General features: G+C 48.5%; 1 protein-coding gene across 1 annotated transcript; it reads right to left on the reverse strand.

Moving 5' to 3' along the window:
• Positions 1–1294: 1294 nt before the first annotated feature.
• Positions 1295–74145, reverse strand: LOC144732901 (guanine nucleotide-binding protein G(i) subunit alpha-1). The gene is made up of 9 exons (XM_078614564.1): positions 72580–74145; positions 30814–30856; positions 29166–29307; positions 24534–24691; positions 14701–14829; positions 14263–14392; positions 13669–13822; positions 11648–11864; positions 1295–9031 (listed from the first exon to the last, which is right to left on the reverse strand). The coding sequence occupies exons 1-8, from the start codon at positions 72695–72697 to the stop codon at positions 11674–11676; spliced, it is 1065 nt and encodes a 354-aa protein (XP_078470690.1). The 5' UTR covers positions 72698–74145; the 3' UTR covers positions 1295–9031; positions 11648–11673.
• Positions 74146–144179: the final 70034 nt, after the last annotated feature.

Consider the following 144179-nt stretch of genomic DNA (forward strand, 5'->3'; position numbering starts at 1 on the left):
AGATGAATGCGTTTAATAAATAGTTGTTCCTGGGATGCAACTGGGAAAAACAGGATAATATTGACCTCTATGGATGCTAATAGAAATTATGTCATTAAGAGGCGGATGCGAGTGGTTTTCATGCCCGAATTTTCAAGTAAAATGTTTTTGTTTAGACATACTAAAGTCCACGATGTTCATCGCAAATTGAATTGCGACCCAGAACCAAAGTTATTAATTGAATCGCGAGGGGAGCAATTTGGTTATTTGGTCCCACCCGTGATATTGTGACCATTATAATATGGTATATTTTAAATTATATCCATCTGCCTTTTTTCACTACTGGATAAAGGTCATCCCCACACTTGCCAGTCATGAGGGGCTTGTTTTACCGTGATTCACCCTGTCAGCTAGTGCTGCCCGGAGGCCCAGTTCCAGTTCAGATATTGCTCACCACTGACGTTAACCGTCACCAAGGAATTTACATTTGTTGGCCAGGTTCACGCGTTAAAGGTTAAAGCAAGCCAGATTGTTTTTTTATGCGCATGATGCAAGCAAGCACCACCGTCCACTCGACTGTTTCCTTGATGTAGAGGCGTGCATCGATCGGGGGGAATATCACCGTTCCATCTGGAGAAATGAGACACCCGAAAAGAACGCCGGTCCTGTGAGCCGCTCAATTATCCCCAGAAATTTGTGGCAGATAAAAGAAAAAAAGGGGCAGCTTTGGCTCAGGAACAATCAGATAGAAGATTGATTGGAAGGTGAGTATTTCTCCAGCTACCGCATGCTCAAGAACCAATTGCTTGGCAATCTCTTTGACCCTGAAAAAAGAAATGACTTCCTTTTTCACATAATGTACCTTATGGTAAAATGTCACGTGAATTGTTTTGAATTTTTGCGAGTGAATTGGTCACGTGTTTCTTGCACCGAAAAATCTTACGGGGAAATGTATTTGAGCAGAAAGGTTTAAGCTTAACAGTTTTACTTTTTAAAAAAAGTGCTGTTTTTTTTAAAATACCAGTAATAACATTATTTGAACCGCTTTGTCAATGTGCGTCTTGTTGGTAGCATGCTGGATGTTTGACCATACTTCAACGTGCTGTTCAGTGCGGGTTGGCGAAATAGGGGGCCCAGGATCGGTTTCCCACACAACTGTGCCGCTGATTCTTCACCGTGGTCAGGGATTGAACCCAAGTGGCTGGGGTCACAGTGCGGTGCTAACCCACTGCGCCACCACGCCGCTAATTATTCTTGTGGAAGTAAAATATGAACCAGGTGAGATCATCGCACGTGTAAGAAACATGCGTAGACGTTTCATGTTTAAAGACTTTACTGAATTAACGGCTACAGTAGCAACACAGCAAAAATAAAACAAGTTTGTTCAATGCCTTACAGACTCAGTAATAACTAAAGAAAGCAAAGATAATTCTGTAAACAAGCATTCAAACTAAAAAAAGATAGAATTGTATTCTGAAATGTTGAGTACATTGCTAACGTCACGCATTAGAGTTACGATACCCATTTACAGCAAACTGCACTTCCTTTCGAATGAAATTACTTTCGGCTTTAAAATATTTCACAAATACACAAGTCTTGTGTTCCATGATTAATCAGATCCATAAATGACAAGAAACCCCCATCGTAACGTTTATTAGCGTAGAGATCCCGATAAAATTAAGGCACAAAAGATACATTTTCTACATAACGCTAAAAAAACACATTTAGTGGCAAATAATGTCTAGACAATGTGAGATGAGGAGAGACTCAAATACTCTGCTGCATATCAACTTGCAGCGTCTTTTTAAGCCGTGGAAAATGTCACTTTCAGAACTGAAATATTTTTTATGAGTACAATTAAAATACTAACGAAACATTTTTTATATTATTTAGGGGTAAAACATGTTTAAATAATCACTAGCCAACGCTTTGTGAAATACTTGAGTAATTACCAATGTCATCACTAAATTAGGGAAAATACAATTTAAAAATATATATTTATGTACATGCTTCCCAATACAATCTTAAACACATTCTATTCTGGAATACATTGACATCGGTATTTTCAGAATGCATTATTAATACAACTCGGGGTTCATGTCGGTCAGTAGACCTCAATGCTGACCACCAGGCATCTGTTGGCAGCGTTCTGTGTTGATGTCGACGCTGGTGATCTAAACGAGGGCGACGGGAGCGACATTGGGAATGTCTTGAGACGCTGCCAACGAATACATCACAATCTGAATATTTATGTATACCTGGAGAAATCCGATGAGCTATAAAGCGCTGTTGTTCACAGATGTCCAGTTTAACGTCTCACTTGTAGGTACCGTCTAAGGTGGCACCTCTGCGGCAGTTCCAATTTCGTCGTGGCCAATAACAGCTAATAATGCGATTTAACCGTGAGACCGTGAATGGGTTATGACATAATGAACTCGTATTAAGTCACATGAACAAACGCAGCTAAGGAGCGGTCGAGTCCCAACTCTACCGCTCCTTAGCTGCGTCAGCGTCTTCATCGTCGCCGGTCACGACTCAATGGGGCATTGCCGAACAGATGTGCTCCACAGGTTGGCGATTCGATAGCCACCGCAGGTTCCAATGCCACTTTTGGCTTTTCGTCTGCCAAAATGCAACCGAGCCGGCACCGTCGAAAAATCCCCGGATCAAAAATTCACGTCTCGGTTGTCAGCGATTTTGTAAAAAAAAAAAGGTATTCTCAAGTGCAGCGAGTTGATGGTCGAAACACCGGTCGTCAGTGACTGCACAACAACAACAAAATAAACACCCAACCGAATAACGTTTAGTTTCTACACTTTATTTCTTCCGAATTCCAGCTCTTGAGAATAAAAGAATGGTGGTTTGACTGTCGTGTGACAGTCCTAGAACGTTTCATCTAACCTACTTGCACAAGTGATACGAAAGAAAATAATTTGGGAAAAGTCTCGTATCAAAATCTTGTCGGCAGCTGTTGTCCGACACGCACGGAGCGCACTGCTTTGTGAGATTCAAGTTCTATTCTTCATCCTCGTGGCATTTTTACCGACAGCATGGTTATTTTTAATTGAAAAAATAAACGACTAAATGGAAACAAGACCATCAACCGCCTTGAGGCAGAAGCATGTTTGTAATTAATTAACTTGAGGTGTATTTAATTAGCAGCGAGGAACATTTAGGGGTGAGTCCAGTGAGTCGGTTGCAGTCCTGTCAATAAGGAATTTGAGTGCTATTCTCTTATAAATGTAATTTTTTTAAATCACTCCCAATTTTCTCCCCATGCAAAAAAAAATGTTAAACTCGTGGCCAGACAACCCAAGCAGGGCCCTCTTGATCGAGTTTCGAGACTCAAGTGAGGTTCTTCCAGAACCCATCAGATGTGTTTTATGTTGTTCGGCATTATGTCTGACGTTTCGTGGCACGTGCTGTGAGCTTCAGATACCGAAGAAGAACAATGCTCACTTCCCGAAGAAGCTCGCAGCCCAGCACGTCAGGCATCATGCCAAACAAACACGTGGTACGACCTGAAAACACGTAACTCAAGCTGTACAGCACAACCGTAACAATGAAACGGTATTATTTGTGGGTTATCACGTTTCAATAAACGTATATGCTTTGTCCTCCTTGACAAGGCGTTGGACAGATCTCTGCCCGCCACCAATTAAATGAAGAAGAATCCATTACATCTCTAAAACAATCGATTGTGCCCCCTTGCATTTGTGAACACGCCAGCTACAACGCAAACACGTAACGTATGCAGCACCGCAGGACGTGCAACATGTTACGCGATGTGGAGAGAGCACAGCATTGCAGAGGTGTGGACTCGAGTCATGTGACTTGGACTCGAGTCAGACTCGAGTCATGAATTTGATGACTTGCGACTCGACTTGGACTTGCATAACAATGACTTTGTCCCACCTATGAGATGTGGACTCGAGTCATGTGACTTGGACTCGAGTCAGACTCGAGTCATGAATTTGATGACTTGCGACTCGACTTGGACTTGCATAACAATGACTTTGTCCCACCTATGAGATGTGGACTCGAGTCATGTGACTTGGACTCGAGTCAGACTCGAGTCATGAATTTGATGACTTGCGACTCGACTTGGACTTGCATAACAATGACTTTGTCCCACCTCTGCAGCATTGCACCAGGACGTTTCGTGTCAACCTGCTCTGGTGCAATGCTTCCACGATCGTTTCAAAGCGACGCGTTACGTAGTGTCATTTGATCTTGATTTGAAGCTTTCGTGACTGCAGGAATTCATACTCTACGTGACTTTACCGAAAGAAGTATAGTGTAATTGTTTTTTCATTCCAATTCTCGTCGTAAAATATTCCACAAGTCTTAAAAGTAATTCGACACCTTTCGTGTATATATATTAAGCACGGATCATAACCAAAAAGAAAGGTGAGCGTTTTAGCCGAAACTATATTTTTGTACATCACAACATACTTCATTATACGCAGCATCAACCATCACCATATTAATACAGTACAGTTTAAGAAAACACGCGTGACAAATATACAAGATTATTCATAGAACTGGAGTATTAATGACAATTTAAACTATAACAAACCAATCGTCACCATAATCATTATCGTCCTCACCTAATGCCATTTAGAACCAAGGCATATTTGTCATTACATACTGGACAGAATTACTTGGTCTTGACTTGAAGCTTTCGTGACTGCAGGAATCAATACTCTCTGGTTCTTTCGGTAAAGTCACGTGGGTAGAAAAAATAACAGAAGAGAACACGACGTTTCGGTCGCAACACAAGCGTCCGTCTTCAGGTGAGAACATTATCTGCTGTTGTGGCTTCATATAGGCACGGGGGGGAGAGGGAGGAGTTTTGTCGAGTCGTGGCTGCAGAAATTCACTCCTGCAGATAATTTTCTCACGGACGCTTGTGTTGCGACCGAAAGGTCGTTTTTTTCTTTTGTTATTTTTTTTCTATCTACGTGACTTTACCGAAAGAAGCAGAGAGTATATAATTACTTGGTATAAATGCCCACGTATGGGTGAGAAAAAAACTCACTTCATGTGACCGTGCTAATTACTCCAATGTATTCAGCAGCTACAGATGCAGCGGTAATGCAGTGATGTAGTGATGTATGATGAACTTATTTCGCACTGTGCGTAGTTAACCCTGCTAATCGGAGGTGATGAGTATGCCGGTTTCCCTTTGAACCCAGTGAAATGAGCTTGACTCCCGGCCATGGTTAACATCAACGGCGAGTTATAGCTGAACCAATCCGGCACTCCCACGCCATTCCTTCACCCCCCTTCTCCAACCCGCACAGAGGACCAGCTCGATGAAGTATTGTCAACCCACCCACATGGCCAACAGCACATGCGATGGTATGCAGCAGTGGATGGACTGGGAGTGTGTATTACTATTGGCATTATTATGCAGCGAGTATCAGCATTATGCTGCTCAAATAACAGAGGCCTGGTTGCCCAATTGTGGGGCAAAAATGAACGGTGTTTAAGTATGCTTAAGAGCATAGAATTGGCTACGAGCTCGTTTAACCATTTGTCAATTTCCAAAATCAGGTATCCCTCAATTTACGAAAGGGATGCGTTCATCAAAAAAACACGGGTAAAACGAAACATTCGAAATCGGAATGGCTTCACCCATTAATTTAATACTAAGAATTATGGGTGTGTTTCGGACAGTCATCCCACCTCTAATCCTAACCTAAATGTATAATACACCTACATCACTTTTCACAATATTTTTTTTTTTACAATAATGAACACATAAATAATTCAAATTAATGAATAATTTAAAATAATTAACCTCTAAAGGGACCTTTCGCCAAAAGATCTGCACGTTGGAATGACGGGCAAGGCGAGATGTGGTGGCGTCACCGTTGCACTGCTGCAGGGACACCGTGACGCTGTCGCGGCTCGATGACGTGAAGCCTCCGGGGTGACTCTCCTTTGATGATCTTGTGGCGAGTGGCCGGAGTGAAATTTCGTGAACGCAGAAATTCGATTTCGATCATCGAAAAGTGTCCACAGTTTGGCAATTGCGTCCACGCGAAATGTCGGAAAACCGAACGTTCATAAAACGGAAATCCAAACACCCATGTGATACAGTCAAAACACACTGACAAGAATGTGCTACATAAGATTTATGCAGCCTAGACCTATACGGGGTATGTAATGGGCAGCTTAATAATACCGTCAAATTGCATTGTACCGCATGTTAAGAAGGTAGTACATTCTACCCCAATTATTAGTGTTGGAAAATATCCACTCATAGCTGGGACGATTAGTCGCTTGATCGACTTCAGATTGTAATTGACTTACTTTTTTGTGGTCGCTAACTTCGGGTCTTTTAAAAATGGCGGCCTTCCGAAGGCAGGAAAACCCCCCAACACAAGCCACGCCCATTGCGACGCTGATGATGCCGAGCGCCCCGCACACATCGTGAAAATGCAAAGTCGTTTGCTCGCAATAATCTTACAAAAGACAACGTGACAAAATGCACATGCTCAGAGGAATGTCTCAATTTACATGTCTACACTGCACACACTTGAAGTTATACTCTTTTTTTGGGGGGGGGGGATAGCAGGACATCGTGTCACTGTTTTAAAAGGGTGTTGCCAATTTCACTCCGAGCTCTCCGATATGGTATCAGGAATTGCCGCTTCTTGATAAACGTTCTGCTCCCAGCACGTCGGACACCGTGCTGGACACGGCACGATACAAACCCAATACACATCGGAGAGCTCTACAGCACAAGCGCGAAAACCTACACAGTAGAATTTCACCATATTTACACTGTCATTAAGCTAGGTACGCTAATACTAAAAACATATATGCATTTATCCAGTCAATTCCATCAAGCCACACGATAACGTCATAATAATGTTTCCTGTGGCTAAAAAGAGATTTTTTTTTACATTCCAGAAACAGAGGTGACTGATGGTGCCAACTGCTTCACTGTAGATACATCATATCACAAGTAGCAGTAGTATAACAACCACATTGTACCAAGAATACGGAAACAACCATTTGTTGAAGATGGCAATACTGTAATTTTTTTTTGCTCCTCGTAAAACAAAGCGATAGCTAAAAGCCATGGCAACACTCTTCGGGGTTTCTACCACGGAGGAAAAAAAAACCCACCTGGTTCACAAAGAAAACTAAAATGTAACGACGCGATTTGGTTTTTTTTGCATAACACTGTCACAACCGCTCCGGCAGAGACCCGGCGCTTTGAGAGGGCGACGCGAACGGACACACGCGGAAGGAGCGCGCTACGGATTCGACGACGTCCCGCAGGGTTGTGTGTGACAGAAACAGCGCCACGTCGGCGCAGCGCCCGTTGTGCTTCTCTTTATGTGCGACGCGAAGGACGAACGCACGGCCCCTTCAGCAGAGTGCACTCCGGGGACGTGCGGTCAGGGGAGGCAGGGGAGGCAGAGCCTCACCTGTCATACTCCAATGAGAATGGCTGTTACGAAAAAAAAAGAATAATCAAATAAAATAAATATTAAGATTTTTCTGCTGATCTGTGTTATAAATGTCATTTATGTACGATTCCAATCATTTTTATAGTCAAAATCGCCCAAATTTGCGGAGCTCCGCTGCAAATACAGGAAGAGACGAGAGGTGAGGCAGCGACGGGCTCAGCCTCCCCTCTGATTGCGCAACCCCTCAGGAACTGGATGGAGCGCGGGAAATAAGCGCGTGCCTGTTACAACCTCAGTATGTCACCAACAGTGGCGGCTCCTGCAAAATCTCTCAGGGGGGGCAAATGTCTGGATGATTGATAAGGATAAGGTCCACCCATGCAATGGATAAATTAACAGCTTAAGCATGTAAAGGCAACTTCACTTCTTTAATATTAATGAAAAATAAAGTGACTCTTACAATACATCTTGTTTGTTTCTATACTCACTATTAATACAATCCACTCAAGTTTCTTTTATTAAAGATTCCACTAGGTGGCGACAAATTATATTGTTGGATGAAACGTGCTTACGTATGATGACGTAAGCACGTTAGTGCGGGCCCTCCCGGAAGCCATAGAGAATGCATTGCAGCGCCCCCCGTTCGAAAAAAAAACATCTTTGAATGTAAGTCTATGGGGCCACTCGGGGCGATTCTCAGCCGGAGTGAAATCGCCCAAAAAGAGGCGGTACTCCACAGAACGTGACGTGACGCTGATTGGACTATATCCAGAGGCACAGTGACGGCTAGCGTGACTCTGTGGTTGAATGACATTGGTGGTGCGTCGCCCAATCGCCCTAATGAAGAAACCGCCCCTGGTCACCAATGTAATGTTTGTAGACACCTTCGTTTCATGTCCTCGCCTTCCATACTCCAGGTAACTTATTTCACGTATATGTATAAAGATACTTAGGCTCGCTGGTCTCGTCATGAAACTGCAATGAAAAAGCACCAGGGGAGGCAGCTATCACATCTGCCTCACTGAGAAAAACGTGTTTAACACGCCCCCCTCAGTGAGGACACGCCCCTCCGTGAGGCCACGCCCCCCTTAGTGTGTGAATCTGGCTCTGACACGAGCCAGTGCATCCCCAGCCATTGACCTCACCGCACGTCACTGCTGTGTACACCCCCCCTGCCCCCCCTAACGCGGCGACGTTACGCCATGGGCAAAAGCTTTGTCGCCTGCGCCCACGTTTCGTTTTGTCTTTTCTTCTTTCCTACTGCGAGTACTTGTGCTGGGCCCGTTTTGAACACGAACCGACTACAATCGTGAGTTGCCATTGTGTGTGTCTGGGGGGGGGGGAGTGCTGGGGGAGAGGGGATGGGGGAAGACAGACTCCATCCGAACGCCGTTCATGAAACATTGCATTACACAAGCGAGCAATGAGAACGATCGCGACTGATCGGGCGCGGGGCAGAAACTTCTTGGAGCAACGCGCACTTCACAAAAACAGCGACGAAGGCTGGGGAACGACGCGAAGAGTAGGAAAGAGTGTTTGGTAGCGTTCTTCACAATCCTTTCTTCCTCCAGAGCAATACACCAGTCTTTTTTTATTTGGGGGGTGGGGGTGGGGATTCAAATCTGTAAATAAAAGGAAACGGGGATTTTTTTAATGCCTAGGCTAGCGAGGGTCTTTTGGCAAACATTACACGACAGCGTTCGATCAGTAACGAATCAATCCTTTGACGACATTATTTGAATTTTATTTTATTTTTTACAGCCCTTTGTCATTCCACTGCTGGATGAAGGCGTCACCAAGCTGTGTTGGTCAGTGCAGGCTGGAAAGGGGGTCCCCAGAATCGGTTCAAACATCGCTCACCATTGACGTTAGCCTTGCCCGGGAATCGAACTTCGCTTGTTGTTTGGACCGGCTGCTAGCAATACGAATCTCACGGCAAATGGGACTGTGCTCAAACAAAGCGTCTATTCATAGATTACGATCGCGTCTTAAGTTCGTCTGTTGGATCACACGTGTAAGTGACCTCATTCCACTACGCTCGCCACATTGTGAAACATTAATCAAATGTTCGGTCAAATCAGCAGCCTCATTTGCAAGCTTTTGTGATGTCATCTCGCCACGTCGTGCGTCCGTGCGCCATGCGACGTCACGTCGTTTTGTGACTCGAAGCCGACGTTGTTATCGCCGATTAATACCGCACTTCTGAGAACAAGCACATTTCAAGGCGTTAGAGGATCGGTGCTTGTGCATTCTTGTTCTCTCCTCGCTTTTATCCAGATGAGGTGCCTTCAGATTTGCTGTAAATGCACATGGATGACGTCTATTGTGAAACGAGCACATTGAAAGGCCCTGAATTACTGTACTACGATACCTATTGTCTCTCGTCACCATCCTGGACTATTATTTTAAGAACATGTTGCTCATTACTGTCCGATGTTATATCTGATAAGTTAAAATCGATGGCTGCCGTGACATTTTTGCATTCATTCTTTATCGCCTCATCTGAAATCAACCGTCTTTCAATAATTAAAATAGCCAATGAAGAAAACCTCCTTGGGCCAATCGTTAAAATAAATGTAAAAAATAAATGACTATATAACTATGCAAATATTTTGATTAGCTCACAAATGTGTACATCGGAAATAAATATGTAATTTTCAGAATTAACTGCTAATGATCTTTTTCCATTGAAAATGAATAACAAGACCTTTGCCACGCCACTTAAATTGCCTCCATTAATATTTATGCTAAGGAAAGGATGACATGAGATTAAAGAAAATACACAGGTTAAATACGTAATTTCAAACCGTATAAAAAGTAAGCGGGCTTGGGTAGGACTTGTCGCTGGAGAGGATGACAGCCGTAGGTCAAGAATAGTCGAATTAGAAGTTCGTTTCCCGAGTGAAGCCCATGGAGCTAACAAGCTCTTTCGCAATGGAAACTCATCTTGCCTTCAGGAATGAATTGATGAATGAACACAAGGTCTGCTCCTGATCCTATTCCCCATCCTCCCCCCAACTCCACTTACCCCTCCCTCCTTCTCCCCCCTCCTTATCCCTTCCCTTCACAGAGTTACAGCCAAGGAATACAACAATGTCTGAGAGGAAAATCAACTGAGGAGTTGGTTGCCGGGTGGATTATTACCTTGCCGGAGCGTGGCAGCAGCTTGGGAGAGGATCGTCCAGCAGTGGATTGGCCATGGCCGAAGATGATGATTATGATGATGGCATACAGTTAAACAAATATTCGTTAAGTGTGAGTAACTTAAGAAATGTGGAAATGGAATAATTATCTACACCACTCATGTCACAAATCAACCATGAAATCACAGAATCTCCGTTCAACCTTTTCAGGGCACAGCAGCAAGTGCTGTTAGTAAACACCTATAATGGAGTTTTTTTTTGGGTTAGATCGTGTAAATATATAAATGTGTCGTTAAAACCCGCCACCATCCGACACAGCCAACTAGTAAGGGTTGTCACGTAAACAGAACGTGGCCAATTCGTCACTAGTACAGCACAACGGTGTGTTGGGGAGCCAAGCCACAACATTTACAATCTTGAGTACGACATTTCGCCAGTAATTATCAGTCTGTCGCCTGATGAAGCTAGTTGTAATTACTTACTAGTTGGCTGTGTCGGTGGTGGCGGGTTTAACGTCACATTTACATATTTACGCAATCTAACCCAAAACACCTATATTATCGATGATATTGGTCGCGAAAGCCTACGTGTTAAACTAGTAAGCACCTATCAAAGGTAGTATGGCGCACGAGGGGGCAGGTGGCAAGCACCATGCCTGGTCACCTTTGTATCCCCAGTACTGATTTTTATACACCACAGCAAATACTAATTTAATGCTGAGTCGACCTAGGGGAGGCTCAAGACCGGTTCAGATATATATGTTTTTCTGCGAGTGGGAATCGAACTCGGGGGTCGCCATGTTCATAGCGCGGTGTTCTAACGGGCATTGTCGTGGTTCACGCACTGCTCTACGAACCCGACGACCCGAGTTCCATTCCTTGCTCGGGGTCAACACGAGTTCCGATTAATTTTCTGAACCGGTCCTGGGCCTCAAATGAGTACCTGGTGCGGTGTGTAAACGTTGCCACTGGGAAGACAAAGGCGGCCGGGCGTAGTATTGGCCATCCACCCCGTCGTGTGCCGAGCCGGCCTTCATAGGCGCGACTCGCTAACAGCGGGGAGGATCTTTGTCTTGTCTTTCTGCAAAGACCCCACCTGGCAGAACAAACGATCTGGCCGCATCAGAAGAGGCCGCAGTCCTTGAGGTTGTTCTTGATGATGACGTCGGTGACGGCGTCGAAGACGAACTGCACGTTCTTGGTGTCGGTGGCGCAGGTGAAGTGTGAGTAGATCTCCTTGGTGTCCTTCCTCTTGTTCAGATCCTCAAACTGACACTGGATGTACGCCGCCGCCTCCTCGTACGTGTTGGAGCCTGGGGGGGGGGGGTGGGGGGTAGCCACAGCGAAGGAAAGATAGACGGGGAGTGGGGGGGGGGACCCAGCGATCACTGGCGTTAGGCTCGCCCACGCCACCCCGAGCCCCTCCGTGTGGGCGGCCCTAGTCAGGGGAGGGGGATTCAAGTTTTTATTTCGTTTAGCCAGGTCACAGCTCGAGTGACCAAGATGAGTCTCATTTGCGAGAGTGACCCGGCTCGCCAAAATGACAAAAAGGGAAACAATTTACCAAAGCAAGTACGGCGATGAAGCTAATTAAGAAATCGGAGAAAAAAAATAACCGTCGAATATTCCACGAACTTAAATCGATGTTAAATAATGGTCACAGTAGGGTTATGTTCGCTCGCATAGGTGTGACACCGCAAGGGACAGATGTTCCATTTCTGCAGACACTAAGAACTTTCACCGGGATATCATCATCATCATCGTCATCACCGTCAGCCACGATCAATCCACTGCTGGATGAAGGCCACCCCAAGCCGCCGCCAGCTCTCGCAGTCCTGCGATTCGACAATCCACCTGACACCCACCCACCGGCTGATTTCGGTGCTCTGTCTCCTCGGTAGGCGTCCTCCTCTCGGACCCGTCCCATCCATTGGCTGCCATGCTGTCTTTATTCTTGACCATTGGTCAAGAATGTACGTATGTTGAACTTATTTCGCATCATACATAGCCAAAAGTGTCCAGCCCAAGCCATCATTCACTAGATTCAGCCAGTGTTTGTCAATGTCAAAGGCCAAATCAAATAAATGTGTTAATTACCAGCAGCTGAAGTGTAAAAAAACACAATCATTCCCAGATTTACATAAAATAGAAACGGTAGTGAATCCAAAAGAGCTCTCGCTGGGTTGAATGAAGGACAGTGAATTAAATAGCAGGCAATATGGCATGAAGGAAATGCTACAAAAAATTGTGCACATTTTTGAAGTTAATTAATTTGATGGAATGCTTAATGCTTCTGAGCGGAACATACATGTGTAGTGACATAGAATTAGCTATGTAGCAGCATAGCGCTGGCTGCTGGCGGGGAAGGGGATCTGCAGCTTACAGCAGCCCTGACAGCAGCAGGCCACGTGATAGACCAGAGGGGGATCGAGGGAAACGGTCACGGAAGGGACACACCAGGAACCCGCAGGTAGGTTCTAGAAAGGAGGCGTGGCTGGGGACGGAGCCAGGCCACGCTGATGGTATAAGAGGGGCCCCGAGAGGGGACCTCGGGGCTGTCGTTTGGAGTGGGATCCCCATCATGCTGATGGAGTCTTTACAGTCGTCTCCATCTTCACCATCTCGGCATCGCCAGTCAAGCAGTCTACCCACTGTCCTGACTGGGAACCGTAGTCGACTATAGACGTATTATTTGGAAGTGTAAACCCGTTGGTGCGTGTTAATAAACAGAGTGCCTCCAACTCTTAGTGTCTCCGTTTCAGTGACTACACATGCAAAGAGGTATGGTACCATCTATTTGTTACATTTTGTAAACAAATTACACTGCTAATAGGCGGAGGGGGGGGGAGCGGTGATATCTTGGTGAGCGCATTGGGCTATGATCCCAGTTATCTGAGCAATATTCCCGGTCAATGGTGAGTGGCATCCTGCACTCCTCCAGCAACCCACACTGACCAGTGTGCCGAAGAACGGTCAAGCAACCCACATGACTGGTACGGCACTAGGAGAGGCCTTCATCCAGCAGCGCATTGGGAAAGTTCCATGAATAATGACATACGATCAACTAATACCCTGATAACAATGGAGCCGCTGGTCGTCTCGGCCTGCCAGATTTACCGGTGTACTCGGCGAAGCAGATGGACAGGGGACTCTTGTTGATCTTCTCCTCGAAGAGGTCCTTCTTGTTGAGGAACAGGATGATGGACGTCTCCGTGAACCACTTGTTGTTGCAGATGCTGTCGAAGAGCTTCATGCTCTCGTGCATGCGGTTCTGCAAGGGCGAACAACAATGGGCACATGAGCTCGCTGCGGTGCGCCAAGCATCGATTCGTCAGCCTAATGAGGTGCCTTGTCAGCACCAGCAGCAGCTGGTTCGATGTGCGGCCGGCTCGTTTACATCTTGTCAGGTTAATTAAAGTTAAGTGCACGCCAAATTGGGTTTTGGGTAAAGAAGTAGTATTCCCTAATGCGAGTGTTGGAGGTAATTTTATGGGGTTTTGCCGGCAGATGATCACTTAACATATCATATCTTGCAAGGTGCCTTAGGCACCACGTTTAATTATACGCCGTCTCTTGGTAAATTCATCAACCACAACCCGAACCTACAACACCCGGTTTTCCTGCGCGGTCCGTCATCCGAGTAGTAGGAAGGATGAACCCTGCATAGCTTCCGAGGCCCAACGTCGGTAGTGACGCGAGCTCTCAACTCACCGTCTCCTCGTCCTCCGCCAGCACCAGGTCGTACGCGCTGAGCGCCACGCAGAAGATGATGGCAGTGACGCCCTCGAAGCAGTGGATCCACTTCTTCCGCTCAGACCTCTGCCCTCCCACGTCGAACATCCTGGGCAGAGCCATCCGTTCAGCTCACATCGCCACCCAGACCCTTCCGCCAGCAATGGGCATGAGCGAGCAATTGCGGGGCTGCACCTTTTACCTTTTACGGGGCTACTCTAGCAATAGGCACACAGGTATGATCGTGTGGTGTTCAGTGCTAAATATGCTCGAGAGGGCCTCCCTAGAGCTTCAACGAGTGGAGACCCTTCCGCCAGCAATGGGCGCGAGCGAGCAATTGCAGGGCTGCACCTTTTACCATTTGCGGGGCCTACCATGGCGATGGGCCTGCGGCTACGACCTGGAGGCGCCGCTCACTTGAAGTGGAGGTCCTTGAAGGTGAAGTGAGTCTCCACGATGCCCGTGGTCTTGACGCGCGTGCGCAGAACGTCCTGCTGCGTGGGGATGTAGCTGAGGTTCGATATTCTCTCCAGGTCGTTCAGGTAGCTGCAAAAGCCGCACGAGCCAAACACACGCGCGAGCGGGGGGATTACAGCGGTAGCGTCGGTTATCGTGCGACGCGACGACGACCCGGTGGGCACGAGGAACTGGAGGGCGACGACGGGAGTCCACTTTAACATCGTTCGAGTATGGAACACAAGAATAGGTGTTTTACCCTTCCTGGCAATGAAACAACGAGGTGTTGAGATGTTCAAACACCAAGTAGATGACCCTTTATGCAAGGGATTAAGTCCGCATTAACCACACGTACTTGTGGCAAAAGATGCAAACAAACACTCTCTGATAATAATATACGCATTGTCTTTGCAACCGATTGGCCTACACCAGAGACAGCCTTCTTTATGTCATTGTTTCACCAGTGTCAGACCAAAGAACCCCAAAGACAATGCAAATGTAGGGAGTCATTCAGAGACACTATTTAGGAGGCAACAACGTTTATTCTACACTTTACGCAACACCGTAAAGTGACACTATTTAGGAGGCATGGAACCACAATACACCTATTTCTCTTGCATACGGGATAACTATAATCGGGTCAGAGCAGCCAACGGGCTGCCTGACCCACGATGTCGGAGACGTAGACATTGCACTTGGGTTCCACTTCACCTGCAGACAGCCCGGATCTGTGATCGGGGCTCCCTTTTATCTCTCTTGGCGTGGCCTGACTCCACCCTCAGCCGCGCCCTACGTCCAGAATATTCCCGACGGTTCCAGGCTACACTGCACCTGTTCCCTCTCTGGCTCCGCCCTTAACCACGCCCCCTTCGGGAACTCTCCAGACATTCTCAGCTACTCCCCCCCGTGCCCCCTCGTTCACGTTTGGCCCACATTACTCACCCCGCCCATCACGTGATTCGTCCTCACATGGCCCGTACCACCAGTCGCCACTCTCCCAGCGTTCCGCTCTGTGGTGATTCCCTGTGGCGCTGGTGGAGGCTGCAATCCCCTACTCTGTCGGTAGGACTCATCAGACCTCCTCCTGCTAGCACCCAGTACCATGCCCATAGTGGCCCACTGAGCGGTACTGCACGTTGTGTTAGCCTCTGCGCTTATTTCAACGCCACTTGGTGCGATGCGCCGTCGTGATCCATTTAACATCACTACACGAGTATCAGAGCAATTATATATATGGGACCTTTTTTGGCAGCATTAAACTAAGACAAATAACACTGGCCAACAAAAAAAATACATTTTTTTCTGGCCTGGACTTTTTGCAGCTGTTTTAGACTAATTTCAGGGTGCTGATTCCAAATCTGATCTCAGATTTGCTCTTTCACATCTCATTTGATGCTATCGGCATACCAAATTTTCATTGATTTTACCCGAAATTAACTCTGTCACTTATGATTGCAAGTTGTTGCGAGTCAGTGACTGCTTTAGTGTTAAAATATGGGGCTGTATTTTTAGGATAGTGTGTTTATATCATTTTATGTAGATATCCACATTTATTTAATATTGTTCTTCTGCAGTTTTTATTGAAAATTCAATATTTGATATCTCAAAAACCTGATGTGATAGACAAAACTGATGCCACATTTGGAATCAGCACCCCAAAATTGCCTTAAAACCATTGGAATACCTTATGCCAGAAAAAGTGTGTTGACCAGTGTAATCATACTGTGGGTTTCGATGTAAAGCTTTCGTGACTGCAGGGATTCATCTTCTTGGTTCTTTCGGTAAAGTCACGTAGAAGGGAAATAATACAATAATAAAAATAAAACATAATAAAATAATTCTCACGACGTTTCAGCCACAACGCAAGCAGCCGTCCTCAGGTGAAGAACAGGACTGTCGGAAAGACAGCGTCTGAATGAAACACCACCAGGCTTGGAGCGTATATTTAAGCTGGGTTGGAGGGGGAAGAGCGCCTTGACGAAAGAATTTGCATATCAAGAGGAAATTTAGCATATTTATGGAAACCCAGCTTAAATATACGCTCCAAGCCTGGTGGTGTTTCATTCAGACGCTGTCTTTCCGACAGACCTGTTCTTCACCTGAGGACGGCTGCTTGCGTTGTGGCTGAAACGTGAGAATTATTTTATTATGTTTATTTGTATTATTTTATTATTTCCCTTCTACATGACTTTACCGAAAGAACCAAGAAGATGAATAGTGTGGGTGTAAAGACCATACACGCTACGCGCCGTTGACTTCGCAAGTTCCAAGTTAAACAATATCGTGCTGGCGTCATGTTCCAAACTTGCCACATAAAAAAAGAATAACCCGCAAATTACTCATTTGGGAAACATATAGCAATCATCGGCACCTATTGGGAAGTTACTGCAGACTGTTGTCTGCAAAGCATAGCCGGGTGGCGCTATAAGAATGGTGCAAATGCCAACTGTACGACTCACTTGATCCTATAAGACGTTAAGTTGGGGCACGACTACAAATTGGCAAGGCGCCCTGCAACCAAACCAGTGCCTGTTTGTAGACAACAGAGCGCAGAGCCAGGGTACAAACTCTGAAGGCTCCGGGTGAATTTCCTCCTCCGCCATCCCCCTGATACAGTTCAGATCGATAAATGTCTCATGTTTCTTTGAGGAATGAATAGTAAACTTTACGGTGCTCGGGCTGTTAAGTCAAATAAAAACGCGCGGCGCCCCATATGGTGCAATTTGTAAATGGTTTACGTGACTAGAATTTAAACTTTGCCACCCCCGTGTTGCGAAAGCCGCGCGAACGGCAAGGGCTCCGCATTGCATGAAGATTTCGGAGAACTTTCAAATGTCACACGCTATCATTGCTGCCCGGAGTCGATGTAAGAGCTCTCCTCCGATGCATCCTTGGGTTGCACCATGTGCTGTCATTTCGCGTGATGTGGCTAGATGTTAACTACCTCGCCTGCTACGCAGGTGGTCGTGTGTTCGATCCCAACCTTGATGCCTATTTAGATTTGGAGTTTGCGTGTTGCATGGATTTTTCTCCAGGTTCTCCGGTTTTTCCCTCCAAATGTAGAAACTTGCGTTTCGAGCATTTGGCTGCTATACATTTCCACGCGATAAGCCACTTCGTTGAGCTATCATTTCTGGCCAGGTTGCTTTTGAAACAGAGCTATCTAGGCTTCGTGGGCGACAACCCACGCGGTGGTGGATCGAGCCAAAGCAATGGGCATCACTGTGACCCTCCCCACTGAGTGTAAATTCTCGAATGACTTTCTCTGCGTGTTGTCTGTTGCATCTTTGAAACCCACAAGCGAGCCTGGCTGGTCACGAGCGGAATGGTAACGCACAGCATTGTATGTGAGGGAGGACGGCAGGGATTTATTTTCCGGAGCTCAGCCCAGGACAGCCCCGGCTATAATCAAGCGCGAGCTTCAGCGCACTAACTTAAATGAATTCCGAGGGCGGTTTGAACCACCGCTGATGTAATACAAAGCACCAAATGTGCGGTTTTACCTCATTTGCAATCGTTGGTGCTAATCGCCTTCGGGGTGAAATGGAAGTTCGTTTTCTGCAAATTATTTTTTGGAAGAGAAGAAATTCCAGTTTTGAACTGCATACAAAATTATTTTGTTTGATGCAGTATATTGCTGAGTCAATTTGGTTGTTCAAATAAAGAACAAACATGAATGGAATCCACTTAAATTAAGAACATCGGTAAGCCGCGCCATAAAATCTGCATGAAACTATTTTAATTTGTATTTACAGCTCTGTTTTTTTAATCAACTGCTGGATGGTCTCCCCATGCCGAGTTAGTCATGGAGCTTAATTGAACCATACTTCACCGCACTAGCCATTGCGGCTGGAAGGGCGGAGGTTGAGGACTAGTTTACATCTCACTCGCCGCGGCTGAGCATCGAACTCGGGGGTGGGGGGGGGCTTTTTAGGGGCAGTGCGCTGCTCCACCCTCAAAACACGTACGACAGCATCGCATTCCTCCCCCAGAGCCCCAAAAACAAAAAAACCGTGAATAATCATTTGCCATGCAGTGATGTAATGAAGCCACAAGATGGCGGTGGTATTGCAATCCAGTATCACTCTCACCCACAGTCTTGGCTGGCACAGTCGAAGAAGGGAGAGAACAACCCACGAGGCACAGACAAGCGGGAAGCCGGCAGTCGGCCAGTGAGCCAGCACCAACGATTGCCCAAGCTCTGCGGTCCTCTGTGTATCAAGGTGTTCTTGGCCAATTAATGAATGCTTACGTGTGGGAGGAGACCAGAGAAATCCCACGCGTGTGAGGGGGCAACACTCTATCCCGTACAGATGGAACAGGTGGAGTGCACAATTTTCTGTCTCGACGCCTACGGGAAGGGAGTTTCGCAACATCTGTGCGGTGATCCACCAATGCTCGCTGCCTGCAGAGTGTTGGATAACAGGCCACGTGCATAGCTACCATCCCACACAATTAACAAAAGCCAGTAGTGTTGCTGGCTCATTGGAGGCCCTGAGCAATAATCATTCGGGGGGGGGGGGGGGGGGCGCTTTTTTTTCTTATATATAAAAGTCTTCGCACGCTCGCGCTTGCGGGGGATTTGGCTCTCGGACGGTGGGCTCAACGTAGAAAAAAATTTCACAGGCGGCATGCCCTGAGCCCCGCGGTGGGAATAGGCTATTCCGTTTTCCCATCCGTAAACTTTAAAGTAGTTTAATTAACGCATTTGTGCCGTTTCTATTATTAATTATTTACTTATTGCGTGCCGTCGACCGTACCAAGTGACGCCAATTGCGTGGGGGGGGGCGGACCCTGCCGAGTCATGTGCGTTCGCTTGAGCTCACGGGGACATTTTATTTTACGCGTTTAAATGGAATGGATATACACATCACGCTGTCGATTTCTCTTCACAGTGTGATGTCATCTTCTCCCCCCCCCACCCCAATGCGTGCAGTTACTGATATAAAGTCCTTATATATTAATTTAATATTATTAAAGCGATTACAATATTATTCTGGCGAGGGCGGGGGGATGGTAGGGAGGGTAGCGGCCCAGCCTGCAGCCTGTGAACGTCTCACCTCCTCCGGCCTGCCAATTTAGGCGAGGCCGCGGGCTCTGCACGGGACGAGGCGTTACCATGTCAATGTAAAGTACAATTTTATTCAATATTTCGCTAAGAACTCAGGTTTATTGTTTACTATTATTAAACAAATACGTTTACAAATATTACAATGCTAATGTTTGTGTGCACATAACAACTCTGCTTCATTCTTTACTATTATGAAACTAATAAGTTGCCTAATACTCTATTACTATTATAATGTTCGTGTGCAGAAACTACATGCGTGTGCCTAAAGTCGATGTCTGTGTGTGTGAGTCCATATGTGTTTGTGTGCATGTAAGTCGATGGGTTTCTATGTGTGTGGGTCCATGTCTGTGTGTAAGACCATTTGTGTGTCTGTCTTTTTCAAACGGACAACGCCCCGTGTGTGTGTACGTACAAGTGTTTGGGTGTGTGTGTCAGTCCATTTGTGTGCGTATCTGTCGCTGTGTGTGCCTTAGTCCACATGTGTGTGTTAGTCCATACGTGTGTGTTTCACTCGATGTGTGTAAGTCAATGCGTGTGTGTGAGTCGATGTGTGTGCATGGCTCCATCTGAGTGTGTAAGTCAATGTGCGTTTGTGTGTCTATGTGTGTCAGTCGATGTGTGTGTGTTAATCCATGTGTGTGTATCTAAAGTAGATGTCTGTGTGTCACAGTCCATATGTCTATGTGTGTAGGGCAATGTGTGTGTCGGTCTATGTATGTGTGTGTAAGTCCATGTGTTTGTGTGTGTCAGTCGATATGTCTGTGTGTGTCAGTCCATGGCTGTCTGTGTTAGTCGCTTTGTGTGCATGGCTCCATGTCAGTCAGTGTAAGTCCATTTCTTTGCATGTCTGTAGGTCCATGTGTGTATATCAGTGAATGTATGTGCTTTATTGACCTGCTCAAGGCCTATAATACCATCAGTAGGCCTGGCCTCTGGGTTGTTCTTCGTGCTTTCCGAGTCCCTCGCCCTTTGCTCACGATCCTTAAGGACCTTCATGATGGTAAGCGACCCCGCGTCAAACTACGTGGCTGTCAGTCAGAGCCATTCCCTCTACACCTTGGGGTGTGACAGGGATATCCTCTGCCTCACACATTATTTAACATATCTTTTGACCACGTAGTTCGTGAAGCCTTCAATGGCTGTACTGGAGGAATTACCATATGGTACAGATACAATGGGAGGCTGATCGATGCCCGGGTGCGGTCAAGGGATGGCTCCCTATTGCTCAACCATGTTATGTATGCCGATGCTTTGGTGATTGCTGCTCACTGCTACTGAACCTGGAGCTTGCCACTAAGAGGTGGGGCCTTACCATCAGCCCCACCAAAACTAAGCACCTGCCTGGGTATTTTGTACCATCGAACAATCCACCCCCACAACTCACAATTGGTGATGCGGCAGTTGTGGAGAGATTGCCGAGATTCCCATACCTGCCCAGTGTGCTAATCACCGGCTCCGGTTTAACAGCAGAGGTCTCACTCCAAATCAGTCGAGCGCCATTATCTTTTCATCGGCTGCGTTACGCTGTGTGGAAGATACCTGGTCTCTTGCTCCGCATAAAGCACCAGGTCTTCTCGGCCACGGTAATTCCCTCCCTTCTCTACGCTTGCGAAACGTGCACCCCCCTAATGGAACATCTTCGCCGGTTAGAAACATTTAGGCTGGCCTGCTAACGATCCATCCTGGGTTTAACCATATATGTATGTGTGTGCGTCTAAGTTGATGTGTTTCTATGTGTGTGGGTCAGTCTGTGTGTAAGTCCATGTGTGTATCTTCCTTTTTTGCCCGAGCAACGCCGGGTACTTACCGCTAGTACCTTATAAAATCCTCGTGAGGTGACAAAAGAGATGTGGACAAGAGCTAGAGATGTCGTGAGATGAATGAAAGAGCAAACATATATACATGGAGTTAGATGTGGGAATAAGAATGAGAAGGTATCTTCCATTTACGTCAATTTCGGTGGTCATGTTTATTTGAATTTGAGCTGATAATTGACGCACTATTTTCCTCCCGATTCCAGGGCCCCCTTGAGGCCCCTGGGGCCCTGCACTTTTGCTTGCTTTGCTTATGCCTGGCGCCGCCGCTGCCAAAAGCGTAATCTAATTCACTATGAGTATGAATCTAATTCACGCCAGAGCCTTTGAAAACCTCATTATTTTGCGACAGTGCACCTCGAATGAACCCGTAATGAAAATCTCTTTTTTTTGGCTTGAATAAGAAGTTACGAGCAATTAATTTGGCGGTTGCGCAACATCGAGACGGGGTTTGCAGTCTGACGAATATAAAATGGCATTTCATCGCAGGGGTTGCCGGCCGCGTTGTGTCATTGTGTGGAAAACCCGAGGTCAAACCTGCCAAAGTAGCTTGCGTCAGAACGAGCCGACGTTATTATGGCGGTCCTATCTGGCGGGGGTGGGTGGGGGGCGGGGTGAATAAACAACGAGGATGCTGCCCACGATGGTGTAACGGTTATAGCACCGCTGGACTTGCAATCCTGAGATGGCCGGGTTGGACCCCATCTCCGTGGCGCGGCAGTGGTAACGACGCCACCCCCCCCTCAACGCCGCCACTGTCCACAGTCGCTCACGTGTGGCGGGGGTTGCGTATGGGGCCGTCCATAAATGACGTCACGGGATTTTTTTACGATTTTTGACCCCCCCCCCCCCTTCGTCACACGACGTCACAAAAAGTCAGACCCCCCCCCTAAAATATGACGTCACAAAGCTCTGCCCACCCCCCCACAAAAAAATAAAACATGCTTCGAATCGCTTTAAACTATTGTCATTGGAGTGCGTATTTAATGTGGCGCTGCACTCTGATGTTGTAGGAGAAAACATTTATTACAAAGTGTTTTTAATTAAGTTGAACGTCACAAATGTCTGACCCCCCCCCCCACCCCCTAGGTGCGTGACGTCATTTATGGACGGCCCCTATGGCTGTTCCCGCCTCCTGCAAGACGTCTGGCCAGCGTGGAGGAGTAGGCCAATGTGTACCCTCTCTGTAGAAGGGCTGCTCTCGAGCTCACTCTAGCGGAGGCTCGTTCTGCCAGCAGTGGCGTGAACGAGCAATTGCAGGGCTGCACCTTTAACCTTTCGCGTGATGAATCCGTTATCACTTTATTATTTATTGGGGTGAACGAGACCTTGCGGTTCGTTCAAAATGCCGTGTTGTTCCCGCCCGCGATTGTGTCCATGCTGAGGAATCGTTTGTGCTATCGAGCGAAAACACCCGCTGTTACAAATAATAATCGTAATTGTTGCCTCGTCCGTCTCCGGCAGAGCCTCGTGATGTTTCCATTGTGAATGTTTAGACAATTCCGTACTGGACGGATAGCAGCAACTTCAACGTCCAAAACAAACGGTCATTCATCATCCATCCGCTGCATCTTCACGGTCTCACGATGCCGCGCTCAATCCTCCCTCGTTGTACGCGAGCTGATTTAATCGCTCCATCTCCCGCAATGTCGTCACCGTTCCAGTCTCGTCCTTCGACCGTCAACCCTTCTCGCTGTCACGCGCAAACTTCGGTCGCCCTCGCAGCAGCGGCTTTTGGCTAAGCCATCGAACATCGCGCGCTTTCAGATGCGCTTCTGCGACCGTCTGGAATGCCCTTCCTTTATTAGGAAGCAGCTGGGAGCTATGCATTTTTTAATAATCTACATTCAAAAAACTAATTTCTTTAGAACTGCTTCTTGTGTTTAGTTTGTTGTCGTTCCCCCACAGTTGGCTACGGACGGTGCGAAGTAGTTCAACACACACGCATACATCGCTGACGTGTGTTTTGTTGCTTGATCCGAGTGTTCCTCCTCCTGCCTCTCAGAATGTGCCACCTCTCCATGACACTTCGCACACTCTTTACGCTGATCAGATTTTGTTCCTTTTGTCTTGCTCGGTGTGCCGATGTTTCTCCCCCCCGCCCCCCACCACCACCCCCGTACATCATTTAGCTGGCTGTATGCACAGATTGAAAACTCCCTCGTCTTGAGGCACGTCTGAATACTCTTCTTTTTCATCGTCAAATTCACGGGCAGAATAGAACCAAAAAAAAAACCAGTCCAATACGAAGTGGAACGAACGAAGGTCCTCTGGACACTGCTGGTTATGAGCGTCGTTTGACCGTACTTCCCGGCGCTGGTCAGTGCGGGTTGGTGTGAGGATGGAAAGGGGGCAAGGCCAGTTCACGCATCACTCGTCGCTGAGAATAACAATCGGCGGTAGCGTCCACTACATCCAAATAGCTGTTGTACCTCCTGAGCATCGTTCATTCAGTGCGAGATGAACGTATTTCACTGGCGTGAGAATCGGTCCTGTTTCAAATAGCGAACATTGCATTGGTGTCAAGCCTGCTGCTGCTACTAAGCAACGCAAACACAACACCCCTCCCCCACACCCCCCCCATGCCCCACCACACTCCGGTCTCGCACCACCGCCGCTGGTCAGTCTCGCACCGCCCGCTGACCACTCGCACGCAACACTGCCCCATCTCCAACCCAGAGGAAAGGGCTGCTACACCCACGCGCAGAGCCTCATTCGGACGTCTCGCGAGGCCAGCGGATTGCGGGTTTGTTTCTGGCTCGCCGGGAGAGCACCAGTGGGGGGAGAAAAAGAAAGGACAAATAAACAACCCGTACCGTGAGGTGCCCCTGCGCTGGCACATGCAGCCGACGTGCCAGCAGGAAAAGGGGCAATTGTATGTGTGCCGCTGCGGTCCGATGGTCACTCACTAGGCGGCCGAGTCGTTGAGCTGGTACTCGCGAGAGCGGCGGAAGCAGGCCTGCACGCCGCTGTCGGACCACAGCCGCTTGATGACCTCCGAGAGGTCGGGGGTCATGACGCCCTCCTCGGCCACTCCGGCCAGCACGAACAGTTGCCGCGCGTCCTCCTGCACACCAGCGTTCATTCCATTCCGTGAGATCTCAGTCACGAGGCATTTTGTTCTGGTATTTTTATTTTATTTTACTCAATTATTATGAGCAGATGAGAATCTGTAGGTGTGACGATCACTTCAGACTGCCCACCAAACACTGAGGGCACGGCTGCAGTATGAACGGACAAAATTAATGAGTCTGAATAATGACGCAGATGCTGATAAATTACCTTTGAATAGAGACTACTGCAGTGAACTGACGAATTCCAAGAATGGGGATTTGCTATGTATGTTTATTAATTATTCATCATGTTCACTGACTAGCTAACCTGATAATTACGGACCATACTAAGGGAATCAGTATGTAAAAACCACAGACTCAGACGAGACAAAATTCCACAGGTTGTTGACAACAACTGGACAAGGACTATGACTATAAGACACAATGCTGACTAAATGAACACTGCCGTGAGCATACACACGCAGAAGGCTCAGAGGTGCCAAGTCGGCCGTGGAAATTCCACATTCCCACGAAGTTTTAATGCATTTTAGCCACCCAGAGAAGTGATAGGCGGAGATGAACATCCACCTGAATTTGAACTTGGGACACTCATACCAAGTGACCGCTGCTGATATCCCTGACAGCAGCGAGTCAAGGGACTTTTTTTCTCACAGCGCCGGCCAGCCAGATGTTTGGCCAAAAAGTGTGTGACGGAAACGAAATTAACCGGCTGCAGCTCCAGCAAATTCACGTTCCAATGAATTAGTCGTCCTTCAATTTTGCAGCGTCGTGACAGCGTCAAGCTTTTTACACCGCTGCACGGTGGAAGCCCGGCTTTGCTTCGCAATCACGGGCACAATATGTCCCGCATTACCGATTTAGCCGACAGGTCAACGACACTGCCTCTACCAACTGACATCATTACGCGAGTGGCATTGCGCCGAGATAGCGCATGTCCACTCTTTGCCCTGGCCAGCCTAAATCCACGCAGCTACCCAGCTGTGCCGGGGGACCCGATGGCTCCCCGCCGGGGCACACGCAAGGGTGCCGAACGGGAGACAAAGGGTCGAGGCCGCAGTCCTGCAAGCTGCTCGCTCGCGTCACTGCCGGCGGATTGGGCCTGCGCTTGGAAGGAGTTGCCCCTCTTCGGGGTGTTTGCCCTTGCAGACTGCGCAGAAGTCTTTGGAAGAGGCCGAGTATCCACATTGTGCTCCCACGGCACTCGGCCCGACCGGCCCGATTGACTAACTGCGGTGTATTTATACTGCTGGTGGACAGAAGCGAGGGGATTGTCAAGCAACTTGCTCCGCTGCTTCCACTGCCGTCGTGCCAGGAGAGTGAATGGAGCTGGCGACCTCTGGATCGCAAGTCCAGTTTCTATCCCTTACACCACGGCAGCATGGGCAGAGTTGGCCCTTCATAGGGCCAATTATATTTATTTGATGATACCGAATTGGCGGTGGTGCACAAGCACAAATAACAAGAAACTCAAAAGCTTTGGCAATAATACTCACTGCCATTAACAAAAAAATATTGATTTGTGTTTTTTTCCTTTATCAAGCAGCTTCTTTGCACGTATGTTGAATTTCTTTCGCAACGCACGTAGGCAACCTTGTTAATCGGAGGTGTGGGGGGGGAGTAACAGCAAACTAAACACAAAGATCAGTTCCAAAGGAATGAGTTTTCAATATAGATTTAAAGTGCATAGCTCCGGTGGCGTCCTTTTCGTCCACATCCTCGACTGGCCTTGGCTGCACTGCTCAACCAAGGTGGTCACACTTTGCGAGGATGCTTGAGAATAGGATGCACGTGGAGAAAAAAAACACATGAAGCGAGAATTTGTGAAAAAAATAATGGAAATCCGGAGAATGGGTGGGAATGCTCCGCACGGCGCAAGGGGAGGATGAAGACGATGATCCGTCTGGACGGCCAATATCGAATATCGGACAGGATGGAAGCCGTCTCGGTTGAAAGAGGCAACAACGAATATAGAGAAGTGTTGTGGACCACTGCAAGGGGATATCGGTGAAAAGGAACAACCGTGTCATGCCCCAGTGGCTCAAAAGCCTAAGGGACAGGGAGAAGAATAATGCTGGCTTTATCCAGATGGAGGAAGGTGGCAACGTATTCCAGACAAGTTGTGCGAGGCTCGCGGTGAGCTCAATTGTTGCGCCCGCTCACGCTTGGAGAAAACATCGAAAGGCAGCAGCAGGGCAAGCGGCAGACAAGGGCAGACGCTGTGACCGTGCGCGACCTCGAGGCGTGGACCCAGCCCAGCACCAGGGAACGACGATCGCGGGGGCCTGTAGCCGACCTCTGAACCCGGAGGTCACGCCGATGGATTGAAGAACTTCTTTGGCACCATGGGCAGCAATTTATAGTTCTGTGCCGAGCCTGGTAACATTTTACCGAGGCTATAGCTAGTGTCTTTGGCAGGCAAGGGTTGGTGGATCACGCAGAGTTTACTCCCAAGCCCCGCTTCTTTGTGAGTTGGCAGATGCCAGCAAATCGTTTCATGAGCCCATACGTGTTGACCGTTGAGTGTAATCCATTTATATTTGTGGGTTCGTGCTCTTGTAATGACATCTATTGGTTTGATTTGTCACGTGAGAATTGCCTCTCTATATATGCTGCCTATGATCGAATTTATTTCACGCACCAACTGTTTCGTCCGAACTACGAAGACAAGCAGGGCCAGATCGCACACCGTCTAGGAATACCACGTGTCAGGGCCTTTGGTTGGGAGGTGACTAAGGAGATGGCAGTACTGGACATTTGTGACAAAGAGCTTAACAGCTCATTGGATTCCTCCAGTACAAATACATATTCGGATTCTGTTCCGATTCTCATTCAGTACGGCAATGGTTTAAATATATGTATGTTCAACTTCTTTGGCACCATACATAGTCAACCGTGCTGATCGGCGGTGCGGGAGAAGGACAAAAAACGAAACACAAAAAGGCAGCTTTAAAGAAATCTGACTTTTGCAGAGATTTGAGTGCGATCTGTTCCCGTGAGTTCTCCCTCCAGGTTCTCTGGTTAATAATTATAATCGGGCATCAGGGCACGGCGGTTTCTCATCCCTGCTTCGGGAATGCAAGCGTGAAGAGAGAAATGAAGGCAGGCATGACGTCGGGAAATAATGAAATAAATAAATGAACAACATCCATCATTACCTATCCTCGCCCGCTGTTATGCACGTTCAGACGCGACTATTCGCCGCAGCGAAAGTGATGCCGCTGTTGAGCGTTAAAGTTGTCACACCTAATTGCTCTGAGCGTGCAATTTAAGTCACATAAAGTCATTTATTGCCATTGGAAACGCACGGAAAAATGTGTTTAAAAAAAACATTACTATAAAATCGCACAATCTGTGCGATTTGCATCCAATTACTTAACCGTCACAAACAGTCATAACACAACCATCGAATCAGACTATTCGGCAGTTCGCTATGCCGCGTATAATTTTTTAAGGATAAACGTTTCGTTTTAATGGGCAGCGCATTACGCTGAGCGCGGGGAGGAATTTGCAGTGACAAGGTGAGTTCGGCGCTTTGCGCGGCGGAAATGTCACTGCTTGTTGAAGCTAAGCGCACGGTATTGTCGCCGAGGTAGCTGCAGCTTACACTGAGCAACGTGAGCCCATTTCCCAGGACGAAGACGGCTGCTGTCAAAACGACGCTTTGAAAATCGGACCTAGATGTGAAATCTTGGATGATATGAAACATTAAACTTTTTTTTGTGATGGTCCGAAAACGTGGCTTCACAACAATCAGAATCTGAATATGTATTTATACTGCAGGAGGAATCGGATGAGCTATACTGTAGATCCTCTTTTTCACATATGTCCAGTAGTTCACGGATGCCCAGTCGTTATTCGCTGAGCCACTCTCTACAGAAAGCATTGCTCTCGGGCCGGAATTCTTCCCCATGGATATTTTACGGGTTGCAAATTACCAGAAGGTGGCACATGGTTAGAGGTAACCACTGGATGTGGTCTGCGGGGTGTGATGCCCTGGTTACATTACTCTGCGAGAGGTCCGAGAATGGATGCTTTCTGCATCTCATAAGGTGATGCCGACAGAACAATCTTGATAATTTAACAAGGGTAGAGGTGCAGCCCAGCTCTAGAGAGCACCGCCTGAAAGGAATTCTTGGCCTACTCTTCCACGCTGACCAGACCCCAATTCACCCCACCCCACGTGAACTGCCAATCAACTGCCGTGTACTCCCTCGTACCACTGGGCGAACAGAGGCGGAGGATTTAATCAACTTGCACCATTGTTTAAACTGCCACGCCAGCGGTTTAGAATCGCACCGGCAATTTCTTTATCACAAGTCCGGTGTGCTAACCATTGCATCACTATGCATCCCAACTGGGATAAAATCGTCGACACAATGACAACTTTCCCGTATTCATACACGTCATATATTTATGTTTGTTAAATGGCGGGAGACCACGGGACGTCAAGCACAGGCGGTTACTTGCCGCTCTGGAAACGTCTCCAAAGTCGATTTTGAGCTTCCCCATCGCTCGGATGATGGCGATGATGGACTGAATGGCGTTGCTGAACACGACCGCCGTGTACTGCTTGCACTCGTCCTCCGAGTAGCCGTCCTCGTGGATGATCCTGCGAGGAGGCAACAAGTTAGGAAATCGTCTCTCGCCAGGGGCGTCCGGGCCAAGCAGCGCAGCGGCAAATTGCGCTGGGGAATTGAGTCAGCCGCTCCTCGTGACAGCGGAAGGGGCGCAGAGCCCACGTGAAAAAACGGGCACAGAGCCCAGGTGGCAAATGGGCCACAGTGCCCACGTGGCAACGAGCGTGGGGCGCGTCGCTGCCACTGCGGTGGTGGCGGTGGCGGTGGCTCTTTGTGCCAATGCAGACGCGGTCAGCCGGCCCCGTGTGGCAGGCTGTGTGCCTACTCTACGATAGTTTGCACAGAGCAGGCCCAGGTGAATGGCTACAAGGGTTTATTCATAAAAAAAACTTTTGTAACTCTCGTAACCTTAAAACCTGCACTACTCTGCAAAGAATGTCTACGGAGCACACGCGCGCGTGGTGACCCCTACGCCTACGCCAAATCGCAAGCGCCCTAATCCCCGCGTTTGTTGTGCACTTTAACAACGCACACAAACACAGAAGCCACGCGTGAGACGTGGCCTGTAAGCCGCCAGTGTTGTGCCACGGTGGCGAGGTGTTAACAAGCTCGCCTGGTATACAGGAGGTCGTGGGTTCAATCCCGACCCTGGCCCCTGAATATTTGGAGTTTGCATGTTCTCTCTCCCCATGGTCACGATGGCTTTTCTCCAGGTCCTCCGGTGTTTCCCTCCACATTTAGAATCATGCGTGTAGAGTATTTGGCGGCTGTAAATGTCCACGTCATAAGCTACTTCGTTGAGCTATCATTTGTGGCCAGGTCGCTTCTGAAATAGTCGCATAGCGCAGTGGGGGCCTTGCCTGGTAAAATAAAAAAAATAGTTGAAATCGTTGTCTAGGTTTGTTTCACGTAGGAAAACCGCATCGTAATCTTCTGCTGCCCAGCAACCTATTTTAACGTCAAAAACACAGATAAACCACGGTCGTCTGCGCCCCTTCAATGAAGGAGGAATAGCAAAAACTACACCAACTTGTTCTCCTTGAAGCCCTCCACACCTCAATATTGGCATTGAGCTCCTGGGCACATTGACCATCACGCGCAAGACTGGAATGTCAAGAGGATGACGTGTAATAAAAACACAATTACACTTATAACTGGGGAATGGTGGCACAACGGTTAGCGTGCTGTGCTTAAGTACACAAGAGAACCGAGTTTGATTCCCGATCATGGCTAATATCGGTGATATCCCAACTAGTCTTGGGCCACCCCATTCACCAACCCGCACTGACTGGCGTGGTGGAGTATGGTCAAGAAAACCCCCCTTATGACTGACATGGAGTCAGAAGTCTTCCATCCAGCAAGCTTTGTTACGTGGAACATGATACAATCATTGCACATGGAACAATAATTAAATATGTATTCTCTTCTTTACCAATTCTTCATAAAGAATTCTAATGATATATGTGTCGTCGTTAACTTTTCTTATGCAGCATAATGTGGAGAGGATTACGATTAAAGTTGCGTATGCTGGCACTTACTTCATCTGCTTGACTATGGTGCTCTTCCCCGACTCGCCAGCCCCTGCAAAGACAAACAAAAGCACTTATTGAATGGCTTTGCAAAGATGACACCCGCAACCCTGGGGATTTACGCACAGAATGCACAAGAATGACGAGGGAGGTTTCAAGTCATTCCACCGCACTCATGCTCGCATGAAATAATTCTCACGAAGATTTGCATACAGCTGATACAAAGACAGCATTTAAATGTTTAGCAATGTTTCGCCTTAAGCGTAATGTGATTTGTTTACACTGGAAAGCCTCGCTGGATCTTAAGACTTTCTTTTCAGGAGAGTCATGCCACATTGGGGATGTCTGGCCATGAGTTCCATTTCATGAGAGTCTGGCTTCTTGTTGGAGAAAACAGAACAACCCTGCCCCCCCCCCCTAGAAAATTGAGCATTTGGAGGCAAGGGTTGGTAGGATCGCACGAATTTGCAAAACTCCCAAATCCACTGGGGTTGCGATGGAATACAGAAAGCAGATTGCATCCATCTGTGCGGATTTTTTTGTCACGGGTCATCCCCCCTCCCTCGATACACGCGTCAGCATGAAGGAAGGGGCAACACCGCCATGCCTCGGCTCTGTGACGTCGCTCGGTCAGGGCTCCGTGCCGAGTGGCATTCCACCAGCGGTGCACAACAGCTCCTCATGGGCCCTGCTGGTCCACATTCAGCACGACAAAACAACATCGCCCTTTCTTTCTTTTTTAGAATGTTTTCATCGCGTTGCTAACCGAGGCAACGTTTCAAATATCACCCTTTACAGGGTTCACAACTCTGTTGCCTTCTCGGGATTGTTGGCTAAACGATCAATTATTCACCATCCAACCGACGAACTGCAAAGTAACATTTTATAGCGCATGGCGTTGTGCAATATCGGCTTGTGCCGCAGTTCGGCGTTCATTCCACTTCCCGGACATTCATTTTGGCATAAGCTAGGAATAAAATGTGACTCGCCCAGAGGATAAATGCGTTCATTACCTTGCATTTGCTTGCAAGCACACTCTGTCCTTAGACACTGCAGGTGAGCGTTTACATTGGTATCAAGCTGTTGCATCCATTAAGTTGTTTTTCATTTTCGTCTCCAATTTGTTAAGCATTTGGAAAATTTTCCATCCACCGCATTGTATTACACGGAACGTCAACTGTTGAGTCGGAAACCTCCCAATAGAAAGTTTCTGTTTTGTAAAAACAAATAATTTATCCGAAGAGCCATCGGTCTATGCCAAGTATGCATAGCTTTCACCACTGGCATCATGCGGACATTAAGGGAGAGTACATTACAGTCCTGCTTTGGTGTAATGGCTCACGCGCTGGACGTGCAATCCACGCTGTGGAAGAAACGTGGGGCAAGTTTTTTTTACTTCCCCCCCCTGATTATTTCCCCGCCTCTGTCCACCAAGAAGTATCAATGGGTCCGCGAGGCGGTTATTAGGCAGGTCACGTGTGGTGGGATAAAGTGTGGGTACTTCCATCTCTTGCCAGATGTGTTTATCCAGCATGGTAAAATAGGTCCAATACCTCAAATAGAACCTAAAATACCTATTTCCACCTCCATGTGGCGATGGCTCTTTCCAGCTCTCTCCGAGCTTACATTTGCAAGCAAAATTTTTACATTGACATGCTAATCTCTCACAATACAATGGCCACCCCCAAAGCTTCGTTTCTGAGTTACATTCACTAACACAGCAACCGTTAGCTGTGTTAGTTAATGGCGGCTTGCTCTTTGATTGGTGTAGACCAGGGGTCGGCAACCTACGGCTCCGGAGCCGCATGCGGCTCTTTACGGACTGCTTCTTGACGATATGTACGTATGTACAGTATGTACTCAGATGCATTGCGGCTCTTGAAATACTGAATTTTGTACCGAATTGGAAAGAAATGGCTCTTCTTGTTATTTTGGTTGCCGACCCCTGGTGTAGACCTACTGCCGGGTATGGAGACCTCTCCCACATTAACATTAGCTGCCCCGCCCATCTCTAAACCTTTATAAACAGCTCTTTGATTGGCGTAGACCTACTGCAGGTTACGAATACCTCTCCTACATTAACATTAGCTGCCCCACCCATCTCTAAACCTTTATAAACAGCTCTTTGATTGGCGTAGACCTACTGCAGGTTACAGAGACCTCTCCTACATTAACGTCAGCTGCCCCGCCAATCTATAAACAGCCTGCGTCAGCAGCTTTCCCCCTCTTTTGTCACCTGATGACGATTGCTTGTGTTGCGATCGAAACGTCATGTTGTGATTATTTTCAAAAAAAAATTCTATCTACGTGGCTTTACCGAAAGACCCAAAGAATATGAGTTCCTGCAGACACGAAATCTTTGAGTCAAGATTTAGGTGCAACTCCCCTCCGGAGAAGCTCTCTGGAGCTCCCTCGAGCGGAGGCCCTTCCCACACGAGTGGCGTGAGCGGGCAAACAGCAGGGCTGCGCTTTTGCCTTTTACGTTTCAATGTACCCTTGTTGGCACTTTAATGCGAGAAACCTGACGATGTGTTTTAAGTAACGTGAAATGAAACAGCAATTTATATGCAAGGATCCACGGTGTACTTTCACCGCCATCGTCAAGGGGCACGGGCGGTGGGAGCCGGAATTAATGTATTCGTGTGAAGTTGCGTAACCACATCGGCGCCGGCCACCTTAGAAGGGGATTGTGTTCACAGCTCCAGGAATGCTAATCACGTGCGTGAGAGCCCCTCGCACATTTTCCAGCAAATGTCGAGAGTAAAACGCCCGTCCGTCACTTTAAAAGGCAACATTTTTAATCTCGCCCTAATCCTTACCAAGCTCCGCTGCGAACAATCGCTCGTTCTTAAGCGCTTGAACGGATAATTGTATTTATTGGAACGTTGTCAAGCACAAGTAACCAAATGTATCGTCCACCGTCTACTCTGCTGCACGCTGACGATAGCAACAACTTGGTGGAAGACAACAGTGCTTGTCCAAGGAATACTTGCCCCCTGTCATAGGAATGTGGAATTGCCACCACTGTCTCAGGCCTTTACATGGGAGATGAGGGAGGGCTTTTCCATGCTCATTAAGTCTGGCGAAGGTGGTTCACGAGAGCGCTGTGTCACCCATTCCTGCATCACGTCCACTGTGTGTATGTACGTTGAACTTCTTTCGCACCGTACGTAGCCAACCGTGATCGTCGGAGGTGCGGGGCAGACGGCTGTGATATATACACGATACTATGCAAGGAATTTCACACGGCTTTTTATACTCCTAAAATCACAACCAACCAAAACAATAAATATAATCCCTTTATAAGTCACGCACGCGGGGGTTAAACACGTGACAGTGGTAGAGCCCTTGGTTCACGGAGCAAAGCTTTCAATGTTTGGCCAATTCGTTTGCGGTAGAGTAATTAAATCAATAGATGTTCATAATCAGGTAAGTGCTATTTCAAAACAATAACTGCATACAAATGACGTACATTGTTGTTTCTTCTCGTTCTTCAAAAAGCATACCCACTAAACGCACATTCATCTTCATCTGCAATACTAATTACGGTGCCCTTAACCCAGGAAGGCCTCGCTGAGTCTCAGGACTATTTTTCAGGAGGGTCGTGCATTGGGAATATTTGTCCCCATTCCATGAAGGAGTGCTTGACTTGTGGGCATGAACCGAAATACCGGGTGAAATCTCCCGGATAAGAGGGAGTGACGCTTGAAGCTCCAACACAGACAGGTAAAAGCTAAACGTGCAGTGCCATCCCCTCGTCACCTGGCAGGCAAAGCCCACAACACCTGGGATTACCAGGCAGACACCCATCCAAGTCCTAACCAGGCCTAAATCCGTTTAGCTTCCGAGATCAAGGAGAATTTAAGGGTGGATTATTCGTCGGAAAAAAATCATGGAGACTGAACAGGGCCACTGTGATTGTTACTGTTGTGTTCACACTTAGACGCAGAAAGGAACACTTAAGCCCATTGGTAAAGACTGTACTCACACAGAGACGCTTTATTTTTAGGCTTTGAATGTCACTAATGATGCACTTCCACTCGCCCCAACGTGGACAATGAGCCCTATGTGATAAAACGGCCAACGCATCCTGTGGCGTGCGGATAAATAGTTCCAGCTCACAGGAAGTTTCTCAGCGTGAGGCGACAGCAAATCTACTCCAGGCGTCTATCCCACTCCTCCCACCGCCTCCACCACGACTGTCATCGTAAAACGCGTCCACACGGCTCGACGAAATAGCCATCTGCTCAGGTTCCACTTTGAAGTGAATTTCATTGGAAGCTTAAGCCGATGTCGTGCTTCGGAGTCGTTCGCACCTAATCCGTGGTCGTTAGGGAGGCTGGCTTTGCCTCGTGACACTGTGGGTCCACACATCTTTGACATGTGTGTATGAGTGTAAATATATTCATGCAAATGACACATGTCCTTGTCTGTTTACATACGAGGGCAACGATCACCCTGAATCACATTTCACTGTTTCTGGAACTCAAGCTTACGATGCAGTGTTTCTTTTTTCCTTAAAGTAATTCGTCCGAGTCAACTCTATTGACAGGAAATGTATTTTATTTAATATTCGATGTATGTTAATGAAGTATTTCCGAATTCTTCTGCGAAATGTGGTTGTTTTTGCCCTGATTTTTATTCGTGTTTTAGTTGTTCTCATTTCTATTTCGAACATTTTCTACTTCATGAGATTGCTTTTATTGATTTTGGTGATCCAGGTCACCCCTTTCAAAATTAGACTTTCGTACTGGTCTCTTGAGTACTCACCTGGTCAAACTAAATAAACCCGAGCGTGAAGACGCCACATTCAGTGGCAGTTATTATCCCTTTAGATAGAGGCAGCAATTGCCTTAAGAAGAAACGCGACTTGTCAAGGACACTGGCAACATTGAATCACTGCAACAAATCGAGCCTCTAATGCAAAGTTCTTGAGTAACGTCACGGACAGAGCTAAATGGAAGCCAACGACCACCGCCGTCTTTGATAAATGACACGGGCATTGAACACCTCAAGCGTGCGCCGTTGCCTCAATCGTTACCCCGTTCAAAAAAAAGAACGCGAAAAGCATTTGAAGAATTACAGACCCATTCGCTTCTAGCCACGTACCGTATATAAACAGTTGACGGAGATAGTGGAGCCGATTACTGGACACTTTGGAGGCCAATCGACCATGAAAGCTGGATTTTTATACGGAAATGTTTTTTTTCGAACATTGGCCACAAACGCAGGGTAGGATTTGCCACGCACTACAAATGGTACAGGCACAGGCCCAGGAATTGCTCGGTCGCGCCACTGCGAGCCGAAGGGCCTCGCACGACACGAGAGGGAGCTCCAGAGAGCCCCACGAGAGAGAGTATTTTTGGCCTACTCTTCCGCACTGACCAGACGTCTTGGAAGAGGTGGGAGTACTCACACTTTACACCAACCGCACGCGACACTGCCGATTGACCGACTGTGGTGCGCACAATTGTGCCGCCCGGGTGATTTTGTAGCTGGAGATTGCGCTTCACACTCTGGGGCGCCCTGCAGAAAAGTGGGGCATTTTAAATAACGCTTCGGAAAGCGTGGTTTTTGACACGAGCAGTTTCACGTTTGCGGACACGAATGTAAAACGTGGCTATCGAAACAGAGAGAGTGTCCGATACAAGAGCGTCGAAACGCTCTCAAAGATCACGACTTCATCGCGGCAAAGCCCACCGATGCCGCCGCGCCTCGCCAAGGCTCGCCGTCCCTTCCTCTGGCAGAACCGGCGCAGCTCCTGCACAGCAGACTTCTAAAAGCTCCTCAGTGGGCATCTAGCAAATCCATAGGGGTGGTGTGCACCCGAGTGGCACAGCGTGGGAGGACACGGTGATGCTGGTTTTGTCCGTCGATCTCTCTGACCCTCTTCTCTCTGCTCCGAAGAAGGGCCGTCTGGAACGCTCCTCCAACTGATTTCTTTAAAATTTCTTTATGTGTTTAGTATGTTGTCCCCCCCGCCCCGCACCTCTGATTAGCACGGTTGCCTACGTACGGTGCGAAATAAGTTTAACATACGTGCATATTGCCCAAAAACTGCAATCATTCTTCAGCTGTAATATCCAGGGGGCCACATAATACATTTACCCTGTGCCGACGGGACACGTGCTGTCACACATCGCACGAACAGACGCCGCTAATCTGCACCACTTGTCCAGGTTTTCTCATCTCTCTCGTGGGTTATCTCACTTTCATCTCGCTAAATCGGTGTAATCTCTTGTCTACGACTCTCTTTTTATCATCTATCGATCCTTCATCTTGCTGCAATAATCTGTTTCTCTTTATGTCATCGGCGAGCCCCCGTGTATATCCCAAGGGGGCCATATCTCGGGCGGGTCACTCCAACAGCCTTGGCAGGCCTCATCTGGCCCCAGGCCACATGGTGAAGAAGAACCCTGGCCTGTGACGTACATAAATGCAGTCTTGCTGTGTACGGACGGCGGTGTTGATAACGAAATGTTGAGAGGGTGTTTTTTTTTTTTGGTCTGTGCTTTTCGCACCACCGCCAATGCAGTCCCACACCTCTTTCGTTGAAGTATTCACATGTCTAACTGTCTTTAATAAAAAAAAAACTAAACTTTTCAGGTCGCAAAAGGCCGACTAAAAATGTGACGTAAACGCCCCAAGTTAAACACTTCAGCCGCACATTATTCAGCATTGCCTTGTGCGCTAGCAAAGTCTCATCATGTTGACGGAGTCCTCTTTACCAAATAACATTCTATACCTGCGGTGTCCGTTGAGCACATCTCTCTCTTGGTGAGACCCAGAAAATCTAAACTTTTTTCAGCGTTCGTTTATCGAAACAAATTCTTCTGGTTGATGTAGTAAGTCACAACGGCGAATAGGCGGTCAAACCACCCCCCCCCCAAAAAAAAAAATGAAACGCATGTTTATGCAGAGAAACAGAGCGGAAGATGATTTATTTATTTAGTTACCTTATTATTGCTGCGTCAACATTTCCTTGAGCTCACATTGTGTACTAAAATTAGTCTGGCAACTGCAGCGCTTTCCTGCGCTACAACTAAACCATGCAAAAATAAAATAAATGTGATGCTTGTAGTTTGTATACACACATACACACTCTACAATATACACAATCTTCCCAAGGATGCCACCACACATTAGTCGAGCTGAAACGTCAAAAGTGAATGACGCCACTACCTCTCAAACGTCGCTAACAAGAAACGCGTCGGCCAATTCAAGACACCGAAAGCCAAACCCTTAAAACACAGACGTTAAATAATTTCAGCCGGAGTGCATATTTTGTATTACAATGTTGCCTTGCGTAGCCGATGTGAGCTCGCCTGTGATGAATCACGCGTTTAATTGTCCACTCTGCTGGTTGCTACGGAGTGCCGGGTGCAATTTTTATGATTACAATGATGGTAAGAGAAGGAATTGGACCCCAGGCCCCCACGTGCATGGTTAGAGTACGAAGCACGCCTCCGATTTAGATTTGGGGCTGACTCGCGACTGAAAAATTCAGCCGCGATGTTGAGACGTGGAGGGTTGTTTCTGATCGCTATTGCAGCAGATACCGAAAACTGCCCTTCTGAAGGGCTCTTTTTGAAATTATGTTTTGCCGTTTCACACCCCGCCCCTCCCCCCCGGTGCTCAGCTGTTGTGGAGTTCCGCCCACTTCTCCGGAGGACAGAACACAACGCAGAGTCCCCTACTCATCGTCTCCGAACTTTGTTATTGTATCGTTGCTGGCCATTGCAGCCGAACAGGCGCCCACCGCCCCACTGCCTCGCATGGGAGGAGAGGGGACAGGGCAGACCGGCTACACTTACAAACAAATGAGTACAATTTTTTTTTACTTTTTTTTAAAACGCGCCTTAATGAAATGTACCCTACTAGTAATGGCAGAACTCCACGGCTCCAGGAAGAGGCCCCGAAGCTTGCCATAACGTAAGCGGCCGTGGTGATTTACAGCCAACGTCAGTTGAGCGTGGACAATTAGACCCAAGCCGAAACATAACATGTAAAAAATTATGTTTAAAAATATATGTTTTATGATAGAATATAGTATTGTCATCAGTATTACATAAGTATACCAAGTTTGCAGTCGATACCATGTTGGGAAGTGGGTTAAAATTGTGTTACAAGATTTGAGGATACAACAACAGACAGAGTGAGTTAATAAAAAGCTTGTAATAATAAAACGAGAGAGCACTTCCACCGCATTCTTCACAACACACGCACGTGGCACTATTCTAGGGCTCGCCCCTTTACTCCAAAGGTATCCGTGGCTGTCGTGTCCCACATTGTCGTCCGGAGTGTTCATATTCACGGTCGCGTCGCTTGCGGTGCTCAAAACACCGAGTCCACGCGGTTCCACGCACTCCAACCCACGTGGGTCAGTGCTCTCCACTGCCCACCGCCAAGAGCCAGTGGCGGAAATGTCACATTCTTATGATAGGGTCAACATCAGAAAATTATAAGTCGACCCACTGTTGACCCCACCGTGAAGTTATCACTTCACGGTGGGGTCAACAGGATGATGGGCTGAGTCAACCCCTCCCCAGAATGGATTTGAACTCTCAAAATTCAAAGTTGTGAACTTGCTCACGACTGCTGAGCCACCAGGCCTGATTAATCGTAACGAGGGCAATGATTGAAGGTGTTTTGAAGTCACAGCCAATGCTCTTTCATGGCCACTGGCTTTTATAATGCTGCCAACCTCGTGGTGCCGAAAAAAAATCACTCGCCACCGATAAAACTCAAACCGCATGGGACTACGCCAAAAACAACTACACAGTACCGCTATATATATACACACACATTCACAGAGGCCATATGTTTCATATATATTGGATAAAAAACCCATAACTACCTAAATATGTTTTATTGCGCTTAAGTACAGTACGGCCGTTGCATATTGTAAATACGTTGCACATGTGTTCCAGTGAATGTTTGCAATGGCAGAGTTGTATACATGGGTCCAGATATGGTATAAAATGCGTACATTATCTGGACCCGTTCTGGGCCTCTCCTATGTCAACTCAGCCCTAGTGCCGTGTGCAAACATGGCCACTCGGGAGACAAAGGCGGCCAGGCGTGGTGCTAGCCACCCAGGCCATGCTGGCCTGTACTAACAGCACTTGCCCCAACAGTCGGTCAATGCTATATGGGGGATCTGTGTCTTTGTTGTAGAATAGCCACCTCAATTGCAGATCAAACTCAGGCATGCTTCTCAGTCAACCGATATGTTTATACTGGTAGGAACCCACTGGTTGCACCAGCCCACAGGGGATTATTGTGTCCGTCCGTCGTGCAGGGAGGGGCTGGGTGGGGAGGGAGGGGCTGGGTGGGGAGGGTGGGGAGGGTGGGGCTGGGTGGGGAGGGGCTGGTCACCCCGTGGTGCCCTTATAAAACTCAACGTTTAACCAACTCACGCCGGCTTGTGCCCGCCCTCACAGTCGGGCATATTTGCGAAATACACCACGCCGCCATTGACCCTGGCCATTGACCGAGCAACCCAACGTTCCTACCAGCTCCCTCTGCAGGAATGTGTTTTTAAATAATGAGCAGTTCGCCATTATAAAGTTCAACACCATATCTCGGTACAAACCAATTCTTGCCAACCAAACACAGACGCCGATTCCGGGATCGTTTGGGTCAAAACCGAGACAGGTTGAAACGATATCTACAGCAGCTGTTGCCAAGCTTGGCCTGAAATTCAATCTTGTATTGCTCTGTCCACGTGCAAGCTCCTGGCCCCACCACTACATCTGTACCCGTCCATAGAAATCAACTACTCTCGGAACAGACTGCATATACCTATATATATAGCTGTAGATAAGGATATTCAACATCACATCTCCCGCCATGATTCAGGGTCACGATTCGATTCGAGAATAAAAAGTGTTTAGTCTTGTTTCACCATTTCATTTGCATTGTTTATTCAGTTATCCTGAATATATCACCATACAGGTAATAATAATAATAATTCACAGTCCTTTGTCAATCCACAGCTGGATGAAGGCCTCCCCGTGCCGTTATGTCATGGGAGTTGTTTGACCATAAATCACCAGGCTGGTGAGTTCAAATATCACAGACCACTGATGTTAGCCATGGGCAGGGAATCAAACCTAGGTGGCCAACTTCAAAGCACAATGCACAAACCACTGCACCACCACCCCTGACCCCCTTGCATTAACGTATAATGTGCGTATAATTTGCATGCGTCATTGTGCGCATTCTCGTGCGCACAAATGGAGGCGTGCAACGAATTTACGTGAATAAGAGTGGGCTTGGCAGCATACGTCGCGAGAACGGGCGATGAACGGCGACCGAGACTCACGACGGAGCGGCAGGCAAAGGAGGGAACGCGCCCAAGAGGAAGTCCGATGCAGGGACGGAGGCGCGGGGTCAGGTTAGGTGCAGGTGGCAGGTGGATTGTTGTATCGCAGGACCGCGGGTGATGGGGGAGACACACAGAAGATCGCGATCGTTTAATGTTCACACATCTAATCGTGCGTAGCTTTGTATTCCGTAACGTGTACACACTGCCGTGCCGCCGAGAGCATTTTGGGAGGTTGCCCGAGCAATTGCATGGAAACTTGCGAGAGGGCAGATGGAAGATTATATTTTTTTCCAGGTGCAACAACATACCAAGCACGCACAGTTGGGGGCCGGCAGAATCGTCGGCTTTGCAGAGCGGATTGCCAGGAACACAAAAGCGGTGAAGAGAGCTCTCGAGAGGAAGCCGGCACGCGAGGTGGTGCCAAGAAAGGTCACCGCGGCCTCACGCAAAAAAAAACCTGGTCAATGAGCGAATGCGATTCTAATAGAAATAATAATAATAATAACAATCAAATACAACGTCACCGAAGGGAACGCCACGGGCACTGCTTGTTTGCTCGCGCAGTGACTCGCGCGCACATTTCGTGTCAAGGGTACCACGATCTGTTGCTGACGCCCGTGCCTTTGTGAATGTTGGTTTTGTTGTTGTTGTTGTTGTTGACGCCCGTGCCTTTGTGAATGTTGGTTTTGTTGTTGTTGTTGACGCCCGTGCCTTTGTGAATGTTGGTTTTGTTGTTGTTGTTGTTGACGCCCGTGCCTTTGTGAATGTTGGTTTTGTTGTTGTTGTTGTTGCTGACGCCCATGCCTTTGTGAATGTTGGTTTTATTATTGTTGTTGTTGTTGTTGTTGACGCCCGTGCCTTTGTGAATGTTGGTTTTGTTGTTGTTGTTGTTGTTGACGCCCATGCCTTTGTGAATGTTGGTTTTATTATTGTTGTTGTTGTTGACGCCCGTGCCTTTGTGAATGTTGGTTTTATTATTGTTGTTGTTGTTGTTGACGCCCGTGCCTTTGTGAATGTTGGTTTTGTAGTTGTTGTTGTTGTTGTTGTTGACGCCCGTGCCTTTGTGAATGTTGGTTTTATTATTGTTGTTGTTGTTGACGCCCGTGCCTTTGTGAATGTTGGTTTTGTTGTTGTTGTTGTTGACGCCCATGCCTTTGTGAATGTTGGTTTTATTATTGTTGTTGTTGTTGTTGACGCCCGTGCCTTTGTGAATGTTGGTTTTGTTGTTGTTGTTGCTGACGCCCATGCCTTTGTGAATGTTGGTTTTATTATTGTTGTTGTTGTTGACGCCCGTGCCTTTGTGAATGTTGGTTTTGTTGTTGTTGTTGACGAGCCGAGCGCGGGCTCCCAGCAGCGGACGGCAATTTAGCGCCGGACGCAAACGGGACGACTGCAACGGTCTCGACCGATTCGGGGACTGCTGCGTGATGAGAGGGGGTAATGGGAGGGACCGTTGCGTGATGAGAGGGGGAGAAACACTGCCGAGATTGAGAAGGAGCTCGTGCTTAGGGGCAAGATGGATTAATGCGCAACAAGACCACGTGAGATGGTGGCGGTTTGTGGGAGGCTTTCACCTAGCAGTGGGTACATCATGGAAGGTACGAATGATGATGATGGTGGGGATGCAGCCTTATTGCTGTCTGGAGCCCACTTAGCTACAGGAATTTAAACCTTGTGAAGGAAAAGCGACGAAGCTATCTGCGCAGCAAAATTCCAGTCGAGTTCGGCACCAAACACACAACGCTCGCCAAAGTCGTGAGCCCCATTGTCGCCGTCGGGTCAAAGTGCACTCGTCGCACTCCCCGGCTTACGCTCGTGGAGGAGGCTCGTCAGAGCCATTTGGCCACCCACGTCAGCGCGCGCACTACCCATTTAAGGGTGGGAAATGATGGAAAGGAAAATCGCAGTTTTCAAGTGCAACGTGCCAATTACGCAAGATGGGGGAGGGATGGCGGAGAGGCGGGGGGAGGGGGGTACCTTGTGTCCTGCTACGGCTCTGTAATTGAGGGCCCGTTGCCCGTCATCGTGCTTACTGACTGCACGAGTTCAATACTGAAGCTCACGTACGTGGAATCACGTGCGTAGAGAATCGATGTTTTTCCATCTGTGTTTGTTCTCTGTAATCGGTTGTTCGTGTACCAATCGGGCCACTCGAGGCCGCTACATTCAGCGTGACTGCGTCCACAGATTAATTGATTATAGAATTACCCCACAAGCTTTAATTGTGACAAAAAAAATCGAATCGCCGATGCGTTCATGCGTTACGCACTTTGTCAAAAAAGGAAAACACAAAATGTGTTGAGCAAATGGTTAAACGAAGCGGTACAAGATTTGAAAACAATGACGTTGACGAACACGGCTTCCGGCAAACAGACGTGGAGTGATTAGGAGTTGGAAAGCGATTCGGCCAATTATATATATAAAAACAATATATATTTTTTGTTTACATTTTAGGGAACTCAGCGACCACTCGTGGCTGCAGGGGTCACGTGAACCCGTTACAGACATCTACAAATAAAAAAAACACAAATCGATCCTCATGGCCGTAATTCTGCCCTTGCATCGCGAGCTGAAGGATCGATATTGCTGATAATGGGCACCCCATGCTCCCCGACTAATGATTTTTAATACGCATGCCCCGTTTACATTGATCAGCACCTCACGCGTGATGGGGTAAAGCGTGAGTATCTCCGCGTGTTCCAAGGCATCTGACCAGTGTGGGAGCGTAATATTGACGAGAGCAGCTGTCTCGGGCTCCGTCTCGCGGAGCCCGATCATCCTGCAGTGGCGTGAGCAAGCCATTGCAGGGCTGCACCTTTGCCTTTACGTTATCTTTTTTGTCATGACAATAATCCGAGCGTGACAAAATGATAAAAAAAATTCCGTCGTCGCTAAAGTAACTGGGATAATGCGCTGCGTTCGGAGGTGCACATAACGTACAATGTGATTAAACTTTCACTCTCCTCAAGTGTTACTTTCAGTAAAAGGGTTAAACGTCACGAGACACTTTAAACTTTCTGCTCTTGCTCCAATTATCTGCGCTCATCCAGCCAAGACTAATGTCCAGTTAACTGTGCGGGGAGGAAGGAAGGACGCAGAGAGGGGGAAGCGGAGCTGGAGGAGCAGGAGGAGGTGGGATGGAGAGGGGCACGGCGAGGGCTGGGTTACCGTGACAACCTGCGGAGCAATTGCAAGCAAAGGACTCTCTCTCTCTCTCTCTGCTCGTTGTGCTAATTTAAAACAATAATACCCGCCGAATTCATAATATATTTTACAAGTTATTTTTTACGCGCACGCGATAACACCGCAACGCCTGCACCGGCTTCCCTACAAACTCCCGTTTCGCATCTTGAATTTGGAAACCACCGACTGTCGTTCGGAGCTTCGTGCGCCGGATCAACGTGGGCACGCCGCGTGTGCCGCGCACGCGATGTGCGTCGTGCCCCTAGGGGGGGGGGGGGGGGGTCTCCCTGTTGCCGAGGCGAGACCGAATCGCCGCGACACGAGGAGGCAATGACCGAGGCTGCATAGTTCTTGGACGCGCCGCACAAAGGTGCGCCGCTCACTCCGCCCGCAACAAAATTAGATCTCAAGAAGCGCTCCCTCGTATCGTCGAGCGGAGGTTGTGGGCGCCTATCTGGCGGATCGCAGTGAACCGCCCGGCACCGCTGATCTGTTCGTTTCACTCCTCGACGTTGCGTGAGGGAGCACAGATAACCCGGCAGTGGTTATCTCTGGGATACCTTGAGGTCATCGCCCAGGGGTTAGGTCAAGGCGCAGCCCTGCAAATGCTCGCTCCACGCCACTGCTGGTGTACTGGCCTCCACTAGAGGGAGCTCGAGGGAGCCCCTCTAGAGTGTATTTGGCCCGCTCTTCAACGCCGGATCAGATATCTCGGCAGAGGTGGCAGTGCCCACACTTTACCTCCCAACAGGCGCCCTGCCGAAAAGCCTCCGTGGCAGTGGCAATTGAGAATAATCGGGTAAATGCGGTGAAATATCGGCGAATTAGCAGCCCTCATTCACACCGTAAACCAGTGCCAGATTAAGCTAGTGCGGGGCCTGTAGCATATGTTATAAAGGGGCCCTAAATAAAACACATACATATTAAAACACAACATTTTTACTTGCATAGTAAAGTAATTCTATTTTTTTATTTGCTATACAGCCAGATAATGACAAATCACTAACCTTAAACACTCATTCTAGATTTGAAGTTTTCGTGACTGCAAGGATCCATACTCTTTGGTTTTTTCGGTAAAGCCACGTAGGTAAAAAACTAATAAAAATAAATAAAAATGAAAACAACTAAATTAAAACAAATCACGACGTTTCGAAGGCAACACAAGCCTCCGTTAAACACTCAGTCGTTCATAAAAGTTGAAGGCAGTATAGTACTATATAATAGAGCAAGTGCAGAATCACTAAACCGGAATTGATAGCTTAAAATAATTTAGCGCGGGCCCTCGAAAGTCCGGGGCCCGTAGCAACATATGTAGCTACTCTTGCTACTGGGATACTCCGCACTGCCGTAAACAACGTGAGCAGTCGCGCCAATCATCCGTCGCAGTTGCGAGCACGCCGCAGCGTCAACCGACCAAGGTCTGTTCCAGCGATCGGCCGCAATAATTTCTCGCGATTTCGTTTTTTTCCTGTGCCAAGAATTTGCTTTGCTCACAAAGCAGGGATGCGATTTCGAAAACAAGATATAGTTTCGGAGGCTCACTCAATTACGCGCGGTAAATAAGTCGGCCGCGTGTACATTTTTTCCACCCCGGCATCGCACAGCTCATTTAACGGGCAGGCAAATGGATGATTCCCCCTCACTCAGCTCCGCAGAAAATGAAATATCTATTTTACAGCATCTCAAGATGCCGGGCAAAAACTCCGTGCACATCAAAACACGATTTGTGTATTTGTAGCGTGTGTGTGTGTGTGTCGGTGACAGGTTCATTCCGTGTGTGTGAAGTGGCCCTTGTACCAAATGAGAATACAAATCATGTTCGCTACGAAACGTCCGCGCAGATAAAAACGTTACAGATGCCGGGGAGAAAGAAACATTCAGCGCGAGTTTGTGTGCCGTGTACAGTAATAAGGATGACATCTTATATCGGCATTTTATCTGCACCTCCGATTAGCACGGTGGGCGACGTGCGGTGTGAAAGAAGTTCAGCATACATACGTGGCACCATTCCAATCTGCGAGCGTCATTACAGCTTTTTCATTCACTATGACTATCGCTATCGTCACAAATTGTCAATCTTTTTTTTAATGCATTTGTGAAATGCTTCATATTGGTTGGAATAGAGAGCACACTAATAGTGCATCTTTTAAATCAATACCATTCCCAAGTGGTCAGTGTTAAAAATCAAATAGCAATACCACGAGTGATGTTTCAATCACACTTTTGTTAATCGGTGCTCTCGTCTGAACTGTGGCGAGATGTTAACTACCTCGCCTAACATGCAGGAGGTCGTGAGTTCGATCCCGACCCTCCGTAACGCCGGAATATTTGGAGTTTGCATGTTTTCCTCGCGGTCGCATGGATTTTTCTCCAGGTCCTCCGGTTTTCCCCTCCACATTTAGAAACACGCGTTTAGAGTATTTAGTTGCTATCAATTTCCACATTGTAAGCCACTTCATTAAGATATGATTTGTGATAATCAGGTCGCTTTTGAAAAAGAGCTATATAGCTCAGTCGGCCTTAGCTGATAGAATTAAAATAGTTTCGTTTATTTAGGTTGCTGTGGTTGCTACATTTTGCACCGATTTGGATCCTGCAGCACCATGAGTATGATTAATGTGTTAGTTGAACGGAATGCCTGCAAAATTCCCTCTCTATTGGCCGAGTAAATGAGCGGAAGGTTTTCACGGGTTTGATGTACAGTACGCATCGGCTCTCTGATGTGTTTTCGGATTGTACGGCGTGATGTGTGTGCGTGATATCCGACGTTTTGGTTCACGATCATATTTCTATTACTTTTTTACCAACTCAAATTTTTACCGCCTAATTCAATAAACACCCAAATTCAAAAGCCAATCATCGCACCTCCCGGATTTCACATTCCTCCTGGAAGACACCGGCGAAACCCATCAACTGCACGATCAAACCACCAATAGACCGATATGCGCACACCTCCTCGACGAATGTGAAATTTAATAAAATCCCACAGCAGCACGGCCGTACCACGCAACCCAAACTATGGACCCGTATAGCTAAACCACTGGTAGTTTTGTGCTCCTTCGACGGAGGAAGAGGAACCGCGCAACTACACGAACTCTCTCTCTCTCTCCATCTCTGCCGAAGCCCTCTCATCGTGGCTGTCAAGAGCTCGACATTGGCATCGACTGCAGAGCTTCGGCAATTGTTGGCGCTGCCTTCCGCGCGTGGCATGCCTGTGATCAGTCCTCGTCGCCTCTCTCTTCTTCGAGCGAGCGAATGCTGGCTTGGTCTGCGCCAAATGAAGTGGGGACCCAATCCGTAACCCGAGGGTGCCTCCCGCAACGCATGGTGAACGGGCCGCTGGAGGTGCCCGAGGGTGGCTCCCTCAACGCGTGGTGAACGGGCCGCTGGAGGTGCCCGAGGGTGGCTCCCGCAACGCGTGGTGAACGGGCCGCTGGAGGTGCCCGAGGGTGGCTCCCTCAACGCATGGTGAACGGGCCGCTGGAGGTGCCCGAGGGTGGCTCCCACAACGCATGGTGAACGGGCCGCTGGAGGTGCCCGAGGGTGGCTCCCTCAACGCATGGTGAACGGGCCGCTAGAGGTGCCCGAGGGTGGCTCCCGCAACGCGTGGTGAACGGGCCGCTGGAGGTGCCCGAGGGTGGCTCCCTCAACGCGTGGTGAACGGGCCGCTGGAGGTGCCCGAGGGTGGCTCCCTCAACGCGTGGTGAACGGGCCGCTGGAGGTGCCCGAGGGTGGCTCCCTCAACGCATGGTGAACGGGCCGCTGGAGGTGCCCGAGGGTGGCTCCCTCAACGCATGGTGAACGGGCCGCTGGAGGTGCCCGAGGGTGGCTCCCTCAACGCGTGGTGAACGGGCCGCTGGAGGTGCCCGAGGGTGGCTCCCTCAACGCGTGGTGAACGGGCCGCTGGAGGTGCACGAGGGTGGCTCCCACAACGCGTGGTGAACGGGCCGCTGGAGGTGCACGAGGGTGGCTCCCTCAACGCGTGGTGAACGGGCCGCTGGAGGTGCCCGAGGGTGGCTCCCTCAACGCGTGGTGAACGGGCCGCTGGAGGTGCACGAGGGTGGCTCCCACAACGCGTGGTGAACGGGCCGCTGGAGGTGCCCGAGGGTGGCTCCCTCAACGCGTGGTGAACGGGCCGCTGGAGGTGCCCGAGGGTGGCTCCCTCAACGCGTGGTGAACGGGCCGCTGGAGGTGCCCGAGGGTGGCTCCCTCAACGCGTGGTGAACGGGCCGCTGGAGGTGCCCGAGGGTGGCTCCCTCAACGCGTGGTGAACGGGCCGCTGGAGGTGCCCGAGGGTGGCTCCCGCAACGCGTGGTGAACGGGCCGCTGGAGGTGCACGAGGGTGGCTCCCTCAACGCGTGGTGAACGGGCCGCTGGAGGTGCACGAGGGTGGCTCCCTCAACGTGTGGTGAACGGGCCGCTGGAGGTGCACGAGGGTGGCTCCCTCAACGTGTGGTGAACGGGCCGCTGGAGGTGCCCGAGGGTGGCTCCCGCAACGTGTGGTGAACGGGCCGCTGGAGGTGCCCGAGGGTGCTGTGGTGGATGTGGTGTCGCGGAACTATTGCGGACGCGATCCTCGTCACAATGCACCACACACGAATGGCGGCGCGCTCATTATTTTTTTTGTTGAGTTGAGAGTGGTCCCCAGGTAAATTAATTGTTGGGAACCACTTGCCCTAGAGATATCGTAGAAAAAAAACAAATAGCGCCATGCAAACGTGGGATTGGCTCTTGCAAAAGCGTCACGCGGTACACCGTTTTAAGGCATCGGTATTGTTTGTAAAAATCAATTTCCTCCAATTCTAAACATCCTCGAAGCACAATTGGTCACGCAGAGCAGATTTTCTGTTCACAATGGAACTCCCAGCAACAACGCATCGGAGTAGTTACACAGGCTCACAGAGCCAAGTGCCGGGAATGGAAAATGAAAAACTACAAGTTGTAGTGCAGTACAACACATATCCACCCTGACCAATTAACTGCCCAGATGAAGCGACCTGTTTGCACCTGGTGTGAGTGTTATTTTGTATCGACATTTTCACGTCGCCGCCGATGCCTCAGTCTGCAGCTACGTAGTGCCGCACGTGCACACGCACCGCCGTGGTGGCACAGTGGGAGGTTTCACAACACCCCCAGTGGGAACAGCTGCCCCCATTGACGCCAGGTTGTAGACAACCCACAGCTGATGCGATTCACCATCATTCCATCGCGCGGAAAATCTGGCAGACCTTAACCATTCCAGTTCGAAAGTGCGGCACCGCCACTCTCTTAGCCGAATTTCACGAAATGCAAAATATAGCGGTGTCCTCGATTTACTCTGGGACGTCGCACCGAATCTCAATACACTCTTGGGAGGGTCCTGCAAGTATAATTATTGTTGCCAGCTGTCCGGGTAGGATCTAGGCATTCCGGAAATTGGTGTCTGAGTTCCTGTGGCAGGAATCGATTTGCACCGAGAATCTGGTACCGTCGCCGTGCTGAACTTCATTACGGCAACCTGCACCGGTTTGTTAATAAACCTGGGCTGGCCGAGGAGTACGTTCGGGTTTGGTTTACAGCGGAAAAGGTGGCCATCCTATAATTGGGATCTTTGGCCCATTTCAATTAACGAGTGATTGGCTCTCGTAGGAAGAACGTGGATGGTGAGAAAACAGCATCATCATCATCACGATCGATGGGTAGATAGTTCATAGGTGTCCACTGCACATTTCGACATCTGTTTCCACTTCCCTCTCTGTCTTGTGCCAACATGCTCAAGTCGTGGCCACATCTTTCTGGCACCAATCTGTTGTGATGTCATCGTCAAGCCGTTCTCTGTGAGGTCTTCCTCTCGTTCCGGTTCCTTCAATTTTTCCGAACAACAACAACCGTTTAAATTCTCCTGTTGTTGTCCACCCTACACGTGGGTCCAAATAGCGAAAGTCTCCTGCTCATCACTGCCTGCATCATCATCATCAGGTCTTCTTCATATTCTAAGTGCAAAGTTTTCTAACTTCGACGTTGGTCACTCTTTGGGTCCGGCTTAGACGCAGTGTCCACACGAGGTGGTAACATTTCAAGCACCGCACAGATGTAGTCAAGAACCCATTGCTGTACTGCCATCACGTGACCACCTTGCAATCCAAGGTTCTAACCAAGCTTGACCTTTGTGGAGCTTCTCAGATCCAGGGGACCGGATGTGCCGAGGCTGACTTGCTCGGAAGCAAAACGCATTATTGGGACAACAAAAACCTCCCATCAAACTTCTGCAATCACGTTAATTATTAAAGCGTTCCAATGTTCTCCTGGTTTACAGTGCTGCAGTCAGAATATAAATTACCAAAATGGGACCCTTTTTTTGGCAGTTTAAAAAAATGTAAAATTTTGAATAGGTTTTAGCTTTCTGGCAATAACATAGGTGTTAAGATGTTCAAACACCAAATAGAAACCCTTTGGAAGGAATGATGTTTGCATTCACCACACACAGTGCTTGTGGTGAACATGCAAAAAAAAATTATGCTCTGATAATAAATGACATTGTCTTTGAAACTGAATGGTCTACACCAGAGACAGTCCTCTTTAGGGCACCAGTGTCACACCAGACAACGCAAACATTGCCATTACGCTGTTTGCTCGGAGGCGATGACACGACGCATTCGTGTGGGAAAATAAAAACACTCATTAATTTTAGGAGCGTAAAGCAACTGCGAACTATTGCCATCGTCCATTAGCAAGGCGTTCCAATGTTGTCCTGGTTTAGAGTGCCGCGTACACAAGCATGGAGGGCTCCCACGCTTCACAGAGGGCCTAGACTGGAAACCAATGCATGCGGGCAGGACCAATCAAAGCAACACGCACACGGCGATGGTAACTACCTCGCCTGGTATACAGGAGGTCGTGGGTTTGATCCCGACCCTGCGTGTCTCCTCTCCCCGTGATCGTGTGAATTTTCTCTGGGTCCTTAGGCTTTTCCCTCCAAACGAGTCTGGAGTATTTGGCTGCTCAATTTCTACACGACGAGCCACTCTGCTGAGCTGTCGTTTGTTGCCAGGTTGTGTCTGAGAACGTGCTACATAGCTCAGTGGGCCTTACCCGGTAAAAATATAAAAAATAGTTTAATAGTTTTTAGTTTTTGTAAAAAAGTTGAGCAACGCTCGCCGCCTCGACATCCCAGACTGTGTGAGTGGCACTCGGACGAGGTCTTTTGGAACGAATGTTGATCACGGGAACGCCTGGCCCCGGGGCCGACGTATTCACGGCGGCGTGCCACCGCTGTGATGATATCCCACCCTGGAGGACGCTGGGAGTAACAATCCGTGGCTCTTAGCCACAACTGGGGGGGGGGATTCCCCCTGAAGATGACCTGAGGTCAGCTCGCTGGCCAGCAGTGCAGCGCTTCATAACTCATCCGGACGGGCTTCATCACTCGCCAATGGGAGGTTCGGGTTTTCAAGTTTCTCGTCAAGGGGGGGTCCTCTGCCCTTCTCGAAACCCCCTCCCGTGGTCTACAATTGGTTGTTTTACGGCAGTCCCCTTCTTTCTGTGCCTCCGCGTATAAATAATGGATTGTAAAAATGTGTCTCAGTCAACGGGGTGATCGGTTTTTTTCCAGACCAATATTATCCAGCAGCAAACAAGCATTTTTTTAAGCAAGCAAACTCTAGACCAGTTTTTTACGTTCTGGGTCTCATCAACAGAGTCACGCTTGTTAACCAACTGCTACCAGGCTGCCAGACGGAGTGCTGTCAATAACAATCTGTAAACCCTGCAGCACATTGCCACTCTGTGGGAAGTGAGCATATGGTCATCCTACGGAGATGGGGAGGCTGAACCTTGCTGTGAGAGTGTGGAATTTTCCACTGCTGGCTAAGGGTCACAGATGCATCACAACCGCATCGCTTGATTAACTTGACGCCGGACTAAGCTTTGCTTTAGGACACCGTGTGCGCTTTAACGAGCCTTCCAATCACGGCGCTGCAAATCACACTTTGTGTTGCCTCCTTTACGGACGACTGAAGCAAAACAGCCACGTGGTAGTGGTGGGGTGGAACGTCAATCCTGCTTTGCTGTTTCTTCACACAGAACGCGAACGGGTCCATTTTAACGTCCTTTCAAGTTACCGCACGGTACTGTCGTGAGCCACTGTTCAAACGTGAGAGTGATTTAAAAAACATCATAATCCCGCCAGAGATCATTTGTCTTCTCGCATTAATCAAGCTTTAATGGGCTGAACATTGCAATTACAACATCGTCTAATTTTCCAAATGCCCGCCCATTTGCGGCGGGTTTATAATCACATTGGTGGGCACAGTCGTCACCACGCCACGGCCAACATCGGTGGGGGCGGCATCTGTGGGTACCCCGGCCGCCCTCACCGACTCACGCTGGACCAGTACGGTGAAGTATGGTCACACAAACCCCCATGACTGACACTGCATGGGAGCGATTGCCAAAGGCCTGTGCCATGTTGTACTGTCAAAGGAAATTACCAACATGACTAAATAAGACGTGGATTTTTTGACAACCAATTAAAATGGCACTGCCACACTGTTTTGTACAACTGACATTAGGACGCTATATGATTTAAATTTTGTACTGAGTAAAGTGTAATGCATTCATGTCCATTTTCCTTTCGGAACAAATGTTTTCCAGCAACGTATGTTTAAACAGCCAATCCATGGACCGGTTTTGTCTTTCTGAATGTCATCGTCAGTATGCAGCCTCATTTTTGTGTTTGTCTTTTTCGCCTACGCTAGTCCAATTGAACTATCAGCGTCAACATCGTGAGATTAAGAGACGTGCATTAAAAACTCTCGCAGACCGGCACATCCTCACCCCACGATAAATAACGGCCTGCGGAAGGTGACATCATAGAAGCACTCCTGAAATGGCTCTCCGACGTGTTTTCAGGTTGTACCACGCGTTGTTCGGCGCGATGTCCGACGTTTCGCTCCACGGAAAAATCCAGATCTCGCTCAGCGCGTCGGAAGCGAATCGGTGGGTCGCCTTGCCGAGCCATGTGCGGCACAACCGGAATAAACAGCCGAGAGCCGGGCAGTACGAACCGCGAAAACCTACACAGCGGCACCCGTGAGAGACTGTTTGAAGACGTCCGCTTGCCCAAACTATGAATGCTGCACGAATCCCAAACGCTGTACCGTGGTGAAAATAATACGGCAGTGCCCTTTACAGATCTTGTCTGGGAAAGTCTCCCATAATCTCAAGATTCGTTTTCATGTGATTGGATGTTTGGCCAGTTTCATTAATGGGTATTTCACATGTGGAAGGAAAATAGTCGTCGTCATCATAATCATCATCACCAGCAGCTATAGTCAATCGACTGCTGGATGAAGTGCTCCCCAAGCCGTTCTCTCATGGTCCTGCTCCACCTCCGCGCCCCTTCCCTTGCCTGCCGCTCCGCTGTTCTTCTCGCTGCCGAGCGGCCGTCGTCCCCTCTCGCGACGGCCGCTTTGTGCTTCCCTGGCACCCCGTCCGTGCCTTCCTTTGCAGTCGCAATCGCGTCGACTTTAACGGTGAAACTGGAGTGCCCGGAGGAAACCCACACAGAGATATATCGCCCCAAAGCCGTGCAATGCTAGACGCACTGCATTGCTTCGCTGCCAACTCCCGCTCACCCCGATTAGCACGGATGGCTACGTACGGTGCGAAATAAGCTCAACATGCATACAACTCCAAGCCACTTCGCAACGCAAGCCTATAATGCCTGGTATTCTGGTGGCCACTCCTGGCCACCTGGCAACGGCACACACATAACACGTGGTATTCGCATTGAAGTGAAGAGAATTGTCCTCACGCAAGTACTAACCAGCTCAACCTGCTTAGCTTCCGAGAAAGGATGAGACATCGGCAGCATTCGTGGTAATTTGGTCATGAGCCTTGGAAAAATGTTACAGAGAGAGATATTTGTTTAATGACAATCAAAACCAAAGTGTTTTATTCTTAGCGCTTGAATCTAACCGTCATCGACAACTATTCATTCCACTGCTGGATGAAGGCCTCCTGTCGCTATCCCACGATGCCACGCGCTCCATCTCTCTTCCGCAGCATGGCCGTCCTCTCTGATGCATTCTCTCCTTTGGTCGTGTTTCCATCACTGGTCGTGTGCATCAGCCGCCATCCGTCTCGTGGTCATGATGTGTCCACTTTTCTAAACAGTCAATATGTTATCCCGAACGTGTGATGTGTCCTTCTCTGATCGATGTGCTCCTCTGAATTTCAATACAATTCCCAGCTAGGATCTTTCTTTCCACGCTTGTTTTGTGCAATTTTCAGCGTTTATTAAATGTGCTCTATCAGTGTCCACATTTCTGATTCAAAGCTCGCGGGTGGTTCACATTCTGCTGAAGCCACTTTGGTATGTTGCCATAAAATACGAAATTACATTTCTCAAAAAGCACTCAAATCTACTCTCGCCTGCAGCTATTTTATCAGTTTGATCCCCGCTCTCCTTCAATTAAATTAAACTGTTCGTACGTATGTTGAACTCCTTTAGCACCGTACGTTTTTTGTGAAGTATTTGTGCGTCACTTTTGTTTTGCGGACACTTCAGTGCCCACGCTGCGGCCTGCTTTCCTTCGTCTTTCAATAGTTCCCTGCGGTTCATCTCCCGCCGGCTGTCGCGGCGACTACTGCGTCAGATTTAATTCACCGCTGTACGAGACGGTTTTCGAAATCATTTGCAAATATGAAACTTGATTCAATTACGTGACATACCGGTTTAAGTACAACGGGGCGGTGTTCTGTGCAGAGCTGTACGTACGTTGAAGTTGGTGTTAAGATGTTCAAACACAAAATGATACCTTTTGCAAGGTGATTGAACATCTTAGAACATACTCTTTGGTTCTTTCGGTAAAGTCATGTAAGTATAATTTTTTTTTCTACCTACATGACTTTACCTAAAGAACCAAAAAGTATGGATTCCTGCAGTCACGAAAGCTTTAAATCAAGATCTTAGAACATGTTTTATTGCCAGAAGGGGTAAAAACCTATTCTTATTATTTTGCATACTTTGATACTGGCAAAAAGTCCCAAGATATGTTGAACTTTGTTCGCACCATACGTAGCCAACCGTGCTAATCGGAGGTGCGAGACCTGCCAAATTAAAATCCTAAAAATATATATTTTTAGGAAGGTTTCATTGTGCGGTAATGGAAAACGGGCCGTGGCAATCAACTCGCTACGCTTGAGAGCCCATGTTTTTAATCACAGTGGGCCGCGGGATTTAAAACGGTGATCCCCGTGCCGCTGGCATGCGGCTCTGGCCCGTGAGCCACGCTCGTCTATCTTTTTTATTTTGTTTGTTGAAAATGTTTCACTGGAATACCCTTGTGAGATGACTTCCAGATGCGTTGCCTGTTGCGTAACGTTTCGCACACCGGACCTGCGATGCAGACAGAGGTCGCCGCTTTTTCTCTTCTGTTTAGTTGAATTTAGTTTGCGTATCCTCCGTGCCATCCGCGCTTCCATCTCAGCTTCTTTGCTGAATATTCCCCGCGCATTACAATCTTGGATTGACGCTTGAACCGTATTTGTTTGTTTCTAACCGCGCGAAGCAAAGTCCGGGCGATGTTTCAGCTGCGATCGTTTTCCCTTGCCGGTGCATCGTTTCGTCACTTTTAATCGAGATACAGCCTGTCGACGGTGCCCAAATGGGTCAAATGCGAAACTGTCCCATCGCGACCGAGGGTTCTCAGAAATGTCATCATTTCAGTGACAACTACGGAAGGGGGAAAATTAATTTTAAAGAATAGGACCACCGCTGCTTTCGTGAGTGGCCGGGTAAACGGACCCGGTCGGCTCTGCGTGCGTGCGCACGGACGTGGCACCGATAACCGACGGGGTCTCCGCGCTCGAGTGCAAATAGCTGCGAGCATCGTTAACAACGGCCCGAGGTCTCGTTGTGTTGGTATCCCACGTTGCTTAGCATCGACGAACCCCCCCGTCCACAAGACCCGGCCCTCGGTACAGTGCCTCACGTATAAATTATTAGGCGCCTGTAACCACGAAAGGAAAGGGGGGGGGGTAGGGGGGGTGCCTCATTACCATACGTCAGCCTCACGCTGCAGGCAACTTGCGGAGAATGGACAGGCAGACTGACGGACTGACGCGCTCGTATTGCGCTGCGCGTGGAGAACGCGCACGCTGCTCGGGTCGCACGAGACGAGCGATGAGGCGAACGGCTCCCCATTGCCCTCGAGGCACGGGGGGGGGGGGTGGAGGTGTAAGACAACGAAGCTACGCGCTGCCATGTGTCGGCGATGGTGATAACGCGACGCGCGCTCCAAGCGGGGCCAGGCCGCTACGATGACCTCCGTGACCCGACCACCCACACCACCACCGCCCACACCACCACCACCCACACCACCACCACCCACACCACCACCACCACCCACACCACCACCACCCACACCACCAAAACCGGACCACGCTTCTGACAATTCGGCAACAACGCAGAGAGGGCCCCCTTATTTTCGCAAGCTCCTCTCGTCTCCAACGCTTCGACGGGGCGCAACGGGGTTGGGTGGGGGGGCGAGAGCGAGCGATCGCGGTGCACGGTGGACATCAACAGAGCCGTGAGCGATGATCGGGGAACCCAGACAGCGGCATCTCGATTTTCGGTAGGGCTCAGGCACTGCTCGACAATGCGCGCATGTCCACGAAGATGTACCGGCTGACGGAGCAAGTTCTGTTCGCGAGCGCACATCAAAGCCTGCACGGCACACAAGGAGCGGGGGTGGTTGTGGACAGAACCACGCCCGACCGCCTTTATCTCACCACAGTGCTGATGTTTACACACCGAGCCGTATGTTTGTTTTAAGGCCCAAATTGGCTCAGGAGAGGACCCAAGATGCGTCCATATTCCACTTTCCACTGACTCGTGTTAAACAACATCCGCTGGATTCCAACGAAGGTTTGGTTAACATCGGGGATTTTTGTCTTCACGTCACCGATAACCGCATGACAAAAAAAGTGTAAAATTGTTACCAGTTTCCTGGTTATCATATTCTTTGGCTCTTTCGGTAAAGTCACGTAGATAGGTTAAAACAAATTGAACTTATCTACGTGATTTTACCGAAAGAACATGAATTCTTGCAGTCACGAAAGCTTTAAGTCAAGATTTTCCTGGTTATCATTTAACAACCCCGATTCAAAACCCAGGTCACCCGGGTTCGCTGCTGCTGCCGCCTTGCACACACGCGCGCACGCACGCACGCCACACTGCCTAATTCATTACATGTGCAACGCGGTGTTTTATTTCTGTCTCCAACCGCTTCTGTGCCTAAGCTGGAGGGAAACAGGTGTTTCCAAGATTGCTCAGGCGCTGCGCCATGCAATGTTGTCCATGCAGGAGACTATTGTTCTGGGATTGCCACGGGTTCGACGTTTTGCTTTCTCCAAGATACCAATTTTTTTGCATTTTGCGAAGGAAGTCGCCCAATGCCAGGAAGCACGGTGGAGGCTTGAGAATGTAACGTACCGACGCCAGGATATGCAATATAATGCTTCGCAAACAGGCAAATGCGCGCGCACACACACACACAATTACCTCTCATAGTGCTGGGCGTGCCCAGCCACCATGACCCAACGCTGTTGGTTCCACCAGAAAGTGAACCGTCAACGGGCTGCCATAGAGACATCGGCTGTGCCAATGAATTGCATTGTCTGTTGACCGATCGCGGTGATGTCAAGTTCAAGGTGTCTGGCAGTGGTGTAGCGAGATTGCCACGGACCCTGGTGCAAGATATGAAATCGGGTGTGTCGGGGGGGGGGGATATAGGAGGGGGGTTGGGGCGGTGGAGGACTCATTCGGACCGTGGTGCAATTGCACCGCCTGCACTCTGGACAGCTACGGCACAGGTGTCCAGCCACAGTGTGGCTCCAGGCCCTGGCCGTGAGGACGTGCACATGAACGGAAGTCATCGTGGTGGTGACGAATTGACAAGTCAGGAAGGTGCATGCGTGCGATCGGATTGCGTAACACTTTTTCAGAATGCGTTTGTATTTGTAAGCGTTGAATCGTCGGCAAGGAAGCCGGACGGGTAGCCTTTGAGGATAGAAAAGCGTTTCGGATTTTTGTAAAGAGCCTTTCGTTGCTCTGGCTCGTGCCTCGGGGTTTTTGGGAAACTCTTCGATCGATTTATGCCGGCTCGCGATAGGGTTAAGTTCCCAAGAATGACACAACGTCGTGCTAACGTTCCTTTCGCACTGGATCATCTTCACGAGAGTTATCACGACCCCCCCAATTGCGGATGGACAGGCAAAGTCGAAGCATTTACTTGATTTGAAAAGCATTAAGGGAGGCCTGACCAGCGAATACGGAACGCAAGTCAAACTACCATTTGGAGAAATCTTCCGTCGAGTTGGGTTTACGAATTGAAGGGATTTGAGCTCAATGGCGCGAACAATGAAGCACCGCTGCTCCGACTCTGTCCACGTGGTTTTGTGACAACCGCTAGCGGGACCGACGGTGAACTTTCAACAAAGCTGCGGTTGCTTACTCCTGGCTACGCCGTTGCAAGTGAACGGTGCATTGCAACCGCGTGCGTCCAACTCATTACACCACCGTATCGATCCGCAAAATTGACGTGAAATGAGGTCTGACATTAAAAAACGCACTCTTTACAGGGGGCGTCTATTAAGCTGTGTTCCCAGTATGAATCACCATCATTATCGCCATAATCATCAGCAGCAGCAGCCATGGTCAATCTGCTGCACTTTTAAATACGAGGTTGAAACCCCATTTCTTTAGAACAGTTTTTTGTGTCTTCGTTTTTTGTCCTTCCCCCCGCACCTCCGATTAGCACGGTTGGCTACGTACGGTGAAAAAAGTTCAACATACGTACACACTACATAACGTACATGATGGTCAGTGCCGGATTATCCTAGTAGCAAAAGTAGCATATGCTACGGGTCCCGCACTTTAAAGGGCCCCGCGCTAAATGCTTTCAATCTATCCATTCCGGTTGAGTGATTCTGCATTTGCTCTATTATTATAGTACTATACTGCCTTCAACAAGTACAACATTTGTGTTATAAAAGTTATTTTTTTTTATTTGGGGGAAGGGGTTAAGAGTTAAAAATAAGAATAATTTTAACCCATTCTGGCAAATAAAAAGGTAAAGCCTATTCTTACTTTTCATGCTTTGATACTGGCAAACAAAGGTGGCCCATGATATATGGGGGGGGAGGGGTGGGGGTTAAGAAACTTGTCAAATAGTTTAAACCGCCGCGCCTGGAGATCGACTCAAACCGGCAGCGCCGATCACGACGCCACGGCAGCTTCCCACAGGAAGGTTTGGTGACTCGCGCACGCAATCCAAACCACGGGGAAAGCCGCGCTGATCTTGTTTGTGGCCCGTAACGCCTTCAATCGGATTACCCTCTCGAGGTGTAATCAACATTCCATTGTGCTCCGGGGGAGGAGAGGGGGGGTTAAAGCCGCATTTGCAAAACCACCTGTCGGGAACGATCTGCATTGCAAAGCGGAGGGGCCCGTGACGTGCGCGTAATCGCAAGGGCGCAATTGCTGTTCGGGTACAATTCGCTCGTGATTGTCGCTGCTGTAATTCCTGCACCACTCTCAGCTGTTGTTGTTGTTGTGAGCGTACAAGAGCCACCCGTCTCACCTTTCCTTTACGAAAGAAAAACAATTCACCCCCCCCACCCCCAACATCTCAATCTAGAGTACCGCACTTGTGATCATGTGTTAGAATCACAATAATAATACTATAATTTACAGCCCTTTGTTAATCCACTGCTGGATGAAGTCCTCCCCACACTCTGTCAGCACGGGATGATGTTTCGTCATACTTCACCACGCTGGTCAGTGTGGTTTTGTTGACGGGAGGCGTCGTGCCCAGGACCAGTTGAGACACCACTCTCCGCTGATGTTAGCCCGTCGTGCCAGGAATTGAACTCGGGCCCGGGATCGTCGGGTTCAAAGTGAAATGCGCCACTGCTCAACCCCGAGGGATTGCTGCGTGTGTGACCAATGTTTTGCGTGGCTTGAAGGTGACGACCACACTTGTGAAGTACCGTTGATGACTCTTGGACACCGTTGGTGAGGCACACGTATTTATTCCGTACAAGTAGTCACAACTGTGGACATACAATACTAGAGGGGGTATCGGCCCCCTCACCCGGCTAGCTGGGAATACACTGCTAGCTATCTCTGACCTACCTCCTAGTCCTCCACTAACGGGCTAGGGGAGGCTGTCTGGCCCGACACTGGTAAGTCGGGCTACGGTACCCGGAGTCCCAGAGCACTAGCTCTGGTTCTCGGGACCACGCCGCTGGCTCGGTCCTGCGCGGCCCTGACAAGGGCGGCGTCCCAGGGGAGTCCAGGGCTCTAGCTAGACGATCTTCGCTCTTCACTGGTTTAGCTTTAACATTCTGCCCCGAGCCCTCTGACACATCCCCCTTTATACTCCACCCCCGCTGAGGGGTGGGGCCCCGGGCTGCCTGGTGCGGACGTCGTTGAGAGCACCCCCCCCCCCGTGCACTCACGTAGCCCCGCCCACTGTGTTTGTTTCCCATAAGCTGCCATGCATAACGGCTCTCTCTCTAACACCCCTACACTTGCATTAACGTTTGGAGCGTCCTTTCTTCAACCAACTGGGTTCATACGGTTTAGAGGTGTGAAGCAACGACTTCTCGTTTGCCAGAAATTTGCATGACGATGCAACGTTGCGGTGCAGGTCACACGGCCGTCACACGGCGTAGAGTGCGGAGACAAAGACACCCCCCCCCCCTCTTGTATAGCCTCAAACAGACTTGGGCAAAGTGCTGTTCGTGAGCGCCTATTAAGGTCGGCACGAAGGGGTGGATGGCCAGCACCACGCTTTCCCTGGCCTCCCAGGTGCAGATGTTTACTCACCGCACCAGGTACTCGGTAAAGTCGACCCCGGGGGTGGCCAGAGACCGGTTTGAATATTCATCACTGATGGTGGCCGTGAGCCGGAATCGAACTCGGGTCGCCGAGTTCATAGTGCAGTGTGCTAACCACTGCGAGGCATCTCCCCTCATCGTACAATTATAACTAAGACAAATATCCCCCGTATAGCCTTAACAGACCATAGGGGCAAGTGCTGTTAGTGAGCACCTATGAAGGTCGACACGACGCACGAGGGGGTGGGGTGGCCAGCACCACGCCCGGCCGCCTTTGTCTTCCCAGTGTCGATGTTTACAATTCACCAGGTACTAATTTGAGGCCGAGTCGACCTAGGGGAGGCCTAGGACCCGTTCAGATAATCGCCGATGGTGCTGGCCGTGAGCGGGAATCGAACTCAGAACGCCGGGTTTGTGGCGCGGCGCGCTAAACGCAATGCCACCGCTCCCCACAATTCTAACACACACACGCGCTGCGATGAACACCAGTCGCTGTGCTGGGCTCAGCAGGCAAGTAACGAAGCATCAATTCATTGATTCTGATCGGCTCTGGCGCTCACAATACAGGCATTGAATTGTGCACGTGTGACAATCTATGACTTAGTCGTGATGCAAATTACACGCAAATCAAATGACGTTACATTCGGGCTATGGACGAATTAAATTGTGCCAATGATGAATGAGAATAAACGAGAAACCATACAAATCGAGAGCAGAAAAAATGAGTCAGAGGAATCAGCTCTGGAATTGTATCGCGATACTGAATTCATGACAATTCATCGAATCGCTGTGTTACTTAGGTACAGTGTGGCATTGAATATTTTAGATACAATTTCCAAATGCACCAAACATCGTTGAATTTATTTTGTACAGTTTCTACACATAACTCAATAATACTTTAAAGTCAAACATTTGTAGATGGTATTTTATGGCAAGCAACATTGTTCATCATCTGCCGTGATCTATCCAGTCCTGGGTAAATGCATCCCCATTCTTCATGGTCCCATGATGTGTACGGCTCAAGCCCAGCTAAGTCTGGACCACCGGTCACCATCGCTTCTAGCCGTGATGTGTCCAGATCAAACCCAGTTAAGTCTGGACCACCGGTCACGACCCCTTCCAGCCGTGATGTGTTCAGATCAAGCCCAGTTAAGCCTGGACCACCGGTCACCACCCCTTCTAGCTGTGATGTGTCCAGATCGGCAGAGATTCAAGAAACTTGCACCGTTCTTTCGACCGCTGTGTCAAGCGACCGATCCGGTGACCTCTGGATTTCAAGCGGCATCCCCAATTTTTCGTTATATTCAATGAAATATATACTGTATATATCAAAACAAAAACAGACGAGTAGACAAACAAAGGATGCAGGCGTGGTCACTGCTCCAAAGGGCCTCGCTAAGTGGGGAGGGGAAAGGGCAGCGAGGGGAGGAGATGAGGAAACAACACGGAGAGGAGGGAGGGAGCGAACGAACACGGGATGGGATTAATAGGAAACTGTGTGAAATGCCACACAGAAGAGATGGCGTTCAAGCCGGCAGGCGTGCAACAATTCACCTCCCCAGCGTTTCCAAAAAATGTCATAATGAAGGGTCGCGATTCAATTCTAAGAATTCTTTTTTGTTTTGTTACACTGCTATGGACGTAGTGACCTCAAACAAATCCATGCAATATACGATCAAGTATACGAATTGAACAAAAAACATTAATTGTTACACTTTTGATCAATGCATGTATTGTGATCTTAATAACCGATATCAATCGGTGGATTGATGCATCGATGCAACTAACTGTCCCGTTTTGAGGTTGCAATTTGATTGAAAAAATCTGTTATTTTTTTAAATCTCGTTTCACCATCTTATTTTAATTGCGTCTCGTTGCTTTTTCGAGTATGTATACGTGGTTTGCTTGTTCACGTCTTCTAGGCTTAGGTCAGGGTTAAGGCCGGTGCCAAAGCCGGGTCTTATAGGCTAAGGTCAGGGTTAAGGCCGGTGCCAAGGCCGGGTCTTATAGGCTAAGGTCAGGGTCAAGGTCGGTGCTAAGGCCTGGTCCTCTAGTCTAAGGTCAGGGTCAAGGTCGGTGCTAAGGCCTGGTCCTCTAGGCTAAGATCAGGGTCAAGGCCGGTGCCAAGGCCGGGTCCTCTACGTTAAGGTCAGGGTCAAGGCTGGTGCCAAAGCCGGGTCCTCTCGGCTAAGGTCAGGGTAAAGGTTGGTGCCAAGGCCTGGTCCTCTAGGCTAAGGTCAGGGTTAAGGCCGGTGCCAAGGGCTGGTCCTATAGGCTAAGGTCAGGGTCAAGGCCGATGCTAAGGCCGGGTCCTCTACGCTAAGGTCAGGGTCAAGGCTGGTGCCAAAGCTGGGTCCTCTAGGCTAGGGTCAGGGTCAAGGCCGATGCCAAGGCCGGGTTCTCTATGCGAGGTTCTGGGACCAAAACCACGACCCTGAGGCCAAGGAGGAAAGCGGAGGCTATGTCCTACAGCTGGCCCCAAGGCCCAGGACTTAATCCCGTCCACATGAGATTGCTCGTTTTTTCGAAGCGACTTGATGTTAAAACAAACAACTGGAGCCTGTTTTTCCGCGTTCGTAATTAAATCAATATGCCAGCGTTTCCCAATCAAGATTTATGAGCTTTTACGGAGAAGTATCGTGGTGCTGTGTATGTTATTGCACAACACTTACTCATTACAAATGATTCACCCTGCAGGCAAGTCAACAATAATGTTTTTTTCTCCAACAAATTAACTCTGGGTCTATTTTCAAGCAAATTGCCTCCAATTGATTTTCTAACCGTACCTATGACAGCTCATAACACTTTATGGTACAGTATTTTCAAACAAACGATGAATTGCCAAACAACACGTGTAAGCCATTCTCATGGCTAAAGATAAGTGCCTGTCTTCACTATAATAATTCAAATTTATACTGCACATTCCATGCTAGGATCCCAATGTGCAATGCATGGAAAGCAGGAAACACAAACAGAACCAGGGCAACCGACCACACTAATGAGGGGAGGCTCAGTTTAAAGAAATGGTTTTTCAAAGCAGTATTAAATATATCTACCAACTGTGATTTCCTGATTTCAAGTGGCAACGCGTTCCGAGCTTGAGTGCCACGCTAACCTAGACCTGGGAGTGCTAAGTAGTTGGAGATCAGAAGATATTTAAGGACCTTGATGGAATATATAAATGTATTAGTTCCTGCAAGTAACGTGGGGTTAGCCCTTGTAAAGCCTTATCTTAACATCCACGAGCAGTATCTTAAAATTCACTCGGAATTTGACCAGTAGACAAAGGGGATATGAAACACGGCCGTATGGATTTTTCATCCAGCCATCCTAAATATACCATGGGATTCAGGCCTTCACATGCCATATCGGTCATGGAAGTTTTCTGACCAAACTTCACCAGGCTGGGTTCGCGATTGTAATGAGTTGATGGTCTCAGCCGGGGTGACCCATCGACTGCGCGCGCAAAAAACACCCCCATCGCTTTAAGTTTGGATCTGCACTTAAGTTAGGTGAATTTCATTAAAACATTGGTTTCATTGTTATGCGACGGACATGACTCATAATCAGAGAGGATGGGAACATGCTGCCCCTTTACCGTTTGGAGCAGAGGTCACTTGGAGAGGGATCTTAAGAAATGGCTCTGTGATGTTCGCTTCCGTGGGTCGATCTCTCGCGCGGAAGCACTGCACTACCGCGCGAGAGATCTCGCGAGGAGCGTGCTTGGTCTCGTGACGTGACATCGAAATCGAAATTCGGACTAAAGTGGTGGGGATAAAAGTTACAAAAAGAAAGGCAAAATGTCCATCCAAACATGAGGATCAAGAGTTTATCACGGTAAATGCCAGTGGCGTCAAAACACCTCTCCGTCGCTCCCTTCATTTCTACTAGATCCAGACCAAGTTCCCGAGTCAATGCACATCCTCGCCTAAAACGTAAGTGGTTAAAAGAGAGGAGTTTGGTGCAGCCGATTTGACAGCGCTTGTGAGCGTGGCGGCGTCATTGTAGCGACGAGAGTTTGAACTCAATGCTCGGCAACGCGACACTGCGTGTGTGTGTGAGAGAGCCTGATCCATCCGAGCTCTGATAATGAATTCGTGTGCAGACACACACACAAACAACGACCCGTGAAGATGTTGTTTGCATTCCACAAGCCAGTGCGTGTGAGGCTTTCGTGTTCATATTTGCAGAACTAGCGGTGTGTTAATTGCTAAATTATTAGACTGAGCATTGTGGAATGTTTCTTTTTTTGGCTCACCAGATCTATGTTTGGCATGCGGATGATTTCCCTGTGCCTGTGAAAGTATTTTGATTGCTATGAGCCAGTTTATATCCACTGCAAACTACCTCTCAACCGGCTCTCCCACACAAATTAAGTTGTTGCCTTCCCCGTGCATCCAAGAAGAGTTAACCTTTAAACTTCCATGTTGGTTGTCCACTCCATGTTTGTCCCTTTTGGTCCATCAGCTGTTATCCTTTTTTGCTGAAGTCCACTTCTTTATCGGTGTTACATAAAGCGTCTCACTCTGGGTTGGGCGGTGCTGGGCTGATTTGTCTTGGCAGCGATAAACTAGGACGTTGACATTCCACGTTTCCATGGTGAGGGCCAGTCCAGCCACAGGAAAACCACTTTTGATTTTCTAAAATGGTACCTATTTTACCAGCCCCACAAGGATTGTAGGGTCTGAAGAACACCACACTTGCTCCGTGGCCGGATGTTTAAGAAGAGGTTCAGCACTTTTTACAAGACAGCTTTCTTCGAAGTGTCTTGTGTTCTCCAAGCAGTACGTCAGTCAATCTCTCTGCCCTCTCTGCTCTGAATGAGGCCCATAGCCCGAATCGTTCGCTGGTGCACGTACGTTCCCGCACTGTAGTGAGGCAGCGTTGACGACGAGAACGTTGGCTTTTTAATTACGCAGTCTGGATGTGTCTACAAAAATGCAAATTTATGCTGTCATATACTTCAAGTTTGGGTGGAGTGGCGGTGCATTGGTTAGCACACTGCACTATGAACCCGGCGATGTGGGTTCTGATTCCCAGCCAGGGCTGACATCAGTGAAGAGAGTGATATCTGAACCATGATCCTCGGCACCAAACCTGCGCTGATCAGCGAGGTGAAGCACGGTTAAAGAACTCCCAAGACGGAACACAGCATGGGGTGGCCTTCATCCAGCAGTGGATTGACAAAGAGCTGTATGTTAAATTCTGCAAGAATACATTTATCCTTAACACCTCATCACCAATGTCAAGGATTAAACAAAAACCTCCACCATAATTGTTTAGGCCTCTGGAAACCAGGCCATTGCCACGAAATAAATCAAACGCAACAAAAACAAGCAAGTTATACGTGCGCCCATTACCTTTCTCATTATAAAACAATAAATGCCAAGACACAATGCCAACAGAAATGAAGCAATAACATCACAGTCGACTGCTATTAAAATCCAGCTTCATCGGGGCGTCGGTAAATCCACACTACCACTCGTGGCAACAGCAGCAGCCAGTGAGTGGGAAGCTGCCTGGCTTAGAAGTCACAGGGCAAGGCTAGGGGTCGTGAGGTCATCACAGGCTAGATCACTGATGGCCCCACAGCGTCCCATCACTATCATCTCACCGCAAGGTTCCATATTTTGCTTTAATCGTCACATCAGTCCTTAGAACGTCGTTATGATACACCCGTCATAACCTCCCCTTCCCGATCAAATCTTCAAAACTCGTTTCCACGTTCCACTCTCAGCCGAGCTTTACCAGTTGCTAAACCTATCAGTCCATGAAGTCCCTCTGTATGTACCTGTATTCAAAGACCAACAGTCTCCAGGACCAATTTCCATTGATACGCAAAGTAAAAAATGGTTGTCATTAACTGTTGACAAGTGCTGCCCATTCGTCCAGCCAAAGAACCGTCCGGAAAGGAATTTGGCAAAACGAACGAAGATCCATTAGCAGTGTTCTTATATTCTTCAGCGTGCTTTTCGGTGTGATGTCTCACATTCCGTTGCAGACCCTAGGCGCTTTTAGCAGGAACAGGGACATTTCCTGGAAAATCTCCCTTCGTAACTAGGCCCTGCTTTCAAAAAAACCACATCCCCCATCAGAGAGCGACGCAGGGCAACAGCGAAAATCTCGCGCACGTCACCTTCCTTAGGACTCGTGCTTAGCCAAAGTCTGACGGGGGCAGCCCAGAATGTTCCGACTGGGTTCTCGTTAAGGAGCCAAGGGGCTGCCAAGACCAACTCGGAGGGCAAGGGTCGTGGCTCCCACGAGCGGGGACGAAGCTCATATTGCCGTGCAGAGTTCGTTGTTCGTCACGGAGGCACGGGCACGTTTTTTTTCGCCGTGTGAAGTGAACACACGTGAACAGTAATCCGGGGAAGCTAAGCCAGAAGAGAGTAAAACGTGAAGGTAAAGGTGCAGCCCTGCAATTAACTTGCTCGCGCCGCTGCTGGCAGAAGGGTCACCAACACCAGAGGCGAGCCTCGCTCGCAGAGACTCCCAGAGAGGGTGTTTTTGGCCTACTCTTCTACGCTGACCCAGACATCGCCGAAGATGTAGGGGTACCCACGCTTTGACCGTGAACACGCGATGTAAGACATTTCAGGTCTGCACTTTTACAGTTTACAGTGGTATGCGATGTGGTGCACTGCACGTATGGCCGATGTGAAATCCAGCGAGTTTTAAGTGTTAAACATGAGGTTTTCACAAATGGAGAAATCTACATCGGCCATTGCCAGGGCAGCGTTTTAGTCATGTCCAGACATGCACGCAAAGACAAAGGTCCCCCATATAGTTTTAACAGACTGTCGGGGAAGTGCTGTTAGCGAGCAGCACGAATGAAGGCCGGCACGGCACACGAGGGGGTTGGTTGTCCAGCACAAAGCCCTGCCGCCTTTGTCTCCCTCCTGGCGATGTTTACATACTGCACGGGTACTGGCTAGTATGGTGAAGTATGGTAAAACAACACCCGATGACTGATACAGTCGTGAGGAGGCCTTCATCAGATTGCCACTGAGAATAATAATCAACACGTCACGGGTGGAATTTCCTGTGTTGTTATTTTCGCTTCGAAATAATAATAATAATAATGCATTTTACCTTGGCAAGCCTTACAGAGTCTCAACACTCTCCTGCTACATTGGGATGCTCTGCCCAATTCCTGCCATGAGTGGTTTGGCTTATTGTTGGGCAGAAACGGGAAAACCCCAGAGAAGCCTCCATTAGGAACTGTTGGCTACGTACGGTGTAAAAGAAGTTCAACACAGTACACGCATACAAACCCCAGAGAAGCCCCCATTAGCAAGGGTTGGCTACGTACGGTGTGAAAGAAGTTCAAAATACCGTACAGACGTATTCCCAGGCAGCCTCCCTTCCAGGTATTAACCAGGCACCACCCTGGCATTGTTCATTCAAAATATTATATCCCAGGAAGAGGGGGATTTAAACTATACAATTGTTTTATTTTACCAGGTAAGGCCCACTGAGCTATGTAGCTCTTCTTCACAAGCAACCTGGCCCACAAAATGATAGCTCAACGAAGTGGCTTATCACGTGGACATTTATAGCAGCCAAATACTCTAAACGTGTGGTGCACGTTTCTACTTGTGGAGGGAAAACCGCAGGATTCCGAGACGAATCCACGCGACCGCGGCCTGAACATGCAAACTGCAAATATACAGCAGGCGTCAGGGTCAGGATCTAACCCACAACCTCCTTCATACCAGGCGAGGCATTCAAACACTCGCCTCCGTGGCGCCCACTGAACGAAATGCCATCCACCCTCCCCCACCCCATTTAAAAGATAAACCTCATTTAGCCCCTTCTCACAATTGGCCACCGCCCACTGTTGCCAGCTACACATTAATTAGCCCTTTGCTACAATCCTGCTTGCCACTCTACCGCCAGAACCAGGTTATTGGCTTCTAATGAGGTGTGAAATAATTAATTGCACATTATTATCCATTTACATGCATTTTCCTGATTAGTCATGCTTGTAATTATAGATGCTCTGCAGACGTATTTAGAGGCTGTTACACATGTTGTTGTGTTCAATGCAGACAAGGTAGATGCACCTTACAAGTGTGCCAGTGCTCTGTGTTTTACGTTCAGCCTTGTTATTGTAACAAGGCAACATTTATGTATCCTCATGTGTGAATGCATGTTGAACTTCTTTCGCACGTAGCCAACCGTGCTTATCGGAGGTGCGGGGGAAGGACAACAAACCAATCGCTCAACCACCCACTCACTCTCGCACTCACTCACACACTCACCGACTCGCTCACTCACACACTCACTCACACACTCACTCACACACTCACCGACTCACTCACTCACTCACACACTCACTAACTCGCTCACCTATGAACTCGCCGAATTACCTTCTCACACACTCACCGACTCACCCACCCACTTACCCACCCACTCACTCACACACTCACCCACACACTCACCGACTCACTCACTCACACACTCACTCACACACTCACCGACTCACTCAGTCACCCACTCACTCACCCACCCACTTACCCATCACTCACTCACTCACACACTCACTAACTCGCTCACCTATGAACTCGCCGAATTACCTTCTCACACACTCACCGACTCACCCACCCACTTACCCACCCACTCACTCACACACTCACCGACTGACTCACTCACCCATCCATCCACTCACACACTCTCCGACTCACTCACCCACTCACTCACTCACTCACCCACTCACTCACTCACCCACCCACCCACTCACACACACACTCACCGATTCACTCACCCACTCACTCACTCACCCACTCACTCACCCACCCACTTATCCACCCATCCAATGCATGTACGCTGAACTTCTTTGGCACCGTACGTAACCACACCGTGCTAATCGGAGGTGCGGGGGGAAGGAAAACTAACTAAACACATACGCAGCTCTAAATAAAGGAGTTTTCAATGATTTAAAAGCGCCTAGCTCCAGTGGCTGCCTGATATAGGCAGGAAGAACGTTCCAGACGGCTGCAGAAGCGCACAACTGCCAGCGTTTGACAGTTCCCAATACGGCGAAACGTGTTTTCCACAATTCTATCGTACTCACCCAATGGACCTTCCCATTATCCGCACGACCATCCGTGCTTAACGCAGGCATCACAGATTATTCATCCTATTATGTACAACTCTCCGCGGATTTGACGCGAGCACAAACTGACTGCGAAGAGGTCTCCCGAAAGAACTTCACTCAACCTACCGTCAACAAGAAACAGCTTCATCCTATTAGACGCATGGCACCCATGGGTCTTCACGGGGCTATTGGCCGATTAAAGGATCGGCCAATAAGGCCCCGTGAAGTCAGCCTGGATAAGAGTGCAGCTTCTATCCCCCTCCGCCATGAATTAGCATGTCACTTGTGTAGCAACAGAAACACACACACATATATATACTAGGACGGGTGTATTGCAGTAACTCTGAAACTTGCAAGCGAAAAGCAGACCGCGACGTGATATTCACTGCATCCATTCGTGTGCAATTTGTAAGGGCGCGGTGACACAGATTTATTTCATTTAAAGGTTATAATCCCTTGTTCATCATGACGTCCTTTTTACTTCGATGTCTCAACAGCGTGACGGAGATGGCGTGACGTGAGGGTTCTGCCTTTGTAGTGAGGGTTGTAGGTTGACGCCGAGGAGAGGGGAGGAGGCGCCCCCCCGCCCCCATGTGTAGTGACGTCACTGGCTAATTATTATTAATGGCGGTGTCCATTTGGAAGACGTCACCCCTTCATGATTATTAATGAGGGCTGTTCGATGTGGAGTGACGTCACCTCCTCATGATTATTAATGAGGGAGGCTGGTCGACGTGGAGTGACGTCACGCGCGTTACACACAAACATTATTGGCCCATTGTGGTAGTTAATAGATACAGTACAACGTAGCATCAAGGTAAAGGTGCAGCCCTGCAATTGCTTGTTCACACCCATTTTCAGATGCGGCGGCGGGGGTGGGGGCACTTTCGCCGATAAGACATCATCGGTCTGTGAGCTTCGTCACACATTTGAAACCATGGGGGGGGGGGGGGGGTTGACAGTAGCACGATGGGGGGGGGGGTGTTGTCACTCGCTGTGTATTTGTCGGGGAGGACCGCACGTCAGGGGGGCCGCAACTAAAGGCCCTCTCACAAGGGCCGCCAGTGGCTCTCGGGCCTTGCAATGAAGAAGACACCCTGGATTTTGATTTAAAGCTTTCGTGACTGCAGGGATTCATCTTCTTGGTTCTTTCGGTAAAGTCACGTAGAAGGGAAGTAATAAAATAATAAAAATAAAACATAATAAAATTATTCTCACGACGTTTCGGCCACAACGCAAGCAGCCGTCCTCAGGTGAAAACCAGGTCGCCTCGACGGACCTGGTTTTCACCTGAGGACGGCTGCTTGCGTTGTGGCCGAAACGTCGTGAGAATAATTTTATTATGTTTTATTTTTATTATTTTATTACTTCCCTTCTACGTGACTTTACCGAAAGAACCAAGAAGAAGACACCCTGGCTTAGACTATTGCAGCCTCTTATTCCATGCTAGCCAGGCATCTTGAAGAGGTGGTAGCGCTCACATTTTACCCAACCGCATGCGATCTGCCAAATGTGCGAGGCATGTGTTGTCCCAACCGCCCCCCCTCCCCCACCACGTGTTTGCAAATGCACAGAGTATGTCAGAGTGGTGGTGGTGAGACCCTTTTTGTTGTGTATCCGTTACAGCCTTCACACATGCCCCAGTCACGGTTGCTGCTAGCGGGCAAGTGTGTTGCAATGTTACACAATATTGGCGAAAAGCGCCACCACGGGCAGTAACAATTCTCAAAGGGGTGCTCCTCCCGCGGCGATGGGACTAACGCAAGTTCTCACGCGCGCATTTTCGTAAAATAAACAGCTGCGAGAAATTGTGTGTGTTTTACGGCTTATTCTCGAACGCATTGTTTGTATTTAATTCGTCAATGGACGAGTTCAGAATCATAATCTTTATTTGTTGTGGAGAAATCCGTTGAGCTACGAAGCCCTTTCTTCTTTTTCACGAGTGTCGTGTTCTACCAAGCCTCGTTCTGTCCGTCCGTAAGCGTGGTGCTGACCACCCACCCCCAGTACTGTGCCGGCCTTCATAGGTGCTCCTCACCAACAACACTTGCGCCGCCAACAGTCTGTTTGAGGCTATACGGGGGGGGGGGGTGATCTTTGTTGTTTCTCAACAACACACCACACACCAACCCGAGCAAGAGTCAGCTCTGGGCATGTGTGAACTTGCGCGCAATCGACAACAACGACGTTGATGAAGTTTTCCTAATTGCAGATGGATCATCATCATGATGGTGATGATGATGCTGAAAAGCCAAATGTAGTGCAATTGTCTCACCTAGAAGGAGCAGCTTCACCTCGCGAGCGGCCTTCTCCCCGTCTTCTCTCAGATTCCGGTCGATCATCTTCGACCGTTCGGCAGCTGCTTTGTCTTCGGCGCTGACGGTGCACCCCATGACGACCACAGAGAATGTGCTCCCCTACGTCTTACACGGTCTGTCTTCGGAGAAGTATTTTTGAACCACGTATGGCCTCCCCCACCCCCACCCCACTCCCCTTATGGATTTTATTGTGTTAGTCGAGGAGAGAATATTCCAGAAAGAAAATAAAATTATCTCAAAAAATTGCCTCCTTTATAGCGATCGGGAGGCCAACATTTCTCGAACTGTTCTGCGTTTTGGCCTCTACCCGTGAATTGTCCGAGCTATTTGGGGTATGCTCTCGTATCCGAGTTTGTCTCTTCCGAAGGATTTCGCACAATCAATACTCCACAGTCCACAGTCTGTATCCAGCGATGCGCGCGCGCGTGTGTCTCTCTCTCTCTTTCTACGTGCCACGAGACTCTAATATAACAGAGCTGTTGTTTAGCTACCAAATTTGTTTTAAAAATCGCTTCCGAGTTTTATGTATTTATTAATCTATTGAGACGATGTCGCTTCCGGCGAAGTTCAATGATAACTCTGCGTGAGAACAACCGCGACTCTACACCAATAATTGTGTCGCTCCACTGTTCATCGCCAAGGGAAGTCGTAAGGCGCCCCGCCTCGTCGTGTAAGGCTGCCACAGCCAGCACTGACACCACACCCACTCGGCGTTCTGCTATGCCAACTCGGGCGTGCTATATAACAAAGTAGCACTGTTATCCCGACGGATGCCAGTACATCCGAACTCGCGCTTGACGATCCTGAACGTACCCTTACTCGGTTCCGAAATCCTGAATTTGCGGTTTTGCGGTGTCTCTCGACGGATGGTCCAGCGGTCCCCCGTTACAGACGCTGCTACTAAATGTAATTACCCAAATTCTCGCGCTCCAACATCCGAATACTGCGAGCTAAATTACCCAGCTGCGCGTGCCGATATCCGAATAAATGTTCCGCAGAATGCGCTCCTAATGTTCGAGTGTCCGAACGTCGCATTCGAGAGGAGAGCGCGCGAACGCCTCTGATTAGTGCAACGTCTTTTTGTTTAATATTCGCGGCAAATATTTAAATAATCCCAAAAAGAAAGCAAACATCGGCGGTGCTGATGCGGTGATTCGAACGCGATCTGAAACCGCTGCAGAACCACTCTCCACGAATATTGCCGGGTTGATTATGGAAGACCGACGGCGATGATGATGATAACAACAATAGACGTCGTGATCATTACGGCCGAATAATGATGACAGACGAGTGGCAATGATGTGCCTGGTGACGATAGACTACTGATGATGAGAGACCAGTGGCGATGATTGTCGGCTAATGATGATCATAAAGAGTACTTCGTGACGATGATGACGATCGTCGTTTAGCGGTGCCGACGCTGGAGCGACGCTCCTGACGATGATCGCTACGATGACGGCGCGAATGACCGACACGGCGCGAGCGACTCGGCACTCACGCGCGCGCCCGCCCGTGCGCGTGCTCGCGAGCTCTGTGCGCGCGGCTGGGCGCGAGACCAAGAGAGCGAGCACGCGGCGAGCGGGAGGAGGAGGAGGCGGGGAGGGAGGTGGAGGAGGGGGTACGGGGAGGTGGAGCTGGGAGGAGGAGAGGGTGCGGGGAAGAGGGGACGCATGGAGGAGGGGATGCGAAGAGGAGAGAGGGGGGAAGACACGAGGGAGGTGGTGGCAGCCAGCGCTGCTGGCTCTGGGTGAGCGCAGAGACACGGGGGAGCACTGGGTGAGAGGAGAGACACGGAGGGGGGAGCTCTGGGTGAGCGCAGAGACACAGAGGAGGGGGCTCTGGGTGAGCGCAGAAACACGGGGGGAGGGAACTCTGGGTGAGAGGAGAGACACGGGGGGGGGGGGCTCTGGGTGAGAGGAGAGACACGGGGGGGGGGGGGGCTCTGAGTGAGCGCAGAGACACGGAGGGGGGAGCTCTGGGTGAGAGGAGAGACACGGGGGGGGGGCTCTGGGTGAGAGTAGAGACACGGGGGGGGCTCTGGGTGAGAGGAAAGACACGGGGGGGGGGCTCTGGGTGAGAGGAGAGACACGGGGGGGGGGCTCTGGGTGAGAGGAGAGACACGGGGGGGGGGCTCTGAGTGAGAGGAGAGACACGGGGGGGGGCTCTGGGTGAACGCAGAGACACGGGGAGATATTTGGGTGAGAGGAGAGACACGGTAGGAGCTCTGGGTGAGCACAGAGAAACGTGGAGGGGGGGGGGGGCTCTGGGTGAGCGCAGAGACACGGGGAGAGATTTGGGTGAGACGAGAGACACGGGAGAATCTCTGGGTGAGCGCAGAGACACGGGGAGAGATTTGGGTGAGCGCAGAGACACCGTTGGGGGGAGCTCTCCCATGGGAGGAGAGGAACCGAGGGAGGGGGCAGAGGGGGGTGGGGTAGAAGAGAGGGGCTCAATACTATTTGGCTGCTGATGGAAAGGGGGGGGTGGGTGATTGGCACGAACCCCCCCCCCCCCCCCCCCGTGTGTGTCGATGAGTTGATTAGATTAGTAGTGAATTCATAAAATGTTGCTACCAATGTGCTGCCCGTTTAGTTTGCATTCTCCGTGAAGTGTCAACACATCTTCCAGTGTCTCTCAATAGTTGATGGGCAGTACAAACGACATCACAGGAGACGGTACGATAGGGGCAGTACGATAGATGCTCATTTCTCCGGGGAGATGGAGCGATAAGATTTGGTCATGTGAAGATGCGAGGTGGATTATTTACATTGCAGGATCGCGATAGATGGGTTAGGGGGTAGATGTGTTAGGGGGTTAGGGCGTAGATGGGTTAGGGGGTAGACGGGTTGGGGGTAGATGGGTTAGAGGGTAGATGTGTTAGGGGGTAGATGTGTTAGGGGGTAGATGTGTTAGGGGGTAGATGTGTTAGGGGGTAGATGTGTTAGGGGATAGATGGGTTAGGGGGTAGATGGGTTACAGGGTAAATGTGTAAGGGGGTAGATGTGTTAGGCCGCAAGGGGGTTGGGTCACAGATAGATGGGCGAGGGGCTGGGTGAGTAGGTTGGAGTTGTGGAAAGGGTTAAGCACGCTGAAGGGGAATGATGGAGGCTGTGTGTGTGTTTACTGCGTGTGTGTTTACAGCGTGTGTGTACGGTGTGTGTACTGTGTGTGTGTACTGTGTGTGTGTGTTTATTGTGTGTGTACTGTGTGTGTTTACTGCGTGTGTGTTCTATGTATGTGTGTATTTACTGTGTGTGTGTGTTCTATGTGTGTATCCTATGTGTGTACTGTGTGTTGTCTATTGTGTGTTCGCGTGCAGGTCGGAATTTATGGATGTGTGCATTTGTATGTGCGGGTTGTGGGTATGTCGAACTGATTGTGTGTGGGGGGAGCGGTCGTGTGTCAGTTAGCGCGCTGGGCTACGAACCTGGCGACCCGGGTTCGAATCCTGCTCACGGCCAACACCAGTGACGATTATCTGAACTGGTCCTGGGCCTCCCCTATGGCGACTCAGCCGCAAATGAGTACCTGGTGCGGTGTGTATAAACATCGGCACTGGGGAGACAAAGGCGGTCGGGCGTGGTGCTGGCCACCCACCCCCTCGTGTGCCTTCATAGGTGCTCGCTAACAGCACTTGCCCCAACAGTCTGTTAAAGCTATACGGGGGATCTTTGTCTTGTCTTTGTGTACGCACCAACGTCTCTGTGTATGTAAGTTTATCTGCATAATGTGCACTTTGGGTCTTCATCTCATGGAGCCGTGTGTGTGTGTGTGCGCGTGTGTGTGCATGTGCGTGTGTGATGAGTGTGTGTGTGCGTGCGTGTGCATGTGCGTGTATGCATGTGCGTGTGTGTGTGTGCATGAGTGTGTGTGCATGAGTGTGTAGTGTCGCGTTCAGCGCGCTGCGCCACGAACCCGGCCAACTGAGTTCGATTCCTGCTCACGGCCACCAACATCAGTGACGATTATTTGAACCGGTCCTGGGTCGCCCGCCCCCGGTCGACTCAGCCTCAAATGAGTACCGTGTAAACATCGCCACTAGGGAGACAAAGGGGGCCGGGCGTGGTGTTGGCCACCCACCCCCTCGTGTGCCATGCCGGCCTTCTTAGGTGCTCGTTACCAGCACTTGCCCCAAACAGTCTGTTAAAGCTATACGGGGGACCTTTGTCTTTGCATGAGCGTGTCCGTGTACGTTGGACTTCTTTCGCACCGCACGTAGCCAACCGCGCTAATCGGAGTGTGTTTGAGTGGAGTGATGCTGGTCACCCTTAATAGGTGCTCGCTAACAACAACAGTCTATAGGGGGTATGTGTGTGTGCGTGTGGATGTGTGTGTGGGGTGGGGGGTGTGAGAGCGTGCGTGAGACGGAACGTCACTCCTCAACAGCGCTCGTCTCCACGCGACAAGACGAAATAAATAATGAACTAAACGTCGCAAACAAAGCTGCTGCGGAGGAGGAGGAAGAGGCGAAGGAGGCGTTGGAGGCGGCTATGGGGTGATGTCACCCGCAGCAGCAGCAGCAGCTGGTAGCCTACGGCGTGGCACGCGCTCGCTCGCTCTCTCGCTGAACGCGGCCGCCGCGGACTGCGCGCGGCCGCGTCATTCCTCGCGACTCGCGCTGTTCCGTCTGTGGCTTCTTTTGCGCGCCAGCAGTGGAGAGGGGTGGGGGTTGTTGTTGTTGTTTTTTGGTCGGGGAAGGGGGGGGGCTGGATCGCGCGGACGTCGCCAAAGAACATCTGCGTCGTCACAACGGTGACAGGATGACATCAACGCCAAGCTGTCCACCCCTTAACAGTGCCCTACCTTGTCACAGACCAATCCAGACCGTATTGGTCACCACGTGCCCCCTATACATCTCAACGTTCATCCTACAAAAAAATATCATCACCACATGGGAGAAACGCAAATAAATAGACAAAATTGCTGTTGCTCGTATTTAAACGGCTGTACGCCGTGTGGACCTGAAAACGCAATTCCCTGCACAAGAAAACGGGTAAACCGTGTGGGTTTACAGGTATGTGAAGGCCAACGACCATTTGACACATCAGTCAATGATAATTGGTGCTGGTGTTGGCAATTGTGTTTTCTGTATTGTTGCATTGGTCTTACATATTTGTGGGGGGTGTGGGGGGTCCAACACATCTACTTTATTTTCAATTCGTAGCATATTGATTTTAAAATAAATAATACAATCTTTGTGGTAATAATAATTTTAATATTGTGTACAGTTGGCAAACGTGTATTGTAGATGCACATGTTAATGAAACTCTTATCATTCATTTTTCAGGCCACACACACACGAAGGTGGAAAAAAATCAAAATTATGAATGCAGTAAAGTGCATGTTTAAACATTTATGTCGGACAAATCCTTTGAGATGCATGTTTATTGCCTTGCGACAGGAAATCTGTTTAGTCATCTCACTCCAGCAAAGCATCATCTGACAACTCCCACGCAAGCGATCCCCTACCAATTAACACTGGACACGTGTCTCCATCGTGTTCACGTCTTACAGCACTTTCTCAATGAGTCATTCCATCATTCATTCATTGCCACATGCACCCGAATGTTGCTGTGCCATCCATATGGAGTGGGGGGGGGATACGTGGATCAGAAATACATTTCAAGAAGGAGCTGGGTTCGATTCCACACTCGGGCATCTTTCTGTGTGGAGTTTGCATGATCACCCACTATTCGGCATGGCCTTCCTCCGGGTTCTCTCTCCTTTCATCCCAAAGCAAACTACTCAACCGGGATTACACGGATAAACTTTGCCCCCCTTTTGTGAAAACTGCAGTCATCGGTTACTATGGAAAGATGCTGCATATGAGAATCCGGTTTAAATATGGGCTTGGAATTTAACCCAGGCCTTCAGCAGTGCCAGCTCTGTGCTCTGACCTATGAACCACGAGACTGCCTCTGTAAGCCGTATTTGATTGATAGGCATTATTTTACCATGTGGGACTCATTGGGACAATAACTTCTCTTTTTTGCCAGGGTCGCCTAGGTCAACAAATGACAACCAGTGGCTGACCACAATATATAAACACAATAAAAATGAAACCGAAATGTTCCATTTAAAACCAATTCGCATTCAACAAAAGCCATGTTCGTCCCTTATTTGTTTCGGATATTTGTGCATTATAACTTAAATGCAGATAACGTCTGCCAAGGAGATGGAGCGATGAAATCAGCTCGTTTGCCAGCGCCAGGTGGATTGTTACAAAACATGACGGTGAGAGATGGCGATGACTTGGGGAGGCCTTCATCCAGCAGTGGATTGACCATGGCCAGTGATGATGATCACTTAAACATCACCGTTCACTTTATCCACAAGTTGTGGACAACTTAACATGAAAGTGGGCCTCTCCATCACATCGCTCGCCAACACTCCTAATTATCTGTGCATGATTACATACACATAAGTTTGTGGGCTGCTTTCATCACGTCCAATTAAAGTAAACTTGTACATTTTTAACATGCGCATTTTTTACAGTGAGGGAAAAAAGTATTTGATCCCCTGCTGATTTTGTACGTTTGCCCACTGACAAAGAAATGATCAGTCTATAATTTTAATGGTAGGTTTATTTGGACAGTGAGAGACAGAATAACAACAACAAAAATTCAGAAAAACGCATGTCAAAAATGTTATAAATTGATTTGCATTTTAATGAGGGAAATAAGTATTTGACCCCTCTGCAAAACATGACTTAGTACTTGGCGGCAAAACCCTTGTTGGCAATCACAGAGGTCAGACGTTTCTTGTAGTTGGCCACCAGGTTTGCACACATTTCAGGAGGGATTTTGTCCCACTCCTCTTTGCAGATCTGCTCCAAGTCATTAAGGTTTCGAGGCTGACGTTTGGCAACTCGAACCTTCAGCTCCCTCCACAGATTTTCGATGGGATTAAGGTCTGAAGACTGGCTAGGCCATTCCAGGACCTTAATGTGCTTCTTCTTGAGCCACTCCTTTGTTGCCTTGTTTTGGGTCATTGTCATGCTGGAATATCCATCCACGACCCATTTTCAATGCCCTGGCTGAGGGAAGGAGGTTCTCACCCAAGATTTGACGGTACATGGCCCCGTCCATCTTCCCTTTGATGCGGTGAAGTTGTCCTGTCCCCTTAGCAGAAAAACACCCCCAAAGCATAATGTTTCCACCTCCATGTTTGACGGTGGGAATGGTGTTCTTGGGGTCATAGGCAGCATTCCTCCTCCTCCAACACGGCGAGTTGAGTTGATTCCAAAGAGCTCCATTTTGGTCTCATCTGACCCCAACACTTTTACCCAGTTGTCCTCTGAATCATTCAGATGTTCATTGGCAAACTTCAGACGGGCATGTATATGTGCTTTCTTGAGCAGGGGGACCTTGCGGGCGCTGCATGATTTCAGTCCTTCACGGCGTAGTGTGTTACCAACTGTTTTCTTGGTGACTATGGTCCCAGCTGCCTTGATATCATTGACAAGATCCTCCCGTGTAGTTCTGGGCTAATTCCTCACCGTTCTCATGATCATTGCAACTCCACGAGGTGAGATCTTGCATGGAGCCCCAGGCCGAGGGAGATTGACAGTTCCTTTGTGTTTCTTCCATTTGCGAATAATCGCACCAACTGTTGTCACCTTCTCACCAAGCTGCTTGGCGATGGTCTTGTAGCCCATTTCAGCCTTGTGTAGGTCTACAATCTTGTCCCTGACATCCTTGGAGAGCTCTTTGGTCTTGGCCATGGTGGAGAGTTTGGAATCTGATTGATTGCTTCTGTGAACAGGTGTCTTTTATACGGGTAACAAGCTGAGATTAGGAGCACTCCCTTTAAGAGTGTGCTCCTAATCTCAGCTCATTACCTGCATTAAAGACACCTGGGAGCCAGAAATCTTTCTGATTGAGAGGGGGTCAAATACTTATTTCCCTCATTAAAATGCAAATCAATTTATAACATTTTTGACATGCTTTTTTCGGGATTTTGTTGTTGTTATTCTGTCTCTCACTGTTCAAATAAACCTACCATTAAAATTATAGACTGATCATTTCTTTGTCAGTGGGCAAATGTACAATATCAGCAGAGGATCAAATACTTTTTTCCCTCACTGTACCAGAAAAGACAATTAACGTGCCATTGTACATGTATTGGTATTAAAATAATAACATTTTGTATTTAGAGCTTGTTCAATTTGGTAAGATACACCGGCCATTACTACTAGTAATTTTGCAGCCCGCTGTCAATCCACTGCTGAACTGAGGTCCTCTCGCACCATACCAGTCATTGGATTTGTTTGACCATACTTCACCATGCTGGCCAATACGAGTCGCTGTCTGGAACAAGTGCAGGTTCCTTGGGACTGGCTCAGATATCATTCACCGCTGAAGTTTCCTGTGGCTGGGAATGGAACTTGGGTCACCGGATGTATCGTGCAGTGCTTGCCCCGAGGGCAATCCACTGCTGAATCAAGGGCTCCACACTCAGACGTGGGACTGCAGGTCAGTGTGGGTTGGTGAAGGGAAAGGCCCAGGGCCGGTTCAGACATCACGCGTGACCGATGTTCGCCAAGGCCAGGAATCGAACTGTGTATGTATCAAACAATAAATAAAAGCGTGAGATATTGCCTACATATTTAAACATCAACAAAAAACACACTCGCAGCCGAGCACACGACTGTTATGAAGAGGCCTGAATCACGACTAAACATTCAAGAACGTTTTCTCTTGACTCGTCATCATCACCATCAATCCACTGCTGGATGAAGGCCTCTCCCAAGCCGTCACGATCTCTCACGATCCTGCGATGTCGCAATGCACCCAGCGCGTGCACACTCTCGAGAGCTGACCCCGTGACCCCACGACCCCGTGACCCCCATGTTCCCGGTGTACGGCCCCTCGGAAGCCTTCCCTGGCCCACTTGTCTGGGCGTCGCGATGTTTCCCTCGCCCTTCGAGGGAGACGGCTGTTCCGTTGCGCAAGATGGACGGTGTTTTGTTGTTTGCCTTGTCCGTGACGATGCTCGCGCACTCTTTTTGCAGCTCAATGTGGGAAATTTCGAGTGCGAATTCGGCACGCGCGCCACACTGTCCGAGCCCAAGGTCCAGTGCCCGGTTGGGGGGTTGCTGGCTCAGCATAATAACCCTCGACGCAAAGCTACACAGCCGCTCATTCGAGAGATGGACTGGTCCCCGGCACGAGGCTGTTGAATTTCCACTGCTTCGAGCTACTAGCATGACTATTTTAACCCACTTCTCACTTGTAGAGAGATACTGTTGAGTTTTAACGTTGACAAACACGACGTGTCTTTTAACATTTGAACAAAAACTGAGCAGAGCGCAAAGGAAGCAGCGTAAAAATTGTCACGCTTGGAATTTCATTGAGAGACTTATCGAGGAACACGTGACTTAGACAACATACCCAGGTTCAAGATGATTAAGGAAAGTAAGTGACCTTGGCAGGACAAGTCACGATAATGGATGATGGCCAATAGTCAAGAATAATTATGGAGTTGCGGCCAAGGGATTGAATGATGAAATCAGCTCGTGTGCAGTTGCCAGGTGGATTGGTGCTTTGCGATATCATGATGGATTGCAACAGCTAAGGGACACTTTCATCCAAAAAACGATTTCTCATGGCTGATGATGACAATGATGAATCACCCCAATTATTTACCGAAGAAAGTCGCATGGAGGTGGAAACCAGAGAAACCAGAACAAAACACACCGTACATTTGAGCGGATCACACTCAAAGCTGTCCACAGATGGATTTCTATAACGCTGCTTTAAAGATATATAAACCTTTATTATGGAGAACGCAGCTTGTACACTTTGCAGGATCTGTCTCAGTGAATATATTTAACGTTAAAACGCATACACACACAGAGCGTCGTTTTAAAGCAGGCTGTATCCATCACAATGGCTTAATTTATATTGTAATGTTACCAAGGATTAATGTAAAATTCAGCTAGTGCACTCATAGTGGGGGCGAGATGGATTTCAAGAGCGGACACGAGAGCACCGTCACTGCCAATTGAATGTATTAGTGGATTGATGATGTCGTTGACAATGTTGAGGAGGAGGATCATGATAATCATTGGCATGGGCCATGGTACAAGGGGTGAAATGAGGCCCCATGTCCAATGTCTCTTCCTCTTTCTAGCCGAACGCCTGGGCCCCTCTGCCACCTTTGTCCCCAGCGCAGTTGCACCGCCTACACACCCGAATAGCTACGCCACCGATTTTAGGCGAAGGTAAAGGCGCAGCCCTGAAACGTCTCGCTCACCGACCGACACTGCCGGCGGAAAGGGCCCCACTCGAGCGAGCTCTAAGAGAACCCATCTAAGAGGGTATTTGGCCTACTCTTCCACGCTGGACAAACATCATGGAGGCGGGTGGGGGGAAGGTAGGAGCACGCACACTTTACCCCACCGCATGTGACCTGCCGATCAACCAACTGTGTATTAATTTATTCTCCTGGGGCAAACAGCGGCAGCGGTGTGGGGGGCTGGGTGGGGTGGGAGTTGTATTTAATAAACTCGCCTCGTTGTTGCAATTCTCGTGCCAGGATTTCCAAAGCGGACACTACCACATCAGTGTGCTGGCCACCGCACCGCTGCACCAACAAAATTGCTACCGATTTTAGTTTTTTTTTGTTAAGCCGCGGTTCAAATTTCGATCGCGTAATGAAAGAAGTACGCTTGACATACGGACGCCTACGAATTAAAAAAGACAATAATCAACAACGTGAAAAGTGCAATGTGCTACGAATGAGTCGAGTAAGCCCCCTTGTGCTTGTTCAATAATACATTAAAAAATATATATAGAAAAATGCTGGAAGCAAAGTATTGGCGCTCGTGGCAGCTGTTGCTTTCCGTGTGAATGCCACCGTGGAATTGAAGGGTGCCCAGCTCTTGTTTGCCGACGCTGCTGTTGTCGAGAGAAAGCGCTCCTCGGGTGTCTTGCTCAGCCCTCCTGGCGAAAGGTTAACCATTGAGGGACCGCGTGATATTGCAATGTGTGCTGTTGCCTAGCGACGGAGCGCACTCCCCCCCCCCCGCCCCCCCCCGTTATTATCGTTATTGTTATCATGGTATCATTACTCTTATTATTGCCACTGTTGAGAAGGCTGCCGCAACAGCGTAATGGGTAGCGCGGCGGCGCGCGCTGCGCTTGCAGTTCGGGTTCTATCTCCCGGAGCGGCAGGTGCACCAACGGTGCAAGTTTTCGTAAAACCGTGCTGCGCCTCCTGTGTTCGCGCCAGCAGCGTGTGGGTGGGGTAACGTGTGGGTGGGGTCACGTGTGGGTGGGGTAACGTGTGGGTGGGGTAACGTGTGGGTAACTCGCACGTGGTTGTTTGTTCTCTCCCGAGTCGTCTGGCCAGCGTGCGAGAGGAGGTCAAAATACCACTTAGAGGGGCCTCTCTAGAGCTCCCTCGAGCGGGGGGCCCTGCCAGCAGCAGTGGCGTGAGCAGGCAATTGCAGGGCTGCGCCTTTTACCCTTCATTACAACTGTAACATTATTACAATTCATTATTTAGTTCAACGTCAAATATTCATGCGGGCTGGAGCCTGTTGAGATTCGTCATTCAGTGTTTCGATTTGACATGAAAAACCAAGGCTATTATTACTCCCGTACTGTATTGTTCTTCAGCCCCTGCGGAAGCTACCGGCACGTGGAGCGAAACGTCGGACATCGCGCCGAATAAGACGCAGCGGCACGTTCCAAAAACACATGGGAACAGCACGACCGTGAAGACCTAGGAGGTACAGTCGCATATTACTGTATTATTACTGCGTTATTAGGATACATTCATCTTCGAAATAAAGGCAAAGATAAATAACAATTGGTGAGATGTAAACCATTTTTTGTAATTTTAGATCACTTTTCACCTTCATCAGCAGTGTCAGGCTCGCTTGAAACAAATGCTGCTGGTCGGTATGGAAGAGCCGTGGGCCATGAGGGTTTAACGTATTTAGTGGGGGGGTTTTTATGCACAGATGTAGAATGGATGTAAATTTACATATTTACCCACCGCAGCACATAACGAGCTATTGTTATTGATGTTGAGTTTCAGTGTTATTTTACATTGAGATTAATATTAGCGGCCTTAAAATTAGCATTCATATTGTGCCATTATTCAAAGTTACTTTAAAAAACAAGATATATGTCATCCTCCTGAAACCTACAACAAGGCAAATATTACGATGTACATTTAACGTCAAAATGCAATTAAGCATTCCCACGACTGGCCCGGGTCTATAAGTAGGAGAAAAGCACCACCACAATGCAAATTTTGTTTACCTTTCCTATATTTTGCACTCCTATCGGGTTTTTTTTATATACCGTTTGGTGTTGGAACGGTTCTCAAATGCCCCTTATGAACATCTGCGAAAAATAGATTTATAGCTCATTGGATTCTTCCAGTATAAATACATATTCAGATTCTGGAGCGCCTCGTATACAGCAGCTCATGGGTTCGATCCCGACCCTGACGCCTGCATATTTGGAGTTTGCGTGTTCTCCCCGTGGTGGCGTGGATTTTTCTCTTAGTCCTCCCGTTTTTCCCTCCACATTTAGAAAAATGCGTTTAGAGTATTTGGCTGCTATACATTGCCACACAGTGATAAGCCACTTCGTTGAGTTGTCATTGGTGGCCAGGTCGCTTCTGAAAAAGATCTACACAGCTCAGTGGGCCGTACCTGGTAAAGCAACAACATTCATACAGCAGGGCGAAACAACCTGAGACTCTCGCTTGTTTAATAAATTCGTTACTCCTCACATTTCTCGGAAACTGCTCCACGCTCTTGGAATTATAATGGAATGAATTTCACGAAAAATTGTGCCACGCGGGTTTTTTTTTATTTTTTGTTCGCGCGACTCCTCGGTGGGTTTATTGTAACACGTATCGCGTCTAGTCTGTCGTTAACTATTAACTGTTATTGGACACCGTTTTGATGCAAGTCTGCGTTCACGTGTCCGTACAGGAATTCTAGCTGTACTCCTGTGGCCTGCTTGGCTCCAGATCAATTAAGTCATCGTGTCATCGTGGCCAATTAGCCAAAGCTGTTGATGCAACACACTCCCCCTGCCAACCCCCCCACCCCCCCCGGCAATACCCCGTAGTTGCTGTGCCGTAGACACGCAGGTCCCTCCGAGGTCCACGCTCACAGAATCCCACCATCTGCTCGTGGGTCTACTCTTCCCCTTGGTCGTAGGACTCGCGGAGATACCTCCAGTAACTGTTCATCCTGCCCCATCCTGTACGCATGTCCCACCCAGCGCTGCAGTTTTTACTCCTTCATACATACACATATATATGTCAGAATCACAATATGTATTTATGTTGGTGAAATCTGATGAAGCTCTTTCTCACAGATGTCCAGTAGTTTCACAGATGTTCATACCTACAACACCTACTTGCCATGTTCTCTTCCAGTCTTGCTGTCAAATTCCTCGCATATTCTCAGACACCTGTGCTCAAATTGCAACTATGGAATTTATATATTTGAGCAGCATTAGTTGGTGTCCACCTCTCTGATTTCATAGAGTAATGCAGATCGCACACCCACCTCAATAATAATACGGAGAAAAAATCGTGGATGGTCCAGGTGACTAATAGGAGGTTAGAGGTTTTCGCACCTCGGATTAACACGCTTGTCTGCGTACAGTGCACAAGAAGTTCCACAAAGGTGCATGCATAGAGCGATGAATCAGCACTGCTGGGAATCTGGGTTTCAGTCACCCGGGCACTCAAGTGCAGTGTTTTGGTTTAGCCAGGTGAGACCTCAAGAGACCAGGATAGAGACTCATTTGTAAGAGTGACCCGGGGCATTAAGTCTACCAGTAGGGGGGCATGATTGCTGTGTATCATCCCAATTGAGTAATGTGAGTTGAAAATAGGGTTTCTATCTGTTTTGGTTTTCCCAGGATCGTCCTCTTTTTGAGATATCTGCTGTCAAGGGAAATGTGTAAGTCTTCCTGGAGCATTAAGAGTCCTGCTTTTTGTCAGTTGCATTATCATAGAAAAAATAATAATGCACCAGTCAACACGACGCATTCACGTGTAAATCTCTCCTGCTCTAGTGTTGTGACATATTCTTCTTCCCATGATGCGTCCCAGGTTTTTTTGTTCCTCAGAGGTAGAAACTCCAGTGCATCACCCCAGCCCAATCGCCAAATGGAAGCACCACAACTCACGTTAAAATGTAGATTTTTTTCACTTAACACGGCATATTCTCGCACACATTTCACTGTCATGCAAATTCAGACTCCGTGCAAGGGCATATTAAGGCCTGGCCACCTAATGCAAATGGCAATGCCTCTGCAAGGCATTTGAGGAATTACCTCACACCACGTGATTCACCGCTCGGTGCGAGATGTCAGGACGCCAAATGTCTCCGTCTCCGTGACGTGACGCCAATTGGCAAAATGGGAAAATAATTTGAGCGACACAAAACAGCTCCGTGAAACATTGCATGGACAGGAGTTATAATAACTCACGCGTGCGGTGCGGTCCACATATGTCAAGAACGAGATCGCAGCGGCCAGATTGTGAAAGGAATGAGCGCAGGTCCGCGGACATTTTCTTTATCATGTTCTCAACTCCCGAGACCGTCCTTCACCCCAAGAATTGCACTAACGTACTGCGCCGCGCGCATCTATTCTCTAACGTTACTGCAGCGGATTCATCCGCAAACATCGCTCAGTTCTGCTCTTACCGCCCCTTCGCCCCCAGCCGGCCGTGCTGTCGGTGCCCTGGGCCTCTTCAACTCCTGCCTCTAGGACAGCGATCTTCAACTCCTGCCTCTAGGACAGCGATCTTCAACTCCTGCCTCTAGGACAGCAATCTACAACTCCTGCCTCTAGGACAGCGATCTTCAACTCCTGCCTCTAGGACAGCGATCTTCAACTCCTGCCTCTAGGACAGTGATCTTCAACTCCTGCCTCTAGGACAGTGATCTTCAACTCCTGCCTCTAGGACAGTGACCTTCAACTCCTGCCTCTAGGACAGTGATCTTCAACTCCTGCCTCTAGGACAGCGATCTTCAACTCCTGCCTCTAGGACAGCGATCTTCAACTCCTGCCTCTAGGACAGTGATCTTCAACTCCTGCCTCTAGGACAGCGATCTTCAACTCCTGCCTCTAGGACAGCGATCTTCAACTCCTGCCTCTAGGACAGCGATCTACAACTCCTGCCTCTAGGACAGCGATCTTCAACTCCTGCCTCTAGGACAGCGATCTTCAACTCCTGCCTCTAGGACAGCGATCTACAACTCCTGCCTCTAGGACAGCGATCTACAACTCCTGCCTCTAGGACAGTGATCTTCAACTCCTGCCTCTAGGACAGCGATCTTCAACTCCTGCCTCTAGGACAGCGATCTACAACTCCTGCCTCTAGGACAGCGATCTTCAACTCCTGCCTCTAGGACAGCGATCTTCAACTCCTGCCTCTAGGACAGTGATCTTCAACTCCTGCCTCTAGGACAGTGATCTTCAACTCCTGCCTCTAGGACAGTGACCTTCAACTCCTGCCTCTAGGACAGTGATCTTCAACTCCTGCCTCTAGGACAGCGATCTTCAACTCCTGCCTCTAGGACAGCGATCTTCAACTCCTGCCTCTAGGACAGTGATCTTCAACTCCTGCCTCTAGGACAGTGATCTTCAACTCCTGCCTCTAGGACAGTGACCTTCAACTCCTGCCTCTAGGACAGTGATCTTCAACTCCTGCCTCTAGGACAGCGATCTTCAACTCCTGCCTCTAGGACAGCGATCTTCAACTCCTGCCTCTAGGACAGTGATCTTCAACTCCTGCCTCTAGGACAGCGATCTTCAACTCCTGCCTCTAGGACAGTGATCTTCAACTCCTGCCTCTAGGACAGTGATCTTCAACTCCTGCCTCTAGGACAGTGATCTTCAACTCCTGCCTCTAGGATAGTGATCTTCAACTCCTGCCTCTAGGACAGCGATTTTCATTGCAAGGCCCGCGAGCCACTGGTGGCCCCTGGTGGCCTTGAGTGAGGCCCCTGACGTGCGGACCCCCCCCCCCCCCCCACAATGCACAAAAGTGAAAACACCCCCCCCCCCCACCCCATCATGAACATTATCAAAGTGCTGGGGTCAAACCCCCAATGGTTTCAGATGTGTGGCGGCCCTCACACTGATGATGTCTCATTGGGCGAAAATGCCCCCCCCCCCCTCTGAAGATTAGTGAAGAACACTGCTCTCGACCTTGCTCTGCTCCTCTGCCTTTGACTCTGTGACTGCCTCTCTCTCGCTCTCCGCAAAAAAACTAATACGTTGCGCTATTTCTGCACAGCGTCTTGAGACGCGGGCGCATTTAGCTGTTGCAAAATCCCAAATGCCATCGTACTCGCCGTGCAAAGTCTGCTAATTAGTATAAGAGTATGCAAAATAAAAATATTTCATACCCTTCCTGGCAATATAACAGGTATTGAGAGGTTTAAACACCAAGTAGATACATTTTGCAAGGATTCAAGTCTGCATTAACCACACGTACATGTGGTGAACATGCAAACAGACACGCTCTGATAATATTTGCATCGTCTCTGAAACTGATTGGCCTGCACCAAGAATAGGTAAAACCTCTTCTTATTTTTTTATACTTTGATACTGGCAAAAAAGGTCCCATGATATCGGAAATGAGCAGTGCCGGATCAAGCTAGTGCGGGGCCTGTAGCATGATGTTATAAAGGGGCCCTAAATAAAAAAAATACCAGGTAAATATTAAAACACGTACATGTTTTACTTGCATAGTAAAGTAATTGTATGTTTTCATTTGCTATACAGCCAGATAATACGACAAATCGCTAACCTTAAACACCCAGTCGTTCATAAAAGTTGAAGGCGGTATAGTACTATAGTAATAGAACAAGTGCAGAATCACTGAACCGGAATTCATAGCTCGAAAGCATTTATCGCGGGGCCCTTGAAAGTGCGGGGCCCGTAGCTACTTTTGCTCCTGGGAGGATCCGGCACTGGGTACGAGCATCGCTCTGAAGTGGCTCCGTCGCGTTGCTTCTTTTTTCTCTCGAAAACTTCGATGCACAGACGACGCTGCGGTGTGAAGGTCAGGGCCCGCGGCCGTGTATTCCCCGCCACACAACGAGCCACCGGGGGCGACCTGTTACAATGGATCATCATCCTTTAAGCCACGTCGCAGAGGGCCCGACCCGCACGGGCGGTGACATTGGCGCGTTGGCTCAGACGTGGCGTTGACATTTGTTGTTAATGGTGCCACCTGCTCTTCCCCGGAGGGCACAAAACAAAACAGATGCGTTGCTCAGATTTAATTCAGAGCCAATTAGCGCAGGCGGAGGCTTTGGCCATCTCCTGGCGGCAATCAAAGGCTTCGGGGTCGCTAGCTTGCTGTCACGGGAGCGTTTCAAATCGCTCTCCGTGACCAACGGAGCCTCCACACTGGCAATACAGAGGTCGCCGGTTCGGTTCGATCTCCCGGCGTGGCATTTGAAGCAATGGACAACGATTTATTTTGTTTTGTTATTTTTTTTCATCACCTCCAATATCCTCCAGCGGGGAGGGGGCGGGGGGGCCTCTTGTAGTGGAGGCCCATCTGACAGCAGTGGCGTGAGCAAGCAATTTCAGGGGCCGCGCCTTGACATCGTTGTTGTTGTTGTTTGTGTGTCCTTTGTTGGCTAAAACGACGTACTTTAAATGCCATGAATCGATCTGCAGGAACGCGTCTTGCCTGTGCGAGCGCGCGTGGCGTGATGCTCACCTCTCCGTTGTGTGACACCGAACCCAGCCGATGGGGTTCGCCGCGTGCCTTCGACAGCAGGAAGCCACCTCCAAGGACGTCCGCTTCTCTATATTTAAGGGACCGTCATAGAGACAACCCCTCTCTTTGTGCCGATGTGTGTCCTCTCTCTGTGTGCCGTTGTGATGTCTGTCTGCTTGTATGTCTGTCTATAGTTTTCTAGTTAGATGTTTTGTTGCTATTTCTTTTATACCTGATGATGATTGCTTGTGTTGCAATCGAAACGTCGTAATATGTTATTTTAATTTATTATTTTATTTTTAGACGTGACTTAACCGAAAAGCACCAAAGAATAATTCCTGCAGTCACGAAAGCTCCTAAATTAAGATTGAACCACTTCTACGGGGAAGTTTTAAGCTTATCCTTTTTCTTTCTGGCTATTTGTTCTCTCTGCCTGTGTCCTCTCTTTGGAATTTTCACACTTAAAATTCTAACTTAGCAAATTTTGAAACACGTAATCAACCAGGCTATGCGTTAATTGTGTGTTAACCGACTCTCTGTGTTGTATTACATCACATTTCGATATTTTGCTGGGTTATTTAATTTTCGTGTGCCTGTCTCCTAGTTTTCAATTTTGCGTGCGCGTTCCACATTGTCATCTTACTTGCAGCAGCAGCAGTACGTTGGCGTACACTCATTGATATGCTAATTCTCTCTGCCCCCTCCCTCTCTCCGTTCTCGCCCCCCCTCTCTATATTTAAGGGACCGTCATAGAGACAACCCCTCTCTTTGTGCCGATGTGTGTCCTCTCTCTGTGTGCCGTTGTGATGTCTGTCTGCTTGTATGTCTGTCTATAGTTTTCTAGTTAGATTTTTTGTTGCTATTTCTTTTATACCTGATGATGATTGCTTGTGTTGCAATCGAAACGTCGTAATATGTTATTTTTATTTATTATTTTATTTTTAGACGTGACTTAACCGAAAAGAACCAAAGAATAATTCCTGCAGTCACGAAAGCTCCTAAATTAAGATTGAACCACTTATACGGGGAAGTTTTAAGCTTATCCTTTTTCTTTCTGGCTATTTGTTCTCTCTGCCTGTGTCCTCTCTTTGGAATTTTCACACTTAAAATTCTAACTTAGCAAATTTTGAAACACGTAATCAACCAGGCTATGCGTTAATTGTGTGTTAACCGACTCTCTGTGTTGTATTACATCACATTTCGATATTTTGCTGGGTTATTTAATTTTCGTGTGCCTGTCTCATAGTTTTCAATTTTGCGTGCGCGTTCCACATTGTCATCTTACTTGCAGCAGCAGCAGTACGTTGGCGTACACTCATTGATATGCTAATTCTCTCTGCCCCCTCCCTCTCTCCGTTCTCGCCCCCCCTCTCTATATTTAAGGGACCGTCATAGAGACAACCCCTCTCTTTGTGCCGATGTGTGTCCTCTCTCTGTGTGCCGTTGTGATGTCTGTCTGCTTGTATGTCTGTCTATAGTTTTCTAGTTAGATTTTTTGTTGCTATTTCGTTTATACCTGATGATGATTGCTTGTGTTGCAATCGAAACGTCGTAATATGTTATTTTAATTTATTATTTTATTTTTAGACGTGACTTAACCGAAAAGAACCAAAGAATAATTCATGCAGTCACGAAAGCTCCTAAATTAAGAATAAATACAAAACCGGACGGCTTCCCAACGTAACCAAGAAACAGCATCCACATGCATTTGGCTTTAGTGGCGTGAGCGGGCTGTTTGGGGGCTGTGCCCCCCCCCCGCTCCGCTTTTATTTCTACCCGACGAGCGAGCAGCGTGGTCTGTGCTCAATTAAAGCGGCTGGCATTGCCGCCAGGAGGGTGGGTGACCCGCCCCAGGATTCTGTGCACGCTGCAGCACGCCGACTTGCCGCATGTGTGTGTGTGTCTGTGTGTGTGTCTGTGTGTGTGTCTGTGTGTGTGTCTGTGTGTGTGTCTGTGTGTGTGTTTGTGTGTCTGTGTATATCTGTGTCTGTGTTTGTGAGTCTGTGTGTGTGTCTGTGTATATCTGTGTCTGTGTTTGTGTGTCTGTGTGTGTGTCTGTGTATATCTGTGTCTGTGTGTGTGTCTGTGTTTGTGTCTGTGTGTGTGTCTGTGTGTGTATTTGTGTCTGTGTGTGTATTTGTGTCTGTGTGTGTGTCTGTGTGTGTATCTGTGTCTGTGTATCTGTGTGTCTATCTGTGTCTGTGTGTATCTGTGCCTGTGTGTGTATCTGTGTCTGTGTGTGTGTCTGTGTGTGTATCTGTGTCTGTGTGTGTATCTGTGTCTGTGTGTGTATCTGTGTGTCTATCTGTGTCTGTGTGTCGGAGAGCGCTAGTGTAGCGGTTAGCGCGCTGTGCTACTAACCCGACGACCTGAGTTCGATTCCCACTCACGGCCAACACCAGTGACGATTGTCTGAATAGATCCTAGGCCTCCCCTAGGTTGACTCAGCCTCAACTGAGTACCTGGCGCGGTGTGTAAACATCGCCACTGGGAAAACAAAGACGGCCGGCCGTGGTGCTGGTCAACCTAACCCCCTTGTGTGCCGTGCCTGCCTTCGTAGGTACTCGCTAACAGCACTTGCCCCAACAGTCTGCTAAAGGCTATACGGAGTATCTTTGGTTTGTTTTTTTGCCCACGCCTTTCTCATTTGTTTCCCATCCCCCCTTCTTCTCCTTCATTGGCACAGCCTCCGCTAATTGGTGCTCCGTGGCTGCTGCTGCTGCTGCTTGTGAAATGTAATGACAATAACGAATGCACCTGCACACATGCCGGCAATCGCCGCCGGCGCGCTACAAAGCCTGGAGAACGCCCCCCTCCCGCCCGCCACATCTGGAACTGGAGCCTCGCTCTCGACACACACAGGGGGCCACTGATGTCCAGGGACCCCTTTACTTACGAACATTCGACTTACGAAGTTTTAGAGATACGAACAAACCTGTCCTTATGTCCAGTTGAAGCTGTTCGGACCAAGAGTCGTAAGTTCAACTGCCGCGCAATAGATGGCGGTGACGACATCTACATCTGCAGAACGTGAAGAACCAGTGGCATCTACATCTGCAGAACGTGAAGAACCAGTGGCATCTACATCTGCAGAACGTGAAGAACCAGTGGAATCTACATCTACAGAACGTGAAGAACCAGTGGCATCTACATCTACAGGACGTGAAGAACCAGTGGCATCTACATCTGCAGAACGTGAAGAACCAGTGGCATCTACATCTACAGAACGTGAAGAACCAGCGGCATCTACATCTACAGAACGTGAAGAACCAGTGGCATCTACATCTACAGAACGTGAAGAACCAGTGGCATCTACATCTGCAGAACGTGAAGAACCAGTGGCATCTCCATCTACAGGAGATTATTACACAACTTTTAAAGCCATTCCCCGTGTTTAGTGTACATGCCGTACAACGTGTTTGGAATCGACAGGAGTAAAGTTGGAATTACGAACAACTTGACTTATGAACAGGCCTCTGTAACCGAACTCGTTCGTAAGTCGAGGAGTACCTGGATATAGAGAGGGAGTGATGGATGTGTAATAAACGACTGGACCACGATGTCTGGCTCAGTGTCCTTTATTATTCGGTTCGTGCTGTACACCCACACGGCTGTCTTTACTCTGTAGCTTCTCCACGGTGCTGACTCCAATGTCGGCCCGATCCACAACAGCAGCTCCGCTGCTGTTTCTCTCACACAGCCCCCCTTGGCTGTACTCTCTGCTGCTCTTCTCCCTCCGCAGCTCTCACAGCTTCTTGCTCTCTCTCTCTCTCTCCGCAGCTCCTCCTGGCAGCCACACCGCTGCCTCTAACAAGCAGCCCCCTCTCTCTCTCTCTCCGCAGCTCCTCCTGGCAGCCACACCGCTGCCTCTAACACGCAGCCCTCCTGGCTGTCTCCTCCCCAGCTGCACACCACTCCGCAGCTTCCTCTTATCTTCGGGGTTGGCTCCCGATCGCCGTCGGCGCCCCCCCTCTCCACACTTGCCCGCGTGGCCTCACTCTTTTCCGCTCACACCCCGACTGCCTTCCCCTTCCGGTTTACCCGCTTAAAGCCCCGAACCTTCCCCCCACGTCACATGACTCCACCCCCCGTGACGTCACCTCCGGAAGGTCGCTTACGCCCGCATTACACCACCCTCCCCCGTAGAAAAATCCCAGCCGACCTCGGCTGACCAATAGCAAATCGTAATGCGGCGAACCGAGCTTCCCCCCCTAAAGGACACTAAGCATATAATGTAACAACAAGAACAACAACAACGCAATTAACATCAACGAACGTACAAAAGCATGCAATAAATACAACTGTAAGAAAAAAATAACAAGACAGCAACAATCAACGAAACGTAAGCGATTTGGAACGTGTGCGGGTCGCCGGCCCGTCCCGGACGGTCGGCGGCCCACTCGCAGAACGGGAACGCGATGAAAGTCGAGGAATGACAGGGGGTAATCCCCCTGTCGTAGCCTCTCTCTCTCTCTCCGCAGCTCCTCCTGGCAGCCACACCGCTGCCTCTAACACGCAGCCCTCCTGGCTGTCTCCTCCCCAGCTGCACACCACTCCGCAGCTTCCTCTTATCTTCGGGGTTGGCTCCCGATCGCCGTCGGCGCCCCCCCTCTCCACACTTGCCCGCGTGGCCTCACTCTTTTCCGCTCACACCCCGACTGCCTTCCCCTTCCGGTTTACCCGCTTAAAGCCCCGAACCTTCCCCCCACGTCACATGACTCCACCCCCCGTGACGTCACCTCCGGAAGGTCGCTTACGCCCGCATTACAGATGCATCCGAGGTCACGTCCACCGATGAGATGGAGCGATGAAATCAGCTCGCGTGCCAACACTCGGTGGATTGTGACAAAGAGTGATGGTGGCAGGTGGTTTCGGGAGGCCTTCATCCAGCAGTGGATTGAAAATGACTGATGATTACGATGAAATTGACTTAAATCGCCCACATAGATGGTCTTTACAACTGAACTGCAGTGTGCTGCGGAGTATATTTGTAAAAGGAAGACGAAAGAACTCGGTTAGATTTCAGCGCGTCTCATTGGGACGTAACTCCGCATGAAGAGCCGAGTTAGGAAGGGCCTGCCGCATGTCTTCGGGTTATTTTCAGTTAATTCGAGCGCATTACCATGAGTGGAAATACATCACGCAATACACATTATGAAAATTTCCTCTCCCAAACCAAACATGGCACTAATGTGCTGCAGGCAAGAAGACTAGCCAAAATAAGTAACTATAATCTTTCACAATTACCCGAGTTATTTTACGTTTAACTCTTTTTTTGTCTCGCCTGCAGTGCTTATTATAAAATTTCGAGGCACTGCAGAAGAGGATGTAATTATGGTTATATGCGGTGTTACTTTATTAAGACGTGTGCTTTATGTGTTTTATTATCATAATTATCGCCATGAATATAATTAAAAACATTAACTCAAGTGTGCAGGAAATCCAATGAAGAGTGCATTTGGCCAGATAGCGAATAAGCGATGGTGCCACGGGGTCTCATCGGAGATTTAATCCGAGCAATCACTCACACCTTGTTCTCAGAGAACGTAATGGATTGCAATTAATGGAGATCAACGGATTACATAGGGGGAGCAGACCCCACTCTGTGGAACAGCCGAGCAGAGTTTAATTCCCTGTTATGGTCAACTAACATCACCTACCAGCGTGGTGAAGTATGGTCCCGCGACCGACACTGGGGGGACCTTCATCTAGCGATGTATTGACCAAGGGTCGTCAATGTTCATCGCTAATTACAATGTATCACACACTCTGATGGGTTTACACAGTGGAGCAGCGGAACCTCGGCCACACCTAGGTCAGATCAGCATAAAAAACATGCTTCAAATCGCTTTAAACTATTGTCATTGTAGCGCGTATTTAATGTGGCACTGCACTCTGATGTTGTAGGAGAAAACATTTATTAAAAAGTATATTTAATTAAGTAGAACGTGTTGTCTATATTTATTTTAAGTTGCGCATTTGTATGTGACGTAACATTTCTCACCCCCCCTCCTCCCGTCGTCACACATCGTCACAAATGTCTGACCCCACCCCCCCTAGGTGCGTGACGTCATTTATGGACGGCCCCTAACTGCGTCCGGCATTTAAAAGATCGTCCCCTGTGAGACGTTAGGCAGCTCAGTGTGGTGCTAAACCACACCACCACCACCCAGTGCATCATCATACCAGCATTGAAAAGTCAGCTCCCATGGACCCCTTCCTCCAGCCTGCTTTGTGCACTGGCCGTGTGGTCAAACAACCTCCAACACCGGTACGGTGTGAGGATACCTTCATCCAGCGGTGGATTGACTGAGGGCTGTGAATTGTCAATTACTATTACCAGCGGGTGACATTTGACATGAACGTATCGGTACTCATCAGATTACCTCCTGGCCGGGGACTCACGGACACGTCGCTGCTTGTCCCACGATTGGGAGGCATGCAAATGATGTAAGCCCGATGGGCTGTAATGATGACGAACAAAATAAATCTCTGGAACTTCGCCTTGGGCCATCCTAACCAGCTCGTGCAAAAAGCCAAGCTCGGCTGGAACCAATTTGAAGTGAATGAATAATTAAGGTGCAGTGGAAGGCAATGATCAGACAATATGGTATCCATTATTTGTTTTGCTCCAGTACAACAAACACTGCTCGCTCGCGTAGGCTGTAACGGTCAGCGCACCGGACTGGCGATCCGGTGGTCGGCACTTCGACTCGTTACCCCTGCCTCTATCCACCCAGAGGTATAAATAGATAACTGTGGTTCGTCAATCGCCAGGTCGCGTACGGTGGGGTAGAGTGTGGACAAATCGCCACCCATACCGGACATGTGTGACAAAGAGCTTCACAGCTCATCGGATTTCTCCAAGATAAAATGAAGAATCTGATTCGTAAAGACTCGGACACGTCTGGGCCAGCATCGAAGAGGCGGGGGCACATTCGCCGCGCTCCGGTTGATGCCCTGAGCGACGAGCGGCTCACTCGAGCGGCGAGGGCCTCTTCTGCCAGCGGCCCGTGTGTGAGCAAAGCAATTGCAGAGCTGCGCCTTATTGCGAGCCCAACCGCTCTGACCACTCTGACCATCTGCGCGCGAAATCGCTTTCTTCGAGCGACAGCGCGACATTCCCAAATCCAGACAATCGCCGCGGACATCATTAATAAGCAATCATAGATAAGCCCTCGAGTGTCCTCGTGATTGTAGAGACCAGGTGTTGGCCAATAAAGGTAATTTCATGCAGTGTCCAATTAACTGTGCAGAGCACACCTGGTAGAGGAAAATGTTCAGTTGCTAAGGACCGGCAAATTAAATGGGGGTTTTTTTAGCGTGATATAAACGTACAAAATAAATGAACGGATATAGACGGGGTGGGGAGGAGAGCAGGGGAATGCATAAAATATATTCTCTCTTTCTGAAGTTGGAGTATTTTATTTGAAAATATAAGCGAGATTGTGCTCCGCTAATTGAGTGCGCTTGTTTAGTGCGGGAATAATTTTCACACGTATGTTGTCGGAGTGGCTTTTTGTTAAATAACAGGCGGTGTTTTGTTTCTAAATGTAATAAATATGCACGGTTTTTTTTTGGCAAATCGATAAATTATTCAGCACGCGGTGGCTGTGGCAGGATTGAAAAACATTTCACATCTTGCAGATTTTGTTTCTGGGGATTTCATTTTTTTTTTCCAGGACAGCTGCGAGTTTCGTTAAGCCAGGTCGAACTGTAACATTTACAATAGTTGAGGCCAAACTTCATTGGTCCATGACAAACATAGCATACCTGTCAACCCATACGGTTTACCCGTATTCTTGTACAGGCAAATTTAATTTAAAAAAGTGTTTTGTCTGTTTGTGTTTGTGTTTCTCCGGAGTGATGGAATTTTGTAATATGAACGTTGAGATTTAGAAGCGCACGTGGCGACCCATACGGTCTGAATTGGTCTGTAATAAGGTGGGCATTGAAAAAGGGTTGACAGGTATGAAACATAGTCACCTCGCAATTTCAAATCACAGCTGATCATCGATTATATCCGGCTGCACGCGATTATCCGGCTGTTTCCAACATTGGCCTCGGGCCGATCCGGCGAAACCGGAAAAACCGCTCCAAAGTCCGTGACCCAGTGCTGCGATTGTCAAACACTCATCATGGTTGTGTTGAAATAAGAGCGTTAGTGCTACGTACATCACCCCAATACAGAGTCTTCGAGTTTCACACGTAGGCTTTCGCGAGCAATATTATCCATAGCAGAGGTTTTTGGGTGAGATCGCGAAAATATAAATGTGTCAAACCAGCCACCACCCGACAGCACCAATTAGTAAGGTTTGTCACGTAAATAAAACATGCCAATTTGTTTACGTGGCAATCCTTACTAACTGGAGTGGTAAGTACGGCATAGTACATACAGTATCTTTATCAAGTAGGTCATTTATTGTTGTCTCCTTATATGTTTAGTTATGCTAATTTCACATAATAAACACATTTAAAACTCCTTAAAAAGTTTATTTAAAACAACGGTTGTATTAACTTCGTGAGAGAAGATTCCACAGTTTAGGAACCGCGGCGTTTTTGACCTACACAAAATATATAATTAATAAGCCGTCCATACAAAATGTTTAATTGCTTGAAAGGAGGCAATTACTTGATGAATTGATGCCCATTTTGATACAGTCATGCATTGTCACCGGATCTGAGTCCGTGTGCAAAATTTGGGATTGATTGGACAACAGGAAGTAGACTAACTTTTGATTACAAGATTTGACCACGACAAACACAAGTTAAATAAAACCGTTGAAAAAGCATATACACAACACATAACGTTATGCATTAATGTGCAAAAATAAGCTATTTAAAATCATAATGAGTGATTATCCGGCGTTGATGAAAATCCGGTACCTCCTTGTAGTAGTGTAATGCGAGCAAGGATTGAGGGGGGGCGGAGTCTGGGTCACGTGGGGAGAGGGAGGAGTTAGGGTCACGTGGGAGAGAGGATTTAGGGGGAGAACCGGAGGGGAAGGGGGAGTTGAGACGGAGTGAAACGGGAGGAGACCACGCTGGGCAGTACGGAGAGAGTGGCGCGGTCGCCACGCGGTGGGAGACGTCGACACCGTCAGCCATCGGTGTCAGACGCGGAGAGCTAGCGCGCTGTGGGAGGCTAGCTGTATACGGGGCCGCAGTGAAGTTGGAGAGCGGAGCAGCGGTGTGGCTGCAAGGCGGAGCAGCAGGGAGACTGCATATCGGAGCAGCAGAGTGGCTGTGGAGTGATCGTCGGGAGAGACGCGGGCCTGAGCGAGGACGCCGTGGTAACGAGATTCTACGAACCCAATAAAGAACAACGGAGATCGACATATGAGAGAGAGTCCTTTATTACAGTAGTAATACCAATCACAACAAATGTCTAACACCCTTTATTTATCCAAGATATGCTCACGGAGGTCTCAGAACTATTTCGCAGGAGGCTTTATCCTATAAACCAGTGCTTCCTAACCTTCACTACAGCCTGCACTCCTTCGGTTCTCAACCGTAAAAAAACAAACTCGATGTCAATAAATACATAGGGTTGATGAAACAAAGTAAGTTGTAACTTACGTGCCAGTGCTTGATTTGTGTTTTCGATTATTTTCCTTTTAAAAAGAAAAATCTGGCCATGTCTCGCACCCCCCAGGTCAAGAAGAACCACTGCTGTCAACATTTGAACGCGTGGGCTGAATGCCATTTGAACCTTGTGGCGGTACCACAGGGTACCATAGTACCCAGGCTCTCGCATAATGCCCGTGATGCAGCCATGTTTAGTCTGTTGATGGTCGGCGATGCGGCAATCGACTCATCTCGACGAGCTGCACAAGATGTACTATTCAAAATAGAATGTATCGATAACGCATTTATTTTTTATGCTAAAGTTTATCGTTTCGACATCGCGGAGTAGCACCGATTGCGGATTGATTGGTACTCCAGTCGCGGAGTTAAGTACACTCCTGAAAAAATAGTGTCCCAGAAATAAAATATTTCATTGCCTCGGCTATTTTGTATTAATTGGTACCCCGGGGTACCGCCATAAGGATTGGAGAAAATCGGAATGCCCGGAGAAGACCCTGCACAAATGAGGAGGGTAACATTCGCATCTCCACGCAGACAGACAGACACGTTGGACAATCCATGACGGAGTCTTCATGCACACAATGATATCATGATATGCCGCGCATGTGTGATTGTATGGACAGTATAAGTTCGCCAGACACACACTGCAGGTACACCCCATTGGAGGCGATGTGATTTGGTTGCCATATAAAGTGGCCGTGATTCTTAGCTCGCGTGCCCTACTATACGGTGCTCTCCTTTCCATCGCTCTTCTTCCTTCCGCTCGGCGCTTGTCTTGGACTTGCGTGAGGTGAGATATCAAGCAATGCATGATGATTATGTGCCTGTGTTGAGCTTGTTTAGCACCGTACGTAGCCAACCGTGCTTATCGGATGCGCGGGGGAAGGATAACATACTTAACAGTTCGACAAAACCGAGTTTTTAAATCTAGATTTAAGAGTGCATAGCTCAAGTGGCTTGCTAATATTGGAAGGAAGAGCGTTCCAGACGGCCGCAGAAGTACATCGCCGTGAACCGGAGTTATTGGATGGCCTGACAAAAGCCACTGCAGCTGCTGCGAGGATGACCAGAGTTCACGTGGTTGTGACGGTGTGGGGGTCACGTGACCACCAGAGTTCACGTGATGATGTGGTGGCCTCGTGACCCCCAGAGTTCACGTGATGATGGGGGGGGGGGGGGTCTCGTGACCACCAGAGTTCACGTGATGATGACGGGGGGGGGGGGTCTCGTGACCACCAGATTTCACGTGATGATGACGGGGGGGGGGTCTCGTGACCACCAGAGTTCACGTGATGATGACGGTGGGGGTCTCGTGACCACCAGAGTCCACGTGATGATGACGGTGGTGGGGGTCTCGTGACCACCAGAGTTCACGTGATGATGGGGGGGGGGTCTCGTGACCACCAGAGTTCACGTGATGATAACGGTGGGAGTCTCGTGACCACCTCACAGCCCAGGCCAACAACACATGCTCCTCTCTGTATTCCGAGGCAGTCTCCCATTGCAACGGCTGCTGCTGTACCGACCCGGCTGAGTGAAAGCCTGCGATGTCTCCAAGATCGGACACGACCTGTCACGTTGAGACCCCGGGGTTCCGCTCTCAACTCGCGTGACGCTCGCTGGAAAACATCGCCGCTCCCCTCCACACGCACCCCGCTGCCACTGCAAACCCATCGACCCTCGATGATAATGAGGATGATGATGATGATATCATAATTCAGTAACTCACATCCTTCCAAAGGATATGCAATTCAAGAGACTCTGCGCCGCCGGTTCGACAGTAGAAATTGTAAGTGGTACCGATTGGCATTGCGGGCGGCCACGCTGCCAAGGTAGTAGAAGGAGCCGCTGTGACCGTGGCGATTGATGGGGCTTGTCAGCTCCGATTAGCACGGTTGGCTACGTAGGGTGCGAAAAAGTTCAACAAACGTATATAAGAGAGGGAAACAGACGGAGCACGTTCTATAAAAGTGTGGGGGGGAAATATGTCGTTAAACCTGCCACCACCCGACACAGCCAATTAGTAAGGTTTGTCACGTAAACAAAATGTGCCAATGCGGTACTAGTTCAGCACACCGGTTGTGTGTTAGACAGTAAACCCACCGCAGCATTTACAATTCGAGTACCGTGACGTTTCGCCGGTAATTACAACAACCAGCATCATCAGGCGCCGTTCCTTTGACCTTGAAGTGACCTTGAAGTAATTGCGAGCGGTCGATGGCAAGCGAACCTGACGAAGCGTAATCGACGGGAGATTTTGGGACGGAATTCGCCGGGGTAGCGGTCGATGCGGGAGCAAGCCAAGCTCGGCCTGATTGCGCGTCCAGCGACGACGCAGAGCCTGGTGAGCGGATTTGAGGGCCTCCGTCCACACGAGGAGAGGGGACATTCTGTGTCGCGACTATCGCGGGCAGGGACGAGGAGTGGAGTTTGCTCTGCTACTACTACCAAGAGGAACATTCAATATTTCTTTGGCGCCACGGTGGCGAAATTTCAACTACCTCTCCTGGTCTACAGGAGGTCATGGCTTCAATCCCGACCCTGAAACCTGCTGTATATTTGGAGTTTGCGTCTCTCTCGCTCTGCTCGTGGTCGCGTGAATTTTTCTCCGGGTCCTCCAGATTTTCCCCTCCACATTCGGCGTCATTCGTTTGGAATATTTGTCTGATGACGATGACGACGGTGGTGGTGAATGATGACCAACGGGTGCCGGGCTGTCACCGGACCTGCCCTTCTCATGGGAGGCACCGTGGATCTCTGAGCTGGAACCCCCGAGAGGGAGCGTGCCGTCTGCCCGACCTGGAGCCTCAAAAGTCGCCCGCAAGGTGACGGGCGTTGCCATTCCTACTCGAGTTGCTCAATCCCAGGTTTATGCTGACGATAAAAGTAAGTGCGCGCTTGGCAGCATGTCAAGCCTTTTATGTTTTTAACATTGGTTGCACCTTGCACAGGGCGGCTATTAAAACTGGATTGCAGCAACACTGATTTGCCTTTAGAATATACTCATGGGCACGGGTAATCTGTTTGGAGGGTAACGATTGTCCGCGCCCCCGCCACGCCTCCACCCCACCACCTCCCCCCAGCATGTTGAGGTCAAAGCGAGCTCAGGTAAAGGTGTAGCCCTGAAATTCCTGGTCATCCCAATACTGAGAAGCTTTCGAGAGCCCCTGTAATGGGAGCACCAAAGAGTCCAGAAAGTCACGCAGCTTGCACGGATCGCCGCAGCAAATTTTGGGCTGGCAGACATTGTTTTTGTTCACTGGGAAGAGTTTTAATGCTCGTTTGCTCGCACAAACTCATGCACATAAAACAGGCGTTTACGGGAGCCTTTTTTGCCTGTATCAAGATGATGCAAAAAGAAAAGGCTTTAACCCTTTCCGGCTATGAAAGAAGAGGTGTTAAAATGTTCAAACACCAAATATACGCCGATTGCAAGCCCTCAAGTCTGCATTAACCGCACGTGCTTCTGGTACTATATACAAAATAAACATGCTTCAGTAATAATGTTTGCATAGTCTTTTAAACCGATTGGCCTACCCCAGAAACAAATATGGCCTTTTCTCGCCAGTGTTAGACCAGGGGGAAATGCCAGAAGGCGAACAGCATTAAATAAATGCAAAATATCAAAGCATTAATAGCTCCGGGTGAGCAGAGGGGGGGGGGGGGTTTCGTCATCATCATAAAAGAGGAATTTCTCTCCAACGTGTTTTCAGGTTGTGCCTCGGCGTTGTTTGGCATGATATCCGACGTTTCGCTTCCACGTGCTGACAAAGTTCCCAGCACTTGGAAGTGAAGCCGTCTTGCAGCACAGCGCGCGGCACAACACCGTGGGAAGCTGTGCACCACGGACGCGAATTGCCCCACGGTGGAATAAAATGAACCAAGATGGCTTGGCATTTAATGTCAGGGTAAAATTTGCGAGTAGGTCTAATGTACGAATCTAATGTCTATATTTAAAGTGCATTGTGGATAATGTATCAGTGGAAAGCCCACTTTGGCTGTCATTCCCCCGCACCTCCGATTATCACGGTTGGCTACGGACGGTGCGAAAGAACATGCATACATTATTTGTCTGTTCTTTGGGTCTTTCGGTTAAGCCACGTAGCGTTATTATTTTTTGCCGCAGAATGTGCCACACACCACAGCTGCTTGAGATGGATATTCAAATGTGTTCATTGCGGTGAGTGGTGGCGCAGTCGTTCATACATTGCACTATAAACCTTGAGTCCAGAGTTCAATTCCTGGCCACAGCTAACTTCAGTCGTGAGTGATATCTTCGTCGGATTTGCCACCCCCCACCGCCCCCCCTACCCCTCTCTTTACTAACCCACACTGGCCAGCATGGTGAAGTATGGTCAAGCAACATTCATGACCAACACGGAGCAGAGAAGCCTTCGCCGTAGCCGTGGATTGATAACTAGGCTGTCAATGATCACCATCATATTTTATCATGCCAATAGTGCGGGTATGCAGGTAGCATCTAACTACTTAAAACATTAATTTGGTCGCCATGTGATTAGAAACATCATAACGATAAACTGACACCAAAGACAATGGCACGACCATGACTCTTGCTCTTATTCGCTGTTCAAAAGCACTATAAGGTATAAAACCTAACAATATATTTACAGCCAGTCCGTTTGTCACATTTACAGGGTTTACTGTCTATAAATATGAAGTAATATTGCTGTAGGATTCTCAAAGACTTCTGTTCAAAACTTGTTTTGGCCCTACATCTTGAATGTGAACTTGGCTCAGCGTATAATGGAACACAAGTCAAAGTGATTTCTTCCTCAAGCGAGCATTGAGGTGACCGCTCATCTCTCGTTCACAGCCCTGGGCAAGTGGTGGAAATTCCACATTCCTATGGTGGGGGTGAGCCTTTCCATGGGACAACAACCACTGTCGACGACCCCACAAAGTGGAGCTCATTTTATTGATCTCGAAGCCTTCTGATTACGAGCTGCTCGCTTGACCGCTGAGCCACACGGTCGGCTGGCTCAATGGGTAATAATCATAAAGAATGTATACTTTTCCTTCTTTGGTTCGTTCGGTAAAGTCACGTACAAAGATAAAATAATAAATTAAATAATAGCATACTACGACGTTTCGATTGCAAGACAAGCAATCATCATCAGGTATAAAAGAAATAGCAACAAAAATCTAACCAGAAAACTATAGACAGACATATAAGCAGACAGACATCATAAAGATACACAGAGAGAGAACACGTATCGGCACAAAGAGAGAGGTCGTCTCTGTGACGGGGCCTTAAATATAGAGAGGGGGCGGGGGCGGAGAGAGGGAGGGGGCAGAGAAAAAATTAGCATGTCAATGAGTGGACAACGACGTACCGTACCACGTCGTTGTCCACTCATTGACATGCTAATTTTTTCTCTGCCCCCTCCCTCTCTCCGCCCCCGCCCCCTCTCTATATTTAAGGCCCCGTCACAGAGACGACCTCTCTTTGTGCCGATACGTGTTTTCTCTCTGTGTATCTTTATGATGTCTGTCTGCTTATATATCTGTCTATAGTTTTCTGGTTAGATTTTTGTTGCTATTTCTTTTATACCTGATGATGATTGCTTGTGTTGCAATCGAAACGTCGTAGTATGCTATTATTTAATTTATTATTTTATCTTTGTACGTGACTTTACCGAAAGAACCAAAGAATAATTCCTGCAGTCACGAAAGCTCCAAAATTAAGAATGTATACTTTTGTTGTGTAACAATATTCCAATTAGATCAACGGTTAGTCTTATCAGCTTTTAAACAGACCCTTTAAATAAAATATCATTTGAGGTACCAAAAAAAAACACGGATTAATAAGGCAAACTTGAAAAAATAAAATCGTTTTAATCAACTGACGGCAACCTTCATGGAAAGAGCAAAGAAGAAGAAAAAACGCCAGGGCGCCTTTGGAAACGACGACTAATTCCCATGCTGCGATAAACATCTCGCTTCAAAAAGCAAAAAGGCTTCGCTCATTCAGAGCCAATGCGAATCAGGAATGCGCGCGCGCTCTCTCCCAACAGGGCAGCACTTTCACAAATATCCATCAGTGTCTGACGTGAAATTTCATAAATCAAGTGCAAAAAGTGAAGTGTGAGCGGACGGGCCGAACAGATGTGACTTTGCCGGCAGACAGATGCACCCCCGTTGAAAACAAGAAAAGGGGGGTTTAATGAATTTATTTATTTGTCATTCTTTTTTTTAAACTGACTTGTAATTAGTGGTGGTATTACCATAGAAAAGCGAGGTTATTTTTATTGTTGTGAATTAAGCTGCTCTCGATGCAGGTAGTTGCCCACATCTTCACACAAAGATATTTTTAAAAGGTGTTGACAGCAAGGTGTTTGAGAGGCTGAGAAAGCCCATAATTGGCACTTGGGGAAAATGAAGCGGCATCATGTAGGCCCTCGGATTAAACGAGGGATTGGTCAAATCTGAGATGTATTTGTTTTGCGTCACTGATATTCCATTGAAATAAAACGGTTTGCTGAAAATGTGCCTCGAAATAAAGGTCAACGAAATGAAGGTCACCTTTATTTCGAGGTCAACTTAAATTTGAATTATATTGAGGAATGAGGCGCTACAGTGGTGTCATACTTCGCCGACTGGACTTGCAATGCAGAGGTTGTCGGTTGTACTCCATCTTCGGCAGCGTTTGTTTAAATTAGTAAGTTTAACACTGGGGCTTTCGCGACCAATATCATGCATAAATCCACAATACAGTTTTTTTTGGGTTAGATCACGTTAATCTGCCACCCCCCCTTCACATTGATCAATAAGTGCTCACAAGTGACGTCATCACATCTACCCCTCTATTTAAGGAACGAAACAGGAGGATTCCTCTTCAAATCTGGCTGTCGCCTGATGAAGCTAGTTGTAATTCTTGGCGAAACATCGTACTCAGATTGTAAATCGTGTGGCTTTGCTCTCCAACACACCGGTGGGTGCTTTACTAGTATCGAATTGGCATGTTCTGTTTACGTGACAAACCCCTAACTAATTGGCTGTGTCAGGTGGTGGCGGGTTTAACGACACATTTATATATTTACACGCTCTAACCCAAAATAAAACCTCTATTATGGATTACATTAGTAACTTTCTCATAATCCCCCTCCAACCTCTGTCGACCCAGCAGCAGTGTAAATGGGTTTGCCACAGTTCGTCAATCGACAGTTTTATGGTGGAGTAAAGTGTGGATACATTTGCCTCTTCCAAGACATCTGACCATCATGGAAGAGTAGGCCAAATTACTATGTTAGAGAACCTCTATAGATAATCTCTCGGAAGCCTTTCACCAGCATTTGCACGAGCAGACAATTGCAGTGCTGCACCTTTACTTTATCTAGATCTGCCAATAGCCAGTTTCCGGGGGTAGGAATTTTGTGTTATATCGACGTAACTGTAACGTGGGGAAACGTGGCACCTTGATTCACACGCTGAGTTTGGCCACCTGAGTTTGCCTCCCGACCACGGCTATCATCAGTGGCGAGTGATATGTGAGCCAGTTGTTTGGGGCCCTCCCTTCACCAACCTGCACTGACCAGCGTGATGATGTACGGTCGGCAACCCTCGTGACTGGCATCGCGTGGTCAGAGACAAACCCAGCAAAGGAATAACGAAGAGGCCTGTGAAATCTTTCTTGTTATTTATCCAGCAAAGCTTTCACTCGGGCCTACAACTTCTCAGGCAATTCTTATTTTTCTGAAGGAGCAGTAAGAGCGTGGATCTGGAGAATACCCAAACACACAAGAAGGTGGTTAGGGTACGGCAGCAGAGAAAGTGGGTTTGTGGACCCGTCCATGGCGACCTGTACCTATAGACAACACGAACAAACTCTCAGCGCAGCATTGGCCAAGACAAACTTGTGCAATAGCTTCGTTTGTGTCACCTGCCGGGACCATTTCTCAAAGCCGCGTTTCTGCTGCCAGTGTTGAGTCGTGCGCCAACTGAGCAGCTAAGAAGAATTTTTAAAGACTTTAGTCACGTAGGTTTATATATATACAGCTGCAAGTCTATCCCAGTGGCGTAACGTGGTTGTCATAAGCCCTTGCACGAGGAATGAAGAAGTTGGATTCGCCCTCGGCTCAAAATCTCCCAAATCTCCGTAGCCCGGTGCCTGGGCCCCCTTTTTGCCCAGTGAGTACCGGTGCAGTTGCACCGCCTGCACACTTGACGGCTCCACGCCAGAAACTCACTCTGGCGGGCACAGCCGACACGCAACCACGTGAGGCAGGAAGCGGCGCGTGCACGTTTAAAGACGGACGGTGATTTTAATGATCCGCTATATATATATCTCACGCGAAATGGAGCGAACATGAATAATGGAATAAATACGGTGAATCAATGATGGCGAAAAGGTGACCTTTGTGCTGTGATGAGAGTACGTCTGTGACTTCTTTGTTCATCACGTGCAAGTTACCGACAGTGAGTGCCTTGTACCTGTGTATGTGTGTGTGTTGTTATTGTTTAGTTAGGGGAGCGGTAGTGTAGTTGTTAGCGCGCTGCACTATGAACCCGGCGGCCCAAGTTCTATTCCCGCTCACAGCCGACACCAATGACGATTATCTGAACCGGTCAGAGGCCTCCCCTAGGTCGATTTAGCCTCGAATGAGTACGTGGTACGGTGTGTGAACATCGCCAAAGGCGGTCGGGCGTGGTGCTGGCCACCCACCCCTTCGTGTGCAGTGCCGGCCTTCATAGGCGCTGCTCGCTAACAGCACTTGCCCCAACAGTCTATTCAGGCTATACGCGGGATCTTTGTGTGTCCATAAAAGCCAGCTCACAAAACATGGTCCTTCCTCTTCTTGGTTCTTTCGGTAAAGTCACGTAGAAGGGAAGTAATAAAATAATAAAAATAAAACATAATTTATTATGTCACGTAGAAGGGAAGTAATAAAATAATAAAAATAAAACATAATTTATTATGTTTTATTTTTATTATTTTATTACTTCCCTTCTACGTGACTTTACCGAAAGAACCAAGAAGATGAATCCCTGCAGTCACGAAAGCTTTAAATCGAAATGGTCCTTCCTTTCAATGTGAGCGACCAGCGAGCTCTTACCCACAATCCACTCCTGAGCCACGGCGCTACCTACATCCGGGCCAGCGCTAGGCACGTGATGGGTAGGGCTGATCAATTAATCGTTTCAAATCGAAATCGCTATTTAAAACAATGCGATTAGCAAATCGCAAAGGTTGCGATTTTTTGCGATTTGCAAAGTCCTCTTACTTTCTTATTGGAATTGTCTAATTATTATTATAACTTTATTTATTTAACTTAACAATTGTTCTATGTTTTATTGTTCTATTTAAATTAAAACATTTTAATAGGTACATATTGGAAGCAATTCATATCTTTTAAGTTCTCATCCTTGCATTAGAATATATAGAGCAGTTCATATTTTGATGGTATCATTCGGTAATGCTCCATCACATTTTTTAAATCTATTACACAGTGAATATTGAACTGAAGCTTGACTTAAATCTTTTTTTTTTATCGCAAATCAAATCGCAATATCTGTCGGAAAAATCCCAATTAGATATTTTCCCCAAATCGTTCAGCCCTTGTGCTGGGCTGTGCCCTGCACCACCAAATGTCCCGTTGCCCCCCCCCTGCCCAGGTTCACTCTGCTCCTTAATAGCCGTCAATCACTGGGATGGTGCCTCCACAGCCCCCCGCTGGTATGCAAGAGTGCGTGGGTTCGATCCCGACCCTGACGCCTGCTGTGTATTTGGAGTTTACGGTGTCTATCTCCACGTGGTCGCATGGATTTTTCTCCGGGTCCTCCGGGTTTTCCCTTCACATTTAGAAACAACATCACGCGTTTAGAGTATTTGTCTGCTCTACATTTCCACGTGATGACGATGAGCCACTTAATTTAGCTGTCATCTGTGATGGCCAGGTCGCTTTTGAAAGGGAGCTTGATATGTCTGTGGGCCTTACCTAGTAAAATAAAAAAAGTTAAAAGTTGTAGTTTAATTTCTGCTGGAGTTGGAGCCGGCCCTATGTGGCCAAGCCAGATGTTTTTTTTCTTCCTGAGCTTTACCTTCATCCTATGTTTAACCTGCATGGTTTATATTTATATATAAAAATATATTTACTTCGTTAGCTTTTGACGTTTGCCTCCTCCTCCTCTTCCTCCTCCTCGGGAGTTCCGCTCCAAATGGAACGACTGCAGACATTGTCGCAACCGTTAATTGGGAGAAATTAAACGCGTGCACTATACAATTACCGAACAATGAGAGGATGGGGGGGGCGGAGTGAAATGAATAATTTAAACCTTTGAAAGGACTTCCCATTAACTCATTGCTGTACAAAACCTACCGCGTAACGTTCAGAATTTACACCACGGATCCTACGACGGTGGTATTGGTGACCACTGCACTATCGAGCCAGACATTGTCGCTTTGATCAGGTCGAGTGTTTGGTGGGGAATAGCGTGGAGTTTCTCCCACCTGTTTCCAAGACGTGTGGTTGTCGTGTAAGAATGGGGCAGAATCGTCGGCATGGGGAGGGCTCCAAAGTTGTCTGCGGTGGTGGAGGCCCTACCGCCAGCAGTGGCGAGAGGAAGCAATTGCGGGGCTGTGCCTTTAACCACCCAAACACCCATATGCGCTCAATTGCATGTTGAAGCTGACGTATGTACGTGTGTATGTTTGTTGAACTTCTTTCGCACCGTACGTGCGCAGCCTCGTTTGCCATGCCACTGCTTGATGAGGGCCGCCCCTATACACCTTGCGGGCCATGTGGGATATTTGACCATACTTCACCACGCTGGTCAGTACGGGATGGTGTAGGTAGTGGTGGGGGGGGCAGTGAAGAACATCAATCGATGTTTCTGGATTGCCCTCTACTGCCCACGGCGCCTACTGCACACCCGTCTCTTGCGCACGGTGGTCGCGCATCGAAATGTAGTGACGACTTGACACGCTTCGCTTGAGATGCCACTTCATTGACGGCACGTTCTACTTGACATCAGGCGGAGACCCCCAGCGCAACAGCCCCGAGTCTCCCGCGCATCTCCCCCTTATATATACCGACACGAGGCCACGCCCCCCCTTCTCGATCATTCTCGCTGACTCCGGACGCCCGCTCCACCGGCAGACTCCACCGTCATCATCCCTCGCCTGACCACGCCCCCCTTCTCGAACATTTCCGTGACCACCAGTCCCTTCGCACTCACAGCTGACTCCCCTGTCATTACCTCCCGTGACCACCAGTCCCTTCGCACTCACAGCTGACTCCCCTGTCATTACCTCCCGTGACCACCAGTCCCTTCGCACTCACAGCTGACTCCCCTGTCATTACCTCCCGTGACCACCAGTCCCTTCGCACTCACAGCTGACTCCCCTGTCATTATCTCCCGTGACCACCAGTCCCTTCGCACTCACAGCTGACTCCCCTGTCATTACCTCCCGTGACCACCAGTCCCTTCGCACTCACAGCTGACTCCCCTGTCATTATCTCCCGTGACCACCAGTCCCTTCGCACTCACAACTGACTCCCCTGTCATTACCTCCCGTGGCCACTAGTGCACTCGTACTGCAGGCTGACCTCCCTGTCATTACCTCCCGTGGCCACTAGTCCCCTCACACACCGCATGCAGGCTCTGTTGTCATTGCACAAGCACTGGACAGCTTTGCAACCCCCCGCTTAGCATCCGATGTCTGACGAGAGGTGGGCACGTCCGGGGTGAATTCGTTGTTCTCCCTCGGTCACTCGTCGTGGGTTCATTCTCAACAGAATCCGAACCTCGCATTGCGCTCCTCGAGACAGCGAAACGGGACAACGGAGACATTCTTGGCGGTCGCGCATCGGCCACAACTCACAGGAATGGTCACAACATTTGTCGTCAACACCGCCCTGCTGACGGAAACATATATGGAGTGGACTGACGTGTCTAGTGAGCAGAAAGGAAGATAACTCACGGCGTTTGACTTGCGGCTGGCAGTGAAACTTGCCACACTGTTCACGGGAATTGATTCAGAGCGAGCCTGATGCTGCCGGTGAGGCACCGTATTTCAAAACCCATCTCGAGTTTGCTTGTACAGAATCACTGCTGCTGATATTATATATGCCCAGAAGGACGTGCGGCTGATGCTTTGTGTAAGAATTTTTGTTTTTATTTTACATATGGAGAGACGGATGCAACAAGGAGATATTTTCCGCGTATTTCTTCGGTTATTGACACTGCGGGGCTTCCAGGAAGTTGGTGAACTTTGACTGTCAGAAACCAAAAAATGTTGGTGATTTTTTTGGTTGTGTTGTTAATGGTTTTCTTGGGCGCCTGCAGTGAAAAATGAGATCTCCAACTCCAGTAGAGGTCAGTCGGTCTCCCTGAGCCCTCTCTCTCTGTCTCTCTTTCTCTAAAGAAGAGGAATCAATGCCCAAAAAGTAATTCTATTCTATATATTTCAAAGAGGCGGCGTTCATGATGAATATTTTTTTTATTGAGCGGTGTAAAAAAACTTATTTCCCTTCGAGTGCCTTGGTCTTTTGTGCCGTTGGCGGATGACCGTTAGGAATTCCGATGTCTTCTATCCACGAGCTCTCTTCACCTCGCTCTGCACATTGCTTGTTTTGGAGGTGCGATAGCTTCCCATGCTGTCCACTATTTGTTTATTTTTTTAACATAATACATTGACATTGTGTAATAATTGTATTCAAACAAACAATAGATTTAAATGGATTACTTTGGTTTAGGAGCGGTGGCGCCGGTGAGTGGTTAGCACGTTGTGCTATAAACCTAGCGACCTGTGTTTCATTCCTGGCCACGGCTGACATCAGTGACGAGTGAATATTCAATACGCGAACCTGAGTTGCACCACTTACTTCAATATAAACACCGGTTCTGACCAATCTTAAGTTGTGGGTGAGGTGTGGCTATTCTGCCACAGCGTGATGATGTCACGTTACAATCCCGCCCACCAATCAGGATGCAGTTGAACACACACACACGTACACGTGTTTGTGTGTGTGTGCTCATTGTAATGCGGGCGTAAGCGACCTTCCGGATGTGACGTCACGAGGAGGCGGAGCCAGGTGACGTGGGTGAAAGGTTGGGGTCCTTAAGCGGGTAAACCGGAAAGAGAAGTCAGTCCGGTGGTGAATGGAAAAGGGTGAGGCCACGAGGGCGAACGAGAGGAGGGAGGCACCGCCGGCGAGCGGGGGCCGACCCCAGAGTACAGCCAGGAAGGCTGTGTGTTAGAGGCAGCGGTGTGGCTGCAGAGAGTCGCAGGAGCGACGAAGAGAGAGGAGAGTACAGCCAGGAAGGCTGTGTGTTAGAGGCAGCGGTGTGGCTGCCAGGAGGAGCTGCGAAGAGAGAGAGAGCAAGAAGCTGTGAGAGCTGCGGAGGGAGAAGAGCAGCAGAGAGTACAGCCAAGGGGGGCTGTGTGAGAGAAACAGCAGCGGAGCTGCTGTTGTGGATCGGGCCGACATTGGAGTCAGCACCGTGGAGAAGCTACCGAGTAAAGACAGCCGTGTGGGTGTACAGCACGAACCGAAGAATAAAGGACACTGAGCCAGACATCGTGCTCCAGTCGTTTATTACACTGGTGTCAGAAGTGAAACGGCTTGTCAAGACGGCTCGGAAGAAAGAATATTCCTGTGCCATCATCTGCTACATCATCCGACTTACGATTGAGACAGATGGCGCAGCTGGAGACCTGGAAAATCGTGCTGGCGAAACCGTGTGAGCTCACCACGCCGACGACGGCAGTGGGGAAAGCCGATGGTGGTCTGCAGGCCGACGCCTTGCCTGCGCTGCCAGCGCCATCTGCCACGTGGCACGAAGACGCCATCTTGGGCGTGGCAGGGGAGAAACGGCGGGAAGCCGCCATCTTGTCTTCACCGCGGCGGGGAGACGCCGCCATCTTCAACATCGCGGCGGAGAGGCAGCCTTGCGCTGCCATCTGGAGGTGCCGCGGGGAGAGCAGCCTGCTGTGAGCTGCTGTTTTGCGAGGGGGAGCTGCGAGGAGAGGACGACGACGCTACAGCTGCTGGGGCGGGAGCTCTCCCGTCCTGGCTCGGGTGCGAGACAACGGAGCAGTCAAGTCGCCGAACGAGTTCTGCAAGACGACTCAAGTTGCCGCCCTGCCGTCCTCTTCTTGCTGCAGCCCCGGGCGGGTCGTAACGATACGCAACCGGCCTTTACACACACCTCACCCATCTTTCGAGGGCCGGGTGGAGGCGATTTTGTTCTCTCATGACTCGATTGTGCGGAGCGCGGTTCGGAAAGTGTGTATGTGTGTGTAATAACGATGAACGCGCTATCTGCTTGTTGCTCGGTGTCAATTAAAGTGTGTACGTGTGTTGAGAATGGACGGAGAGTATGCTGTGCTTGCTGAGTGTTAAATTGTGTGTGTGCGCTGCGGTGTGGAGTTGTTATATTGATGTCGAAGTTAATTATTAACTCGGGAGCGTCGGGTATCTTGCGCTGTATCATCTCGTGGGTTACCTTGTGCGATGGGCTTAATTGGAAAATATATATATATTTTTTTTGGTGTATTGTGCTGCGAGGTGCTAGGTGCGATGTGGTTGTTGCAAGAGAGAGAATATTGGTGTTGTTGCTGCAATGTTACGACTGGATTATTGGTGTGTTGGTTACCTGCGGATCGGTTTGCTATTGTGCTTAAATGTGCGCGTGTGATCGCGATATGTTGACTGTATGTGCTGTTACACCGTTCTGTACGGTTATGGGGTGCGATGCATTGATTGACTATTGGGATTGGGATGTTATTAATTGTGCGTACCTGTTTGGAAATTGGTAACAAATTCGAGGGGGACCCTATTATTTGGTCGTATGGATGTTATGTACACGCGATTTTGTGTATATTATGGGTAACGGCGCTTTGTGAGAGAGAGAGCGCGCTTTGAGGGTGCGTGATGACGCCGTTGTGGGTGTCTCAAAGGTTAATGCTAATGGGACCGTAAATTGGCGCCAAGTTGCGTCGCGTATTCGGTTGGTCGCATGCAGCCACGAGTTGCTTTGCGAGTTGGGTTGTGTAACCAATGTGGTTGGTAAAATATTGGTTAAAAATTCCCCGATATGACTGCTGCGCGCAGCAAGCTGGGGCTGTGCGTCTATCGTTGTTGGGATTGTTACAATAAGACGGGGGAAGCAAATTGTGACCCCCAGCAAAGGGAAGCTGGGGTGCACGAATGGAGAAAACTGGCCACGTGTTCGCACGTTGGGCCGCCATTTTGCGCACACGCGGGGTATGGCATCGATGCGCTTTGCGGAAAGGGCCGCCATTTTGAGCGCGCGGGAAAAACCTCGGTGGGGCAAATATTCCATCTGTTATGCCTGCCATTGTTGATTGGGTGATGCAAGAGTGGTGGTCACGTTGGCCTATGGCTGATGGCTGACCTGACAGCCCGGAGGCGAAACCTCCGTGGTATGTCTTAAACTAATGGGCCGTGTGCTCATATGGCTCGGGGAGTCATGGTTCAGTTGTGCGGTGGCAGACTGAACCTGGTGTGCCGGGGGCTCACGGGATTGGGTTAGGGCGTTATTGTCTCTATAAGAGAACATTACCCCATGGGGGGGGTCGTTGATATCTGGCCTTGCCGAGGGATTGATCTTCCCTTGGCTATAAAGCGTCAGACTATAAGAGGCTGGTGTGTGTCCATCGCTGATGGGATAGTAAGGGAGGAGCATGGCCGAGTGCTGCTCATCCCCGAAATGGCACTAGCCGAGAGTATGGTAAATGGATGTTGCCGTGGGTTGACGACCACGGTGAGGGTTACGGCGAGTTAAACGTTACCGCTGGGGAGCGTGGCTCTCCACGCGAGGGTGTGCGATTAGGGGTTTTGTTGGTTCGTTGAGAGTGACTGTGGGTACATGCTGTGTACGACTGAGGTCTGTGCTGGTCCTCAAGGGAAGACTGCTGGTGGGTAAGAGCAGAATTTTTTTTTGTTGTTGTTGTTTTCACGTGTAAATAATATTGCTGTTCAAATGTAAATACTGGGGCGTCCATCGCGGTTATTTGGGTAATTATTGGGGGTTTCTTAAGCGGCCCGGAATTACATCATCACTATCCTGGGGCCGGGTGGCTGTCGTGTACGACATGCGGATGTGCGTTGTTGTGCTTTGTGCTGTTGTTGTTCTTGTTGTTATATTACATGCTTAGTGTCCTTTAAGGGGGAAGGTCGGTTCACCGCATTACGCTTTGGTATTGTTCAGCCGAGGTCGGCTGGGTTTTTTCTATGGGGGAGGGTGGTGTAATGCGGGCGTAAGCGACCTTCCGGATGTGACGTCACGAGGAGGCGGAGCCAGGTGACGTGGGTGAAAGGTTGGGGTCCTTAAGCGGGTAAACCGGAAAGAGAAGTCAGTCCGGTGGTGAATGGAAAAGGGTGAGGCCACGAGGGCGAACGAGAGGAGGGAGGCACCGCCGGCGAGCGGGGGCCGACCCCAGAGTACAGCCAGGAAGGCTGTGTGTTAGAGGCAGCGGTGTGGCTGCAGAGAGTCGCAGGAGCGACGAAGAGAGAGGAGAGTACAGCCAGGAAGGCTGTGTGTTAGAGGCAGCGGTGTGGCTGCCAGGAGGAGCTGCGAAGAGAGAGAGAGCAAGAAGCTGTGAGAGCTGCGGAGGGAGAAGAGCAGCAGAGAGTACAGCCAAGGGGGGCTGTGTGAGAGAAACAGCAGCGGAGCTGCTGTTGTGGATCGGGCCGACATTGGAGTCAGCACCGTGGAGAAGCTACCGAGTAAAGACAGCCGTGTGGGTGTACAGCACGAACCGAAGAATAAAGGACACTGAGCCAGACATCGTGCTCCAGTCGTTTATTACATCATGACCGGCTCCAGTTTGACAGCAGAGGTTTCACTCCGAATCAGTCGAGTGGCATTATATTTTCATCGTCTGCGTAACGCTGTGTGGAAGCTACCGGGTCTGTCGCTCCGCACGAAGATTCAGGTCTTCTCGGCCACGGTCATGCCCTCCCTTCTCTATGCTTGGGAAACGTGGACCCCCCGAATGGAACATCTTCGCCGGTTAGACACATATAGGCTGGCCTGCCTAAAATCCAATCTGGGTTTAACCAGGCTGGATTGCATGAGGAGCTCACAAATCCTCGAAAGATCTGTATACAGTCCCATCGGTGAACTCCTCCGGCAGGCATGCTCAGCCACCGCATGCCCGAACATCTTATGTTCGGCCGGATAGAGGGGGCTAAACAGGCGTGGTACGGGCTAGGGAAGAGTTGGAATGGTGTGGTGCGAGAGGATATGGAGTTGAGTGGACTGGTCAATAACTGATACCAGCTGTGTCAAGATCGGCCTCTGTGGAGGAGGCTCGTGAAGGACGCTGCTGGGCAGTTGGAGGGAGACGCCCTCCAGCAACAACGGAGGGCAGAGGAACGATGCTCACAACAACGGAGCGCCAGGCAGAATAAACACAACAGGTTGGCATAGTAAGGGGCCCAGATGGTGCATCGGCCACTCATCTCAGTCAACCACGGCACCTGGGTCTGTCTCGTGACCTCCTGCCAACGGGCGTTCGACCCTTCACGTGGCTTTAAAGTGCACCTAGGCCTGGCACAATCGACGTTGTGACGTCACTGCCACTTAGTGGTGAGTGCCGGTGGTTGTTTTACACGCGTTGCTGCACTTGGAAGTACAATGGCTCCATATAAAATGGGCCCCATTCCCAAACGTCCAGCCACAGTGAAGGATAAGCACAGGCGCGCTGCTGTCAAGGTCGACAGATCATCCCAGCTACGGTCATTCGTGCTGCCACGCCTCGACATCACTTCCTTCCATCTGCCAGATCCCAGTTATCTTGCGAAGCTGCACAGGTCACAGGCACTCGTCGTGAGATGGGGGGGGGAGAACACAGCCAAGAGTTTAGCTGCACGTTCTTTTTTCACTGAACCCCATTTTTATTTGAACACGTGACTTGCTAAAAGTGTAAGGAGTGCAAATAACAAAACGTAATTGGATGGCGGCCCAATTGTGGGGGGGGGGGGGGTTAAGCAACCGAGAGGAAACCGATGTCCTATTGCCATCGTAACGGATTGGCCCGGGTTGCTGGCAACACACAAAGACAAAATCACCCGTATAGCCTGAGCAGACTGTTGGAGCAAGTGCTGTTAGCGAGAACCTATGAAGGCCGGCACGACACACGACGGGGTTGGGTGGCCAGCACCACCTAGGGGAGGCCCAGAACCGGTTCGGATAATCGTCACTGGTGTTGGCCGTGAGCGGGAATCGAACTCGGGTCTTCGGGTTCGTAGTGCAGCGCGCTAACCGCTACACTACCGCTCCCCACACACGCAGACAGACACACAGACAAACACAGACACAAACAGACACACACAGACACACACACAGACACACACAGACAGACGTACACACAGACACACACACAACACTAAAAAAATGTCGCGGATCACCGTACAGCACCAAATAACAGATTTCGGAATGAATGCGACTCTACAAGTGCTGTGGAATGTTGACGAGAAAGCGAATAACTTTCTTCCTTTTTAATCCTTTATTTTAAGTTCACTTGCTTGCTTGCGTGCTTGCGTGCTTGCGTGCTTGCTTGCTTGCTTACGACCGTGCAAATCTTTTGGTCGTTTTTTAACCCACTTCCCGTGATCCAATCGAGCTGACATTTTGCACACAGACTCGTTGTGCGTGACAATTAATTTTTGTGAAAATTTTTTACACTGTTTAGGGAATTTTGTTTAAATATTTAATTACCAATTGCTTAATGCTGGCAGACAATCATCTGACCCATAGGTGGCAGCCATCTCAAGCCAGAGGACGAGAGGACTCTAGCCGCCACGCATATAAAGGATCTATAGTGAAAAACTTTGTTTTACGGGTTAATTTTTATTGACTATAATAGCTACATCGCTGGTGAATGGGCTGTAAAAACAAAAAACTTGGGGGCTTATTTTGTTTTTTGTTGAACCATCGCAGCATCTGCAGGATTGTCGTGAACCATTTCCCACGGCCTGGCAGACCACTGCTATCGAGGGTGGACAATCCTCACGTGCAGACATGGGGGCAGGGTGGACAATCCTCGCGGACAGACACGGGGGCAGGGTGGACAATCCTCACGTACGGACACGGCACAGTCAACCCCCTCTCTGCAGTGTCATTTGACTGGGGGAGCCTTTCTGGCTTCGGTAGGGGTTGGGGGCATACTGTAAATAATAGATTGGAAAATGACTACTGTACATATGAATGGAAATCACATTGAACGCGTTAATAAATCTAATCACCACTCACGTCACTTGATAGCAATGATTTTTTATAATTGATCAGAGAAGGCTCAAATCCACTGCTCGATGAAGACCTGACCCAAGCCATCACCAGCTCGCGCGATTTCCCCTCTGATGCCAGATTCCGCAAAGCATCTTCTTCTTCTTGACTCATTCATTCCGGTATCTTTCTGGCTCAGCCGACAACGCGAGGCTTGCTTGGGGGTTCGGCTGCATGATGTTTTATCGCATCGCTCCGCTCTAGAAATCTGACAACTCAATCCCCGTCCAAATTATTCACATTGCACGTTGTCACCGGCATGCCTGACCGCAAACGAGATATATCTGCACATCGTTTCATTGACAATTGTGCGCGTTTCGATAGACCCTATTGGCCACGGGCTTTATTTGCTTGGGCACCGCGGCTAGCCTGTGGTACAAGCACTGCCTCCGCAGTTTTGTAGGGTCAGTGGACCGCCTCGCAAATGTGTCGCAGAGGTGCCATATCCCCGAGTCGCCAGGAGTGGGCAGTACAGCAAGTGGACAAATCACAATCTGATTCCGTCTGTACGGGGGATAGAGCGTTTCCCCCTCGCACGCGTGGGTTTTCTTCGGGTACTCCGATTTCCACCGACACGCGTGTAAACACACTGATCGTTAATTGGCTGATAACATGTTTAGATGAAAAAAAAAACAGTTGTGGCAGGACCTTCTTTAAATACATTCCTAAAGCTCAGTATGGCTTTCCTGGAAAAATAAGTAAAAAATTAATAGAATAAATTTAGATTCCATTCTTCATAATAGGGTTTTTTGGGTTAGATTCACGTAAATATCAATGCATCGTTAAACCCTCTACCACCCGACACAGCCAATTAGTAGGATTTGTCAAGTAAACAGAACATACCAATTCGTTACTCGTACAGCACAACGGTGTGTTGGAGAGTAAACCCGCAACATTTACAATTCGAGTACGACGTTTCGCCAGTAATTACAACTAGCATCATCAGGCGACAGCCAGAGTTGGCCTTGTCGGGTAGTGGCGGGTTTAACGACGCATTTATATTTACGTGATCTAACCCAAACAAAAACTCTATAATGAAAAATTTTGGTCGCGAAAGTCTCTGCGTTAAACTATTCCATCCTTGCGAATGGCAATATACTGAGCAGCTGAAGGTAAATGTTGAGCTCTGCTAACGACACGAGGGCTTCAGGCCCCACTGAGACTCGCAGGCAATGGGGTTTTTACAGGTGAGACCTTCCCGTGAAGACCGTCAAAACTTAATGAGCCAACGTAATGCATTTTTCACAAAGCACACGATTTAATGAAACAGTGTCACTTACAGGAGACTATCAAAGAGCGTTGAAAGGTAAAAAATTAAAATATCTCGCAATTACTGCTTCACTTGTCTCTTTAGCCGCTGCTAACATCAATGCAATTATTCTGTCATAGGATTCATAATGGCACCTCGGATATTACAATGAGCCCAATGTTGCGTAACAAGAAATATTTAATCATTTGAACTTTTGTTCACGTACACTTGAAAATTATTCACGTGAGCACACCAAGCGGTGTTTTAATACAGAAGATCAAAGAGCGTTATAGAGCAGCAGGGGGCAAGTGCTGTTAGCGAGCACTCATTAAGGATGGCATGGCACACAAAGATCGTGAGCACAACACCACCCAGAAACTTAAACCCTCCGGGCGCTGGTTCTGACATCCTGTAACACAACACTCACGTGGGACCTGAGCGGCTAGGCCAGGTTTCTGTATCTGCTGCCTCACGTGTGTGTGTGGTGTAGAATCTAACTACCGGATGGCTGGGATTGTACCGCAGTACGCAAGGCTGCATGCTGATCTCCTGGCTTGCTGATGTCGTCAAGGAGCATAAACCATCACGCGGACTCCGGTCATCGTCGCGAGCAGCGGCTTCGCATCGTCGCGTTTTCAGGTGCGCTTCTGCGGCCGTCTGGAACGCTCTGCCCTCTTCCTTCCGATATTAGGAAGCCACTGGAGCTATGCACTTTTTGATCTATGTTGAAAACTCATTTCTCTAGAACTTATTTTTTTCGTGCTTAGTTCGTTGTCCTTTCGTCGCACCTCCGACCAACACGGTCGGCTACGTACGGTGGTGCCAAAGAAGTTCAACACGCCTACGTGCACCTCCCTTACCCCTCACATTAACACTCACGCATTATTGCATGCCTATGACCAAAGCACCTGGAAAGTGCCCAATCCCATGAGGTCTCAGCATGGCCGGATTAAGGCGCGGGGGCTTTAGGAGCTGCAGCCCAGGGGCCTCCGCCAGCTGGAGGGGCCTCAAGAGATTAAAGTGAAAAGTTATTTCACTTGTGAATGCTGAATTTTATTGTCGTTATCCTTGTAAAAATTAATTATATTTTTCTTTAACTTTGTTTTCCTTTTGTAAATATTACTGGGGGCCTCACAGTACCTATAGCCCATGGGCCTACACAATCTTAATCCGGCCCTGGGTCTCAGAGGCTGATGTCCTCTAGCTGGTGTGTCATTGCCTGGTATGAATAACACGTGACATAGAGTTTATCCACGTGTTATTGTTGTTGTTGTTTTTTGTGTACATGTTTGTACATGTTTGATGAGATGTTAACTACCTCGCCTGGTATGCAGGAGGGCGTGGGTTCGAGCCCTATCCTGACGCCTGCTGCTGTGTATTTGGAGTTTGCGGTGTCTCCCTCGCCACGTGGTCGCGTGGATTTTTCTCCGGGCGCTCCGAGTTTTCCCTCCGCACTCAGAATCATCAACATCACGCGTTTGTAGTATTTGGCTGCCATGCATTTCTACGCGATAAGGGGCCGTCCAAAAAATTACGTCACGCACCTAGGGGGGTCAGACATTTGTGAGAATGTGTGACAAGGTGGGGGGGGGTTTGAGAAATGTGACGTCACATCAAAATGCGCAACTTTAAATAAATATAGACAACACGTTCTACTTAATTAAGTAGACTTTTTCTTAAATGTTTTCTCCTACAACATCAGTGCAGCGCCACATTAAATACGCACTTCAATTACAATAGTTTAAAGCGATTTGAAGCATCTTTAAAAAAAAATTAGGGGGGGGGCAGAGCTTTGTGACGTAATTTTTGAGGGGGGGTCTGACTTTTTGTGACGCCGTGTGACGACGGGGGGGGGGGGGGTTAAAAATCGTCCAAAATCGCGTGACGTCATTAATGGACGGCCCCTAAGCCGCTGCGTCGCGCTATCGTTAGTGGCCAGGTCGCTTCTGAAAAAGAACTATGGAGCTCAGTGGGCCTTACCTGAGTTTAACACGTGGTAGGCTTTCGCGACCAATATCATCCATAATATAGTTTTTTTGGGCTACATCGCGTAAATATATAAATGTGTCGTTAAACCCGCCACCACCCGACACAGCCAACTAGTAAGGGTTGTCACGTAAACAGAACGTGGCCAATTCGTCACTAGTACAGCACACCGGTGTGTTGGAGAGCCAAGCCACAACATTTACAATTTGATGATGCTCGTTGTAATTACTGACGAAACGTCGTACTCAGATTGTAAATGTTGTGGCTTGGCTCTCCAACACACCGGTGTGCTGTGCTAGTGTACTACACTATTCACTACTATACACTTCACTATACACTACTATACACTACACTATACACTACTATACACTACACTATACACTACTATACACTACACTATACACTACTATACACGACACTATACACTACTATACACTACACTATACACTACTATACACTACACTATACACTACTATACACGACACTATGCACAACACACTAGTGCTGTACTAGTGACGGATCGGCATGTTCTGTTTACGTGACAACCCTTACTAGTTGGCTGTGTCGGGTGGTGGCGGGTTTTAATGACACATTCATATATTTACGCGATCTAACCCAAAAAAAACACTCTATTATGGGCCTTACCTGGCTAAAAAAAAAATGAAATAGTCCTCTGGCGAGAGTGCGGGCGGAGTTGCAGCGTGAAGGGGATCAGCTTTCACCACCGAACCACGTGACAAAGACAAAGATCCCCCGTATAACCTTAACAGGCTGTAGGGGCAAGTGCTGTTAGCGAGCACCTATGAAGGCCGGAACGGTACACGAGGGGGGTGGGTGGCCAGCACCACACCCGACCGCCTTTGACACACACGTGACACACACACACGCGGCTTCCCCGAGTGGCCGCTGTACAAATGTTTGTTGCGTTTTGGTGGCTGGGTGAGCCCTCGCGTGAGTGGTCACGGTGGTGCTCTACCTGGACATTGCGCAACGGCTCCACCGGTGATATCGAGCAGGGGTGGAGCCTTGGTGCGTGGATGGGTGACCACCACGCACACACGGCACGTGTTGTGGCCTGTGGACCGGTGCCTCTCATTGGTTTTGATATGGCAGCCGCCCCCCACCCACTCCCTCCAGCTCCCTTGCCCCTTCACCCCGCCTCCAACCAAGGTTACTTTGGCCACAAACACGGGGATCACATGTCCACATCTCAAGTCGATGCGGTGCTGGTAAGGCATCACTTTCATGTTGTGTACATCCGCGTGTTTTGTTTCTGCAACGACGTGGGAAGTCACCGTACCCATTCAACTGTTCTCCTGCACAGTATCCATGCCGCGGATACTACGCCGTACTGCTCGAGACGGCGGGGCTGTGTGGTACACACCCGAGGATATGTTACCCCCCTCCCCACCCCCTTCACCAAGCCGCACTGATCATGTTGCTGAAGAATAGTCGAACAATCTCCATGGACCCATGGCATGGGGATGCCATGGATTGATACAAAAAAGGGCTGTACGGAGTTAAATTAATATATTTTCTGCATATATTTGTTTACATTTTATTTCCGTATTCAAACTGTTAACAAAAAAAAGTTTGGCTCGGACACACGAATGGATGACGTCCGATGGACGAAGTACCGAGATGGAGTGACGGCCAAGGGATGGAAACGCGTCAGAGAGGGTGGCTCCCACTGCAGGAGATGGAGCGGGGGAATCGTCTTGCGTGCAGCCGCTCTGGGTGGATTGTTGAATTGTGATTCGGAATCTGAATCTTGATTTAGATCCGACGGCTATCCGATGAACTTGGAAGCTCATTTTTTCGCACGTGTCCAGTACGGGCGCGTCAGCCACGTGATCACATCGCAGGATCGTGAGAGATGGCGACGACTTTGTGGGGGGGGGGCTTCATCCAGCAGTGGATCGAACAAGGCTCATTGTGAATGTACGAGCTTGTGTTCACCCTTAACGGGACAGAACCAGGTACAGTGAAGTACGTCCTATTCTCGTTCTGGTAGAGGTACATCTGACGCCATCTCGTTTTTCACGCCATGATTGTAAGGCCTCCCAAGTCAGCAAACAACACATTATACATTAGCGGTGGCTTCTTAAATGTCATGCCCATTGTACGGCCATGCAGAGCGAGATAACCTTCCTTTGACACGTCTATAGACATTTTGTAAATAATCCACAGACTTAACGGTCTCTTGGTTCTTTGCTGCAAACGCTCACGAAAATGTCTTTCAATAAAGCATTTGCACAATGCTGGGGTGGGGGCAAGGGGGAAGAGGGGATAGGGAGAGAGGGGGTGGAGGGAGGGGGGGAGTAAAAGGGGGGAAGAGGGGTGGGGGTAAGAGGGTGGTGGGGAGAGAGGGGCGGGGGGAAGAGGGGAGGGAGGGGGGGAAGGAGGGGGTGGGTAGAGGGGGGAAGAGGAGGGGGTTGAGGGGAGGAGAAGGATGGGGGAGGTGGGGAAGAGGGGGGTGGGTGGAGAGGGGCGGGGGGAAGAGGAGGTGGAGGGAGGGGGGGAAAGGGGGGAAGAGGGGGTGGGTGGATGGGGGAAGAGGAGGGGGTTGAGGGGAGGAGAGGGATGGGGAAGGTGGGGAAGAGGGGCGGAGGGAACAGGGGGGAAGTCCGAACGGGCCAGCAAAAACAATTCGGATTGATTCCGGCATCAGCGTTTACTTCTTTGGCAGAGCCTCCTCCTACTCCTCAGAAACAGGATTCTAGAGCCTTCTGTGCGCTCTTACGCGAGACCCCGCGACGCTGAACCCGACTGACACCGCGTGGTCGTCCACAGAGGTGTGGGTGGGTGGGTGCGGGGTTTCTTTCTCGCTTAAAATATTCTTCGTCGCCTATTTACCACCACTCCTCCTCCTCCTACATGTTATTCCAATTGCGCCGTCGGCCGTATCGCGGTCGAGAGACGGAACAGAATTAATTGGTTTGGAAATCTCACACTGGGCCAGTGGCCACGACAAGAGCTGTAGATGCTCTGAAACTTGCATTGTCTTTGTTACTGCCTTTTGGCGTTCTCTGGTGTGACACTGGTGGTGAGACGAGGCCCTAAAGAAGGCTGTCTCTGATGGAGGTCAATCAGTTTCAAGCACAGTGCATATCACACTGTGTAACACAAAAATTATTTTTTTGTTCCTAGGTACGAAGTGCTTATGCCTCAAAAGTACAGAACATGGCGATTATTATTCCCCACAAACTTTGCTTTTGTGACCAGGACACAAGAGCAAAGTTAATAATCCACTCCATTAATAACACTGTGGAACAAATTTATTTATTTTTTGTTCCTGGGTAGTAAGTGTTATTTCCTAATTGCTAATTCCCTCAAAAGTACAGAGCATGGCGATTATTATTCCCCACAAACTTTGCTTTTGTGACCAGGACAGTGATATTTTGAAATATAGCTATTTTCAATGACAAAACGTGGTGTGCATTTGTGTCATTCCTTCCCATAAAGTCCTGGTCACAAAAGCAAAGTTTGTGGGGAATCATAGCCATTTTCTATACTTTGAGAAATAAGCAATTGGAAAATAACAGTACCCAGGAACAAAAATCGTGTTGCATAGTGAATTATCAGAGCGTGTGTGTTTGCATGTTCGCCACAAGTACGTGTGGTTAATGCGAACTTGATTCCTTGCAAAAGGTATCTATTTCGTGTTTGAACATCCTAGCACATGTTTTATTGCCAGAAAGGGTAAAAACCTATTCTTATTTTTCCATACGTTGATAAGGGCAAAAAAGGCCCCATGATATTGCCGTAGGAAAGAGATTTGCGCAAGAATTTTTCAGAGTCTTTCAAATGTGGACCTTTATGACCATTGACTAATAATTGCCCTTTTTAATGTTTTCCACGCCCTCTCTTATGAGACTATTGCGCTGCAGGTAATCCGATATTCAGCACATAGTGGTTATCAAGGAAAGGACATTGAATTTGTCGCCCACAAATCTCAGCACACTTATTAAAACCTTGAAACAAGCCCTCGTGATAAACGTCGCATAACTTTAATACGACATTCAATGTTGCGTCAAGAATTTAATTAACCACTGGGGAATCTGTAAATGGATCACCCTGTATGTTTTAATCTATCACCGCTGGAAATAAAAAATACTGTCTTATTAATTCTAGATTTGAAGCTTTCGTGACTGCAAGGATTCATACTCTTAGGTTTTTTCAGTAAAGTCACGTAGGTAAAACAATAAAAGTAATAATATAAATAAAATAAAATAATAAATCACGACGTTTCGGAGGCAACACAAGTCTCCGTCATCAGGTGGGACCGTCACAGCTAGATTTACTGTATCAAGTGAGGCAGAGATTCCAAGATACAAGTTCTTAAATACAAGTTAAGGGGGGAGGAGGGGTGGGGGGCTTATCTGAATGTGGTAGCCAATGAATGGAACGTATACTGTTGTAGCACATTTTTTTTACCGTTCTTCATTTTATCACGGGCAGATGTGGTCCAGATTCAAAACCCAGGATCTAAGCCCTGCCAGCGAAACGCCCTGAACTCTGGAGGACATCCGACGACCTCAGGAGCTCCGTTTCTTCCTTGGCCACTCCAATAGCGACACAGGCCCGCGAGCAGCGCACCAAGTCCGGGTGTGGCGATGCGTTGATTCACGAGGACTCTTCAGTCTCACTGTGTACGCATGGCAGTTGCATGCGTACTAAGCGGCGTGTTTTCTTTCACTTACACAATTTATATGTCTCTAATGTCCGCACGTTGCTTTTAGGCTAATCGAGTGAATAAAACGGTAAGAACTGTACAACAAAATCAACACGTGCATCCATAGCGCTGCCATTAAAACGGTAATTATGCAACAGGCGAGCGATGCTTCAAGTAACGTCCCTTCTTCATATCACGTGGTTTATGTGAAGGGCCAATCGCTCGAAACGTCGCGTATTATATATTTTTCCTACTTAGGCCACAGTGATATTGACGGCGGATGTGTTGATTTATTGGTTTGTATATCTGTGCTTGTGCGCCACTGCCAATGCAGCAGCAAAATCACGAAATAAATTGTTAAATTTTGTATAAATGTAGGCTCGGGCATGACACGTCGCTAGAAGGATGATGATGATGATGATGATGTCCTGGTGGTCGAGATGCAATATGGAGTGGGCAGGCAAGGGATGGAATGCGTCCGAGAGGCACCTCTACCGAGGAGACGGAACGATGGAATCTACTCGTGTACAGGTGTGCCACTTGGGATTGTCCAGATAAAATGTTGCAATTAACAAATGTGTTAGAATCAGGTGCTTGGCAGATTATCACAGGTTTGTGAGAGATGGCGATAGTTTGGGGAGACGTTTATCCTGCAGCGGATTGATCAAGACTGTATGTACTGTATGATGATTCTAGTCAAGTGGACAACAGCCTAAAAACAAGCTTGAAGATTCTAGCAAAGCCCAATGGGTCAGCGACAACCTGCGGTGGCCCAGTGGTGGCCAGGCGACGAGGAGTTCCGGTCAGAATCGCGCTGCCGAGGCCAGGCAACTAGCCGCGCTGCACCATTGGAACCTCATTTGCCAGTAAAAAAATATGATAATTGTTTTTAAAAATCCTTTATATTAAGTTCACTTGCTTGCTTGCATGCGCGCTTACGACCGTGCAAATCTTTCGGTCGTTTTTTAACCCACTTCCCGTGATCCAATCGAGCTGACATTTTGCACACAGACTCGTTGTGCGTGACAATGTATTTTTGTGAAAAAAAATTTCAAAAGTTTTCCACTTTTTAGGAAAAAAAAAAGTTATATTTAATTACCAATTGCTTAATGGTGGCAGGCAATCATCTGACCCATAGGTGGCAGCCATCTCAAGCCAGAGGACGAGAGGACTCTAGCCGCCCGTTTCAAAGACCAATGTGGGCTGGGTTGTGGCCCATTGAACAAGCATATAAAGGATTTATAGTGAAAAACTTTGTTTTTACGGGTTAATTTTTTACCCTTTTATCTGGAAACAAAACTGACACCTTTTTTTACAAGGAGTCATGTTTGCATAGACCACAATACCTGCAGTCATAATGCAAACAAAAAACACAACTCTGATAATGTATACACTGTCCTTGAAGTTGATTGGTCCACACCCGAGACAGCTTTCCTTAGAGCCTAGTCTCACATGGTGTTGGACCAGATGACGCCAAAAGGCGCAGTTTTGACGTCAACTAGCCACGCTGCATTTGGCAGCAGAGCGGCGAGTTTGGGCGCTCCACTCATGGACTGTCCATTGAGCATGCACATGTTTCTGGCCAGGCGCACGCTCAGTCGTGCGTGGACGGAGGCACAAAGGTATTGATGTGGCAACAATCGAGCGGTGCCGAAACCCCCATGCCCCGTTAGCAATGACACAAGCCTTCCATTTTTCTCATGGACGTGATTATATCTCTCTGTCGTCGGTGGGAGGAAGCTGCAACAGATTTGCCATGTCACTCAAAAGAGCAGAGGGTGGATGGGGAGGAGGGGGGCTTGCCAACGCCATCCGAGCTTGTAGGGCCGATTGGGAGTGACGAGGACGGGAGGTGGACCCAAACCCAACTAGCAGCAGTTAAACGTAGCGCTACGGACAAAGAGATCAGCGGCACGCTTTGCGCGAGATGCTAGAAAAGAGTTTTGATTGCCAATGCATCACTCGTTCCCCGTGACTCGCACGTTTAAGGGACTGATGATGAGATGAGGGTGAGGTGGGCGTTCTGGACATGCTGAAATGCAGTCTTGTGAAAATAGACTTTGCGTATAGACTTCATCATTTTCTTGACTTTGATGGACATCCGCAACCCATGTGTTTTAAGTGCCCTGGTATGAACTTACTTAAATTCACAGAGACACGCACACAAAGAAGTATCTGTGCAGACACATCACACGTGGGACATTTCCCATCAACCAAAGTTAAAACTGCGTGAGCCTATCTATCTACGCTGGATGCCTTCAAGCCATCCCTACATATCTCTGCAGTTCGGCCAGCAGATCGAAAAGCAATCACTCAGCATCCCCTCAGTGCCTCCAGCTCTGAGTGAGGAAACAGTGTTGGGGAAATGCCCAATCCTTCCTTTGAGATCTACCCAATCTAAGCACCACGTCCTGAGCCCACAAGCAATTCTAAAAGCCATTGCTCCACGTTTAAACGGGCTTGAGCCCTTCTGGAAGATATCTTTATCATCACTCATTGTACTCCCACCCCCCTCCAGCCCCTTGTTTTTCTAAATTACTATTTCAGGTAGCTGCAGTTGGGTACTTAGAGGAAAAAGTCCAACCACTTTGTTAAGAGAGCCCGGTATGTAGACTAACGTATCACCGCACTTATGAAATGTTACGTTTGTCCTTCGAGGAAAACCCAACCACTTTGTTAATAAGGCCCGATATGTGGACTAACTTATCGCTGCGCCTATGAAATGTTACGTTTGTCCCTCCGCCTCTCGGCGCCTCAGTCCCCATAACACCTCCGCGTGTCTTGTTTTTATCCTCACAAGAACCCCCGAAACCGATCGCTTTGAAACTCCCCGCACAGCTTACAAACACGCTTAGCCCCATATATGTATACATTTTGGACAGCATTGGCAATAGTACCGGTACTACAGTACCAGTACTACAGTACCAGTACTACAGTAGCAGTACTACAGTACCAGTACTGGTGCTGTGGTAGTGGTGTCTTTGTTCTGGCATCACTCACCACACACTTTATATTTAAATAAATGACGGTCACATGTAACATATTGTTTTTGACTTACTGCATAAACGACACGTTAAAAATAGAAACGTGTAAAGCAGTGTCCTGTACTGTCAACATGACACGAATATTTTTACGAGCTGGAACGGCACCCCCACCTTCGTGTATGTATCTATGTTGAACTTCTTTCGCACCGTACGTTGCCAACCGTGCTAAATCGGCGGTGCGGGGGAAAGGGCAATAAACTAAACACGCATACAACAAAAATGTCTCCCCGCTTAACAAAAATTCGCTTTACGTGGAGATTTTCAGGAACGCAACCCCCGTGTTAAGCAAGGACTTGCTGTTCAGCTTCGTAAACATAGAAACAATGCTGCAGCGGCTATGACGAGACCCTCTGAAGTGTAATTTGGTGATTACTGCTAGGCAATCGATAGTTAGTTTGCTGCGAGTTACGTGTCGACATTGTTATGTTCTCGTTGCCGTTGATGTATGGCGACAATCTGCGTAGCCGCATTTAAAACACCGGGACCCAAATCACCAAGGCAGACCACGGTGCAGTGATTGGTATGCTCGGTGGTGAAACAGTCGAGAGCAGGAATCGACGATACAAAATGCAAAGGGCGGAGACCCCCAAACATCTCACAGCCCCCCCCCCCATCCCTTGAATGTTCCTCCACGCGCCCGCCGCGTGCGTTTGTCTGCACGTGAGTCGGCGCTTTGCCGTCCAAGCGTCCCTCCTTCCCGCAGCAGAAAACTCCTCCTAAGCGAAGGGGCCGTCCATAAATGACGTCACGCGATTTTGGAAGATTTTTAACCCCCCCCCCCCCTTCGTCACACAGCGTCACAAAAAGTCAGAAATGACGTCACAAAGCTCTGCCCCCCCCCCCCCCCAATTTTTGTTTTAAACATGCTTCAAATCGCTTTAAACTATTGTAATTGTAGTGCGTATTTAATGTGGCGCTGCACTCTGATGTTGTAGGAGAAAACATTTATCAAAAAGTCTATATTAATTCTAGATTTGAAGCTTTCGTGACTGCAATGATTAATATTCTTAGGTTTTTTCGGTAAAGTCACGTAGGTAAAACATCAAAATTAATGAAAATAAAATAAAATAAAACAAAAATCACGACGTTTCGGAGGCAACACAAGTCTCGGTCATCAGGTGGGACCGTCACAGCCGAATTAGCTGCATCGTGAGGCAATGATTCAAGATGTAATCCCTTATAAGCAAGTTGAAGGGGGGAGGAGAGGGGGGGACTCATCAGAATGTGGTAGCCAATGAATGGAACGTATCGGGAGGGAGGAGGGCGGGGCTCAAAGACAGCACGGAGTGCTAAGTACAACGCATCGGGAGGGGGAGGGGGCGGGGCCAAAAAAATGGACGACGGCTTGGACGCGGTTGCTGCTGCACACGCCAACACAATGGACAGAGAGGGGGAGGGGAGGCCTGATACACATGATAGACAAAAGAACGAAAATGCCCATGTTTATACCAATGCTGGCTGAACAATGAAGAGAGTACTGTTAAAAAATAACTGGGGATGTTAACACTCGGTAAAGTAAAGTAAAATAGTGCCTGTCAGATAAGATGGTCCAAAAAAGTGTAATTAAGTCTTTTTTGCGTTGTTGATAACATCTTTCCAATGATTACTAAGTTTGTACCCATCATCACGGTTCAAATTATGTCTGTGTTTGTATATTTGTATGGCTTCGTGTACAAACCTTTGATGGTAGCCGGGAGGTTTGCAGAGAACCTTGGTCTCGGAAAAGACAATTTCATGAGAGCCCACCGAGTTGTAGCAATGATCGGCAACGGCAGAAGAATCAGTTCTGCCTTGTTTCAGATCTGACTTGTGCTCGCGGACACGATCAGAAACATGACGTTTCGTTTCTCCAATGTAGCAATCACCACAAATGCAACTCAATTTGTAGACTCCAGGATACTGTAAGTCAGGAACGACATCCTTCACAGATGGAATCAGATCACGGATATTATGCACTGTACTGAATCGGACTTGGATCTTATGTTTGTTTAGAATTTTGGAGATCTTTTTGGTCACGCCTGCTATGTATGGTAACGTGATGGTTTTGGTCGGAGTTTCATGTGGCTGTTTCTGTGTGGTGGGAGAGACAGCTTGGCGGATAGTACGGTCAGAGTATCCGTTCATCCTGAGGGCCCGATGTACATGTCTTAATTCACCGGTCAGGTGGTGTTTGTCAGAAATGCAATGGGCTCTGTGGTATAGCGTTTTGATGAGAGAATTCTTTTGAGATGGGTGGTGGTGGGAATCCGGTTTCAAGTAGGAATCTGTGTGGGTGGCTTTCCTGTAGACAGAATGTCCCAAGGATCCGTCAGGCCTCCTCTCAAACAGAATATCCAAGAATGGTAGTTTACCGTCTTTCTCCACTTCCATGGTGAATCTGATGGATGGGTGTCTAGAATTGATGTGGTCCAAGAAGTGGTTCAATGCTGGGAGGCCATGTGGCCAGATGACGAAAGTGTCATCCACATACCTCTTCCACAGGGAAGGACGCAGGGTGGATGTCTGGATGGCGTCTGATTCAAACTTTTCCATGAACATGTTGGCTATAACTGGTGACAAAGGGGAGCCCATAGGGGTACCCTCATTCTGTTTGTAGAAGGTGCCATTCCAGGTAAAATAGGTGTTGGTGAGGCAATGCCTAACCAGCGCAGGTGCATCAGAATTCAATCCATGTTGGACTAAGTCCTCAATTATTGTTAGGGTGTCCGGTACTGGGACTTTAGTAAACAAAGATACTACATCAAAGCTGACGAGGATGTCATCAGGAGATAGTACCATGTCCTTAACCATAGAGACTAATTGGGTTGAGTTGAGTACTGCCGAAGAGGTCTTGCCTGTGAAAGGGAGCAGAGTATCTGATAGAAAACGGGCTAGTTTGTACGTAGGAGAGTTTATCGTCAACACAATGGGTCGTAGCGGGGTGCCTTCCTTATGGATTTTGGGAAGACCATAGAGTCTGGGAGGTCTTGCCGCCGATGGTTTTAGAGAGGGACGTTTGCTTGGTTCGATTAGGGAAGTCGAACTCGTGATGATACTGTTGGTTTTCGTCGTTAGGCTTTTAGTGGGATCGTTTTTAATTTTGGAGTAACTCCCATCATTAAGAAGGTCCAGGATTTTGTTGTTGTATGAATCTTTATCCATGATGACCGTGGCATTGCCCTTGTCTGCCGAGAGGATGACTATATCATCTCTCTTTTTTAGGTCCGCGAGTTCAGAGCGTTCGTTTTTGCTGATGTTACTAGTGGGTTTCTTAGCATTCTTAAGAATAGTAGCTATTTCAGCTCTTGCTACATCCGCATGGATGTGTCCTATGCCTCTGAGGGCTACATCAATCTGAGAAATCATATCCTCTACTGGTATATATTTAGGGGTGACGGCGAAATTTAGTCCTTTGGCCAGTACCGTTTTTAGAGTGTCAGAAATTGGGATGTTACTCTGATTAATCACGGTCTTGTTAACATCCAGCTTTGCGATGTGTGGCTCTGGTTTCTTCTTAGATAGGAGGTTGAATTTAGCAAAGCTAACCTGATTTCTAAATTCAACCTCCTATCTAAGAAGAAACCAGAGCCACACATCGCAAAGCTGGATGTTAACAAGACCGTGATTAATCAGAGTAACATCCCAATTTCTGACACTCTAAAAACGGTACTGGCCAAATGACTAAATTTCGCCGTCACCCCTAAATATATACCAGTAGAGGATATGATTTCTCAGATTGATGTAGACCTCAGAGGCATAGGACACATCCATGCGGATGTAGCAAGAGCTGAAATAGCTACTATTCTTAAGAATGCTAAGAAACCCACTAGTAACATCAGCAAAACGAACGCTCTGAACTCGCGGACCTAAAAAAGAGAGATGATATAGTCATCCTCTCGGCAGACAAGGGCAATGCCACGGTCATCATGGATACAGATTCATACAACAACAAAATCCTGGACCTTCTTAATGATGGGAGTTACTCCAAAATTAAAAACGATCCCACTAAAAGCCTAACGACGAAAACCAACAGTATCATCACGAGTTCGACTTCCCTAATCGAACCCAGCAAACGTCCCTCTCTAAAACCATCGGCGGCAAGACCTCCCAGACTCTATGGTCTTCCCAAAATCCATAAGGAAGGCACCCCGCTACGACCCATTGTGTCGACGATAAACTCTCCTACGTACAAACTAGCCCGTTTTCTATCAGATACTCTGCTCCCTTTCACAGGCAAGACCTCTTCGGCAGTACTCAACTCAACCCAATTTGTCTCTATGGTTAAGGACATGGTACTATCTCCTGATGACATCCTCGTCAGCTTTGATGTAGTATCTTTGTTTACCAAAGTCCCAGTACCGGACACCCTAACAATAATTGAGGACTTAGTCCAACATGGATTGAATTCTGATGCACCTGCGCTGGTTAGGCATTGCCTCACCAACACCTATTTTACCTGGAATGGCACCTTCTACAAACAGAATGAGGGTACCCCTATGGGCTCCCCTTTGTCACCAGTTATAGCCAACGTGTTCATGGAAAAGTTTGAATCAGACGCCATCCAGACATCCACCCTGCGTCCTTCCCTGTGGAAGAGGTATGTGGATGACACTTTCGTCATCTGGCCACATGGCCTCCCAGCATTGAACCACTTCTTGGACCACATCAATTCTAGACACCCATCCATCAGATTCACCATGGAAGTGGAGAAAGACGGTAAACTACCATTCTTGGATATTCTGTTTGAGAGGAGGCCTGACGGATCCTTGTGACATTCTGTCTACAGGAAAGCCATCCACACAGATTCCTACTTGAAACCGGATTCCCACCACCACCCATCTCAAAAGAATTCTCTCGTCAAAACGCTATACCACAGAGCCCATGGCATTTCTGACAAACACCACCTGACCGGTGAATTAAGACATGTACATCGGGCCCTCAGGATGAACGGATACTCTGATCGTACTATCCGCCAAGCTGTCTCTCCCACCACACAGAAACAGCCACATGAAACTCTGACCAAAACCATCACGTTACTATACATAGCAGGCGTGACCAAAAAGATCTCCAAAATTCTAAACAAACATAAGATCCAAGTCCGATTCAGTACAGTGCATAAAATCCGTGATCTGATTCCATCTGTGAAGGATGTCGTTCCTGACTTACAGTATCCTGGAGTCTACAAATTGAGTTGCATTTGTGGTGATTGCTACATTGGAGAAACGAAACGTCATGTTTCTGATCGTGTCCGCGAGCACAAGTCAGATCTGAAACAAGGCAGAACTGATTCTTCTGCCGTTGCCGATCATTGCTACAACTCGGTGGGCTCTCATGAAATTGTCTTTTCCGAGACCAAGGTTCTCTGCAAACCTCCCGGCTACCATCAAAGGTTTGTACACGAAGCCATACAAATATACAAACACAGACATAATTTCAACCGTGATGATGGGTACAAACTTAGTAATCATTGGAAAGATGTTATCAACCACGCAAAAAAGACTTAATTACACTTTTTTGGACCATTTTATTTGACAGGCACTATTTTACTTTACTTTACCGAGTGTTAACATCCCCAGTTATTTTTTAACAGTACTCTCTTCATTGTTCAGCCAGCATTGGTATAAACATGGGCATTTTCGTTCTTTTGTCTATCATGTGTATCAGGCCTCCCCTCCCCCTCTCTGTCCATTGTGTTGGCGTGTGCAGCAGCAACCGCGTCCAAGCCGTCGTCCATTTTTTTGGCCCCGCCCCCCTCCGCCTCCCGATGCGTTGTACTTAGCACTCCGTGCTGTCTTTGAGCCCTGCCCCCCTCCCTACCGATACGTTCCATTCATTGGCTACCACATTCTGATGAGCTCCCCCCCCCTCTCCTCCCCCCCTTCAACTTGCTTATAAGGGATTACATCTTGAATCATTGCCTCACTTGATGCAGCTAATTCGGCTGTGACGGTCCCACCTGATGACGGAGACTTGTGTTGCCTCCGAAACGTCGTGATTTTTGTTTTATTTTATTTTTCATTAATTTTGATGTTTTACCTACGTGACTTTACCGAAAAAACCTAAGAATAAGTCTATATTAATGTAATAAAGGACTCTTTCACTGTGTCTGTCTCCGTTGTCCTTTATTTGGGTTCTTACAACTTTGCCCCACACGGCCCTCGCTCAGAGCCCTCCGCTTGGCAGCTTGACAGCTGCCGTCGCTCACGTAGCCTTTTCTCCCCGCTCCCGATGCAGCTCCGCTGCTGGCTTCCCTCTTAGCCTCTCTGCCTTTGTGCAGTCTCTCAGCTGCTCTCTCTGCAGCCCCACCACTTCTCTCCGTCTCCCCCGTGCCCGGACACCGCTGGCCAACGGTGCCGAGTCCCGTCCTGTGGCGATCGCGCCACTCTCCACCCTCTGCCCTGCGTGGCCTCCTCCCATCTTTATTCTCACACTCTCCTCCCGTCTCTTCCGGTTACCGCCCTTAAGAGCTTTCCACTCTCCCTCACGTGACCTAACCCCTCTGCCCGTTACGTCATATCCGCGAGGCCGTTTACGCCCGCATTACATTAATTAAGTAGAACGTGTTGTCTATAATTGTTTAAAGTTGCGCATTTTTATGTGACGTCACATTTCTCAACCCCCCCCCCCCACTTCGTCACACATCGTCACAAATGTCTGACCCCCCCCCTAGGTGCGTGACGTCATTTATGGACGGCCCAAAGTTTGGAGGCTCCCTTAATGTACTGGCTTTGACAGCTTGTGGCGTATGCCACGCGTGATTAAGTCGTCCCATTTGCTAACGAGTGAGCGTTCAAATATTTGCTCTCGCCCGGCAAGGGGATAACTGCCCACGATGCATCGCTGTGCGTTCACCTCCGAGTGTGGAAGTCTGCAATTCTCGTCACGGCGGCTTTTGCGCCTGTGCGTTCGGCCGTGTCATCGACGTCTGTGCTCGCAGCTGGTAAAGTGTTTGTCTTCAATGCCCTGCAGAAGCACTCTGTGGCTGTCTCCGACTACCTGTGTGTGGGTGAGTGTCTGTGAGTGTGTCTGTGTGTGTGTCTGTGTGTGTGAGGTGTGTGTGTCTGTGTGTGTGTGTCTGTGTGAGTGTGAGTGAGTGTGTCTGTGTGTGTGTCTGTGTGTGTGTGTCTGTGTGTGTGAGGTGTGTGTATCTGTGTGTGTGTCTGTGTGTGTGTGTCTGTGTGAGTGTGAGTATCCTATCTGGGGGGAGCGGTTGTGGAGCGGTTGTGGAGCGGTTAGCACGCTGCGCTCTGAACCTGGCGACCCAGGTTCGATTCCCGCTCACGGCCAACACCAGTGAAGATTATCTGAACCGGTCCTGGGCCTCCCCTAGGTCGACTCAGCCTCAAATGAGTATTTTTGGTGCGTTGTGTAAACATCGCCACGAGGGAGACAAAGGCGGCCGGGCGTGACGTTAGCAACCTTGTGTGCTGTGCCGGCCTTCATAGTTGCTCGCTAACAGCACTCCAACAGTCTGTTACAGGCTATACGGGGGATCTTTGTCTTTTGTCTGTTGCATAAATAAACTCAGTTTCTGCTGTTTGCGGAGCGTGCTGAGTTGTCGTACTCGTCACCATCGTCACCGGCCACGATATACCCACTGCTGAATGAATTCCTTCCCAAGCACCTGAAGACGGAAGCTTGTGTTTTTACCGAAAAAAACAAAGTGTAAGAAATGTGAAGTCCACCCAGCCGACTGACATTCTAGACTTGCGTTATGCTGATTGACTTAGGCTGAGAAGTCCAACATGCTCAGAGACTAATTTTAATATTGTTTTTACTGTGAGTTGCAGAACAGCTATAACCACAACCGCGCAAAACGAGTTTTTTTTACATACAGTGAATGGTGCAGTGGTTGGGACATTAAGCTATGCACCTGTTGAGCCGAGATCGATTCCCAGCCACAGCTGACATCGGCGGAGAGTTTTATGAGAACTGGTCCTGTGTTCGACCTCTGCACCAACCAACACTGACCGATGTGTAAAGTATGGTCAAACAGCTCCCGTGGCCGAAAGGCGGTAGGAGGCATTCAACCCTCAGTGTATTCAGCAGCAGCAAAACAAATAGAGCGTAACATGTGGCCACTTGGATTGGATTGTGTTCAGCCAATCGGCCGAGCCAAAGGGTCAAGGTTAGGTTGAAACGCAGGACCATTAAGTGACCCGTCTTTGAGGTCCCAAACTGGCCGTTCGCTGGACCATTCTGTAAACTCCATGTCCATAAGCAATCCTGCGCAGGCCCATGTCTTGCAATTGCGTGCGAGATGTGAATTAGTCCCGTCCCCTCTCCTGCGAGTCACCTGTTTTGTTATTCCGCTGGACGATGTGGGGCAAGGCAAGCTTTAGCGGGTGGGCCCGTGTGGGGTTTAATGTTACAAAGCCGACACAAGTCGGCTGAGCTTGCCAAATCTCAGCGCGACAATGCGGCAATTAACTGACAACTGCACGGAGGTTTCCTATGTTAAAAAAAACAAGGATAATCCCACATTCCTCGGGTCTTTCGGTAAAGTCACGTAGATAGGTTCCAAAAATAATTTTAAAAAATAAACAAAAAACTACGACGTTTCGATCGCAACACAAGCGACCGTCATCAGGTGGAAGAAAGGGGGCAAAGCCACGAAAGGCTTCGTGTGGCGCTGTTGACGAATACCTCCTCGACTTTACGAGCAGACCTCTGGAACCGAACTCGTTCGTAAGTAGAGGAGTCCCTGTACAGCCGCAAGTTTCCGAGGCCAGATCGTGCACGGCAGCACGCCGGTGCAGGCAAAAGTATGCCATGAATTCAGTCAATTCCCTGTTAGCTCTCTTCTATAAATACCTTGTCTTTGATAATTGGTTCTTTACCCTTCTGTTGCCAGATAGAAGGGTAAAGAACCAATTATCATATTTTTACTGGCAAATGAGGTTCCCATAGTGTACCTTGTCTTTATTGCGTATTTCACGCTAACAACATTCAGACTACCCCCCTGGCTTTCAATTAGTCTTCGCTTATCTGTCAAGCGCGGTGGGTCCCCGTTGGTTGCTTTTGTGCCCTTCGTTTTGTTTGTTTGGGTCGCTTTGTTCTGGTTAATTCTCGACGATCGTAATTAATGTTGCGCCCGCCCGCCCGTTTTGCGCCCGTGAATCTGTCGATGAGCGATGCCGAATTCCATTGAGGGAAGTTGACCACACATCCCAATGCACGTCTCTTCCCCTTTCACATTCAATTCGCGAACAATGACGATGCCCTTTATTTATCGAGGGAGAGCCCTCGCTGCCTCTCAACACTCCTTTGCCAGCAGTGTCTTCAAGGAGGAATGTCAAAGCCAGGGGGAGGTGCGGGGCTGCGCCTTGACATTTTCATGTACCAGAGGTGTGGAACGTGTGTGGAAAAATCAACGTGGTGCAGACGAACCAACGTGGATTTCAGGGGGCACTGCAATGGCAAGGATATGTGATCTCCTTCGCCTATGACGCTGGAAGCCATGGGTTCGAACCCGGACCCTGACGATGCCTGTTGTATATTTGGAGTTCGCATGTTTTCTCTCACCGCGGTAATCGCGTGGATTTTTCTCTGTGTACTCCGGTTTTGCCGCCCACATTTAGAAACACGTGTTTAGATTATTTGGCGGCTGCTGCTATAAATCTCCGTATGTGACGACGATGATGATGATACAAGCCACTTCGATTAGCTATTATGTGTGGCCAGGTCACCTCTGAAAAAGAGGGCTTTTCCTGGTGAAAGACATCAAATAGCTCAGTTTAACAGCATGTAATTTGGAGACACGTTCAGAAACACGCCGTCACGCTCGCGCAATTGCATTCCTGGTACACGCTGGTGACTGGGACCCAGGGGCAATGTGCCACGGCTGCGGTCTGAGCCATACCCACACATACCCCCCTCCGCTGCTCTGTGACCCTGTCTGTGCGGTGGAAGACAGACGTGGAACCGCAGCCCTCTATCATCAACATGCTGGCTCAAGGGCACGAGGTCGCGAGGGTGGCCACACTCTTGAGCTACGTGAACCTGGGACATAGCCTGGGACTGAGGAAGAGAGAACTACATGTCACTGACAAAATACAACAGGGACTTTGAACTCAATGCGTAGGCTCTCGCCACCAATAATATTATTCATATTTGTAAATCTTGCGGATTTACTCTCCGACACACCGGTGTGCTGAAGTAGTAACTAATTGGCACGTGTTGTTTCCGTGACAATCCTGACTAATTGGCTGTATCGGGTGGTGGTGGTGGGTGAACGACTTATTTATATTTGTGCGATCAAACTCTAAAATCTTTATTCGGGACTTTGAATGTCCTGTGAAGACTTACAATGTCACAGCAGAGAAGGCTCTCAAATAGAGAAGGATGAAAGAAAAACCTGTACAGGTACATTTTTTCAAGAATGCTTGATCATTTGGTGATAGTTTGATGAGCAAATATTGACCGATTCCCATGATAAACCCTCAACGTAAGGTGTAGGGCGATCTAATGTTGTGGTTAACACCTATTTAGTTTGTCTCAAAACTTATTTCGATCTAGTCTTTGTCCCAAATATTTACTTTTAATTGCAAAAGGTAAAATGTAGGCCTCGGAAAAGTGTGGCTCCCCTTGACATTTGCGATGGGGTGCGGGATAGGAAGGGACAGCCCCTCCCCTACCCCGCCGGCCATCATTATTACGAATCGGTGGTGTCCCAAATATCCTTTGAAGGACCTATAACCCAGCCACAGCTAATCATCAGCCAGGCGACTTGCTTAGCGCCCAGTCTCATTGCGGGCCCGCACGCCGATTGGCCGTGTCCCCGCATCGCAGGGCATCCAGGCATCCAGAGCCACCCACGCGAAGCGATTGCTGATCGTACGGGGTCCAAGCGAAGCGGTCGGTCGATGCGGTCTACGTGAATATCGTCGTTGGCGGCGTTGGACTTTGACTCGGAGTGTTTTGTGTTTCGCAATTTCAGTCGCGTGCTTGGCATCTACCGGCATCGATGGGTTGAGAGTTGAGATCACTGTTTTATTTGGCGTTTTGGATATTATGGCTTTCGTGCATTCACGTACTTTATTCGTTGCTGTAAATTATCTTTGTGTGTTTGTCTTGCTTGATGCTGATATCACTTGAAAAAAACTAGGTACAAAAACTAGTTTTTCAATGCACACACTTTCATTTACACTAAAAAGTAGAAAATAAATGTTTTGACCCCTGAAATAATCAATTTTGATATGCTGAATTAAAGTGGATGACTTGCATGAAGAAAATGAAACATATCGAAAGGAAACCACCCACTTATATTCAGAGCATCAAATTTGATTATTGCTGGGGTCAAAATAATGTATTTTCTAATTTTGAGTGCAAATAAAATTGTGTGCATTGAAAAGCAATTTTTACCGAATTATTTTACCGTAAAAACTTTTACAAATATTTAACTTCTATTTTATTTTAGCAGGTAAGGCCCACTAGAGCTTTATGGCTCTTTTTCAGAAGCGACCTGCCCACAAATGATAGCTCAACGAAGTGGCTTATCACGGAAAGTTATAGCAGCCAAATACTCGAAGTGATTGGTTAACGACACATTTATATACGCGATATTATCCCCCAAAACCCCCCTTTATTATTCATAATATTGGTCGCAAAATCCTGCTACTTGTCAAGCACACGTTTCCATTGTCACGCAAAAACCACGAACAATTTTGTTACGCCGGCAAAGGCTCGGTCAATGTGTTTCACACTGCACTGGGAATAAAACGAGCACACTTTGGCTAACGCCACGCATTGCTTCTTGTAATTGCTTTCGGCAGATGCTTTCTTCCCCCCTCACCCCACAAATTATTATTTGAATTAACTCTGGGGGGGCTTAGGTTTGTCCATTGTGCGCGTGTGAGCACACGAGGCGAGCGAGGCGATAAGGCTCCGTAAATTAAACGAATGTGGGTTTTTTTCGGGCTTACATTTTTTTTCTTTTAATTCGGATGAAAAGTTCTACACGGCGGAACAAAAGGGAACGTGACACGAGACGATCGGGCGCTGCTCGCGGGAGGACTGTGGAAGCGCGCGAGCCCCGAGGATCCGAGCGGCGAAAAGAGCAAACGATATCACCAGTGACATTTTTAATTTGCTTCTTAATTCCTTTCATTGCTATTTTTGTTGTTGTTATTATTCCCGTCGTGCTAAACGGATCTGCTTCCCATTTATTTTACGTTCCAATTACATTTCGATGTATTTTTTTAAACTATCTTTGCCTTTTTTTTCTATAGCGTCAGTCAAAGAGCCCCCCCCCCCCCACCGTGTTACCAAGCTATGGCGAGGGAGGGGGGGGTAGTTTAGCTGTGCCGAGACGAGGCTACATCACGGAGCTGCATCAGCAACCAACACCGCTGCCTGCACAGTCACTTGACTCTCAATTACGCGCGGCCCATTGTGCGTTCAAATCGTGGCCGGCCAGCGAGCTCTTCAGATAACGAGGACTCCTCGTGTGTCTCTTATTTCGCGAACCGTTATCAGCGCAAAATATCTTGAACTTTGCACCACGGACGCTGCAGTGTCGAAATCAAATATGTGTGTTAAGGCGAAATTCGTCGCTGCGTAGGTTTCCGGCCGTGCCACTGTGCGACGTCCGACGTCTCGCGCCACGTGCCTGGAGCTTCGTCGTGCCGGATAAGTGCGGCGGTGCCAGAACTTTTAAAAAAATCGCATCGGAGAGGAAAACGCGGCACCCGAAGTGCAAAGCATTCCTATCGCGTGTCAATTCACACACACAAGTAAACTCAGGCAACGCTATCCAATCGATTTAATTAAACTAATAAAATATGTTTGTATCTACGGACAAGCAAATTGAGGACTCTTATTTACATTTTCACGTACTGTACGTTATTTCCTTCTGATCTTAGTTTGACGTTTCCAATTATCACACGTAATAATGTGAGATTCCAAGCAATTAAAACCAAGCAAACTTTAGCATCCATTCAACAGATCATTATTACGTGCTAAGATTGTTTCAACCCCCAAGTGTACGTGCACGCACACACGCACGTGTGTGCGTGCACGTACATATAGAGAACAATGAGGTTTTGTTTATAAAAGTAGGTGGACTTGAGCAGGACACGTCGCTAGAAGTGGCGGTCGAGGCCAGTGATGAAGTGGCAGCCAAAGAAGGGAATACGATCTTGGCACAACATCGACCGCAGAAATGCAGCGATGACATTCGGCCAGACCGAAATGTTGCGTTATGAGCAATAACGGCGGCTTGGGGAGGCATTCATCCAACAGTGGTTAGATCATGGCCTATGATGATGATCCTGATAGTAATAGAGGGTTTCATCACGGAGTGGTCAAGAATGTGCACTCCAATCCCTAGTGAGCAGAGCTCACGTTCCAGCCATGCATACCGGGGACAAGTCGTACTCCGCGCTGTGTCGTGACTCCGCCCTCGCCTCCTCCTCTTCTCTTTCCTGTACAGACGCCGCTCGCTCCATGGACGTACAGCAACAGCAGCAGCCCTCCATTCTTCACGATCGTCATAATCGTCATCGTCGTTGTTATCATCGTCATCATCGTCGTCATCATCATTATTGTCATCATCGCCATCATCATCGCCATCATCGTCGTCATCATCATCATCGTCATCGTCATCATCAGCATCGTCATCATCACCATCATCGTCATCATCATCATCGTCGTCATCATCATCACCATCATTGTCATCATCATCGTCATCATCATCGCCATCATCGTCATCATCATCATCATCGTCGTCATCATCATCGTCGTCATCATCAATACCATCATCGTCGTCATCGTCGCCATCATCATCATCGTCATCATCGCCATCATCATCGTCGTCATCATCATCGTCGTCATCATCATCATCGTCGTCATCGTCGCCATCATCATCGCCGTCGTCATTATCACCATCATTGTCATCATCATCATCATCGCCATCATCATCGTCATCATCATCGTCAACATCATCGTCATCGTCGTCATCAGCATCGTCATCATAGTCATCGACATTGTCATCATCGTCGTCGTGAGCTTTGTCGCCATCATCATCGT

Source organism: Lampetra planeri, chromosome 44 (genome assembly GCF_965212315.1).
Source record: "Lampetra planeri chromosome 44, kcLamPlan1.2.h2, whole genome shotgun sequence".
NCBI classification, from domain to species: domain Eukaryota; kingdom Metazoa; phylum Chordata; class Hyperoartia; order Petromyzontiformes; family Petromyzontidae; genus Lampetra; species Lampetra planeri.

What these genes read in the sequence shown, in the direction of transcription:
- LOC144732901 (XM_078614564.1), bottom strand. Translation starts at nt 72,697, where the DNA reads ATGGGGTGCACCGTCAGCGCCGAAGACAAAGCAGCTGCCGAACGGTCG. An exon ending in TTGGAGACGTTTCCAGAGCG is followed by an intron (nt 24,692 to 29,165) that starts GCAAGTAACCGC and finishes GCTGGTGTGCAG; the next exon opens with GAGGACGCGCGGCAACTGTT. An exon ending in TTCAAGGACCTCCACTTCAA is followed by an intron (nt 14,393 to 14,700) that starts GTGAGCGGCGCC and finishes GGCTCTGCCCAG; the next exon opens with GATGTTCGACGTGGGAGGGC.